Source organism: Patiria miniata, unplaced genomic scaffold (assembly GCF_015706575.1).
Source record: "Patiria miniata isolate m_02_andy unplaced genomic scaffold, ASM1570657v1 HiC_scaffold_19, whole genome shotgun sequence".
NCBI lineage: Eukaryota > Metazoa > Echinodermata > Asteroidea > Valvatida > Asterinidae > Patiria > Patiria miniata.
In genome coordinates, this window is record NW_024037057.1 from 7,208,782 (window position 1) to 7,332,309 (window position 123,528).

Below are 123,528 nucleotides of genomic sequence, written 5' to 3' on the forward strand. Positions count from 1 at the left end.
GAAAGGCCGATTGGTACAAATTCCTCCACAACTTTTGGATGACTCTTAACATAGATTTTGCGAAAGATTTTGGCAAGATTTGTCAACGGATATTTGATCCCTATTGAGCATGAAAGACAAAATACACATCCCACGTTATTAATAGCTGTAAACCTTCAAACATTATTTCCAACAATTAGGAAAAATCTTTCCTGATAACTTTCCTTTATTTAGATTTTGTGCAATTGTGGACCTGACTATAATTTCACTTATATATAAATATCCATTTGAGAAGTACAGGTACAGTACCTGCCGGGTCATATTTTTGAGTCGCTCACTGATGTCGACGGTCCCCCGCTGGCTAGGTGGTAACCGGTCCCATTGCTGTTTGCTTCCTCTTGTTTCCGTATCTTCGGAGATCTCTTTGCTTTTCTGTGATTTTTAAGGGAGGAACGGAATGCGAAGAAAATATGTTACTCAAAGGCTCATATCTTGAAACTTGCTATAAACATTATCTAGGTAAAAAGATTTCAAAAGCTCTTCAAATGTTACCTTTCTTTTCGGCACACGATAACGATCGTGACAGCTATAACGACGCAAATGACAAAACCGATTAGAGCTCCGATAATTATCCCTGCAATGGAAAAATACAAAGAAGGGATGTTAAAGTTAAATATACAACCTTTGCTTTTGCTGTAATTTTCAGAAACGGATGGATTTTGGGGTTAGTAAATTATAGCAAATATTGTTACACTGATCTGTTTAAAGTTTGTGTTCATAGATGCAGGAAAAACCAAGACAAACATTGCTGTTCTTGCAGTCAGGTACCCTGACCCTACTTCAGATGAAACGGAGCAATTCCATAGACGTCGGGAAATTGTCAGGTCAGGGAACCAGACTGGCTGGCTTGTGACTTCATTTGGGGTCTGGATGACTTGTGCGGACTTGTAAGGATTTAAAGTGAGGACTTGTGATAGAATTGTATGGACTTGTGATAGACTTTTGAGGACTTGTGATGACTTGTGATGGACTTGTGATGGACAAGTGAGGACTTGTAATTGACTTGTGAGGGCTTGTGATTGACTTGTGAGGACTTGTGGTGGATTTGTGGTGGATTTGCGAGGACTTGCGAGGACTTGTGATTGACTTGCGAGGACTTGTGAGGACTTGTGATTGACTTGTGAGGACTTGTGATTGACTGGTGAGGACTTGTGAGGACTTGTGATTGACCTGTGAGGACTTGTGATTGACTTGCGAGGACTTGTGAGGACTTGTGATTGACCTGTGAGGACTTGTGATTGACTGGTGAGGACTTGCGGTGGACTTGTGAGGATTTGCAATGACTTGTGAGGACTTGTACGTACTTGTGATGGACTTTCAGTGGCTTTGTGAGGACTTGTGAGGACTTGAGACTTAAGAGGACTTGTAATTGACCTGTGAGGACTTGTGATTGACTTGTAATGACTTATGATGGACTTTTGAGGACTTGTGAGGACTTGTGATGGACTCGACCAAACACTGGTTCAAAAGTTTTCTGAAACTCACTTGTTGATGATTGATCTCTCAATTTCAGAGTTCCTTTGGTCCCTTTCAGGAGCTGGGCTTGCTTCAAGATTCGGTCCCATTCATCGTCCTTGTCACGACTATTAGGATCTGGTATTTCTGTAAAACAAAAACAGAACGGAAACAAAGTTGTTACGGCCAAAAATGACATTCAAAGATAAGAATACGGCAATTACCCTGTAAGTATTAAATGCTGTGTTCTGATGAAACATGGCATAGTTCGGCAATTTCCTCAGAAAAATTGTGGGAATTTTTCGAAATAAGAGAGGGTAAATATTTATCATTTGCTTTTATTTACATTTGAAAAAAAAATGACAAAATGGAAAAAAATGGAAAAATCTACAATTTTTGTCACTGACATGTGTCATGCAATATGTCCCTGCAGTGTACACATGTACCAGATAGCAGAAATTTAAGACATTACAAAACCACACAAATGTCAGTACATATTTGTTGCGTTAACCGTAACCGGTCTCCTACAAAACCTCTCTATAATACCTATACTAACCTTTACACGTGGACGGTTCCCCGTGCCAGACAAGTTCGTTGACCTCATCCCCCAGGACGCAAGATAACGTGTGATCCTCGTGAAGCTGGAACCCTGTGTAGCAGTCAAAGGTGGCCGTGGTGCCGTACCAGAAGGCTCCGGTCTCTCTCACGTAGCCGAAGGAAGGCTCGTCTGGCTCCGGGCATTGGGCCAAATCAACTGCAGGAAAAACAAACATTAATAATAATAATAATAATAATTACCGGCAATGGGGTAATAGGGAGACTTTCCCATAGACTTGTGCACAAAAATTTTCCGATTTAAATGTGCCCTAAACCAATATTCCCTTGTCCTTTTTCCACGAATTTCGGTATTTTTACTAATTAGACCACGAGCAACAAATATAACCTAATTTCGACAGCAACATTTTTCCTCTAAAGGGGGGCTGCGCCAATAGGGAGACACCTAGGTGTCTCCCTATTAAGCCCGTGTCTCCCTACTATCGAAATTTCTACGCTAACGTGTCTCCCTAATAGTACATTTGTAGGAATAATTCGTGCTTATAGAGCACATTTCACACAAGGTCCCAATGCACTGTACATGAGTCATTATGCAGTACCGAAGTGTGACGTCATTTAGAACCAGAAAGTGTAGTGCAAACAAATGGAGTACGCACGCGTGTTGGTTCACGGGCTGAATCACGCGCTAATGTCTTTCACACACATTTTGTGCGTGTGACGTATTCACTTCGGTACTCCATTACCCTGCTCATTGGGCCAATGAAACATTCCAAAATACCATCTCAGCTCCCTGGGGAGCTTGATGCGGCCATTTCGGTGCAAAGCAGCTAAATCAATCACAATAACCACCTCTGCCCTCACATGTACCCAATTTACGCCTGGGTGGGGAGAAGCAATGAGTGACAAAGTGTCTTTCTCTTCATAAAACATTGATTTCTTTCTTTTATTACATTTTCAATATTTATATTTTCTTTTCACAAAAAAATACTTTTTAAAAGTTTTGGCATCTGTGACCCGCTGAAAAATAGCTTTCATTTTGCGCAAAAACAATTAGCCCGCCCTGCAAGAACCAAAGTATTGTCCGACAGCCAATATTCCACAACTAAACGTCCGTGGCTTATTTCGCTCGATGTCTCATACAAAATTGAATCACTTTAATATTGCTAGTAAAGTAGCAATTGAAAAAGCAGATTTATTTTTCGAGGTGAAACAAAGCATGAGGAATGCATCTTTAATGAAAAGCAGATTGCTGAAAGTGCTCAACACCCGTTCCTTATTATTCAAGCATTCGATTAACCCCTTGACGCTGGTGTTGTTCGGTCACGGACAGCTGCACATTGGGTGGAATGTATACATGCAGGCATTCAGTCGTTGTCTGTGAATGGATGTGCTATGCAGCAGGAATGTGGCAATAGCAGTCCCCGGCTTATCAGCTTTTATCCAGCTGCGTCTAGAGCCACCAGCCAGCGTTAAGGGGTTAAAGCGATTTTATCATGTTTACCGTCGTATACGGAGGTCGTCCAGAACCACGTCGTCTCTCCCCCGCACGCTTCCGCGTAGTTGCCGCCGCAGTGTAACAAACAGTTGGTGTCGCTGACCGAGCCCCACGCATCGTAGTCGGTCCCGTTGGTGCCGCAGTAACAATCCGTGTTCTGTCGGAGACCGGCGTACCTAAAGACAACAGGATGAATATGGTAAACAAAAACAGTTTACCCATTCCTATTGGTCGAAAGCCTGTCACGTCGGTGGTTTTAAACGGTTGGTAAAACACCGGCTGGCTGGTTTTCAACACTTTTCCCGGCACTGAAATCACTGGGATCAGTGATCACTGGGAAAGAAAACAGGATGAATATGGTAAACAAAAACAGTTTACCCATTCCTATTGGTCGAGAGCCTGTCACGTCGGTGGTTTTAAACGGTTGGTAAAACACCGGCTGGCTGGTTTTCAACACTTTCCCGGCCCTAAAATCACTGGGATCAGTGATCACTGGGAAAGAAAACAGGATGAATATGGTAAACAAAAACAGTTTACTCGTTCCTATTGGTCGAGAGCCTGTCATGTCGGTGGTTTTAAACGGTTGGTAAAACACCGGCTGGCTGGTTTTCAACACTTTCCCGGCCCTAAAATCACTGGGATCGTTCCAGCGGTCCAGTAGGTATTTTTCAAGCCGGAATGTTGGCCGGATATTTGACATTTGTGAGGCGATCAAGCTAAATGAGTCGTTTGTCAACCCTGGTAAAAATATTTCTACAGATTTGAACAGAGCACAATCTCAGCATTATTGCTGTGAAAACTGCACGCTGATACCATCTTTTGTTCAAAAATTATGGAAGTCGGAACACCAAGAGATGTGATGAAGTGATGTGATGAGGTGGCCCTATTTTGGCCTGAATGTCCAAATGAAAGTACCCGACAAACGACTCATTTAGCTTGATCGCAGCACATTTTTGGGATGTTTTCCAGTAGTCTAACCTCATTTTCTTGTCGTGGCAGTACTGCAGGCACTTGCGTACGGTCATGTCTTCGCTTGATAGGTAGTCACTGTTGAGAACGCTGCCCACGGTACGGTCTAAGAAACAGCCCAGGTAGCCGGGGACTAAGTAGGTACACGAAAAAGAGCACAGAGTGAGTAACAACAAAACAAAACACAACTGTCGGGACTATTGTTTTAGTGAAGTTCTGCATGTAGCACTTTCAAAATCTAGGATATGAGAGCCCAATTCATAAGTTTTCCTTTAGTACAAGAATCATTCAAATCACTCACATACTTTTCAAATTACGGAACTTTAAACACAACCACTGTTTAAGTTCTGTCCGCCGATCACAAAAACAGGTGTGCGTTCTTTCAGCAAAATGAAAACATTCACACACATCCCTATGTGATTGTTTGTTTTTTTTTTGCTTAAAGAACACTTACCTTTTTGTGATCATTGAAGAAAACTAACAAGGTGGCCGATTTAGAAATGCCCATGTCTAGAATGAAAACACTGACCCATTTGCAAGTGATCTATGCCCTATAGGGGTTAAATTTCAGTCATTAAAAATAGTTTGTTTTTAAAATTGGAACACAGATTTCGGCTCAGAAGAAAGCCATTTCAAATCAAAAATTGATCGATATGACTTACGGTAGCAGCTGACTCCTGCTGTTTCCCCGTCCCTGCAAGTCTTGGCTGCCGTCTTGAACGGACACTGCTCTAGAAATTGTTCCTCTGAGATGAGAAGAAAGGCAACATAGAGGAACAATATGAGAATGACAAGAAGAGGAAGTTACAAGACTTTGGGAAACAATCGTGAATCACCTCATAAGTTGGATATATCAGTGGTAGACAATGACAAATGAATGATGCTGTCACGGTTTGTTTTAAAAATTTGTGACTTATCGTGAAACTGGATGGCTTGTTATTGAGTTAGGAGCACTTTTGGGAACTTGTGATGACTTGCGATTGGCTTGTGATTGGCTTTTGATTGACTTGTGATTGACTTGTGACTGACTTGTGATTGAATTGTGATTGACTAGTGATTGACTTGTAATTGATTTTTGATTGACTTGTGATTGACTTGTGACTGACTTGTGACTGACTTGTAATTGACTTGTGATTGATTTGTGACTGACTTGTGATTGACTTGTGATTGGCTTGTGATTGACTTGTGATTGACTTGTGATTGACTTGTGATGACTTGTGATGACCTGACAAAGCCTCTGGTGACTGATTATCTTGATGCAATCACTCACCTCCTTCGCAGTCAAAATTCTGCATCGAGTCGTTGTTCTCCCCACTACCATAGTGGGACTCGACCATCGCAAACGAAGCCCCAGAAAAACCTATTGGAAACACGAAAATGGAGGACAGCAAATCAAAACCGAGTTCTCCTCAAATATTCCTTCATCGCCCCCTCCCCAACAACCTGATGCCTACGCGTAGATGGAATGCACTTGGGAAGAATTGTCCAAATAGTGTTTCCAACTGAGTATTTTCAGAGCCAACACTATTCAAGCAAACCAAAACTACATTCATTTGATTCCAAGAATATATCCTGATTCTTGGGGAGTTTGAATTTTGTTAACCCTAACCATCCTCAATCCTCCAAAATCCTCCTGGCGGTTTGGAGGATTTGTAGGATTGAGGCTGAATGACCAAAAAAAGATTGATTTCAGAGGATGCATTGTGTCGAGTTCATAGGCTGCACCCTGCATTGTTTATGTTCAGTCGTGCATAATTAAGCCGTGAATAATGCTCGATATCATCCGCACTGCTTCCGAATGTCATCGGCACTGCCTCAACCCATTAACAGTGATTGTTGGAGGATTTTGTGGGATTGAGGCAGTGGTCACCCCTCCACTGAACAAATTCAAGAAATAACAGATGATCTTGGAGGATTGAGGCTGAATCCAATTTTTACCCGGTGGCCATCGGAGGATTTTGCAGGAATGAGGACGGTTCCTAGCCAAATGGGCTTAGGGGGTTTGGGTTATAATTACACCTGTTTTTCGCCACTCACCCATTTCCCTGCAGACCACCTGCGCGTCCCTGCGGTCCCATCGCCGGTGGCAGACGTCTTTCCACGCTCCCTCGTGGAAAACCTCAACGCGGCCCTCATTCACGCCGGTCACGTTGACTGGACTACCGGCAAGACGTACTGTAAACATACCGAAACCAAAAAAAAACCGAAAAATAATTCAAAAGTTCAGAAAATAGACCTATCATGCAACCACAAATGGAAAATATTTCTGAGGAATTATTATTTTTTATTGGAACAGGAGAAGTAGTCTTTAATGAACCCTAACACTGCTGTATTTGTGCCCTTTTCAAACACATATCAACAAGTGCAGTAGTGCACGACAATAACTGACAGAGCGGATTACAACGAACGAAATGGTGGGGATTCAAGCCTTTGTTGTTATACGCGTATTCTGCTTTCAATAACAGTTCTTTTAAAGGTAATTGTAACGATCCTATGGGCTGTGGGGCATTAACTCGATCTGTGTGTAGCTCATGAAAGTGCTGCCTGTAAAAACCTTGAACTTTTCAATCACCATCAACATCATTATTCATGAACAGCTACAGTGTATAAGATTTGAGGCTTTGCATGGTGGGGTATCGGTATCGTTTCGGTTTGCAGTAACACCATGTGGTAACAACTACTGCTTAGAAGATATTAGTTCTGAAAAGAACTTGTCCTGCTTATTATCAACTTCGCTAAATAGTTTTTTTGTTCTGATAAGAACAGTCCCTGAAGTCTCCAGACGATGACTAGAGCAGGCTAGTCGAACTGTTGAGAACAAAGACAAGTTCATTTAGAACTTACAGCAGGACTGTTCTTATCAGAACAAAAAAACTACTTAGCACAGTTGATAATAAGCAGGACAAGTTCTTTTCAGAACTAATATCTTCTAAGCAGTAGTTATTACCACGTGGTGTTACCGCAAACTGAAACGAGCTACAGTGTATACGGTGCAACCTTTCTTATCATATAACACTGACAGGCAGCTATTTGTACGTGCATGGAAAATCATGTACGTGTACATCTTTGAATGTCAGTATATTTTTGCCAACATAATGTAATCTTGAAACCGCAACATAACATCTGTTTTATCATCCCTGGAAGAGCAAATGCAGCTTGTTAATAAATTTGCACTGAACATATTACTGAGTCAGTAAGGTATGTTCAGCGCACATTTAATAACAAGCTACATTTCTGTGAATGTTCTTCCAAGGACGATAAAACAGATGTTATTTTGTGGTTTCAAGAATACATTTATGTTCGCAAAAATATCTCTCATATAGGGGGCCTACATAACATTCAATACCCTCCTATGCAAACATGCATTATGTGCAAAGTTGTCCTTTCGGAAAAAATCAATCAAGTGACTGTTTTTTTTAACAGTTAAGAGCTCCAAGCCAACTTATAAAGCAGGATTGACTGGATGTGACTGTTTATGTTTGCCTGCTTTTGTCTGTTGACTGAGTTTGACTAGTCAAAGTGCTTGCCTGAAATTTGATCTGACTGTTGGTGACTAGCCTGTGTGAAAGGCATGGCAGGGAAGTGGATGGAATTTTTGACTGTCTGTGACTGTAGGAGGTAGGAGGGTTGATAAATCCTGAAATAATGTTTGTTTTTCTGCAAATCATTTGAATTTTGAGGAAAAACTACATTTTCTACATTTATTTTTTAAAATCATTTAATTAATGACAAATTGTGTAATATTACTCTCAATCATAAAAAAAATTTCTTCCGTGTAAAATTCAATAGCAAGTTCAAATATGAAAACAAAAAATGTTTGTGTTCTGAACTTAGCTGAAATGTTTTTTCCAACATCCAACACTGAAATTTTTGGGAAATCCCAAATCTGAGCAAGAAATCCGGGGTCACAAGGTCAAGCCACCTGATGGCTACATGTACTTCACATTCGTCCCTTACATGAATCTGATTGGATGACCTTGACAGAGGATTTGAATATGGCCAGTCAAAAAAATAATGTGGTTTCTCGTTAGTACCTTTGTGAAATTAGGATAGGTAGTTAGGGAATTTTTTTTTTTTTTTGCAATTTTTTGATGATTTATTGATAATTGATGATTTCTGGTTTGTTTTCCTCACTTTTTCCCCAAAAAAGAGTTAGGGTAGGGGCTGTCAAAAAAGGGTAGGTAGGGTAACCGGAAGCAGAACGATTATTTTTTTGGCCTTAACTTTTAGTTAGGAAGCAATGAGAAATACATGCATGGTCCTACATGTGCATGTTTTTCTGCGTTACTTGAACAAAGTATGCTTCAATTTTTCGCCCAAAATAAAACACAATAGTTGTGCACAAACATAGAAGACAAAAATAAATCACAGACTAAGCTCATGTGTACACGGATGCTAATGAAAGACAATGGTATCAGTAAGTACAGTGATAATCTTTAATCCTGTACAAACAGGCTTATCTCGGCGTTATGGTTATCATCAATTTCAAACAATGGGCACATCTTGGCTGTGTTTAATGAAAGGTTTTCATGAAAAACAAAGTTTACGAAGAAATGTCACACGAACCGGTAGATGCACACTTATACATGCAACGTTTAATCAATTATGCCAGACAAAAACGCATACGTTTGACCTCTTTTATGACATTGCAGTTGTTTGCCATATCAGTCAACAGTACGTCACTTTAAATATCCAAAGTCCATTTTATATGCAACATCATAAATTCGCTCGTACCCCCGCCCTGCAAACAGGACGCTGGGAAGGGCTGATCTCTCCGAGCTCTCATTGGATAGATTTTGCATGACCTAGTGACGTAGCACTGCTGCTGTTTATCATACGTAGTGCGTGCTAGCTGCATGCGAAGGTCACGATAAGTTACCCAGAATGCCTAGTACTTCCTTCACAACATTCTGTGAAGCAGCATCAGCCCTTCCCAGCGCCCTGTTTGCAGGGCGGGGGTACGAGCGGACACCATATATCATGTCTTTAGATTTTGTGTCTGGCATAAAACCAAAAAAACTATAACAAGTTGAAACATAAAATCAAAGAAATTTACGATGCCCAGTAAGAAATCTGTGATATTGTTAAAATCGTTTGAAATTTACATGATCGACATATTATTGTGAAATTACTGACTACAATGTACTCTCAGGGCCACCATACACTGGTCTTGTACCTGCACTCACCTGACTGTACACTGGATGATGGCACGGCTAGCAGCAGCAGGTATGCTGGCCATACCAGGGCCAAGGTGATTGCACTGTGGATATTACTCAGCCTCATTATTGTCTCTGTATTATAATGTCTTTCTATTAAACCTCAGCTCATCCTAAAAATAAAAAAGTATTCCATAAAATCATTTCAAGTGATATTTTGTGTACTTTTATTTGTTTTCAGCAAAATTGTAGCTATGTACATATGTAGAAAGGGTGAGGGCTCAATTTCGTATCAGAAAAGCAGTCAAAAGATGGGGAAAAAAGTCGGGAAATAAAGGCTGCCTCCTTCATGTTTTTCAAAATGCCGGGACAAGGAACTTGGTATTTTTTTTTATGGGCCTAATAAAAATGCTTGTTGCCGGTGTAGCATGAATTTAGGTTTTGTGAAATACGGACTCATTGGTGGAATTGCGCATGCTCATGCATAGATAATTAGGAGAGGGACCGGTCACGTGAGAGGGTTTAACCAATAAAAGGGAAAAAGAGTCCGATTTTCATACGAGTCCAAATTTTCACATGACACCGGGATATAGGAAGGAAATGCATGACTGAAAGGAAACTGGTGATTCATTGTTGCATAAGAACACTTCATAACTGCTACATGTAGATTCTCTACCGCACTCATTAAGAGGGAGGGCACCATTCATGTTTGTGACTCCAGGCGTATTTTTCCAAATATCCTGCGAATTATATTGATTTGTAGCTCAGCACTTAACTTTGAGCACTCTGCAATATAGGCCATCAGCTTGGGGGTTTGGTCAGTATCAAATCAGGGCATAAATGATTATAATGAGCATGCGCAAGGTATACCGCCCCTAGAGTGGTAACAAGCATTTTGATGGACATATTGAAGAAAAAAAGGGTGACAACACCCAAAAAGCTGCCACTGTTGCAATGCTATCACATGTTTTCCAACTCCGAAGGTGCATACCTTGCCAAAAATCGCTATGACGATTATTCCCCTCATTTGATACCGGTGGCCAAAATTTTGGACCGAGGCTGATGGCCTAATATTTTCTGCAGAAAGGCTGAATGAAAATAGGCCTTGTTCAAAAATTGCCTCATACTGAAGATATAAGGCTTATGAAAGAATTTGTTTGAAAGAGAACGTTTCTCAAGTTGTTGACCTTGTTGCCAATGTGTTCAACAACTCTTCTGTCATTATCTTGGGTCCAAAACATTGAAGATACTCACTCAATGGGAGACTTTTGAGACGTTGGTGGCAGCAAACATACCAGTCCTTTTTCTTTGTTTACGTTGTGTTTAAGCCAAAGCGCGCATGCTCAATATGACGCAAACAATGGAAAAAGGACCAGTGTGTTTGCTGCCACCAACGTCTCGAAAGACTCCCATTGGGTGGTGCAAAGTGGATGGCGTGTGAAATGGAGTAAGCCTTTTGTTTTTCTTGTTTTATTTTTTGTAGATTTGTTTTCATTTATATTTAAAAGGTTTCTGCATGGTTTTGGTTCAATTTTTTTTTGCTAATTTTTTGGTTGACTGCGTACATGTAGTTGCAGCACCTTAATTTTGATGTGGGGAATCAGACCAAATTCTCCCTTCTCTTCTCATTGTTTGTGAAAAAACCTGCTTGTAACTGGACACAACAATTTTGTCTGTCATAAATCAATAAATCAATTGAAACATTAGATATTATGACGACAGGAACGGCTTTGCATTAATACAACCCTAGTTTCAGTTTTGTGCTTGACTTGCAAACCTTGGGCAAACTTAAAGGGAAAATACAACATTTGCAAACATCAAAAAATAGAACTACCAAACCATTTTGAAATACCTTGCTGGACTGTTAGTGAATGACAGTGTAAAGCATCCTGTAAAATCATGGCACCTGGTATACTATCATTTTCAAGAAAAGTGGTATTTTTGTATCAATTTCCAACGCTGATCGGCCGACCAGCGTTGGAAAAAAAACTGGTTTTTTTTTCAAATACTGGCCCCAGTTGACCATCGCAATTGTTTGCAATCGATTACACACCTATGAACGGGTACAAGCCAGCTAGACTGGTTCCCTGACCTTACAATTCCCCAATGTATGTAAACTGCTCTGTTTCTCCTTAAATGGAGTCAGGGAACCAGACTACAGGAAAATGATTGTTGTTCTTGGTTTTTATAGCATTTCCGAACCCAAAACCTCAAAAAAAGTCAGTATAACTATATTTGCTATATATTTCCAACTCCCCAATTCCATCCATTTCTGAAAATTACAGCAAAAGCAAATGATGTATATTCCCTTTAAAGGTAATGTACAACATTTGCAAACATTAAAAAACGAAACTACCAAATTAATTATGAAATATCTTGACTCTAACTCCCTAGTTAGTTTTACTATAGAGTACAAGTCCGTCCAGATCCATCACTGACTCTGCTTCAAATAATGCTTCAGGACCAAATCTGTTGAAATCCACCAAAAATCCACCACTGGCACTGGTGGATTTTGATGGACTTGGTACACATGGCTTATCTGCCAAAAATCTCCCCAAATGGGGGATGGATTTTGATGAAGTTGGGAAGGTTTAAGGGTTAATTGAATGTAACTCTAATAACAGTCTCAAGCATCCTGTGAAATCATGGCATCTGGTGTGCTGTAATTTCAAAGACAAGTAGAATTTTGTTTCATTTCCCAACGATGGGTTGGCCGAGCCATCGTTGGACAAAAACTTTTTTTTCTTCAAATACTGCCCCCAATTGACCAAATTGTATTTAGTCCACATTTGTTTGCAATCGGTTACATATCCGTGAACATGCCTGGCCAGCTAGTCTGGTTCCCAGCCCTGACAATTTCCTGACTTCTATTATAAATTGTGCCATTTTATTGGAATTGTAGGGTCAGGGAACCAGATTACAAGACCAGCATTTTGTTCTTGGTTTTTTCCCACCGTCCATGAAAACAAAACTTTAAACGGGCCAGGTGCTCTAAAATGTAAGACCCTCCCCCCCAAATCCGTCCATTTCTGAAAATTACCTTTAAAACTTTTGGTTTTGGTTTTGGTTTGATTTTTTATTCTCGATTTAACTGCGAAGTTGCAGCACCGTATTTTGATGCAGAGAAATCTGACAACCTCTCACATCCTGCCTCCTGTGATAAAAATATGAGGTTTGCCATTTGGCACAATACTATTTGTGTCATAAATCAATTGAAATAATTATTAGATTATACGATGACACTGTCATGACAGGAAATTTGCCTAACTTTGCAATGAACACATCCGTAGGGAAGATACAACATTCGCAACATCAAAGGCCAGTACTATTGTTGTATTGGAATCTTTCCAAAAATATTTTACAATGTTTATGTTTATCGGTCCTTTTCTTCAACTCAATAGTTGAGTCAGGATAATTTTAACTTTAGCAACCGCCTATTTCTAATCTAAGCAACCGCATATTAATACTAATTTCTCTCAACTCACTTCCCACTCTGCCGGAATTTGCATGCAATATCCCTTTGTTGTGGAATACAATACAATGTATTGTTGATGTACCCTAATGTGGCGCGGCCCCTAACGTGGCGCACTTTGATTTTTCGCCTGTAGCGCCTAGCTAGAGCAAAAGTTTTAACTGAAATTTCACAGAAAGTGAAATTTCATCAAGTTATAAACACTCCCGTTCATAAATCGCGAATTTATTTACCCGCTACAAAGTTAAAAGAAAAACTTATTTTGGCGTGATTTTCCGATTTTATTTTCAAGTGCAAAGTGAACCCTTTGAAAATGCCCCGAAAAATAAGAAAATAATTTTGTGACAAACATCTGGCTGGGTATGTAAGTAGAGATAATAATGATTTATCAGAATTTATCAAGTTTTCAGAAATTCTTAAATGTTAATTTGGAATTTTCCGAGATTTATTTAAGTGCGCCACGTTAGGGAACACTCCGCCAAATTGTGCCCAATTTCCGGACGCCACCGTTTTTTAATTTCGGCTTAAATTTTATGAAACCGAAATTGTTCACAGAGGTTAAACAGCAAGCATTAATAAGGTAAAAGTACCAGTATTTCACTGCATGAATTTGAGGTTTGTCAACAAAGAGGTTTGGCAACACTACACGAGGAAATTTGGGTATGCTTCGAAGTGCGCCACGTTAGGGTACACCACCATAACAATCATTTCTAAACATGCTCAGCTAGCAGCTTCAATTTTGCCAACGCGAACAATCGACGGTCAAAACATTTCTAAAATTTTGGTCAAAAACTGATCAAATCAACCTTAATGAATATACTTCATGATCAGCATAACGTCTTACCTTTAGAAGCTCATATTTTCGCCAATGTAAGCTTCGGAACTGGTTAAAAACAATTACTTTTGGACCGGCTCAATTTTTCACGACATCAGATTTTTATTTCCATTCATACTCTCACTTCTCAGTAAGGGTACGAACGTACGTACGTGCGTAATAAGTTCCGTGACCAGACTACACTATTACATAAGGTGTAATAGCTACTAAGATGGGTCCAGTTGCCAGACTTCTAAGCCCTTGGCGCGGCGACTTGAGGTCAACAAACTTCTCAATGTCGTGTCGGGTGAACAAACTTTCCCGATAAGTTTGTTGACCTGACTCGAAGACGAAACCACGAGGGCGCCCTTCTAATTTAACAGTATTTGCGGACTGGATTGGGGTTTTTTTTGGGGGGGGGGTGGGGAAAGGGGAGGGCATGTTTTTTATGAGACCAATTTTATCATTACTAGTGTGCCTAGTGCCTTTTTACTGCGGACTGGAACCTGAAAAGACAGTAGAAAACACACAAAAAATATTTTTGTTTTGTTTTGCAAAGAAGTTTCTGCAGCTAGCTCAACCCGTGTTAGGATTTTCCCTGGCCAACTTTTTTTTTAATATGCCCCCCCCCCAAAAAAAATTACAAACAAAATATGCATCAAATACTTTAATACGTTTTTATGCGGCAATAATTCAAATCATAAGTACCATTGACTTTAACGCCAAAAGGAAACTGTTTTGTGTTTGAGACAAACATACTTGAACATGTTAAAGGGAAAATACAATACATTTGCAAACATCAAAAAACGAAATGATCCAATTATCACGAAATACCTTACTGTATTGTTAGGGACTGACAGTCTAAAAAGCATCCTTTAAAATCGTGGCTCCTGGAGTGCGGACATTTTCAAGAAAAACTGTATTTTTCCAACGCTGGTCGGGCGACCAGCGTTGGAGCAAACTTGCTTTTTTCCAAAAACTTTTCTTAATTTTTCATATTTAGTTATTCTGACTTTTCTTTGCAATTGTTCACACACGTACACCTGTGAAGGGGTACATGCCTGCTAGACTGATTCTCTGACCTTACAATTCCCCAAAGTATATTAATTGATTTTTCATCTTAAGTGGGTCAGGGAACCAGACTACAAGAACATGATAGGTTTTCTTGGTTTTTCCAGCATCTACAAGCCCAAAACATGAAACAAGTCAGTTTAACAATATTTTATATACCATACTAATCCTCCAAATCCATTTATTTCTGAAAATTGCAGCAAAAGCAAAATGTTGTACATTCCCTTTAAGTCGACAGTAAACAGATCCGATCACGTACGTACAATGTTTCAGACATCGACACTGAGGAAATCCGGCGCTGCAGCGATGTTTGTCTTACAGCTAGACTATTTATTGTGATAGGTTTCAGTTTCAAACTTCCTTGTGTCAGTTATGTACTTGAATCGTGCGAATCAAGTTTCTTTGTTTTGTTTTGTTTAAAAGACTAGTAGTTTTGATGGGCAATTATAAACGGCTGGAAAAGGATTAAGTGTCACTCACGCGCGCACGAGCCGATGTGGTGTGAAACTATGACAAAAACGGACTCATTTTTGCGCAAAGTACGTGAAGATAAATAGGACATTAAAATAGGTCTGTTGTTCTGGAAATAAAACTGTATAGGACCCATTATTTGAATAGGATATCTGCATATCTTATTCAAATTTACAGTCTATAGCGCCACCATCCCTCTCACTCGGCCATTTTGGATTCCCAGCATGCATTGTAGTTAGTCAGACCATTATCATGATTTTTCATTCATTCATTCTTTATTATTTTTTACCACATCTCATTTCATTAATTAGAGATGGTGGAAGGGGATCCCCAAAAAGCGGAGCTTGTCGAGTAGAGATCCCCTTTAACATGGATTAATACAAACATTTAATGAAAAACAAATGAAAACAATTGAACGTATACATTTTAAATTGTACATAACACACGGAAAAACAATATTGCTGATCAGAAAAAAAAAGAAATACAGAGTAGTAACCCAGTAAGAAGATTAATCTGAGCTATTATAATTTGATAGTAAATTTGATTTAAGTTTGGATTTAAATAATGGAAGGCTACGAGTGCCCTGGAGTGATTTATGTAAGGACTTCCAGTACTTAGGTCCTTCATGCCTAATTGTCTTTTTATAAACAGTTGTTCTTGCAAATGAAAAGTGAAATTCTCTACGTTGTCGGGTAAAATGGTGATGTATAGTTTCGTTTCTGCAATGGGATTTGGAAGTAAATTATTATTCAAACGATGCATAAAGGCTCCAAGCTGAAGTGAATAAATGTCATTGACCTTGAGTGTTTTATGTTTACAGAAAAGAGGATTTGAATGTTCAAGTCTGTCGACAGAATTAATAACTCTCAATGCCCGTTTTTGTAGGTTAAGAATTCTATTCACATAACTAGCTGCACAATTCCCCCATGCTAGGATACCATAGTTCAAATAAGGCAAAATCAATGTATTATACAGCATAAACAGTACTTCCTGTGGGAAAAAGGCTTTGAGCTTACTAATGACACCTATATTTCTAGAGATAATAGCACAAATGTTGTTAACTTGAATTTTCCAAGAGAGAGTAGGATCAATATATAATCCCAAACATTTTACACAATCAGAATAGGGCAATTTTATGTTATCGATATATATATCAGGTAAATGGGACCATGTTTTAGCGGAAAATAGCATGCAGGTTGTTTTCTTGATATTAAGGGATAATTTGTTTGCTTTAAACCATTCAGAAATTTTAAGTAATTCTTGGTTAACTAAATCAGCAAGTACATCAATGTTGTTATGACTAAGAAATAAATTACTGTCATCAGCAAACATAATGAAGGAAAACAGATCTGATGATTTGTTAAAATCATTAATATAAATAGAGAACAGTAAAGGTCCGAGTATTGATCCTTGAGGAACTCCATGGGATATTTGTTTAAGAGAGGACTGGTGACTCTCTGAGGACACAAATTGTTGACGATTAGAAAGGTAATTCTTAAACCACTCCAGAGGAATGCCTCTAATCCCATAATAGTCAAGCTTTGTTAAAAGAATGTCATGATTAATGGTGTCAAAGGCCTTAGAGAGGTCTAAGAAAATTCCAAGCGTACTTTTAGATGAATCAAGGTTGGTTGTGATTTTGTCTACTAGCTTAATGATGGCATGTGTTGTTGAATAATTTTCTCGGAATCCGAATTGACTGTCAGATATAATATTATACTCATTTAAATATTTAGTGGTACGATTGTAAATAATTCGCTCAAGGTGCTGCCACCATTTCAGTCATGTTCCCAGTATCCAATAACAGTACTGAATGATAATGTTTTTGTGCAAAAAGGAACCAGACTATTTTCCTTCCAGCCTCGCTTCCAGCCTCGCTTTGGTTTCGTTGATTTGAATAGGATATGGTATATGGACCTCTGGTAGAAGTTAGATCACCGAATTTCATACCGATCATCCAAATCGTTTAGGAGTAGTTATAATAATTTGCATTGAGGGGGTTGTGGCCCCGCCCTCCCGATACCCATAGGGTTTACGTTAAAATCAGCCTCTGCATAAAAAAGATATTAAGCTACTCATTACGAAAGGCCATCATATATTTTTTTTTACTTATAATGATGAAACAAAGAAATGAACACCACTAAAGTTTTGCCACCTGAGGTGGTACCAACATAATTTGGACTGGCCCATGGACTAGTAGTACACTGCATAAACTGCAGTGTTAAATTTACACTGTTGGTATCTATATAGGACCATCTGGTGTTAAATTTTACTGGTGTTGTCCTATATAGATATCGAATGGTGTTAAATTAACACTACAGTTATTGCAGTGTATAGTTTCTTAAAACCAGCATCAGCGTGACAGTGGTTGAAATCTCACTTCACCAGCGCAAATGCACCACGCGGTTTATAGTGTACTCTGTTCACCTAAAACCACGGATAAAAACAAAATCTGTCAAAGTCTGCAGTAAAATGGTGCAACTGAATGCCAGCGCCATTATGTGGCTTGCTTGCCAATTATTTTGATTATTTATTATTATTTTGTCGAATGAAAATAAGGTGTGAAAACAAAACACGACAAAGTTAGTGTTGATTGTGCGCGTTCGTCGCCTGACCAAATAATCATTCACAACGACACTCAGAGATCCGTGCGTGCTTTATGTTGTAGGCTATGTAGAGCTGAAACTATAAAGCAAATAGATCAGTTGGAGGAAAAGATCAACTTATCCCGGATGTTGCTTCACCATAATCGAAATTCTGTGTCTGGTTCGAGTTGAATACAAGTGTTGCTCTCTGTCTCTGTCCGAGCTACACGAGAACACCATGGCGGCCAGGAATGCCGTTTTGGCGATGCTGTTCGTTCTTGTGGAAAGTCAACATATAAATCGTGAGTATTTTGTATCACCAGACAAGCCGGTCACTATTAGATCGATTGCATTCATCAGTCATCTTTGAGGCGTGTTAAGTTTTGTTATGATTATTCATTAACGACGCATGCTCTATGCCCTAATGAACAAAAACACTCACATCAAAGATGGTGCGGTGCAAGCGATCTGTTCGTTAAAAGCAATTAAGTGAGCGAAAAGCAAATCCCAATTTCCCCCAAAATCAAAAGTCTGCATTTTTAGCGGCTCTAGAAACCCTCGGTGTAAATAGAGCCGTGGCGCGGTGCGCCATCACCGAGTGCAGTTTTTGTTAAAGTGTCCCCAACATGCCGACTGCAGGTGATGTGATTGTGCCTTAGATGATATACAAGCATGGCATTTGGCACACAGTCAGGGTATACATGTATTATGAGAAAGATATTTGGCTATAGGGCCACCGCGGATTTATGTATATTAACTAGCAATGCCATTGCAGTTTTCAAAATGGCTGCCATCAGTGCCATGATGGCACTGATGGCAGCCATTTTGAAAACTGTGAAAATTGCTTGTTATCCCACCTATGTTTTTTTAAAGGACAAATCTGCGATGGTCCTAGTGGGGGTGCTGCATGGTCAGGCCCAATTAATAAAGGCATAATATCCTAAGACGTAATATGGCTTTGTTTACATAATCGCTTTCCTATGGGAGCGGAGTTGGGACGCCAGATGAAGTATAGGGACCGTCAACCACATATAGGAGAGCGCACATTACAAAGCGTGACGTCATTAGGTCTCAGGCCTATTCCCCCAAATGTTTCCCCTGCCCCAATAGTGTATCACAGAGGAGCTGCAGAGATTTGCCGTCAGCACCGTGACAAAAGTTCTGCTTGTGGAAGTACTATATTGAAGAATTATTGTAGGCACCTACTGCGGCGCGGCAAAGTTGCTTGTTGTGTGGTTGCTGGCACATTATAGGCAATGTGCATTTCACATCAAATGTTAAGAATTGATGTATGTGTTTGGGTTTGGTATACCATGGGTTAGCCCAGGTTGGACGACGTCTTCATTGCATTACGACTATGGAGGTGCCATAATTGGGTGCCTATTTTCGAGCGGCATCTGCATCATTTCTGATGGGCGATCCGATCCCTGTTTTCTGTTGGCAGACCCCGGCTATAAAGGCTGCTATTGGGACGAGGCCCAAATGATGAACAGCGCCTTCGGACGTTACGCTGTCAAAGACGACACCATGACGGTGGAACTGTGTCTGCAGATCTGCAAGGACCGGAACGCGAGCCTAGCCGGTCTGAGGCAACACGACCAGTGCCATTGCGGAGACAACATTCGAGAATCACGGAATTGCCAGTGCATGCAGAAATGTGGCTTTACTTGTAGCGGAAATGGAGACCAGTTTTGCGGTGGATCCTACTGGAAACCGGCCAAAACAAGGATGTCTGTTTATGACGGTTAGTTTCTGCCACGTATAGAAAATTATCACATCATGAAACTGCGCGCCGTTGAGAAGAAAACATGAAAAATTACCGACAGTTCGCGCATTATGTCCCAAAGAACTCCTTATACCTCATGTTTATCGGGTCATGAAACCACAAAATCTGTCCAATCGGTTCTCTATATACACCCTTTCGATGCATGATACTCGACATTTTGAATCATTGTTTAAAGGCAACTATCATTTGCATTTATCCAAAATAACCTGCCGAGTTATTCTCAAAGATCGCACTGGTACCAAACACCCCGTAAAATCATTCCGTCTGGCCTGCTGTCATTAATAGACGAAAGTAATCCAGGCGGTGATTTTCAACGATTGACTGATTTTTTGAAATAAATAGTGCTATAGACGAAATCGTGTTTCCGATGTGATCAAACGATTGTTCATGTTTTCCCCTTTCATTTTCACCAAAAAAGTGTAATATGCTCTGAGTGAAACTTCAACTTTTATTTATTGTAATTTTTAACGAGGGTAGTCCATTTCAGTTTAAAAAAAGTACTTTCCAAAGGAGCCCTCTTTTAAAATTACATGAAAACAGAATAAAACAAAGAAAATAAAATTACAAAAATAGACAAGACTTTACAAAAAAACCCCAACTTTACACAAAACATATAAAAACTAATAACAGAGAGCATATACCACTTATTGCTGCATGGTTAAGTGTTGAACACGGATTTTGTGAGTTGTGTTCTTATTGGTAACGAAAATGCATTTAACGCAAATGAGCCTATATGCCTTTAAAGTTGTATTACAACTTAAAGCTTTAAAATTCGTTTTTTGGTCACCTTTAAAACGAGATTATTTGTAAGGCAATATCTGTAAGATCGTTTGTGCATTCGCTCAAGAAAAAGTGCCCCAGTATTCAAGATCGAGATCTATTTTTATTTTCCACATTCGTACAAAGTCTCTTCAAGTGAATGTCCGCATCCGGGACAACCGACCCATGGCTTGGTCGACGCCGGGGATTTCTGGTTCGGGTCAGAGGTCACCTTCCGGTGTGACGTCGGCTTCCAGATCCATGGCAACCGCTCCGCGCAGTGCATCCTGGATGAATCCGGCAACGTCACGTGGTCTTATCAGACGAGTCCAGCATGCCTCGCGTTGACAAGTGCAGGTATTCGGCTCAATCGGCTGATGGTCAGAACCACATGCCGTGAACCAGCTTTTTAGTCGGCTAATCAGAATCGCGCAAAGTCTAAACATTTGAAAATTTGGCCAATCAAATCGTGCAAAACTTTTATATGAACCAATTAGAACACGCAGAATCTCGCAGCTCGTTAGAAATGTTGAATAGGAAGGCACACAGTTAAGTGACAAATCACTAATTCGCTCGATAAAATAGTACAAAAAAAGCATCTTAGCTTTTTTTTTGTGGTGTGCGTGAAGTCGCTTGGCCTTTACTTCCGGGACTACCGGAAGGTCAAAGTTAGGTGAATTCCAAATATAGACATGAGCCAGCCCTCAAATCAAAACAAACCAAAATGTCTTTGGAAGAATGGAAGAATGTCTTGGCTCTGTCTACGAGAGATGGCTTGAGACTCTAGCCTGTGCCCCATTTTGTTTATATTTATTTTAAATTAGGTCTATACATTATAATGTAATTCTCCGTTTTTGTTTTTAATAAGAGTATTGTCTTATCGTCGTCTTATCATCGTTTTGGTTCTTCCTTCAAACAGCGCCGCCTGCAGGTTCGTCTGTCGGTGGAGAGTACGAGGTTTCTGAAGTTACCAAAGGTATAATAACGTCCTTAGATATTTTACGGAAAATATCAAAGTAAACTCAAGTTAACATCCCCTTAAGTTTCTGCTTTTAAACCCTACACGAAGCTAAGGTGAGCCGTTTTGGTACACGGATATCAGTTGTGTTAAAAACAGCCAGGGCCCGACCGTCCGGGACTTTCAAGGATTGTACCAATGATTACAGACTATCTATGGGTCAGTCTCCCCGGTCCCTCAGGCACAAGTTGTTAATTTTGGCGAAAATTGAGTCTCACTCTTACAATTTCTCTCATATATAAATTAGTCTGGTTTTGCTTCTTTCTTCTAACAGCAACGGCAGTTGCAGCCCCTGGTAGTGGAGACTACGGGAATTCCGGCCCAACCAAAGGTATCAGAACGGCTTATTAACTGCATGAAACATAGTTGGAACACGTCAGTTTAATCAGTTCACTTGAACTGTCAAAAATATAGTATCTAATTTATTCACGAGTCGGCCATATTAAATTGAAAGAGAGGTAAACTCTTCATTTTTGGAACTTGGGAATAGAATTGAAAGCAGCGCCATAAAGTTAATTACAAATTAATACCAGTCTGCTCTGCTGAATAATTTAAATCTTGTAATTCAACTTATCCTAATGTTTAAAGCCACATTAAAAGAAATAAAAATGAGGCTCGGAACGCATAAATAGCTTTGCGCCATCCTATTCAACAGTTTACAATGGACCGATCCAGTAAGCACCGCCTCATGGTGTTCTGACCAATCACAGCCGTGATTCATGTCCGACGTGCGTGCACTAAAGTCCGACATATGCGTGCACGCGCGTATGATGCGCGCGGAAGGAAAATGCAGCGTGGCATTGGAGAGGAGCACGTGTTAATTTGCCTACGTGCGCACTGGGCGGAGCTTACTGGATCGGTCCATTTATAAAATACATTCAGAGAATTGATCAAAAATGGCTTCCTCATGAATAAGGTGTGCTTATTGGCGAAAAGAATCACGTGACCTCTGATATCCCGGAAAGGAGACGACTCGATTTGGGCGGGAAGTTTTCTCCAACACCGCTCCAAAACGTCTGATAATAGTTCTGTATATAACTTCAATTCCAACTATTTTTTTTGTTTGCCTTTATGCAGACGAAGTTGTCGCCATGTCGGTAGGCCTGTCGGTCTTGGCCGTTGCTGTTCTCGTGGGCGCCTTGTGTGGAGTCTACGTCTTCAAATGGTAGGTACCTACACGCTCATTTTGTAATGCAGCTTTTGAAGATTTTTTCTTGGTTGGTGCAAGTCAATGATTGAGAATCCCTAACTGAAACAATGTATCGTTTCAACAATTCAAACAAAAAATTAGGCGAAGAGTGCACGACAAGTCAAGAATGGATCATACTGCGGCTGGCCAAATCAAGCCTGTTGGGGGCGCCCGAGGGTCTGACGCTACCAGGAGCGTTCAGTCGTACGTGAACACCACCTACGACATGATGCAGATAGCATCGGTAGACGCGTCCCCTTACGAGAACGTGCAGCAGCCGCTGACCCCTGAGAGAGAGGAAGTCACCCTTTCCACCGGCGTCGTAGACGAGCCTACTCCTGGGAACGAAGTTGATGGTTGCCATGTTGGTGACGCACGCGCACTGGACGATGTCAAAACTGGGGATGGTGGCCAAGAGGAGAACGGGTACCAGTTACCGGCAGAGAAAAGTACAAACCCTGACGAAGGATGGGTGGAGAACATCATTTATGAGAGTGCGGACAAGTAGCCTCATTAAGGGTGTTCATTATTCCACTGGGTAGCATTTCAGCGGCCAGAAAAAGACAGCGCAGTTTTTAAAATGTGTGCCAGCGCATCTCCAAAAACGCGCCATATTTTTTTCTCAACAGGCTTTGTTCTCGCTTTGAGAAAAAAAAAAAAACTGAATTTTTGTGTTGCCGGTGTCATATGAAGATCAGACTCTTCATGAAATTACTTGTGACCCTTTTATTAGTTCAACCCTCTCACGTGATCGGTCACCTCATAATTATCTTCGGTTATAGGCATGCGCAATAGTACCGTACCAATGAATCCGTACTTCACATTTCTAAATTCAAGCTACACTTGCTCAGCCATCAACTATCCACTCTGTTCACAAACACCCCCTCACCGGCAAAGGAAGTACAGTTGGGGGTGACCGACCGACGCCATCTTGCCTGACTGCAATTCGTTTGCCGCGAAGCGCGGCCACTGCGTGTGAATAAGTACAAATCCCCTGGTGTACGTGCGTCACACACAAGGAACGGTGCGCGTGAACCATCGAAATGTCCCGCCCATAGAACGTCGTTGTTAGTAAAAGGGCGCCCTCTTTTGGTAGCGCACGGAGCTCATAGACCTTTATCATGCTGCCACCATTTCATTTCAGTTCCCTGTATCCATTATTTAAAAGTATCGCCCCAAAATGTTCCCCCAAACCACCCACTATAATGGGAGAATTGATTTATAAGCACCCAGCCGATGGGTAAATCGCCACCGTAGAAAAGAAGAGCTCCTATATGCTGAACAGCGCCACCTATTGTCAAATGATCACGCAGCTTTTCGAATGGGCTCATGAACATGAGGGCGCTCTATCAAACTAGTTTGAGGATAAAAAAAAACCCTGTTAGACTACATGTTGCTACATTGATTTTATTTCAGAATTACATTTTGACATTTTGGGTTTTTTTTTGGGGGGGGGTGGTTAGGTAAAAGGTACATAACTGCTGTAATGAACGGAATTTTCTAAGAGTTTTTTTAGTAGAACAGTGCTCTTCACAGCCCCCTATTCATTGATATTATGACCCATTTTCAACCACCGGAAAAAAAAAACCATGTTCATCATCCAACAGTCATCGACAGAAAGTTTCGCCCTTTTCCTTTTCCCCCAAAATATCCACACTCGAAATCTCAAAGAGGTCATGCCATGGATTTTGAACTAAACACACTTTTGAAAAAAAAAATATCAGCTAATCTTACATCAGCAATAAACATGACGAGACACTTTTCGGTTGAAATATATTTTTTTAGCATTTTTTTTCACAGGGTACTATAATTAAGATATACTATTTCGTGATACCCCCCCACAAAAAAAGTTACCATGATTTGAAATGCAAGCCCTACAGTTTTACACCGACACTAATATACAATGTTAGATATCAGGTTTGAAACACTCGATTATGACACACAAAACGTATCAAGTATGATGACTTTTTGTTGCAAATTTCTCTCTGCTGTTTTAATGGTATTGATACATCTTCAAATGTTAAGCATACATGCTATATGTAAAAGAGTACATAGGTTTCATTTTTCATAGGTACATATGAATTTGTGTGTTCCTTGTGAAATATGGAAGAGTTTTGTTTTATTTATCGAAACTACAGACCAATTTGATAACACCGGCTTGAATACCTGAAAGATTAGTGAAGCACTCCAAGGACAAAATATGAAAAATAAATCACTTGCTTGTGGGGTTGTAAATTGCATGAATTATGACCGAGTTAAATTTGACTAAAAACGTTCGTTTTTTTCAGAATGCCACTCTGTTGGTAATTGCTATTGAAAAAAATAATAAAATCGCCATAATCATGATCGATACATCTTTTTTTGTTGTTTTCATCATCTTTCTATAATTATACTATTCAAAAAAACTCCCCTGGAGTAAATACTCGCACGGTTTTAGTGGTTCGTATTTTATTTTGTGCTTAATTGTTAAGCCTACTTTGAGGTATCTGCCAATGCCTTGATAGTTGCCTGGTTCAGCTTGCCTGCCGGCACCCGGACAATCAAGGCTCCAACCCCGGTCTTCTTGACCAGGATAGTGCCGCTCCTGTTCCCGAATCGGACCACGGCCTGGCTGGCGGTGCTCATAAACAGACGGTATGTTTTGCTGTCCACCTTCAGCCCTGCGCTCTCGAACATCTGGTAGCGCCCGTTCTTGACAGCGCCGGCGATTTTAGCCTTATCGTCGTCCGATAGCGGTACCGCTCCTTGCCCGCCCGACGCCAACAGTTTACCGCTGGTCATGTCTAGGACGGAGAGGCGCTCAATGGATGACGTGCCGTCGCTTGCCGACGCTGCAGTCATCAGGCGTTGCACGTACTCTTGGGCGTCCTGTGTTTAATTTGGAGACAAGAGAAAGAAACTTCCTTTGTAAAAATATATTTATTCATGCAGGACAGATTAGGCCAAAAAAAAAAAATATTCGGTCTCTGGTCAGACCAAAGTTCCGGAATTGACGCGGCCACGCGGCTTTTTTTTCTCTTTTTTTTCTTCTTTTCTTCAAGCTTGGATTGTACAGACAAGGTGGGGTACTATTTTGCTTTTTTGGTGTCCTCATGTACATTGGTGTCCTCCATAATTTACCTTGGTGCTTTCGATCATTTGCCTTGATGCAATTTCCCATTCCTTGGTGCTCTTTGGTAAAAAAAAATTGAGGAGGTGCGGAAATAGAGGGCGCTGTTGGAGCTACCGCGGAACATTTTGGAAAAAAAAAGATTGACGCGCATGATTAAAATCGACGCGCGCGCTGACCAGAGACCGACTTATTTTTTTTTTGGCCTTAGACCCGACACGTTCTCTTCGGCGTCAAAATGACAATTCGCGAGTAAAACTGACACATTTTGTATCCGTCTGTGCCAAAAAGAACGTTTCGTGTCGAAAAAAAATTGACTCATTCGAAAATCTTGGGCGTCCTGTGTGCGTGTGTTTGATTTGGAGGCAAGAGAAAGAAACTTCCTTTGTTAAAATATATTTATTCATGCAGGTCAGATTTGACTCACACGTACTCTTCGGCGTCAAATTTCGACAATTTCTCGAGTAAAACTGACATGTCATGCATGGGAAAGAATTCCACACCTGGACATCACTAGTCTTGACATCCTGTGCACCAACACTATGAGACTTGTCTGAAAAAATTCTAAGTTTTTTCCCAGTAAATGTTTCAATATTTTCCCTGCTAAATTTGACTTTTTACGACATGTTATCGCTTTCTGATGCATGGTTGACAGGGAAAAATAGGTGATGACCATAACTGTATGGAATGCTTTCCGACACATTATGTACGTCTGTGTCAAGCAGACAATTTTTCGTGTCGAAAACAAAATTGACTCATTCGAAAACAGGGAAAGATTCCCATATCTGGCCATCACTTGTCACCCTGTGCACAAACCCTATAAGACTGGTCTGAAAATTTCTAATTGTTTTCTCGGTAAATACTTAAGTTTTCCCACCTAAATTTGACTTTTTAGGACATATTATTACTCTCTGGCGGCTGATAGGTCATCACTGAAGGGAAAAATTAGTGATGGCCAGATATGGGAATCTTTCCAATTTTTAAGATCATCACTGAAGGGAAAAATTAGTGATGGCCAGATATGGGAATCTTTCCATTTTTAAGAGTGCAGGGTCATTTTATTTGTTTTTTGGTGTGAGGGGGGAGGATGTTGGGATATGCCAGGGTTATTTTGTGGATGGGCACAAGTCTGTATTCTTTCAAAGTGCACATCATAATGTCGATTAGCTATCTTTGTAAAAAGTTGGAATTTTGGGGACATTTCTTATTTTGTTGAGGGGAAATGACTGACATGTTGCGTTTCACGTACCTGCACAGCCCGGGCGTGCATTTGGTTGAGTACCCGCCGAAGCAGGCTGTCCAGCGTGTCGCTCTCGGCATTGCCAACGACGAGCGCGCTGGCTACCAGCGAGACGAGGAACACACACTTCAATCCTACCATGATGAGTTCTGGAAACCAACGAAAAGAGAAAACAACGTTAAATATTACAGAGCGCCAAAATATTACTTTCAACATAATTCGAAAGACAAAAACCGGCTGAATGCGTGGGAGAGAAACATTTCCACGTTTTATTCGAAACTCTTCACGGAATTGCAATTGGTCACGTCTCTCCGTAGACTTTGTTGACAACTTTAAAGAACGGAATTTTTTTCGGAGACGTTAAAAGAAATAAAATCGGAAAAGGTAAGAAAGTATGGGAAAGAACGTTGCAACCTGATGCCACTTTTGTCTTCATCATCTCATTGAAGGTCAGTCATTGCAAAAATGATGACAAGACATGAATCTGAGCCCTGAAAAACATTTCCAATTTTGTTAGGAAATACTTAGAATTTTTTCTTGCCTTTTACATTCCAAAATGTGATAAGATTCGCTAAAATGAAATATACATCGGAATTCCGCTAAATAAATTTAATTCATGTGGGGAAAACACCTCGAAATAAACTGAATACATGATCCAGTCATTCCAACGAACAACGATAAAATGGAAAAGAGTTCCATACTACTTACTAGGGACATAACTTGACAACCTGTACACAAACCCTATGAGACTGGTCTGAAAGATTCCAAGTTCTCAGAAAATGCGTCAATATTTTCCCTGCTAAATTTGACTTTTTAGGACATGTTATGGATGATAAGTCACTGCGGGCAAAAATGAGTGATGTCCATAATACGGAATTCTTCCCAAATTCCTAACTGTCTATTTATCCCCTCCAAAAAAAAAAAAATATATTTTACCTTTTTCAGGCGCAGGCGGTTCTTGCACGATGCTATACTGTTCGAGCTGATCCTTCGAAATGACGAGTTGACTGCTTGAGGAGGGTTACGCCCAACTCGGCTTATTTTCACCCGATTTTGCAGTTACGTAACGAAATCACCTCTCAACGAATAATTTGTGTTTTTTTCTCGCAGCGGCAGGGCAGAATCTTTAGAATTGATCCTGAAAGCATCTGGCGCAGTATACAAACAGCCATTTCAAGGACTTGTGTGTGGGCCTAATCTCTTTTTTCCCCCAAAGAGGAAAAAATCACTCTTAACCGACTGAAACTTGGTACAACAACTCGGCAGATAGGTAATGGATTGTGCCTTTGATAGAAATATAATCATGGCAGTTGGTGCACAGAGTATGTCATAGGACATACATTTGGCTATGGGGCCATAGCAGATTTGTCCTTTAAAAAAAATATAAGTGGAATAACAGGCAATGGCAGCCATTTTTGAAAATGTTAAATTGTGACAAGTTTTCCTTTACATGGCGGGCAAATTTTACGTTTGCAGGTTAGGCAAAACAAGTGGTCGGATATCGTCATTGAATGAAAGTTCGGATTTCAGTATTTCTTGGAGTTAATAATTATTCAGGTGGGTCATGATTTTTAAAGGCATTTATAACTCCTCAGCTGCCCAGTTTTGCGTGCCTGTGCTTTTTATGACGCTGAAATTGTTCACGATGTTTTCATTACAGTGAATGTAATGAACATGAAGCTCGTTAATTAGCAAAGCTTGTGCGGGAAAAAATGTGTTTTTTGTGTGTTGCGTAGGCTTTCAACATTTCTTGGGTCCAGAATCTCCCATCACCTTAATCCCAACCTGCTGGTATTTCTGCAAAAAAAAAGTTGCATGGTCTATGCATACAACATACCACGCACGACAAGACATACATAATAATAAAGAGTACTTGGAATAAGACTTTTTCAAGCGGTTCTTTTTTTGAAAAGCAAAGTGAAAAAAATCACCGACTGAACATAATTAATGGTGCTTCTATTGTGGAGTTGGTGTATTTACGCCAACGTCTCCATTCTCCTTACAATGAACTCGTTTTCTGGAGGTACAAAAGAGGACGATTTGATGCCTTTCTTCAAGGATAACACGATTTGTCTGCGAGCTTATACGGTCGCTCGGTAATCACCCCGTACAATCGTGAGAGGGCGAAGAGGGTAGATGAAGCGCGGCTGTGCACAATAAAGTAGCGCCTGTCTCGCTTTTTTGGTGTAAGTCTGTGAAAAGTCATGACACAGCGCCGGCGCCTTTTGTAAATGAGGGAGAATGGTATTATCAGTCATTCGTAATTGTCTGTTTCGCCAGTGAAAGTGTTCTGCGTGCGGGGGTGGGGTGTGGAAGGCCATGCTGGAGGGGGGGGGGGTGTTTTGAAATCTCCTGTATTGCAATTCAAGAATAAATCTAGAAACTGTATTCCATTAAATTGTATTATCTTTTTGGCCCCTTTTCAAAGGCAAATTCAGAACATTTTTTTTTTTTGGGGGGGAGGGTTTGGGGTGGCGAGGGTCTATAGATCAGCTAGTTTTCGGCATGATCTTGCTTTGGTGAGTTTGTCAGCTTTTCTTTTCCTCAATGTTCCTATATATTCTGAAAAGAATGCGGTGAGTTTTCGTTGGCTATAGTGATGAGATTATCGGCCAAGTTTTTGGCCTTAATGCGCAAATACTGCAGATTCTTTGGATTGGTGATTATCTGGATCTTCGGATTACTGAAATCTGGATCAAAGATCATCGTTTCCTTGCAAGTATGCGAACGAGGAAAGTAAAGCCGATATCGGATCGATATCGTGAATACCAGTTTTTTTAAAGGATTTATGACGGGTGTATTTTTGCATGGGGCCTATTATTGACTGAATCTGAATGTAATGGACCGTTTCCATGGATGCCGCCATCTTGAATTAACTTTGGTGTTTACATGGGTTGCATAAGAGTGTGGGTACCACTTTCGAAATATTTGCGTGCGCTGTTTTCTCCGAGAGGCGGATGGAGCGAAGACCATGTCCACAGCTTCACCAAATTACCGCCAGTCAGCTCAATGGCCTTGTCAAGTTGTCAAAAGGTTATTTATCGTGAGGAACACTAATAAGTGACATTGTAATGGTCGACAGCGCCTTGAAAAATAATGCGCTATGCATGATTTAATTTGTAACATCGATCGATTTTTAGTTGTTGGGCATTTTATCGGAATGACGCATGGAGTAAGACCAACTGGCACAGAGTAAAAAAAAAAAGAAGCCTGTTGCAATGTGTTTCCTGAACAAGCAGACCATAAATACAACCTGTTGCTTATATAAATGTACTAATGGGCGCCCTTCGGGTCTATTACCGTGGGGCGGGGAGGGGGGAGGGACGGGAATTAAGTTCCAAGACAGACAATTGTGTACAACTCGCACAAGTCACCGGCGCTAGCGCTATATACGCAGTGCCGTCCCCACTTCAAAAACACTGGGAGGGGAACATGATCATCGCACGCCGTCCCGGCTGCTCTCCGTTGTGTATGTAATGGACTGATCCAGTAAGCACCGCCCCATGGTGTTCTGACAAATAACAGCCGTGATTTATGTCCGACATGCGTGCACAAAAGTCCGACGTGCGTGCACGCGCGTTACGCGCGTATGATGCGCGCGGCAGGAAAGTGCAGTGTGGCATTGGAGAGGAGCACGTGTTAATTTGCCCAGTGCGCAGTGGGCGGGGCTTACTGGATCGGTCCATTGTTGGAGTGATTTCGTCTTCTTCTGCAAATTTGTATTCATACTACACCTTCTTTTCCGAGTTTGATATTCTGTGTTTATTTGATTTGACCAAGTTTTTTGTGCATAGAGACGAACCCTTTCAGTACATCGTCTTCGACATGTTTCATTTTTTTTACATTAATATCTGTTAGGGGGGCTAGCTAGCAGGGGTGGATCTTGGCAGGGAGGCAAGCTGAAATTTAGACCAGTTCTTTTCTCCGGATACTTTATAGCCTCCGACCATTAATGTGGGGGGGGGGGGGGGGAGGGGGGGGGGGAGGGGGGGGGGGGCTCGTACCATATTTTCAATGGGGGAGTGTCAATCATAATACCGAATGCAGTACACTACGTATACCTTCTCACGAATGGGGGGAGGGGAAGTTTGACACAAAAACAAACCAACACCCTCTGCCGTGGATCCTCGCCTGGCTGGCTATTGCGAATATTAAGGGGTAGACCGTTGACATGTGACGTCATCTTCTAACATTCGTTATTGCTATTTCATTTTTTTTGGGGGGGGAGGCTAAACAAAAGTTTGGGCTAAAGCCCCCTCCCCCTAGAACCGCGCCTGATAGTATTATGGTACTGATGGATGGCGGGCCCCGCATGACTGGTTCGAATTCTGACCTTGAAAAAGTACTACCCTGACTAGACTACCGTATTGTTGATGTACCCTAACGTGGCGCGGCCCCCAACGTGGCGCACTTTGATTTTTTTGCCTGTAGCGCCTAGCTAGCTAGAGCAACAGTTTTAACTGAAATTTCACAGAGAGTGACATTTCATCAAGTTCTAAACACTCCCGTTCATAAATCGCGAGTTTATTTACCCGTTACAAAGTTAGAAAATAAACTTATTTTAGCGTGATTTTCCGATTTTATTTTCAAGTGCAAAGTGAACACTTTGAAAATGCCCCGAAAACATAAGAAAATAATTTTCTGACAAACATCTGGCTGTGTATGTAAGTAGAGATAATAATGATTTATCAGAATTTATCAAGTTAACAGAAATTCTTAAATGTTAATTTGGAAATTTCCGAGATTTATTTAAGTGCGCCACGTTAGGGAACACTCCGCGAATTTGTGCCCAATTTCTCGACGCCACCGTTTTGGAATTTCGGATTAAATTTTATGAAACCGAAATTGTTCACAGAGGTTAAAGGGAATATACATCATTTGCTTTTGCTGTAATTTTCAGAAATAGATGGAATTGGGGGGTTGGAAATATATAGCAAATATAGTTACACTGACTTTTTTGAGATTTTGGGTTCGAAAATGCTAAAAACCAAGAAAAACAATCATTTTCATGTAGTCTGGTTCCCTGACTCCATATACGAAGAAACGGAGCAGTTTACATACATTGGTGAATTGTAAGGTCAGGGAACCAGTCTAGCTGGCTTGTACCCGTTTATAGGTGTGTAATCGATTGCAAACAAGTGCGATGGTCAATTGGGGCCAGTATTTGAAAAAAGCCAGTTTTTTTCCAACGCTGGTCGGCCGACCAGCGTTGGAAATTGATACAAAAATACCACTTTTCTTGAAAATGACAGTATACCACTACCAGGTGCCATGATTTTACAGGATATGCTTTACACTGTCATTCACTAAAAGTCCAGCAAGGTATTTCATAATGATTTGGTAGTTTTTTGATGTTTGCAAATGTTGTATTTTCCCTTTAAATAGCACGCATTAATAAGGTCAAAGTACCAGTATGTTATAACGTTACTGCATGCATTTGAGATTTGTCAACAAAATAGGTTTGGCAACACTACTCGAGGAAAGTTGGGTAAGCTTCGAAGTGCGCCACGTTAGGGAACACGACTATATACCGCGAGAACATTGGGGGCGCTCTATTGTGATGACATCGACATATAACCGTGCGTGCATATCATCTGATCATGACAAGCATTATTTTGTGCAAAGAGAGTCCGATGCCAGCTGATCAGCTGATGGCTGAATGATGCATCGATCATGGGGGAATAAAAACATCGATCAAGTTTAAAAAGACAGAAACTCAACTACAGTGTTTAGTGGAAAACCAAGCCAAAGTAAGCTTTTCCTCACATGTTGCAAAATATGTACTTGTCATTTTTCAAGGCTGGCATGGCTGGGTTGGGGCAACCTTGAAATTATAATTCTGCGCAAAAATTACTGCATTTAGTAATGTTAATTGCGAAAAATTAATATTATCAAAGTTCATAAAGTACAAATGATACCTTGTTCGTATGAATAAAACATGGTAATTGCTTTTACTACTAATTGTTAAGCATTTACTCGCATCTGTATGAAAATTTAGCAAACGCTTTTACTGAACTGTTTGCTCAAATATGAAAATTTTTACTCTGTACCTTTTGGTACAGCGTTTAAAATGAATAAAAAGTGAGTTAATGTTTCAGTTTTCAAATATTTACTTGTCATATTTCAAGGCTGGGTTGGGGCTACCTTGAAAATATACCAGCACATTATGCGCAAACATTACTGCATTTATTAATGTTAATCGCGAAAAATTAATATTAACAAAGTTTAGAAAGTACAAATGATACCATAGTTCTCATGAATAACAACTGGCATTTGCATAGACTACCGATTTTGAAACATTTGCTGGCATCTGTATATGAATACAAATTAAGCAAACGCTTTTACAGAAAACCATCTGCTCTTGAGATAATGTGATCAAACTCATATGCAATGTATCCAATGAATTTGTCGGTTGCTGAATGAAACATGTTCATGTTCAATATCTTTGAAAGTCCCAAAACATTTGCTGCGCATACTTGTCCAGTCATTGCCGTTACGAGAGCGATAAACATCAGGGACTGGTTCAGGATGAAATATACTCTGCCTACCAACTTACGGCTATAATCTGATTTGTTCTTGTTTATTTTGGATTACAGTGGGATTTGGCCGTTTCGGTGTGTATAGCGTATTATGAAAGCTGTCTACTATGCACCAGGTACATGTGCGATGACTGAGATGCCCGAAGCAACAGACATGTCGGATACAGAAATCCTCGTGAAAAACGATGACGAAGAGACAGAGTGGGTCGGGGACCGGCTAAGGGCCAGCCGGCGCTGGATCACCATCGAGCCGGTAATCTTCACGTGCCTGATCGCCTACGGCACCATCCAAACCCTGCGCACCGAGTACATGCGCCTGCTGATATCCCGCGAGCACGGCGTGAACGGGACCGACGTGGACACGGGCTGCAGCGAGAACACCTCCAGCCCCGAGTACCGGCTGGAGCAGCGCATCCAGTCCGAGACCTCGCTGCGCGTCATGTACCTCCTCGCCTGCAGCGCTGGCCTGAACATCCTCTCGGCGCCGCTTCTGAGCACGTGGAGCGACCACGCGGGACGCAAGGCGGCGCTGTTCATCTGCAGCTTCGGGATCTTTGTGAACTGCGCCGTCTACTTGGCTGTGACGGGCTTCCACCTGTCCGCGAATTTTCTCTTCATCGGCGAGTGCGCTCAGGTACGACAGAGACGTTATTACTTTACAGCTGTATGGCATACTAGTTCATGGCTTCTGACTAGCGCCCGTTGAACAAAGGTATTGACTGATATATGTCTCTCTCAAATGACGTCATTTCCTACAGACCATCCACGTGCATCGGCATTTTGAGCGTCAACTTGCATAACGCGCATCGGCTGCGTCATATTTCGAACACATTTCGAGCAATAAGCACTCGTGTTTGGAACATTTTTAACACTGCGCAATGCTTGATTGCGTAAAATGCGCAGTTGCAGTTCTTCTACAGAGATGGCCGTCATTGAGCGAGCCCCTTTTGGGGAACCGCCAACATAGGGCTGGATAGCTCAGTTGGTAGAGCACTGGAACGGTTATCCGGAGGTTACAGGTTGAAGCCCCGCTCCTGTCAATTTCTTTGTTCAACTACATTTTTGATTGTGTAAGATTCTAGAAGTAGTTCCCCTTATTGTTTTACCCGTGTCAAGTATAAATGCGTTGCTCCCATTTGTTCCTTTTTTTTGGGGGGGGGGGGAATACACAGGGCCTGACTGGCAGTTTGATCCTCGTTATAGCGGTCTCGCTGGCATACATAGCGGACGTCACGACCAAGAACAGGCGCATGTTTCGCTTCGTCGTCATCGACACCACGCTGTTCTTCGCCATCGCGGTCTCCCAGGTGGCCATGGGATACGTGGTGAAGTATTTCGGGTTTGTCCCGCCTTTTGCGACGATGTGCGCAGCTTGCGGGCTGTCAATCCTATACATCGTGATACCCCAGTTGCTGCTGGAGACGCGCGAGAAAGACACAAATGGCTCTTCAGGTGAGTCAATATCTTGCAAAATTGCTCAGAAAAATGTACTTGCATTATAAATGTTACTGGTATGACGTTGACAGCTGCAAGTCCTCTGAAGAACTCCACTGTCGATGCATACAGCCCCCCTAGCAAGAATGCTCCAGAGGGCCAGCCTATCCGCTCCGTTCACAAGTACCCCCTCACAGGCAAACAAAGTACAGTTGGGGGTGACCGACTGACGCCATCTTGCCTGACTGCAATTTTGCCGCGACGTTCGGCCGTACCACTGCATGTACATAGTACAAATCCCCTGGTGTATGTGCGTCACACACAAGGAACGATGCGCGTTAACCAGCTAAATGTCCTGCCCATGGGACGTCGTTGCTAGGTAAAAGGGCGCCCTCTTTTGTTGGCGCACGGAGCCCATACAGTATGTCCCCCAAAAAGTGTCCCTCTGACTATTTTGGAAGTAACTGCAAAAACGTTCAAGTCAATTTTGAATTATTCAAATTTCACTCGCAAATGGCTTTTTATTCTTACCATTGCACTCATAAACATTCCTTATTCGTATACTGCAAAACATTTTGATGGATGTGATTTCGTGCGATCACAATGCAGTGCGCCACCAAGAGTTTGCCACGGAGAGTTCATTTTTCCCAGTGCATTGTGGGAGATGGTCGACAAATTCGCGGCGCGGGACATTTGAAATTGTTAGTTTTTTCGGTCAGTAGTTTCGTAAGCATATAATTCGAGGATCTGTTTGCCCTCTTCTTTTCTAGTTATCAATATGGTGTTTTTTGTAAGGCGGCAGAACGCTATGCCCCATTCTACAACATATTAGCTCAAGTTGTCTACTGACACTCATTCAAATGGGCAATGTTTTGTCGACCGTAAACTTGAAAAATGGACTCTCCATGGCAAACTCTTGGTGGCGCACTGCATTGTGAATCGCCCGAATTAATGCATGTACTAATTCTGTGCAGGTATATTTTTCTATCCCCATGGTAATACATTTGTTCAATTCTTGTTTCTTCACTATCGCCAGCCACGAAGCAGTTATCGGCGATGTTCAAGAGCCTCGTTGTGGTGCTTAGCGTCAAAGAGGGCAGCAGACATATCCGCCTTGCCCTCCTGATTATGACAAGTTTCTTCTTCACTCTAATGTTCAATGTGAATATCAGGCATCAATTTGTTTTTTTTTCAATAGAACCTGAGAGCCAGAAATGAACAAATCGCACATTTTTCGTGAATTAATTTTTCTGTTGATCGACTTATTTTGGCCAAGTTCGCGCAAGGACTATAGTTGACCAATGGTTAACTAACATTTGCCCGAACTCTGTCTAGTCGATGGTGGTTGACTACGCTAGTCGACTATTTGGAACCAGCCTACTGGGGTTGGTTGCTTCGCAGGTAACCAATAGCCGCGCGCATTCATAACGCTAGCAGAGAGCCAGGATCCAGAAGTTTTGCGATGACATTTTGACCAGCGTTTGACTAGAGACATTCGCACGTTGCTATCAGTGCGCAGGCGTAAGGTACGTCACAAATCAACCACTAGTCGACTAATGGTCCTTGCCCGAACTTGGCCTGAGTTGTTCATCCACATTGGGGAGTGTGGCCTAGTGGTTAGGGTTCGTGACTCGTGACTCGGGATCAGTGGGTCAGGGGTTCAAATCCAGCTGCTGGCCAAGTGTTGTGTCCTTGGGCAAGCCAGTTCGCCTCAACTTGCCTCTCTCTCCACCCACGAGTATAAAATGAAACCAACGTTAGCTTGGGAGTAACCTGCGATGGACTGGCATCCCATCCAGGGGGAATAGAAATAATCTCAGTCGTTTCATGCCAAGAAACCGGAGATAAATGCCGGCCTGATGGGCCATATTGTTTTTTGCTCGGATGTAGCCTCAATCCTGCAAAATTCTCCAATTGGCATCATGGAAAAAAAGCATATAGCCTCAATCCTGCAAATTCCTGCATTATTTCTTGAATATGGTCTGTGGAGGGGTGACCACTGCCTCAATCCTGCAAAATCCTGCGGCAGTGACTGTCAATATGTTGAGGCTTGGCCAGTGACATCGTGGAGCAGTATGGAGGATTTCAAGCATAATCTAGGCCTATATTTATGCATGGCTTAGCCAAAACAACACAAGGTCCGACCCAAGATCTTGACAAAGTGCATCCTGCAAAATCAGTAACACACTTTTAACCTCAATCCTCCTAAATTCCTCCACTTTGGCAAAGAGGATTTTGAAGGATTTAGGGCGGTTAAGCTTGATATTTTTTTAAAACTTGTAGGGAGCTATGGGTACGTCGGTCTTGCTTGGGCTGGGCTCGCCCATTTGTTGGTCTACAATAACAGTAGGAATCTTCACAGCTGTCACCTTGTTTGTAGGTTGCCTAGGTAAGTACATTTTTTCCCCCGTCCATTCATATGTGAAACGTTCTGGCAAAAATGAGGAAAAAAAATGTTGCGACCTGACGCCACTTTTTTCTTCGTAACATTATCCTAATGAAGGTCATTGCAAAAATGATGATAAGACATGAATCTGGGACTGAGAAACATTTCCAATTTTGTTAGGAAGTGGGGTCAGGTTGCAACATTCTTTCCAAAATGAGACAGAACTGGGCAGAGGTTGGAAGAAGGGTTTGTGGGTATTAGGAAAGAGAATAAAATTCTCCTTACAATACTTCAATCAGGCATTCTGTTGACAAGTTATGGCTGTTTAAAGTTCACTTTTAATCGACATGTCAAAAAAGTCGAATACAGAGTAAAAGGCCCTTAAAGGTCCAAGTTTTGTAGTCGTGAAAATGAAAGATGCAATTTGATTTGTCATTAAAACCACGTTTATTCCACAATTCGTGAACAATTTCTGTTAAAATACGTGTAGTAGACATATCAAAGATTACAACTATCCGTAAATCTGAAAATCGAAAACAAAAGTCCTCGTTCGCTTTTTTGGCATTTTTCTCCACTACGACTTGGGCCCAGTTCTGTCTCATTTTGCGAGAATGCCTCACATGTTTTCGAATTTGGACAAAGTCCTTATGATATTATCCTTATTATCCTTATGATACATCGTCAACTCAAGCAACGCCTTTTTTGAGTCGACAAACTGACTGATACATTCTTCCCACCCCATCCGCAATTACTGCAGTGCTGTAATCTATGATCCCCTCCCCCAAACCAACAACCGAATCTTCTTTTTTCACCATCCTTTTCTTCCAGGACTCCTTGTCGGTGGGTTGACCCTTCCCCGTTGTCTCAAGGAACATTGGATCCTCTATCTTAGCTGCTTGAGTTCCGTTGGCTGCTATCTCCTGACGGGGTTCGCCACCTCGTCGCTCTTCATGTTCATGGGTAAAAAAAAAACTACATTTGAGAAACCAGTCAATCACAAGTCTGTTGGAAATCGCAAGTCAACTCCTGTGTCCTGGTGGAGACACTTGTGATGGATCACTTGTCAGCACAAGACGGTCACAAGTCTGTCACGGACTTGTGGTTGAGTTGTGATTGAGTTGTGATTGAGTTGTGATGGACTTGTGATTGACTTGTGATTGACTTATGATTGACTTGTAGTTGACTCGTGATTGACTTATGATCGACTTGTGATTGGCTTGTGATTGACTTGTGATTGGCTTGTGATGGACTTGTGATGGCCATGTGATTGACTTGCGATTGACTTATGATTGACTTGTGATAGACTTGTGATAGACTTGGGATTGACTTGTGATTGGCTTGGGATTGACTTGTGATTGGCTTGTGATTGGCTTGTGATTGGCTTGGGATTGACTTGTGATTGACTTGTGATTGACTCGTGATTGGCTTGTGATTGGCTTGTGATTGGCTTGTGATTGGCTTGTGATTGGCTTGTGATTGACTTGTGATGGACTTGTGATTGGCTTCTGATTGACTTGTGATTGGCTTGTGATTGGCTTGTGATTGGCTTGGGATTGGCTTGGGATTGACTTGTGATTGGCTTGTGATTGGCTTGTGATTGGCTTGTGATGGACTTGTGATTGGCTTGTGATTGACTTGTGATTGACTTGTGATTGACCGATGAGAACTTGATCACAACTCTGCTGATGATGTTCTTTTTTCCAGCCAGCATTATTGGCTGTATTCGGAACCTGCCTGGGCCAGTCATTCGCACCATGTTGTCCAAAGAAGTATCTGAAGATGAACAAGGTAAATTTTGGCCAAATTTTCCCTTTTGTTTTTCCCCCCTTTTTCCCTCTTTCGGCAAAGAATAATCTTCTCAATTTCTTCAATAAATCTACTCCAGCTCCCTGTTAATCTTATTTTAATATTATTTGTCGTTGACAGCGGCATAATTAACCCTCAACTTCACGGTATTACATTGTAATTATTCCCTGAAGAATCCGTAAACTTTACAAGCTGGGGGGTTTGTGGCGGTACAGGGAGTAACAGGCAGGGCGGTTTGGGGCAGTACAGGGAGTAACAGGCAGGGTGGTTTGGGACAGTACAGGGAGTAACAGGCAGGGTGGTTTGGGGCAGTACAGGGAGTAACAGGCAGGGCAGTTTGGGGCAGTACAGGGAGTAACAGGCAGGGTGGTTTGGGGCAGTACAGGGAGCAACAGGCAGGGTGGTTTGGGGCAGTACAGGGAGTAACAGGCAGGGTGGTTTGGGACAGTACAGGAAGTAACAGGGCCGTTTGGGGGCAGAACGGGGAGTAATCAGGCTTGAATTTGTCAGAAATTTGTTTTTAATTTCTCATTTCAGGTGTCATTTTTGCAATCATTGGTGTCATCGAAAGTGTGGCCAGTTTCGGCTCGCCACTAATGCTAGGGGCGTTGTACGCAAAGACGGTGGAATTCGACGGAGGACTAGCGTTTTTTGTTCTAGCGGCAATCAACGTCGTACCGGTAGCACTTATAATGTAAGTCACTATAAGAGCAATTTTGAACGATCTAATACCCTGAACTTTTGACAATCATGTCAGCACATAAACGGCGTCTAATAGTTGCTTTCTACACGTTTAGAAATCGTAACTAAATTTGTTACATGCTTTCCACTCCAACATGTAGTTTGATCCCTTTATGTAAACACTAGACGACAGCCCTTACACATTAATTTGAACTTTGCACCATTTTTACATTGTTTGCTTCAAATAGAAACCAAGAGATAAGGATTTAGTTGTTGACCGAGATTTAGTTTACATGTGTGAGATAAATTTAAAGGTATACATTGTATACAACTTTTGCTGTAATTTTTAGATTTGAATGGATTTGGGGGCTTGTATTTTAAGGAAAATATTGTTACACTGACCTGTTCGAGCCTTTTTTGTTCATGTATGGCCAAGTTCGGGCAAGGACAATTAGTCGACTAGTGGTTGATTTGTGACGTACCTTACGCCTGCGCACTAATAGCAACGTGCGAACGTCTCTAGTCAAACGCTGGTTAAAATGTCATCGCAAAACTTGTGGGTCCTGGCTCTCTGCTAGCGTTGTGAATGCGCGCGGCTATTGGTTACCAGCGAAGCAACCAACCCCAGTAGGCTGGTTCCAAATAGTCGACTAGCGTAGTCAACCACAGTCGACTAGACAGAGTTCGGGCAAACGTTAGTTAATATTTTAGTTTGGACGAACCCAGACATGTGATCACTGTTCACTCACGAAGCCCCCTTCAATGGAGGAACCATTGTGCATGCTATTGTACAAAGCAACTGCCCTGTGACGGATTATCTGACCAATAGCTAGCACAATGCTTTTGCCATTGAAGGGGGCCTTCGCGATAGAATCGACAACATGCCCGGATTGGTCTGTACTCCACAATTTCTGATTTTATAAAAACAGATTTTTTTTTGTTTAGGCCAACAAAAAAAGTCTCCGGGTTCTGGTATGGAGCTTGCCCAAAAAGTGGTGCGGCGACGCGGCTTTTTTTTTTTTTTACCTGATTTTTTTGCTTCAAATGTCGGCTGATGACTGCAAATGGTGCCCAACTAAACTTAGTGCAAATATATGGGAGTCCAGAGAGGCCACATAAAGCTTATTCTCGATCATAACCCCATCTAAAAACACGTTAAAATTGTGCAGCAGCAGGATTCCAGTCAAACCAGTGAGTTTGGCAGTTTTGAGACATCATCTTATATTGAAAAAAAAACTTTTTCATTTTGCCGACGCGCATGGCTACGGCGACGAGTGCGCATACCAGAAACCGGAGACTTTTTTTTTTTGGCCTTAGCGGAACTTCTTTGTTTATCTTTATCCTTGTTTGTCTGTTCAGGATTCTGCATGGCATGTCAATACGCAAAGGGAGGATGGACAAAAAGATTGCAAAGGATTGCCCAACTCCAGTACAAGTAGCTGAAGACGTACCAGACCAGTCGACTTAGATCCGTGTTCCTGTATTTTTGATATGCATTGTGGCGAGCGTCGTGTGCTACATTAGTGAAAATATTGTTCATGCCACTGAAACCGGAGATACACGCTGGCTGGGTGGGCCAACAGACCAAGTGCCTGGCCCACATCCCAAAATTGTACATACACCCAAAAATCAATGGCAAGTACAAAAAGACGGGGGTAAAATAAATCTTGAACATGATGAGGACGAATTCTACAGATGTGCACTGGCCCCGAGAACTTTAGAATACGACGACTAATGTAGTCACTGAAAGCCTATGAAAAATAATAATAATAATAGTGGGACAGTATTTATAAAGCGCACGTATCCACCAGGACTGGTGCTCAAGGCGCTACATCATTATTACCCCTGCTCATTTGGGCCCATGAAACATTCCAAATACCATCTCAGCTCCCTTGGGAGTATACAGCTCCATGCTGCCATTTAAGCACAGAGCAGCTACAATCAATCACAATAACCATCTCTGCCCTCACAGGTACCCATTTACTCCTGGGTGGAGAGAAGCAATGAGTGACAAAGTGCCTTGCCCAAGGGCACACACTTAAAGGGAATATACATCATTTGCTTTTGCTGTAATTTTCAGAAATGGATGGAATTGGGGGGTTGGATTGGAAATATATAGCAAATATAGTTAACCTGACTTTTTTGAGGGTTAGGGTTCAAAAATGCTATAAAAACCAAGAAAAACAATAATTTTCCTGTAGTCTGGTTCCCTGACTCCATTTAAGAAGAAACAGAGCAGTTTACATACATTGGGGAATTGTAAGGTCAGGGAACCAGTCTAGCTGGCTCGTACCCGTTCATAGGTGTGTAATCGATTGCAAACAAGTGCGATGGTCAATTGGGGCCAGTATTTGAAGAAAAAAAGCCAGTTGTTTCCAACGCTGGTCGGCCGACCAGCGTTGGAAATTGATACAAAACTACCACTTTTCTTGAAAATGACAGTATACCAGGTGCCATGATTTTACAGGATGCTTTACACTGTCATTCACTAACAGTCCAGCAAGGTATTTCAAAATGATTTGGTAGTTTTATTTTTTGATGTTTGCAAATGTTGTATTTTCCCTTTAAATAGGCTCTGGTTAAAATTGATTGATTGGTACTGGTTTCTGACAGACATTACTTTTTTCTGCAAACCTCAATGGTTTATGTTTTACCTCAATCTAATTTTACCTCAAATTATTTACCTCAAATGTTTTACCTCAAATGTTTTACCTGAAATGTTTTACCTCAAATGTTTTACCTCAATCTAATATCCCGGCATATTGGAATTTTGGGGGCATTTAACAAGAATGAGTGGCAATACTGAATGTCACGTGATGCGAGTTCCACCAATCAAACGACAAGGATCTGTAAGTCGGTTATATAAATCTGTATTGTCTTCGCATGAGCGTCAGGCGTCGTCTCCCCAACTCTCTGTTTTTTACACCGTCAAAATTACACAAACTTGGAAAAAATTACCTGAAATAAGGCCAAAAAACAAAAAAAGGTCTGCTTCCGATTACATGGCATTTGAAAATAGGGTAGGTAGGGATTTTTGTGTGTGTGAAGGATCATACGGAAGGTGTCCGTGTGCAGTAAAGGGTAAAAGGTAGTAATTGATGGATTTCTGGGTTTTTCCCTCATTTTTTATAAAAAAAAAATTAGGGTAGGGGCTGTCAAGATAGGGTAGGTGTGGTTATCGGAAGCAGAATCATTTTTTGGGGGGCCCAAGCACTGCCAAAGTTATGTTCAAGAATGTCAAAGAAATTACTTCTGATCTTTGGGTTGTATTTCTCAACCCAATTTATTTTCTTAGAATGGGCCCGTCTCAATTCATGTCTGGGATAAGTTTTGGTCATGTTGCGGACATTGTATCGGGAATAAGTTGAAGGGTTCTGAACAACTTCCCTGCAATCTTCCCGCAGTGAAGTTATCAGTATTGATGAGTCAAGCCGTTGCTGATGAAAATTTCCCCGGAACATGTCCGGGACAAATGCAGAGCTTCTTCCGGGCAAAGTGAATGATTGTTCAGAAGTCGCCCCGGATATGAATGGAGATAGGAAGTTAGTTCAACCAATTTTTGGTGATTATTGTATATATTAGATTTTTATAAATTTTATCAAGATTTTTGTATCAATTTTGAGTACTTTATTTACAATGGTGTAGAAATTCGAGTGAAACTTTTTTCTTTAGTCTTGTTCAAACCTGAGACTTTAAATGCATAAAGGTGCATATTAACAGATACAAATTTTATTCGAAATATTTGAAAGATTTATCAATTTACTTTTCCCAAAATTGTATTCAGTTTGTTAATGGCAGACATAATTTTATTGTGGTAATACTTGAAAAAAAAAAAGTGTTTTGCACGACAGTTTTTACTGTAAGAAAATAATGCACAAAAATAATAATGTGTGCTGCTTCCATTAAAATTGCACAAATGTTGCCCTTTTCTAGGAATTTGCTAATACATTTATGTGCCTTGTAAGGTTTTAAATTCGTGAAAAAATATTCAAAAGCTTTTTTTTTTGACAAAAATATTCTTTATAATAATTTGTATAGTACCAAAGTATAAAAAAATAAATTTTTATTGTGAAAACAATACTTTTGTCAATGTCATTTTTTTTTCTTTAGATGCTGCTTTCAATATTAACATTTTAAGTTAGTTGTACTTACACCCACTTTAAATTAAACGAAAAAAAAAATATGTGCATGAAATAAATAAGACCCGATGAAACATTCTTTAAGCAGACTAACACTCCTATGCAAACTCACAATTCTGTGCCAAGTTGTCCTTTCAGTCGAAATCTACCAAGTGACTGTTTTCAACAGTTAAGAGCTCCCAGCCTGAATAAGGCAGGATTGACTGGCTGTGATTGTTTATGTAACTGGATACAGCTTTGCCTTGGCTGCAGGTGATTGATAAGCCAGCTGTGCCTACCAATTGCCTGCTTTATGTCTGTTGACTGAATCTGACTAGTCATCAGAGTGCTTGCTTGTAATATGACCCGACTGTTGGTGACTAGCCCGTGTGAAAGGCATGGCAGGAAAAGTGGATGGAATTTTTGACCCTCTCTGAATATTCAAACAGTAGGAGGGTAAGATGCAAAAGAGTTTCCGCAAACATGGAATGCTGTTAAGAAAAAAAAAGGCCAGATTTTATTTTTGCAATTCATTTTTTTGGGATGAAGAAATCGCCCTCAATGTGGCTGGGCTGAAGAGTCCTGACCCTGTAGAGACAAATAGCCTGGCCTGGGTTTCCATCCGTTCCAACTCTTGAGAAGGCTGCAAACGAAAGAAATATTAGAAATTATCAATAAACTGGACTACAGAAAAAAAATTCCATAATTCAGTGCTAGCGGCTCAAAAAAAGTGATACATGTAATAAACGAGTCAGGTGTGTTTACAAACACAAGTGCCCCGCAACCGTGACCGTTCCCATGACATGACACCACTCTTTTAACATCAACTTACATGTGCCTGGGTCACATCGAACGTTCATTGACATCATTATTGTTTTCTGTAGGTTATATATGAATTAATCCTTATGATCTCAGAATAAATATAATGAATTTATTTTTACTTTTCTGTTGAGAAGTCATTGTATGTGATTTAAAAGAGTGAATGTGAACAGATCATGTACAAACAAGCTAAATTGAAAAAAAAAAACCCAAGATTTCTATTGTTTTAGCCACTGTGACCTTGACCCTTGACCTTTCGGCCCCAAATGCAAAAGGCTTCTCAGGATTACCAAGAGCAATACACAAACCAAATTTGAAGTTCACAGTTGAAGTATTTCTCAAGTTATCGCGCTGACAAGATTTCTATTGTTTTAGCCAGCCACTGTAATCTTGACCCTTGACCTTTCGGCCCCAAATGCAATAGGCTTCTCAGGATTACCAAGAGCAATCCACAAACCAAATTTGAAGTTCACATGTGAAGCATTTCTCAAGTTAATGCGATGACAAGATTTCCATTGTTTTAGCCAGCCACTGTGACCTTGACCCTTAACCTTTCGGCCCCAAATGCAAAAGGCTTCTTAGGATTACCAAGGACAATCCCCAAACCAAATTTGAAGTTCATATGTTAAGTATTAGCCCCTGCTATTGTTTGTAAAACTCACTTCACAAGAAATATCGCAATAACCAGAATGCCGATGACCACGTAGAATGTGATGGTAGGACGGTGGATCTTGACCAGGGCTGAGTACAGCTCATTGAGGAAGAACGGCGACACGGAGCGGGCTATACTGACCACCACAGCCACGCAACCAAACAGGGCACCTACGTTTGCACATAAAAAAAGCACCAAAAAAGGCCTGAATACTCGTTAGTCCAGATCCACTAAAAAAAAATAGCCTCCAGAAATGTTATCTTACCCTGTTCTTCCTTGTCGACAGTCTTGGACATGATTGACTTCAGGACAGAGGTAGGAAGGACACGCAGAAGACCCAAGCCGGGTGCTTAACAACAAATAAGGGGAAAAAAATCAATGTAAGTGTGAAAAAATGATACTTTTGGAGAGGTTAACTGCATTTTTGTCATCACATACTTGAAGGTTTTTCCATCATTTTTTTGCCAGAGTGCCGTATTATTTGAGGGTGTGTTAATGTTCGTCTTTCTTCGAGTGTTTGTACTTTTTTGAAGTTTATTTATGAAATGCAGTAATTTTATGAGTCTATGATATGGATTTGGTGCATAGGTCGATCATGGGCGGTACAGAGAGTAACAGGCAGGGCAGTTTTGGGAAATACAAGGTTAAATAAAAAACTCGCTCACCAACGTAGACAAGAAAGACATTGGTGGTCGCGATCGCCGACGACAGCATGAGGAGTGTACCAGAAATGAAACCGATCATGACAATGGATAACTCCGACATGTATGGGGAGAAAAGTTTGATGCCAAAGACCGAACCTGGGGAGTAAAAAAACACACCAAAATATAAAGAAAGACCGTTAACTGTTAACTATCCCTACTGAGCAATAGGTTGATGAACAACAAACTATTCTACTAATTTTTTGGAGTAAGCAAAGATCTATCACAAGCCATCAAGTCCTCACAAGTCAATCACAAGTCCTCACAAGTCAATCACAAGTCCTCACAAGTCAATCACAGGTCTTCACAAGTCCTCATAAATTCACCACAAAGTCCTCACAAGTCCTAACATGTCAATTGCAAGTCCTCACTAGTCAATCACAAGTCCTCACAAGTCCTCACAAGTCAATCACAAGTGCCCACAAGTCAATCACAGGTCTTCACAAGTCCTCATAAATTCATCACAAAGTCCTCACAAGTCAATCACAAGTCCTAACACGTCAATTGCAAGTCCTCATTAGTCAATCACAAGTCCTCACAAGTCAATCACAGGTCTCAAAAGTCCTCATAAATTCATCACAAAGTCCTCACAAGTCAATCACAAGTCCTAACACGTCAATTGCAAGTCCTCATTAAGTCAATCACAAGTCCTCACAAGTCAATCACAAGTCCTCACAAGTCCTCACAAGTCAATCACAGGTCTTCACAAGTCCTCATTATTTCATCACAAAGTCCTGACAAGTCAATCACAAGCCCTGACAAGTCAATCACAAGTCCTCACAAGTCCTCACAAGTCAATCACAAGTGCCCACAAGTCAATCACAGGTCTTCACAAGTCCTCATAAATTCATCACAAAGTCCTCACAAGTCAATCACAAGTCCTAACACGTCAATTGCAAGTCCTCACTAGCCAATCACAAGTCCTCACAAGTCAATCAAAGTCTTCACAAGTCCTCATTATTTCATCACAAAGTCCTGACAAGTCTGAACAAGTCCTGACAAGTCAAATCACAAATCTTTAAGAGTCCTCACAAAGTCCATCACAAAGTCCTCACAAGTCCATCACAAAGTCCTTACAAGTCCATCACAAGTCTTCAAGAGTCCCCACAAGCCCTCACCAGTCAATCACAAGTCCTCTAGTCCTGAATGACATAGCAATCAGAAAGAAATGCCATTGTTAGATCTTAAAACCCACCAATTGCTGGACTTATGGAGTTGATCACGCCGTATGTGCCAACCACGGTGTGGGCCCAACAAAACGGAACCCCGAGGCCGTAGATCGTGACCACGTCAAAGAGCGACTCGTAGACGACGTCGTAGAGGAACTGGCAGAGTAGCAGCAACAGAAGCTTCCAGCGTCGGCCGTTGACGTTCTGCTGGAAGAGGCGAAAAATGCTGAGGAAAAGATCCTTGAAGATGCGGCAGGAGACGGGACGCCTTGGGACAGACTCTCGGAGAATGCACGGTGGGGTCACATAGAGGAATGCAAGAAGGGCCGGAACCACGATTATGCCGTAGACTAAAGGGTAGCTATTAGTTTGTTGCAGGGCGATGTTAATGGATATAAAAGCAGCTCCCAGGCCGAGATGGGTCATGAGGTCGTTGACGACGAATCGGAAGCTCCGCCCCTGCTGAGCACGCTCAGTTGTTGTGATGTCTGCGATGTATGAAAACCCCATGGCCGTTAGCAAGGCCGTGTCGCCGCACACCCCTAGAAAGGCTTCCGCACCCACCAGCACAGATAAGGGGAGATTGAAATATGCCGCTAGAAAGCACACTGCTGTGGCGACCACGTGCCCGACCGCACCGACGATAAACATGGGCCGCCGACCCACGAAATCGCTAAGTGTGCCCAACAGGAGTGCGCTGGCCATGGGAGGAAGGGTGGACATGCTTTCCATGTACATGGACCACGTGGCAGTCTCGGTCTCAATCTTGACTTGCATCGGGTCTTTAGCACTTGTGTTGTGGCACGTCGTTGCGTTTTCCCCCGGCAGGGTGTAGTTGTATCTCTGAGCCAACCGGTGCTCTGTGTACTGGGTGCGCAGCGTGATCATGCCCGCCTGCACGAAAAATAGAAGGAACAGCACTGGTTCCACGGTTACCAGCCTCGGTTTACGAATGATCGTCTTGTCATTGGGCGACAGCACTTCCACTTCTGCATCAGCAACAGTAGCCATGATGACAGCTTGGTTATGACAATGCAGAGGGAAAAAAAACACCTGCCAAAAGCAAACAAAACAGATTGGCATTTGATGTTAAAAACTCAACCACACATGATTCAAATACAGTCGGGGTCTACCCCAGGTTGGACGAAGTCTTCATTGCATTACGACTACGTAGGGAGGAAAGGGAGTCCACCTGGGCTAAGTCGGGGTCATATAAAAATTCATCAAGTTTCATATAAATTCATCAAGTTTTCAATCAAGTTTTCACTACATTCAAGTGTTCAAAGTTCGTTTCAGACTATAGCAAGAATATTGCGAAAAAGAAGGGCCGTACCATCCGTTTCCTGATGTGAATTATTGAATGGTATTTATTCTTGGAAATGTTAATTCTCCGATTTATTTTTGGTTATCAAAATTCCCAAGTTCTTACCGGCAACTCCGGCGCGGCGGCCTGCGGCTTGAAAAGTGCCGGGAAAAGCGCCCTCTATTGCTAGCTTAAGGCGAAGTCATAATGCGACTAAGGAAGCTGCATTGCACAACATGACAGTGCAATGCCCATACTTAAAAAGTCTTTTAAAAATACTCAGAACTCTCGCAGGTATAAGCTGCACAGAAAAAATGATGATCAACATGTCATCTTTCATTTTCTTTTCATGTTTTGGTTGGTTGACCGTTGACTTTTCGAGATATTCTCACCCAAAGAAGACGACCACCATTTTCCCCCAAGCGGAAAAGTATATATATATATATAAAAAAAAAAAAAATCCCTCCACAACATGACAAAAAAAGCCGCCACTTCTGAGCCCAATTGCATCCAAAAATGCTCAGAATTTGAAACCCCAAGTCCAGGCCAGAAGTTCATTGCCATATCTCTTGATAAATTCCCCAATTTATGGCTCTCAGAACTCTCTAATAACATGTTGAGGGGGTATACTTTTATTCATGAGCTCGGTGGATGGGTTTACTTGGCCTCTATTTACCGCACGCCGTTTCTTTTCCTCCCCATTTTTTTCTTTTTCTTCATTTTTTAAAATAATGTACATTTGCAGTTAGGGTTTTTTTTTTATGTGTCTCCATCAAGTCTGTAGCTGTGTATGCAAATTCAAAATCTGGTAGAAAGGGTTATCCTTTGAACACAAAAGTATCAGTGAAAGAGTCGAAAAAAATAATGGAGGAATCCATTATGATCTTTTATTGTACTTGGTCTAAATTCAAGCTATTGATTCTAATTATAGCCATTTTTTTTTTAAAGTGACGTCACAAAAAAGGTTGCCTCTGAGTACGCTACCCACAAAATCAACACATATTGCCCTCTTGCTTTTCATATTGAAATTTTTGGCGGAACTTTTTTGGACCCACTTTTTTTCGGGGAACAAAACAATTTATAAGTACCCAAATATTTTGTTCTCGATCCGGCCTGGAGTATAGTCCTAATTGGGGCTAAAGTCGATGACCAGCACCACTGTGGACATCCTTTCGGAGGTCATATTAGTCGCCCTCTTGATGATAATGGAGATTATTAAAGGCAGATACAGGTCATTTTTTTGGGAAAAAAAGGGGCTGGTTTTGTAATGTACTTCAGTTAACAAATTAAAGATTAATATAAAAAAGCGTATTATTATTGACATCAAACAAACTCACTTGACGAACCTTGTACTCACGTCTGTACCCTAAAATGGCGTCTTTTTCATTTGCTTTAAGTCTTAACCCATTGGCATGACGATTCTGTAAAGTAATTTAGCAGTTGTAAACTTCTGTAATAGTCTTACAGAATTTCAACGCTTATTTATTTAAAGTAATGTTTCAAACAAAATCTGCTTCAGCTTGATTGTATTTTTTCTTATCAGTGAGCTATTAGTCCTTTGTATTTTGTATCGCGTGCGTGAGTAAACCATTTGTGAAATCGTCGTTGCACTAAACAATAAAATAAAACCTGTTTAAAGAAACCGGTGAATACCTATGTGACCATATACCTATGTTCCCAAATACCTATATTCCCAAACCCTAACCCTAACCTAACCCAAACCTAGGACTTTGGGGAATAAGGGAACAATATTGGGGAACATCGGGTACAGACCCCGAAGAACAAGTCACCCGCAACGCATATTGCAACAGCTAAGTTCATCCGTGCAGGTGTGTTTGCAAGTCAAACTAGGGTCACCGGTTGAACAAAGTTCATTCAAAGTCAACTCGACTGCACTGAAAATAACCTGTTTGCACAACTATTTTTTGTTATCTATCGCTCCATTCTAAGTTTTTTTTTTTAAATTATAGAAATGGCTACCACCATGTCTGCGGTGCTGCTTCTGTTCCTAACCGTCTTTTCCTCGGTGTTCGTTCTGCCGGCTCTAACCAGCGATGACGCGGGAAATAAACCCGGCGCGGACAAGTACAAGTTCCTGTATTTCGCCTCTATCACCGGTGGAAGCCACTATTTCAACTTGGTCGCGTCGGGCAGGGTGCTAGCTCGTCAGGGTCACCGCGTGGTGTCCCTGGTCAGCAGCTCCAACCCAACCAGCCACTGGGAGAAAGACTCCAGTCTCTTCTCCTTCGTGGTCTTCAACTCGTCTTGGACCAAGCAGAATCGGAGCGATGCCACGGACAGTTTGTCCGCGTCAGTCCTGACCGGGAGCCTGAACCACTTCTGGGGGCATTTGCTGCTGGATCCGGTGACGCGTCGGAAGCTGGACGCTGACGGCATGATGCAGATGTGGCGGGATGAGTGCGCCGACCTGTTCGCGGACTCGGCTTCCATGAAGCGGCTGCGCGAGGAGAAATTCGACATGCTGGTCGGGGATGAGTTCATCGCGTGCAGCCCGATGTTAGCACAGGCTCTGGACATCCCTTTCGTTCTGAACTCTGTTTTCTTCGCGATTCCTTCCAGACACGCGATGTGGTACGTTCATCTCTCTTTCTATTGAAGAAGCAGAATCATCTTAATTTTTAAGGGTCCATGAAAATTTACACTGGAGCATATTTGAAGCAAATGTCAATTTCTTTGAAATATATGAGACATCCTTTTGGGAAGAAATAAATTGCAAAGGGAACTGTTTCATGCTTTTCATGACAACTGGGGGCGCTATTGCCATGATGTAACTTTCGGAACACATTTTTCGAGTCAGAGTAGGGTTTCCCTTCAAATTGTAAACCCAAAATTCTGCTTATGGAAACGTTAATTTGTGCATAGAGTTCAGTTCTCATTGTCTACTAAAACAACAATGAACCACTGGAAGCAGAAACATAACCACAGCAAACCCCTACAAATCTGGTAACTCTATGCTGAAGCAGAGAGAAGTTTCTACCTTGAATGACATCACAGTTTTACTCATGAACATTTGTATTATTGTAACCTTATGTCAGTAAATATCGGGATTCACGTCTTTTGTACCCCCCAACATATGGCGTCTCTGCAGCGCCCTCATTTGTTCAATAAGTGAAGTATAATGAGGCAACGGTTCCCTAAAACGTACCTCCATTTCGAGTAATCGACGGCACTTGGCGTAATTTTAGGGGATCAAACATTCTACCCAAAGTCCCCTTTATGGATAACCGGACCGTAGACCGGAAATGTGCAATGAAGTTATGTGTTACGTTGCATGCTGGGACAGTTTACGCAGCTCCACAAAATCCCCGTTCCTCGCGCAAACTATCCCAAAATGCAGCGCGTCCTGATTAACTGCACATTTCCGATCTATCCGTAAATCAATCCGTGATGCTAATGTTTTCAATCATCTCGTCAAAACTTTAAACCAATCAGGAGCGGGCTCCCACTAGCGCCCTCTTACGTGCCGGAGCGTGCCATGGGGCTGACCGACCGAATGACGTTCCTCCAGCGCGTCCAGAACGTCCTGGGCCACTTCTACCTCGGCAACATCTTGTTTCCCCTAGGCAGCTGTAACTTCAAGGTCTTCGATAAGCTCAAGGTCAAGTACAACATTAAGCCGGAGATCAGCACTCTGGAGTCCCACAAGCAGGCCCTGCTGTACTTTATGCACGGTAGCTTCGGGCTGGAGTTCCCCCGTCCCATGAACCCCAATACCATCTATGTTCTCTACAATGGTGGACTGGACCCCAACCAAACGGTGAGCGATCGACCAACAACTGCACACTCTAAAAAAGTCTGGTCAGATGTGACCCAGAATCAATTTGGCCTGATCCTTTTCACAGTCAAATTTGCCACTATCCTGGGTCAAAATGACACTTTTTCCAAGGTTTGTGTGTCAAAATGTCCCGAAAAATGAGTGAAAGAAGTGTCAAATTTGAATCAGAATCTGCGTTTCATTTGGCCTGACCCACTTCACAGTCCAATTTGACACTTGTCTCATGGTTCCAAATGACACTTTTGCCAAGAGTTCTCAGTTTTGCGTCAAAATGTCCCGGAAAATGAGTCAAAGAAGTGCCAAGTTTGACCCAGAATCCGCATTCTATTTGGCCTGACCAGCTCGGCCAGAGTCAAATTTGACACTTTTCGGAACAGTACTTTTGCTGAGGTTTTTCCATGTCAACTGACTCGGAAAATAGTCAAAAAAGTGTTAATTTTGACCCGTAAAATGTCATTTTTGACTCGGTGAGTATGCAGTGCCCACTTATTTCACTGTTTCTCTTAGTAGTGAGTAGGGTCTTCATCGGACAAGACAAAAGAATTTTATGCATAATGCACAAAGACAAAGGACTCATTAGCATATCAATGAAACCAATTAGCTTATCGATGGATGATGTTAGCATAATAAAAGAGCGCATGGGCGTGTGTAGGTTTTACCGGACAAAGGATGGGTCTAAAAAATGTATTGGACAAAGGGGGGGGCAGCCCACCAGGCTAGATGGAATAGCGAACTGAGGAAGACCTGAACAGGAATAGCGGACAAAGGGAGACTTGAGCCGGATTATGAATGTCAAACGTTTGAAATGACCAAGACTATCATTTGTATTCATTCAAAGCAGTGTGCAAACAGTAAATAATAAAAACAAAATGCAGGCCACACCAACAGAGCGCCAATTAAGCCGACTAGCTGGAAATCTTGTGAAAAAATGTTTTTACTCTGGTAAGAATGGAGAGTGCGAGCGACCTTGGGAGAAGTTAATGATGAATCTCGGTCTATCAAGAGCCGCTATGTATAGACATTTAGAGGAAAACAAATTTTGTGAATGGGGGCAATGTTTTAACGCACTTATAGAGTGGAAACGACCCGAATATAAAAATGCCACGATTGAACGATTATTAAATGCCTGTCGATTTTGCGGTATTGATCATAACGCTTACAATTTTTTGCTGCAGTAAACCATTACCCTTCCCCCCTTCCAAAAGAAAGAAAGAAAGAAAAAATTATGATTGTCTAATTGAAGAATTTATCTTTTAGTAAATTATTATCGAGTACGGCGAACATCGTCTAGAATGGAACAACCCTTAAGATTTGTTGCGAATGACTGATCCCGGTAGTCCACTGTGCAATCCACACGGACAAGTTCGTGTACGTGTACAGACATACAAGAGTTTCTTCTAGTCGAGTTTTAAAAAAGTTTGCACGGTATAGTCCGATGATTGTTTTAACCATGGAGGAATTGTGTTAATAATAGATCAGAGAGCTAATGAATCCATGCGTTCTAGATCTATACGGAGACCGATGGTCGATCACCCCTCGATGACCGCACCGATCATGGAGCAAATAAATAACTCCGTGCTTCTGCACCGATACTTGCCTTGTCATATCGTGTGTGTTATCCAGGTGCAATAACAATTGCACAATACAGTCGACTCTCATTATATTATAAAGAGCACTTTTATAAAGAGGTTCTGCTTTCATAACAAAGAAGAGGTAATAAAGAGGTAATTTGGCTAGTCCCATCGACCTTGTTATAACGAGAGTCGACTGTATTCTTCCACATTACCGCCAGAACCATCTATGTACGTATATCTGTGTGCGGTGGTCGTAGAAAATACAAACTTTCAGGGTCGGCTCGGTGTGTACAGTATGTACACGTACATCTGTATTAAGGGACTGACTGCATCCTACATGTACACTGTATATTTACACCGTCCGATCAGATAGCGCTGTTTCCCTTATCCATAAAGACGTAATTCTTTCAAGACGTGTTCATTATATCGATTATCTTTCACCGACTTAACCTACCTGCATGTACAGTGGGGGATGGATTATTGAGCGTTCTAAATATCGATTGCCAGGAGTTACGCAACAGTAGTGAACGCTGACTCCCTTTATTGGACAATGGGACTTAATTGGCAGCGCACGGCATGTGCGGGAGCTTCAAAAATCTGTACGTGAAAGAAGTCAACGAAGTTGACTGACTAAACATGATTTCAAGCCTTAATACCCCTTTACCGTTGTCTGTACAGGAATGCACCGAACCCTAGTGTACCACCGTGCCGGACTTGTTTACAAAATCAAGGATATATATATAACTAGGTCTTTTTGTGTTAAAGCAATAGTACGTACTTCTATTTTATATTGAAGATTTAGAGTGTCATAAGGCAACTAACTTTTTTTACCCCAACAAAGTCCCAAAGTTGGACACGGTGCGTGATAAAGCCATACATGAAGCATTAAAGACCGTAAACATTTCGGGGATTATTGACAGGGCGTGTCCAAACACTAATTATATGACTGCTTGACAGTAGGGCTTGCCCGATTGTTTAACTGTAAGACAACACCAACAAAGAAAAATACAACTGCAGAAAGTGTATACATGATAACATCATTGCTTTATTGACGTCATTTCTCAATGAAACACTCGTGTTTTTTTAAATTTGTTTTTAAATGTATTCTTTGCAATTAAATCATCAGTGATCTTAATGTAACGTTGACTAGTCTTTAATCGTCACTGTCTTCCTCGTTAACGTCATCTTCATCTAATTGATGGAACAGGCCGTCAAATTTGGCGTGGTGTTTAGATATGACCCGGCTGACAGCCGTGGGCAGTAGAATACCGGAATGATTGACTCTGTCTTCGATCTCGTCCACAATTTCTTGATGAGTATCATTATCTTTCAGATGTATGTAACTTGACAAAAAATCTTTGTATTTGTTGAAAAAGATTCGCTTGACTGCCCACAGGGTCTTTCTGTTGGCCTTTTCCGTGGCCTGATCTTCACTCATGCCCTCGTTGATGTACTTTTCATGTTTTTCACTCCACATCTCATCAATCGCTTCTTTTGCCTCTCCCAACCAGTCTAAATAGGCTGCATTGTCTTCCAAATCAGAACTAGACTCATCTTCATCAGATGATTCGTCATCTTCCACCTCCGTGACGGATTCGGAATCATTTTCCTCAAGATCTTCGTCTTCATCATACGTAGATTCAGTTTCATAGTTTTCCATTTCCGGATCTTCAAATCTACTGCTTTTAAATTCAGGTTCAGAATTATCCACCTCAACTTCGTCTATATCGGATTCATCTTCAGCATGTGCATTTTCGGTATGTCTCAAGAGGTTATATCTCCGTCCAAAGCGTTTGTCACACTGGTGACAAGCATAGGGTTTGACTGCAGAAATAGTATTCATGTTGAAGCTTTGAAGGTTAATCTCCGAATGGTAAGGAACGGATGAAATCATTTAATATTTATCTACTTATTTGGTTACTCATTTCGTTACTCATTTACTCATTTCGTTACTCATTTACTCATTTGCTACTCATTCACTCATTTGCTACTTATTTGGTTACTCATTCACTCATTTGCTACTCATTTCGTTACACATTTGGTTACTCATTTCGTTACTCATTTACTCAGTTCGTTACTCATTTACTCATTTCGTTACTCATTTACTCATTGCGTTACTCATTTACTCATTTCGTTACTCATTTACTCATTGCGTTACTCATCATTACTCATCATTTAATCAAATGAGTAAATGAGTAACGCAATGAGTAAAGGAGTAACGAAATGAGTAAATGAGTAACGCAATGAGTAAAGGAGTAACGAAATGAGTAAATGAGTAACGAAATGAGTAACCAAATAAGTAGATAAATATTAAATGATTTCATCCGTTCCTTACCATTCGGAGATTAACCTTCAAAGCTTCAACATGAATACTATTTCTGCAGTCAAACCCTATGCTTGTCACCAGTGTGACAAACGCTTTGGACGGAGATATAACCTCTTGAGACATACCGAAAATGCACATGCTGAAGATGAATCCGATATAGACGAAGTTGAGGTGGATAATTCTGAACCTGAATTTAAAAGCAGTAGATTTGAAGATCCGGAAATGGAAAACTATGAAACTGAATCTACGTATGATGAAGACGAAGATCTTGAGGAAAATGATTCCGAATCCGTCACGGAGGTGGAAGATGACGAATCATCTGATGAAGATGAGTCTAGTTCTGATTTGGAAGACAATGCAGCCTATTTAGACTGGTTGGGAGAGGCAAAAGAAGCGATTGATGAGATGTGGAGTGAAAAACATGAAAAGTACATCAACGAGGGCATGAGTGAAGATCAGGCCACGGAAAAGGCCAACAGAAAGACCCTGTGGGCAGTCAAGCGAATCTTTTTCAACAAATACAAAGATTTTTTGTCAAGTTACATACATCTGAAAGATAATGATACTCATCAAGAAATTGTGGACGAGATCGAAGACAGAGTCAATCATTCCGGTATTCTACTGCCCACGGCTGTCAGCCGGGTCATATCTAAACACCACGCCAAATTTGACGGCCTGTTCCATCAATTAGATGAAGATGACGTTAACGAGGAAGACAGTGACGATTAAAGACTAGTCAACGTTACATTAAGATCACTGATGATTTAATTGCAAAGAATACATTTAAAAACAAATTAAAAAAAACACGAGTGTTTCATTGAGAAATGACGTCAATAAAGCAATGATGTTATCATGTATACACTTTCTGCAGTTGTATTTTTCTTTGTTGGTGTTGTCTTACAGTTAAACAATCGGGCAAGCCCTACTGTCAAGCAGTCATATAATTAGTGTTTGGACACGCCCTGTCAATAATCCCCGAAATGTTTACGGTCTTTAATGCTTCATGTATGGCTTTATCACGCACCGTGTCCAACTTTGGGACTTTGTTGGGGTAAAAAAAGTTAGTTGCCTTATGACACTCTAAATCTTCAATATAAAATAGAAGTACGTACTATTGCTTTAACACAAAAAGACCTAGTTATATATATATCCTTGATTTTGTAAACAAGTCCGGCACGGTGGTACACTAGGGTTCGGTGCATTCCTGTACAGACAACGGTAAAGGGGTATTAAGGCTTGAAATCATGTTTAGTCAGTCAACTTCATTGACTTCTTTCACGTACAGATTTTTGAAGCTCCCGCACATGCCGTGCGCTGCCAATTAAGTCCCATTGTCCAATAAAGGGAGTCAGCGTTCACTACTGTTGCGTAACTCCTGGCAATCGATATTTAGAACGCTCAATAATCCATCCCCCACTGTACAGCAGGTAGGTTAAGTCGGTGAAAGATAATCGATATAATGAACACGTCTTGAAAGAATTACGTCTTTATGGATAAGGGAAACAGCGCTATCTGATCGGACGGTGTAAATATACAGTGTACATGTAGGATGCAGTCAGTCCCTTAATACAGATGTACGTGTACATACTGTACACACCGAGCCGACCCTGAAAGTTTGTATTTTCTACGACCACCGCGCACAGATATACGTACATAGATGGTTCTGGCGGTAATGTGGAAGAATACAGTCGACTCTCGTTATAACAAGGTCGATGGGACTAGCCAAATTACCTCTTTATTACCTCTTCTTTGTTATGAAAGCAGAACCTCTTTATAAAAGTGCTCTTTATAATATAATGAGAGTCGACTGTATTGTGCAATTGTTATTGCACCTGGATAACACACACGATATGACAAGGCAAGTATCGGTGCAGAAGCACGGAGTTATTTATTTGCTCCATGATCGGTGCGGTCATCGAGGGGTGATCGACCATCGGTCTCCGTATAGATCTAGAACGCATGGATTCATTAGCTCTCTGATCTATTATTAACACAATTCCTCCATGGTTAAAACAATCATCGGACTATACCGTGCAAACTTTTTTAAAACTCGACTAGAAGAAACTCTTGTATGTCTGTACACGTACACGAACTTGTCCGTGTGGATTGCACAGTGGACTACCGGGATCAGTCATTCGCAACAAATCTTAAGGGTTGTTCCATTCTAGACGATGTTCGCCGTACTCGATAATAATTTACTAAAAGATAAATTCTTCAATTAGACAATCATAATTTTTTCTTTCTTTCTTTCTTTTGGAAGGGGGGAAGGGTAATGGTTTACTGCAGCAAAAAATTGTAAGCGTTATGATCAATACCGCAAAATCGACAGGCATTTAATAATCGTTCAATCGTGGCATTTTTATATTCGCGTCGTTTCCACTCTATAAGTGCGTTAAAACATTGCCCCCATTCACAAAATTTGTTTTCCTCTAAATGTCTATACATAGCGGCTCTTGATAGACCGAGATTCATCATTAACTTCTCCCAAGGTCGCTCGCACTCTCCATTCTTACCAGAGTAAAAACATTTTTTCACAAGATTTCCAGCTAGTCGGCTTAATTGGCGCTCTGTTGGTGTGGCCTGCATTTTGTTTTTATTATTTACTGTTTGCACACTGCTTTGAATGAATACAAATGATAGTCTTGGTCATTTCAAACGTTTGACATTCATAATCCGGCTCAAGTCTCCCTTTGTCCGCTATTCCTGTTCAGGTCTTCCTCAGTCCGCTATTCCATCTAGCCGGGTGGGCTGCCCCCCCTTTGTCCAATACATTTTTTAGACCCATCCTTTGTCCGGTAAAACCTACACACGCCCATGCGCTCTTTTATTATGCTAACATCATCCATCGATATGCTAATTGGTTTCATTGATATGCTAATGAGTCCTTTGTCTTTGTGCATTATGCATAAAATTCTTTTGTCTTGTCCGATGAAGACCCTACCCACTACTTCTCTTCTAATCTTCCAGTTGGATAAGGAAGTCGCCAAGTTCCTCGACTCCGCTCCTGATGGTGTGTTGCTGTTCTCCCTCGGCTCCAACGTGAGGATGTTGGGGCCCAAGCAAGCCCAGATCTTCGCCGACGCCTTCAACATGCTGCCTCACCGCGTGCTGTGGCAGTCCGGTGCCGACCTGACGGCACTGAAGCTGGGGGAAAACACCATGGTTGCCAAGTGGCTGCCACTGACTTATGTCATGGGTAGTACTTGACTTGTCATATATGATTGTTATTTTTTGGCAGTACCTTTTGGCATGGATATGATATCGCTTCTTTGATCGACGGGGTGCGCCGTGAAAACGCGCTAACGAGAGCCCATTGCAGTAGGCCATAAAGCACTTTAAGTCTTATAAGACACTCGGCTTGGAAGCTCAATGACAATCACGTGAGATCTTTTGTTTTTCATGCATTTCGTTAGTTTCAAATAATAACACCACTCAAATTCCCCCAAAGCATGTTCAAACCCTCACCTGTTGAGGTTTACTAGCTCAGTTGATACTTCACTTTTCGAGAAATCAATGAAAAACCGTGCACAGCATTATGATAATGAAACACAATATCGTCTATAGCACTCTTTATTTCAAAAAAATCAGTCGATTGTTGGAAATCACCTATACATTTCTTGATTTAATTCTTCTCACCAGTGACAGCAAACCAAACTGAATAATTCACGGGCTGTGTGTGATCAGTATAAGCTTTTTCGATAATACATATAATTCGGTATGGGTTATAGTACATGTACCAGATATGCAAATGATCCTAAATATGCAAATGATCCTAAATATGCCACTATAATCTAACCAATTCCACGCAGAACAACCCAATGTCAGAGCGTACTTGAGCCACGCCGCATCGTTCAGCATGAACGAGGCCATGTGGGCGGGGCTACCGATGGTGGGCCTGCCCCTCTTCGAGGAGCAGATGGACGACATGGTGCGCGTGGAGTCGCGTGGTGCGGGCTTGACGCTGGACATCACGACCATCACACCGGAGACTCTGAGCCATGCCATCCGCAGAGTCATGACCGAACCTGGGTAAGGCTAACATCCGACGTAGTCAAGTTCGCGCAAGGACTATACTTAACCATTGGTCGACTAACGCTAGTCGACTATTTGGAACCAACCTACTGGGGCTGGTTGCATCGCTGGTAACCATAGCCGCGCGCGTTCATAACGTACAGCAGGGAGCCAGGATCCAGACGTTTTGCAATGACATTTTGACCAGCGTTCGACTAGAGACGTTCGCACTTTGCTATTAGTGCGCAGGCGTAAGGTACGTCACAAATCAACCACTAGTCGACTAATGGTCCTTGCCCGAACTTGGCCTAGGTCTCCGCTCGTGGGAACGTACTGTCAATCGACGTAGCCATAGCTCTGGAAGCTCAGCCGTTTCGGACCCGGCCTAAGAATTGACGGATCTTTTAAGCCACGCCCAATGTTGTTTAAGCCAATCACAGTCGTGACTGATGTCCAACATGCGTGTAGAAAAGTCACCGTCATGCCTGGACGCGCGGAGTATGCACTTATTGCAGTTACCCATTGATCTCCATTAGTGTACGTAGTGGGCGGGGCTTGCACGCGCGTACGGACGCACACGACTTGCCGACACGCAGTGTGGCATGGAGAGGTGCACGTGTAATAAACCGATCCAGTAAGCACCGCCCCATGGTGTTCTGACCAATCACAGCCGTAATTTATGTCCGACATGCGTGCACAAAAGTCCGACATGCGTGCACGCGCGTATGATGCGCGCGGCAGGAAAATGCAGAATGGCATTGGAGAGGAGCACGTGTTAATTTGCCCACGTGCGCAGTGGGAGGGGCTTACTGGATCGGTCCATTGGTTGGTCGCGTGCATATAGTGGGCGGGGCTTATAATGGATCGGTCCATTGGTATCCACCATTTTGGTCCCATCCTCACTGCCCTGCAAAACCCTCCGTCGTCCGACTGAACTGAAACGTAAACTAAGCATGGATGTTTTCATAAAAATTGTTACAAATTCTTAACAAACGTTGGCATGAAAATGAACAAAACTGCTGCAAACTGCGTATGACAGGATTGACCGTGAAATATACAAATCAACAAAATTAGAGGGCCTTACATTTCGGCCCTGGCAGAACGTTTGTCAAAGGCAAAAAATGTCATGTGACCAACGAGATCTCAGCTGATAGTGCGAATAATAATAATTTGGTAATTTTTTTAATCAGATTCCGCAAAAACGCACAGCACGTCTCCCAGATCATGCGCGATCTCCAGAACACGCCCAGCCCGGCTGACAACGTGGCCCGCTGGATCCTTCACGTTACTCGCTTCGGCGGGGAACACCTACGACCGGCCGTCCTGGACCTGAACTTCGTCCAGAGGAACCTCCTCGATGTCTACCTCTTCCTGGCTGTGGCTCTGGCATCGGTGATCTTCGTAAACCTGGCCGTGTGCCGCCTTTGCTGCCGGTGTTTGTGTCGCAGAGGCCGCAGCGGCCATTTCAAGAAGGAGTGAGCTGAAACTATTTCACCGATCGTCCTGAGGTTGATTTTTTTTTATCGGGTATAAAAGCAGTAGTCTGCACCTAAAGTAAAACAGAACTCAAAATGCATTCACAGATGCACATCACATGTCTGCTCAGCTGCATGGTTGTCGCGAAGTTTACAATTTGGGTGGTAAACGTCAGTTGGGATTGTTTAAAGAATCGGTCACAAGTCAATTTTTTTGAAAGGGAGACAGCATGCCTTTGATATTATGTACTTCGCTCCTTGTTTGTTTTGGATGACTCGGGATTGACTTGTGAAACTTGTGATGACTTGGGAAAACTTGTAATGACTTGTGATTGACCTGTGATACCTTGTGAAAAACTTGTGATTGATTTACGATTGACTTGTGACTGACTTGTGATAACTAGTGATGACTTGTGATTGACTTGCGATTGTCTTGTGATAATTTGTGATAACTTGTGATTGACCTGCGATGACTTGTGACTGACTTGTGATAACTTTTGGATAAACTTGTAATTAACTTGTGATTGACTTGTGATGACTTCATTGTGACCGACTTGCGATTGGCGTTGGATAACATGTGATGACTTGTGACTGGCTTGGGATAACTTATGATTGACTTGGGAAAACAGTGTTTTTACAGCGAGTCCTTAAAGCTTATTCAAAAAATTGTGAACCCTTAAAAAATCAATTTTGTCTCACATTTAAGTTTCACTATTCACCCAATGACTGCAACAAAATTATTTCATAAATTTTCTTCTTTGTACGAGTACACCGAGTTTCACTAGACTAGCCCACATGTATTTTAGATTTTAAGAAATCAATTGTCGACACGATGCTTCATTTTCATGTCAGGCAATTTTTCAGTTTTCATAAATTGAGATGCTGGTAACAATTTTACAAAGGCCCATTTTCGAGGTTGATTTTCTTAACAATAATGTACCGAAAATAATTGAAAAAGTTAGAATGTTTGCCCTCTCATTTTCCTATTCTAGGGTTCCGGAAGCGCGCCACCAGGGGCGAACATTTAGGCTCTAAATTTGTTGCATGCAATATGCGTTACGGGTTTTTCTGTGTGTGTTCTCTGTTATTGTAATTAAACAAAAACGATTACACATCAGGTTTATTCATTATAAGATGGAATTTTGCGTCGGGGTGATATAATCAAGTTAGGTTTTGCCCTTCACCGACGTTTAAACGTTTATTCATGCCTACCCACACGATACAAAACCATTGCCCTCCGACCCGCCTCAACGCATAAAGTCTATTCAAACTAGTACTCACTGATACAAAATTACAATCAAAAGCGAGACAGGTTTTGTTTGAAATATTTCATTAAAATATTTATTTCAATAAAATTGTTATCTTAGTTTACAACTTAAAAACATCGAAGTCATGAAAATTGTTCAAGTACTTTTAAAAATATATCGTCATGGCAATTGGGTTATGACATAACAGAATTAAAAAAACGCCCTTTTTGGGGCCGGCACAGACAGCTGTGGGTATACAGTGTAGGTTCGTCAAATACCTTTGTTTTGATGCTATAAATAATCTTAAATTTGTTAAATAAAGTACGGTACAAAACATCCGCCCCTTTTCGCATACAAATGACCTATACATGACTGCGCAATAGTCGTAGCCTTGTTGCCATTTTGTGATTGGACGATGAACGACATTCGTTTGATGGTGTCTTCATATCTCCAGTGCGAGTAGCTGCAAGCGCGATCGCAAGTAGCCTGAGCGCTGCTTACGCACCCGGGTTTCGCACTCAGTATACAATACTTTCAGAATCATTTTAGTGATGGTCTGTTTTCATAAAATACATTTCATGAATGAACATCAAATGATCTATAATTACATCTTGAGATCGTTTAGACACACCCCCATAAATGCATGAAAGTGAATACGGAATTGAAGTGTTAAGTAATTAGTTCTTCCGGTCGCATCATCAGTCCTTTTTATTTATATTAAGGAGGATTTTTAAAAACTTTTAACTATTTTAACATTAAAACAATGATTGAAAAGCAAAGCAGGGATCAATTTAATACGCATAATATGTACATAAAATTAATAAATTTACATTCGTAAAATATTTTTTTTAAGAAAGCATGAGTACAGATGAATAATATAAGTTTTTTTTTAAAGAGAGAAGTAATTCTTCCATTCCAAAAGTTTATGCACAAAATTAATGTCCAACCACCAACGAATCATTGCAGATAGCTTGCAATGTTCATTTGAAAATCGAGATATATACACAGTAGGGTTTTGTGAAATGATAAAGTTTTTCGTTTCCCCCTTTTCTGAAGTATCACTATGTGAACGAAATGTGTCACAAAAACCTGCAGAATCTGGTCTTGTACGATGAACATGTACATGCGGCGCCCGTACGTGTACATGGTACCGTACGTCGTACTTGCGTACATGTACTTCAACGTCGTTAATTGTCCAATCACAAAATGGCAACAAGGCTACGACTATTGCGCAGTTATACATGTATTATCGCCATTACCAATCGCCATTAGGGCGACTAATATGACCTTCACCACGATGTCCACTGTTACTAACTTGTCATCGACTTTAGCCCATGTTAGGCCTTTTTATAACCTTATTAGTAATAATTATTTTAATCTAATCAGAATAGCTTACATTTGTCCAAGGAGACGTCACCCTTTCTACCGTACACCCGATTGTGAAATTGGGATTCATATCTATAATTTTGCTGGAAACACATAAAAAGACAATATAATACTGCAAAATGTATAATGACTTGAACAAAATGGAAGTAAAAGTATAGAAAAAAGAAGAAGTGAGCGGGAAAAAGGGAACTAGTTTGTACTTGGCCTTATAGGTATATCATTTCGACTTCTTGCATTTGGCGATTTTTTTCGACTTCTACACCAATGCCTTGTTGTTTGTATCATTCTCCTCATCGTCGCTGTTGTTAATTGGCTGGTATTCTGCTAATGGCTGCCGTACATGCAGGAACCTGCGAAAAAAGAAGTAAATATCAGGGCCATTGTGATTCTGCGCATTTTAAGCTGTGCCTGATTTGACTGTGTGGAAACGGTAGAGGGCGCTCTAGCTACTCAATACACAAAAATCTCCATAATTCCTGACGCACAATGTTGCAGGGCATTATTGTGTGCGATGCTCCAACATGATAATTTCTGTTTGCGTAAATTGCGAGTTGGAATGCTCTGTTGTTTTATCAGATTTCTCGTTTTCATGATTGTATATGTGGTACGGTTCATATCACAGAATTTGACCTATCATTGCGCTATACTAATCACTGCGTAGGCCTGCAACAGACCTGAGACATAATGACGTCAAGATTTGTTTACACGTGCGCTTTCCTATTATGAGGGCACGCGTCCCGGCCCACCTAGCTCTCACAGGAAAGCGTACATGTAAAAAAAGCGTGACGTCATTAGGTCGCATCTCAATTTGGTGCTTGCGATAAACGGGGAAAGACTTGAATAATCAAAATGTTTAACGAAATGCTGTTACCCATTTATGAACAATGGTATGACCAGAATTCCTGCAGCCACGTAAAAAGTAACAGTAGGGTGCCCGATCTTCACGGTAGACGAGTAGATTCCATTCATCACAATGGGGGAGAGAACTTTCCCCACGGAAGAAAGAACTGCAATTGCGCCAAAGAGGGACCCTATCAGATTTGAGATTAAAAATAACAAAAATCAATTTTTAAAGTGGAAAAAAGGTATTGCTAAACAGCTGTTGTATGATGTTGATGAAGGGATCAGCAAATAGAGCCCCTATAAATTAAAAACAAGAAGTGGAATGAACTAAAAAGATGTTTGCTGCCACCAAGAGTTTGAAATAAGCCAATGAGCAGCCATGACCAGAAACATCAAGAACGTGATGCCGAGTGGCAGTTTAAGTCATCACACGTCAATCAGTATTAGCCTCAGTCAACCAGTCTAAAGTCAAGCGCACGGCACTCTACAGTCATGTATTCGATGATTCGAATGCAGTGCGTGTTTTTGTTGTTGGCTTTAGTTTGTTCATCTCCTGACAGTTTTGACCCGACCTATGTCGTATCTGATTTGTTATTGACTCGACTTGTTATTGACCCGATATTGCTTGGATGACTAAGATGAAGTTTTGAGTGGACCAATGGGGTTAACCTTGTTCGTCAGTGTCGACCTGCTGCGTTGCCAAAAACCGTAGGAGAGGTGCTGGAAGGATACGGAGAACTCCAACGGCCGGTGCTGTGTGGTTAGAGAAAGTGAAACGTATAACTAAACTATACGCCCAGCTAGACTATGGCAATGCTCCAAACTATTGTTGGACCAGTCCCGAGTTGGGGCTGTGGGTATGGGACGGACTCGTTGGGAAATCCCAACATATTGTTTGGACGAAACACAGCAGGAGAGGAGTTGGGAACAGATGTTGCTGAACCTATACCTGTGTTTTTATTGGGCATGCAGGGTGGAAAGGGGCGTACTCTGATTAGTAGTGCGCGAGTTAAGGTGTGAGAGTCAGATGGGATCGATGCCTAGGTTGGGGCGCACCATCGTCACTGACATCAACGTCACTGACATCATCGTGACACAAAACTAACACTGTTCTAACACTGAATTCCACCAGGCCGACGTGTGAATCAATGGTTTCCAGTCCCTGCCTGATTCTCTGGGTTTCCCCCTGGAATAGCCACGCTTCTAACTTGCACTTTACTTTAACATTATTTTTCTTCAATGTCTTCTCTCGACAGAGTTCTTCCGGGGCTTGCAAGCTAGAGTGATGTGGACCTTTGGAGAAATCTTTGCTTTCATTACCGGAAATAAAATTAATACCGATCATCATGATAATAACAATCTAGAAGCATGAAACAATGGGGGTGTGACTTCGTCGTGTCAGTGACGATATCGAAGGCACTTTTGCTACCACAGTAAGCAGTTTTTGGTAATTTAAGTTTGTGTCTAAATACAAAAAAAAACTTCAGGGGCAGCACTCCTACACCTTGTGCTCCTCAGGGCGTAAAGAAAGATCATGTCAGCAAAGCGAGCTGGGGAGGGTGTCTCGATCTCTCAGCATGCTTGTACAAATGCAAGCATCTGCCAGTTACCCCAACAATTTCTTAAACTAACAAACTCAGCTTTCTCTTTTGTCGTTGTCTACGAACATTTAAAGCTACTCACCAACGTAAGCCAGGATGGCTTGGGTTTTTGCCAGTGCCGTGGTGACCATGATACCTATTCCGGACAGAAATCCGATGTACACCATCCAATACTCGGACATGCAGAGACCCAGGAGCTTCATCGCCACAATAGATGCTGTAACGGCCACGCAAACAAAATCAAAACCATCAGGTAAAGGGCAAAATAAATCTACGAAGTATCCTTACTCTGTGACTAGAGCAACTTATTTTACAGATCTGCGATTTGACTTGGTTTGGACTCTTGGAGCTTTGGGCTGATATTGATTTAGAGGTTTGACTAAAATGATTACGGTTTTGTTTTTAGACTCTGTGCGTTTAACCAATTACCTTTGACTTGTTTTCTGGTAAGGGTTGAATCGAAGCTGCAGCAATTCTCGGATTGGTTGTGAATTCGGGAGTCGGTTCAGGCTTGGGTTTGATTAATGATTACATTTCGTTTCGGTTTGGATTGAGTTCTTGATCTTTTTGTCATGGGGTGGTTCGTGGTTGGGCCTTAGTTTTCAGTATGGTTATGATTTCGGTAATGATTGGTTTGGCCTGGGTTCGATTCTAGATTGTGTTAAGGATTTGCCTTTTGAATTGGTTTCGACTTTGCAGCTGGATGAACAAACTATCGACCATTTTGTAAAAGAACTTTGCCCAAAAAGTGTTTGGGTATTTAAAAAAGCCTTTAGATCTGCAGTATGGCTTAAGCCGTACTTACCGGCAGCAGGAACAATATTGACAATGACGCTGTAAACACCCACAAAGGTGTCGTCCCAACAAAATGGCGGCCCCAGACCGTATATGGTGATGACACTGTACACCGCTTCGTATACCAGTTCATAGAGAACTAAGATAGCAATCAGGAACACGATCCTAATTCGTCTCCCGTTGGAGTTGTTCTTAAACAACCTGTAAATTTTGGTCAGGAGATCTCGAAAGACACCGCGAGGGAATGGACGCCTTTCCACAGTCTCGCGCAGAACGCAAGGGAGAGTGACGTATAGAAAATTGATCACGGCGGCCACTACCACGGTCAAGTAGGCGATGGGGTAGTTGGACCCCGTCACTTGCAGGATCCAGGTGACTACGAGTTGGCTGCCGCCGAAGCCGACATAGACCATCAGATTCACCACAAAGATCCGGAAATTCCTGTCTCTGCCCTGGTAGACGTCGGTAACGTACGCATACACCATGCTGTCTACGATGATCGAATCGCCACAGATGCCCAGGACGGCTTCACCGATGACGAGGCAAAAGAGCGGCAGGTTGAAGTAGGCGACGCAAAGGAACAACGCAGCGGCCGTGAGGTGGGCAGAAGCCGCGAGAATCAAGACGGGCTTACGGCCGATGAAGTCACTCGCGGTGCCGTAGGCGAGGGCGGTGAACATCGGCAGCGCCACGGACACACCCTTCATGTAGGCCACCCAGAGGGCGGTCTCGGACTCGATCTGCGCCTGCTTGGGATCCTTGGTTTCGTTGACGCCACAGGGGCCATTGGCGTCATTGGAGGGCAAAGTGTAGTTGTAGCTAACTGCAAGGCGGTGCTCAATGTAGAGTGTCCTCAGTGCCACGAAGCCGCCTTGAATGGCGAGTATCAGGAACGCCACCGGCTCCACGGTCACAAGTCGAGGTCGCCGCGTTTGGACCGATGGTTTGTCCAGTATTTCCTGTTCTGACGTCATCATGTGGCTGTTATACGATCGGCCTTTACTCCGTAGCCATTTCTTATCATCAACCTTGATCAGTTGAACGAGTTAACTATAATCGCACTACTCCAAATATAAGACACTGTCCGGTCCTGTGAAAGATAGGACCAAAACAGTTACGTAAACAACAGAAGTAACTCGAGCATGCAGTGCCGTGCACCATGTTCTTGAAGGAAAATAAGGGCAAGGAAAAAAGTTTCACCATTTTAGGTCTACATAATTATACATGTGCAATGTTTCGGCCACATGCATTATTCCTAATGCACAAAAATGCTCTGAAAAATTATGATTCAAAATTCAATTCAAAGGCAACATTTTATCGCCATACTTTCCACAAGTAAACCATGTTTTCAAATAAAAAGAAGGTAATTGTATAGATTAAATAAATACAACAATGTAGTACAACGATTGTATTAAATTAGGGTGAAGAATACGGGGCTGTTCATATAAACCAAATCTTGTAGAGAACAGCTTAACACATGATTGACGGCGTTTTTAGCTTGTCATGAAAAAACTGAAACAGTCAGCTATAGCTGGCACGTTTCCTGCCAATTACCGGCTGAATAATAAAAGCCAATGTTGGACCAATAGCCTACAGTACCTGACAAAATACAGACGCAACCATTTCTAGCTCATCTCAAAACCAAGTGGGATCTAATTTGATGTGCCAGGCTGCTAATTATAAAAAAGGTTGGCGCAAATGTTACGTTCTTGCCAAGTATTGAAAGGAAGTAAGGAAGAAATGGCTTATCGTCTGTGGCCTAACATGTGATCGTCAAGTTTAGTATATACTTTCACATTTTTCTCAGTCCTAGAACGAGAAAGCTAAATTAGCACGACCCATTAATTCAGTCTTATTAAATTCAGAGTCAAATCTGGACTACTACTACCTGCAGAGTGCAGGCTCCATACTATACACTTACCTGGTGATGGTGCTGGATATAATAATATTATTATGGCAGCACTGCTTGAAATAGGCCTACACGATGGTTGAACGCCAGTATACAGAAACAACCCTGGAGCACGGTGACTATTACTGAATAGGCATGATCAAAATCACATGATGCTGAGATATTTCCGATTTACATGTATATTAATTATCATACAATGCACGGGCCACACACCCGTAAAAAGTTTGCATATAACCAAAGTCCATGTGTAGTAGAGTGCATCATGGAGGAATAAGAATCCTCCATGAGTGCATGCAGGCGGCGGATGCACTTCCCATAGCGCGGTGTCGGCACACTCCAACTTGTTTTAGCACGGTGCCCCTGGTGGCGTCCGGGTCACAAGTCTGCTGAAAATAACTCCACGGAGAGTCATTGTCACTGGCACAGCCGAAAGTTCATCATCGCACACCAATCTGTCGTACCAAACATGTGAACGTACGGGAATAATATTTGTTTGTAAGCATATTCGGCCCCTCTGCATCTGCTTTATATAAACTGGCACCCATTCATAGGCCTTGGTGATCCCATATAATAGGGCAAGGAACCTTGCTCTATAGTGATCAACACTTCATTCAATGGGCCTTACGAAATGTGTCAAGGTTGACCTCCAGCACCAAACGGGCATGTGTATATGCAGCAAACGCAGTCATGCAGCGTCGATCGACATGAACGAAGTATCCTGTCCATTGTACATGGAGATCAATGACCCCGCCAAATCACAATACACAGCCTGCCGAGCCTACATGCCATACATGTACAGTTATAATAACTGTTGGCACGTAAAACTGAACCTACATGAGAATATCTATGATATAATGATTATTATGCCTGTACTATAGAATTAGGCCTTTAATAGTACCAAACATAACCAAACTTCACTTTTTTTTAAATGGTCGGTACACTGTAACAGCGCCCCCTATGGACACATGGTCGATCTTTAGGCTTATTCGTTGGTCCCGTTTCTTTCCCTGCAATTACCTGACCAATTTTGTTGCGGCTTCGCACGGATACCATTTTAGTCCAAGTCTGGTCCAAGATGGCGGCCACCACGGACGTAATGGGGATCGAAGATGCGATAAAAAGTGAAAATCTCGGGCTTTCGGAGGCTGAAAAAATCCGTTTAGAGACTGTACTTAAAAGAGCTAAGGTAGGCCTTAATATTGCTTGATTAGAATTTCATGCAGTTTGTTTTTTTGAGTAGTATCAGTGTCATGTCACTTTTTTGTCAGTTTGTGGGCGGGGTGTCATGGGTGTGTGCGGTGGAGGGGGGGGGGGGTGGCAAGCAACCATGTTTTTATAATAAAAATATAATTCACACTCAGTCACAGTGGCTATCGTTACGGCAGTCGACCCTCTGCTTCCCTTACCCTACAATATTCAACATCAGCATCGTAGGCCTATCATACAATTTACAAAGTTCAACATTTATTCTTCCAATTTTTAATCGCAGGAAGTAGAAGAAGAGGATTTCTTCAGGTAAGAAATTCATTGATTGGTGGCAATTTCATTAAGCGATGAAAACGAAACATGTCAAAATGATTAAGTAGGCCTAGGCCTACGAGGTTTTAAAGCACAATAGTGAGAAAAGAAAATGGCAGTGGAGACGGCAAACCTTTAGTAAACGTTAGTTTGCCGGATATGCACTGAACATGCGCAGTTACTGTTTTTTTTGTACTCAAACATTTTACGGTGACAAATTTTAGTCTGGCTCCATGCCAATATTATCGTTGTAACCTTGTATTCACAAGATGGGATTCGGACCATTTTATAATTTCAGACTTTATTTCCCTTTTAAAAAAAAATCTCCAGAGCCACAAATCTGAAAAAGAAAATGTAATACTTTGCAATAAAATGTTTGAGACATGTTAAAATAATAAAAGAAGAATATATTCTTATTTATTTGGGGATGGGAAAAAAACCTTAAAAATGTGGTGGGGGTCGGGATCGAACCCGAGTCATCCCGCTCACTAGAGCTTTTGCTTAACCACTACGCCAAACGTGCTTCACAACTTTTGGTGGGAATTTAATACATCTTATAATTCAGCCCTATCTTAAAGAGTACAGCGCCCTCTGTTGATATGGATTGCCGCCGGCAAACCTTTAGTAAACGTTAGTTTGCCGTCATTACCTCCGGCAAAATATCCACTATCAAAGAAAATCGAACTTGAAATTTAAAAAAAACTTTCGTGGCTCTTTGTGAAAATGGACAAAGACGAAGTTCGAAAACTTATTGAAGTAATGAAGTGGCGTCCTGATTGGCCAGCCTAACTGGAACAATGTCGACAGGACTATCCCGTCTGAAGTCGGGATCGGCCCAACTTAGGTTGATTGTAAAGGTGATTTTTGAGCGATAGAATACATTTTTGACTCGAATTTGATCAAAACAAAACAGGGGCCACACGATCGCCATAAGATTGACTGTAAGCATGACTCTTCAAGTTTGGTCCAAGGCACCATTCTGTTCGTGAATATTCATATCAACCACCATAATGAATTTATTGGTCTTTCATATCTCATGAATATTCGTTTCATGTAATGATCCAGCAGTCATCCAATGGAGGGCACCCTCAATAAATACACCAACGTCGTGAAGGGGTGGCAGAACCGGTGGTTTCTACTGGATCCCCAGAAGGGAACCCTGGAATACTACGTGGTAAGAACAATCAGGCCAAGTAACTAGTTTCTTGCCCCCGACTGCTTCCTTTTTTGCTGAGTTATCCATTGTTCAGATCCATCACAGCAGTTGCTGCGTACAGAAGTGTGCTCAATAGTTCCTCCTTTCAAGGGGGCCTCGTGCCCTCGTGTGTGAACAGTGATCATGTGGAGAGTCATGGCCTAGCGGTTAAGAGCACCGGACTCATGCTCTGGTGTTTCAGAGGCAACAGTGGCGTGGGTTCGAGCCCGCCGGGTGAACACTTGTGCCCTTAAGCAAGGCACTTAACCATTATTGCTTCGTCCTTCGGATGGGACGTAAAGCCGGAGGTCCCGTGTGTTGTGTAATGCAATGCATGTAAAAGAACCCAGGGACACTTATCGCTAAGAGAAGGGGTTTGCCCTGGTGTTTCTGGCCTCCTGGTCAAACTCCCCCCAAAAAGGAGTTGTTTACGTCTTACTCACGAGCTGGACACTCCATTATATAGCTGGCGGGGTGTTTCGAAAAACAGAAAGTAAAATTGTTGAACAAAGTTGTTGGACATTTTAAATTTTTGGCTTGTTTTGACGTTTTTGGACTGAAAAGTTTTGATATTTTGACTGAAAAGGTAATTTATGAATGGGAATAAAAATATGTGCTTGGTCGGTATTAAACACTATGTTTAAGACTGGTTGGAGATTTGACGACAAGGGATTTATTTCAAAATTTTTGTTACTTTTAAAAAAAATTCTCACAGACTGAAGAATCCAGAAAGACCCAGAGACCGAGAGGATTGGTGCATCTGACGGTAAAGTTTCTTCAGTTTTTCTGTCTCTTAGTTTACGTTTTCAATCCCTTCTTCCCCCCCCCCCTCCGCCCCTTCACCTAATTTCTGAAGTTTTCCAAATTCAGTCGAAGGGACCTTTTATAATTTTAAATCCCAAAACTCAGAACTGAATCTCTGGAAGATTTTGAGTTGAATTTATTTGTACAAAAAGACCATCAGTTGAGAATAGGTCTGATTACACAACAGACACGAAAATGGACTGAAAATATGCATAATTTATGAAAAACCAGCGTACATTTGCAGATGATATTGATCTATTAAATGTACCTACGTGTACACAGTTTTGGAAATATTATCTATGTTAACCCTAACCGAACTCAACCCATCAAAGTTCAACAGCAGGTTTCGTTGAAATCTGTTGGGATAGGTACAGTACCCCTAAACTGATGGTCTTTTACACTGGGGTTGGCATTCCTCCAGAAACTAAGTCCAACAGTGTGTGTGTATGATTTCCCATGTGGGTGTTGGAATTTGCCAGAATGGGTATGGTTCCTAGTGGGTAAATTAGGCTGGGGAGTTAAGGTTAAAGATGCATTCCCTGTGCTACTGTCGGCTTCACTTTGAAAAATGCATTTGTTTTTTGTTCCAAAATACATTTGTTTTTTTGGGTTTTTTGCACACGTCCATAATGGGAATAAAGTAGGTTGTTTTTTCGGTAAAACAAAACACACACATTTTTATTTGGTTAGGAGAAAAAAAATCTCAATTTTTTATGTTTTCAACTTCTAAGTGTTTTGGGTGTTTGTTTTTTCAGGGAGCGGTCATTTCGCCCAGTGACGAGGATTCCATGACGTTCAACGTGAACGCGGCCAACGGGGAAGTGTACCGGCTGCGGGCTACCGACGCCAAGGAGAGGCAGTTCTGGGTCAGTCGCCTGAGGGCGGTGGTGCAACGCCAGGGGGAAGTCATCTCACAGGTGTGAACGTAGTGGGGGAAGGGGTGAGGGGTTGGGGGGAGGGAATTCTTTCAGACATCTTGAAGTCACTATGGGGTTCGTGCACAGTACCACCTTGGCATTGAGAATGGGATGATGTTTCTGTCAGTAGAAGGACTGCCTCTTTAAGACATTAAACTTGCTCTGGCATGCACTGTTGAAATCACAAGTCAATCACAAGTCAATTACAAGTCCATCACAAGTCAATCACAAGACAATCATGTGTCAATTACAAGACAATCACAAGTCAATCACAAGTAAATTACAAGTTCATCACAGGTCAATCACAAGAAAATCACAAGGCAATCACAAGACAATCACAAGACAATCGCAACTGAGTCACAAGTCAATCGCAACTGAGTCACAAGTCAATCGCAAGGTGATCACAAGTCACAAGGGAAGAACAAGGACAAAGGAATGCCTTTGTCACAGATCATCTGGATTGCTTGTGAGTTGTAAGGATTAAAACCCTAACCGCCCTGAATCCTCCAAAATCCTTTTTGCAAATTGGAGGAATTTGCAGGATTGAGGTTACATGGCAAAAGTGCATTGCTGATTTCGGAGTACGCACTGTGTCAAGGTCTTGGGCCGGACCTTGTGTTGTTTATGCTCAGCCGTGCATAAACTTAGTCCTTGATTATACTTGACATCCTCCGCACTGCTCCAGGATGTCACTGCCTCTGCCTCAGCCTATGGACAGACATAGCCTGAGGATTTTGCAGGATTCAGGCAGTGGTCATCCCTCCATGGACCATATTCAAGAAATAACGGAGGAATTTGCAGGATTGAGGCTATATGCTATTTTTCCATGAGGCCAATTGGAGGATTTTGCAGGATTGAGGCTACATCCTAGCAAAATGGCCTAGGGAGTTAGGGTTAAGACTAAGATCGGGCTACCAACTGAAATCAGAAGAAATCAGACACAATATAAGAAGAATATTCTGTTCAGGGTTTATAATGATTAAAACTTGGTGTAGGCATATGTAGCTGGAATATTCACATTTTTGTTTTGCTTTTTAGTCGCTGGGCGACACAACGTCACCGTCGTCCAGTCAGGGCTCCAACGATTCCCTCCAGCAGCGGTCCGTCATGCGACGCCATCACTACAACGCCGCCCCGCGCCAATCCCCCTCCAACTCCCTGGGCAGGCACACCAGGCCCCCTTCCCTCGCCCCCTCCCTCACCCCGTCTGTCACCCAGGAGTCGCTGCACAACGCCCGGGACATCATCACTATCGCCGAAGAGCAACAGAGGATGCTGGTCCAGGCACTGGAGGTAGATACTATTCAACCTACTGCTGGAACAGTCACAGACAGACAAAAATTCAGTCCTCTTCTCCTGCCATGCCTTTTACACAGGCTCATCACCAACAGTCAAATCATATTGATGTGTTGTGTAATGCACGTTAAAGAACCCAGTAACACTTATCGCTAAGAGAAGGGGTTTGCCCCGGTGTTTCTGGCAGTGGCTGCAATATGCGCCGCAGCACCTTGTAAACCATTATAAGGTGCTACATAATGGGTCTCATATTTCTCATAAACTTTATTCACCTTTCTTTAATAATAGATATAATTTCCAGCGCCTTGAGTACCTAATTGTTGGTAGATACGTGCGCTATATAAGACTCCGAATTATATTATTATATTTCAAGCAAGCACTCTGACTAGTCAAATATGTTCAATGCCTGAAACAATCAAGAGCGAGTACATACAAGATTTCAACTGTTGCAATAATTTGAAACAACTCCAAAGTCCAGTCTGTGAAAAATGAGTACTCAAAGCACGGCTGTCTTGAACCAATTTCAAACTGGTTGTGACGTTCGACCAATGTTTCGTGGGTTTGACCCCTGATGGGGAACCAAGGTGTTTGTGTCCTTGGGCTAGACACTTAACTACAATTGCCTCTCTCCACCCAGGAGTATACATGGGTACCTGTGAGGGTAGAGACCAGATTGCACTGATGCTTGCGTTCTTGGGCAAGACACTTTACTACAATTGCCTCTCTCCACCCAAGAGTATAAATGGGTACCACTGAGGGTAGAGACCAGATTGCGCTAATGCTTGTGTTCTTGGGCAAGACACTTTATTACAATTGCCTCGCTCCACCCAGGAGTATAAATGGGTACCTGTGAGGGTAGAGACCAGAATGCGCTGATCTCAACTGCAGAAAAGGGGCCTCATGGCCTGTTGAACAGGGGTAATAATTGAAAAGTGATTTGGCACCTGTTTTCGGTTTGAAAGTGCTGTATCTACTCCGTTCACAAGTACCCCCTCACTGGCAAAGAAAGTACAGTTGGGGGTGACCAAAAGACTCCATCTTGCCTGACTGCAATATTTTGCTGCGACGCACGGCCGTACCACTGCGTGTACATAGTACAAATCCCCTAGTGTAGGTGCGTCACGCACAAGGAACTGTGCGCGTCAACCAGCTAAATGTTCGGCCTACGGGACGTCGTTGCTAGGTTAAAGGGCGCCCTCTTTCATTGGCGCATGGAGCCCATAAGCACCACAGATTATTACTATTGAGTCCGGTTTGGAAAGTGACCCATGTTTTTGTTCTGACCCCTTCCCTTTCCCGCCAGTCGCTACCTTCGTCGGGCCACCCGATCAACTCCTTAGACCACGACTGCCTGCTCCTCAAGTCAACATCTCACTCGGCCATGGGCTGCCTGGAAGACTGCCTGAACATCTTACAGAGGCAGGACATCGCCCAGGGGCACAGGTCAAACAGTGACCTCCAGCGATCCATGGCCAACATCAGGTCAGTCTAGTCTGCAACCACTTGGCTGTTAAACTTTCCGTTTGTCAGATCAGTCACAGACGGTAAAAAGTTCAATCCTGTTCCCCTGCTGTGCCTTTTACACAGGCTAGTCACCAACAGTCGGAGCATAATATTCATACGATGGAATTTTTTGCGTCGGGGTGATGTAAATCAATATTAGGTTTTGCCCTTCACTGACATATAAACACTGTATACTCAGTGTGTTACCTCCCGAGTGAAAGTTGGAGAAAAAAAATCACTCGGGTGGAACTCGTACCACGACCTCCTGATTTCTAGTGCAGACGTCTTACCACTCGACCTCCGAGCTTAGATCATAGTTTCATAGGCATCGTGACTCGTCAAATTCCATCAACGGACAAAAGCAGGTGACTGGTAGGCACAGCTGGCTTATCAGTCTCCTACAATCAAAGCACAGCTATACCAGGTTCCATAACAATCACAGCCAGCAAATCCTGCTATGTGAAGGCAGGGAACACTCAACTGTTCAAAACAGTCACTTGATTTATTTTGACTGCTGGGCTGGCCTTGTTGAAATTGCCAGCCAGAGAGTGGGGGTTAATCCTAGCCCTCAATCCTCCAAATGGTTTGGGAGGATTTTGGAGGATTGAGGCTGAATGGCAAAAAAAGTGTCGGTCGATGTTGGAGGATGCATTGTATAGAGGTCGTACGCTGAACCCTGCGTTTGTTTATGTTCAGCCGTGCATAATTGAAGTCCACATTGTGCTGGATATCATCCGTACTGCCTCACTGCTTCTTTGTTCAACTGTACAAACAAAATGCATGTGGTAAGGTTTCATTTTGATCTTGAATTTGGATCAGCTTTCTTAAATTGATTCTTTGCAGCCTTGATCTTCATGTGGCCAATCCGCAGCCAGTCGGCAGTGTGATCAACACGAATAGCCCCAGCCACTTACCAGCGAGTAACGGGGTGGCAGACAGCTCCGATCGTAGAGTGCCATGTGAGTTGGTTACATACAATTAAGAATTTATAAAATTTATGGCAAAGTTCATAAAATGTATAGCAAAGGATCGTTCCAGATTTGGCCATAGGCCTAGACGTGTGTTGGACTTGTGATTGACTTGTGATTGACTTGTGACTGACTTGTGATTGTATTGTAATTGACTTGTGATGGACTTGTGATTGACTTGTGATTGACTTGTGATTGACTTGTGACTGACTTGTGATTGACTTGTGATTGACTTGTGATTGACTTGTGATGGACTTGTGATTGACTTGTGTTGGACTTGTTATTGACTTGTGATTGACTTGTGATGGACTTGTGATTGACTTGTGATTGACTTGTGATGGACTTGTGAATGACTTGTGATTGACTTTTGATGGACTTGTGATGGACTTGTCACTTGTGATGGGCTTGCGATTAACTTGTGATTGACTTGTGATTGACTTGTGATTGACTTGTTATTGACCTGTTATTGACTTGTGATTGACTTGTGATGGACTTGTGATGGACTTGTGATGGACTTGTGATGGACTTGTGATTGACTTGTGATTGACTTGTGTTGGACTTGTGATAGACTTGTGATGGACTTGTGATGGACTTGTGATAGACTTGTGATTGACTTATGGTTGACTTGTGTTGGCCTTGTGATGGACTTGTGATTGACATGTGATGGACTTGTGATTGACTTGTGATGGACTTCTGATCGACTTGTGATGGACTTGTGATTGACTTGTGATGGACATGTGATGGACTTGTGATGGACTTGTCACGACCTGCGATCCATCTCAAGTGCCTCGACTACACTACTCATTACTACATTTAATTGATGAAATTATGTCATTGAAGAGTAAAAAAAAATTATGAAATCTGTGTCGTTAGTTATCAATCCAGCTGACGAGGTTGAAGACAAGGAGGGCGGTGAAGACGAAGACATCGGGGGAGTGGAGGAACACAAGAGTGTCATCCTGCACCTACTCTCCCAACTCAAACTAGGCATGGATCTAACCAAGGTAAACCTGAGCCTCCCAAATCCCATCTCTGCACAGCACAACTAAGGGGTTAATAATGTGATAACGGCCGGAGCTGAAGGCGAGGGATACTATCGGTTCAAAATCTTGAGGGGGCTAGCCGCTAATAACGGCCCGGGCTGATGGTGAGGGTCATTGTCGGCAACCAGGCCCCTTACCAGTTTTCAACATCACATTTTTAACTGCTCTATCATACTGTTATCCCAATTCATAACTACCTTTTCGATTTAAAAGCCATATCAGAAGTTTAAAAGTTGACAAAACTTTGCAACGTTCGCAAGCTCCTGGTTGTGGTAGGCATGCAGGGCGCTTACTGCGCCCATGTGGTGCGGAGTGCAGCGTCTCGCGGAATCTAACAAAACTGTAGCGTCTCTCCTCTCTGCTCACAATTGCATAGATCTGTTTCACCTGTTTCCGATCTTGGAAGATTCTACCAGGGAACAAATTTCATTGACGTGAAATGTGTGTTCCGGAACATTGACTGTTTATTTTTTTGCACGTGTAGGTGGTGTTACCAACGTTTATTCTTGAAAAGCGGTCCCTGCTGGAAATGTATGCTGACTTCATGGCGCACCCTGACATGTTTGCGAGGTGAGACCTGTGGTCAATTCCATTTAAATATATGATGTGTTGTTTGCAGAAATCCAGATCCTAGAACAGACCCTTGAGAACGTACACTTGTGGCCACACAGTGTGTTAAAATAGTATGCCCTTTTGACACTTGTATTATTGTTGCCAAGGAAGTCCCTAACTCCCTGGCATGATTTACTAGGAACCATACCCATCCTGGCAAATTCCAAAACCATTATTATGGGAAACTACACACACATATTTCTGACTTGGATTCTGGAGGTGTGCCAACCCAATGTAAAAGACTGTCAATTTAGGGGTACTGCACCCATCCTGACAGATTCCAACAAAACATGGCATTGGGGTTTGATCGGTTGAGTTCTGTTAGGGTTAATGGCATAAAAATTATAAAACTGGAATACAGATGTATACTGAAACAAATACAATTTTTGTTGTTCAAAAGTTGTTTTTCTCTGCTTGTTCGACTTCTTCCTCAAATGAACTGCCTAGAAGTTTATGTGTTTGGACTTTGTGACTGGCTTTAGGCAGCTTCCAATTCCTAACCAGCTTTTAAAAAAAATATACATGGAATGGTTTTTGTAATTTTTTTTCCCTAGAATTCCAAGTTTACCAACTCCAGAGGCGCGCATGATGGCAGTCGTTGAATACTATCTATGCTCATTTCATGTCGGCAGAAAGGTAAAACAAAAAAAAAGGACATTTTCTTGTGACCCACCCAGCTTTCTTGAGCCAAAGCTGCTGGCAACCGCTCTTCAAATCATCATGTCTCTCCGTTTTTTTTTTTTTTTTACTCTCCATTAGTTAGTAACAAACGCTGACATTGTCTATTGCTCCTACACATTTTGACCGATTTTAACCAAACTTTGTCAAAAGTATCAGTAGCCCATCCCCAACATGTCACATGACCAAACTGGGGTCAAAGGTCATCATGGGGTCAAGGTCAAAATAATGTCAAATTTCAAATAAGCTCAAATGACAATAGTAGCGCTGTCAATATTTTGACATTACATTCTGAAAAAAACTTGTAAAAATACTTTAAAGGAATTAATGTTGGAATATTTCAGGGCTCGATTGCCAAGAAACCCTTCAATCCCATCATTGGTGAGACGTTCCACTGTTCCTGGGATTTGCCCTCCAACTCCAGCCAATCAGACGGCCCCGTTGAGAACGGTCGAGTCACCTTTGTGGCCGAGCAGGTTTCCCATCATCCTCCGGGTGAGTTTACATCACATCACGTCACATCACGTCACGTCACATACTTGGTACTTGATCGGTTCTTCTCCTAAATACTCCACAGGGGAGTTTTAACAGGAGGCCAGAAACACCGGGGCAAACCCCTTCTCTTAGTGACAAGTGTCACTGGGTTCTTTAACGTGCATTGCATTACACAACACATAGGAGGACGAAGCAGTAATGGTAAAGTGCCTTGCTTAGGACGAAGTGATAATGATAAAGTGCCTTGCTTAAGGGCACAAGTGTCCAGACCCGGGCTCGAACCCACATTCTGCTGCCTCTGAAACACCAGAGCATGAGTCCGGTGCGGTGCTATTGTCCGGTAAGGCCAAAAAAAATAGTTCTGCTTCCGGTTTCTTTAATACCTACCCTATTCTGACAGCCCCTAACCTATTTTTTTATGGGAAAAATGAGAAAAAGAACACCCAAAACCATCAATTGTTACCTTTTACCCTTGACTACACGCAGACGGCTCCAAGTGGTCGTACCCAAGAAAAATTGCCCCCCCCCCAAAAAAAAACAATTTCCCTACCTACCTACGCTATTTTCAAATGCCATGTAATCGGAAGCAGAATTCTTTTTTGGGGGGGCCTAACCACTAGGCCACGTAACGTCACATCAGATAGAAAATAAAAATATCAAACAACAATATGTGACTGCAGTGTGAATAGAATCTAAATGCACACCCACATGATATGGCAATGTAGAAGTACCCCCTCAACGGTAAGAAAGGGAGAATTAGGGAGACCACTGGGAGAGACAATCGAACGCATCGCCGACGACCGCGTGACGCTCACGCGAAGACACTTTGGCTTCATGCGCATTCAGAATAAATCAAGTTGTGCATACTTCACGCTATAATATATACGCACGTGAATCAGTACGCGCACTCGGTGTGTCCAATCCACAGGGCTCTTGAAAGTGGCCAGAAAGCGCCCTCGCTTTTTCACGCACGGAGCCCATTAGCTCTTACTGATAGTCTCTTATTCTTTTTTTCTTTTAGTGTCCGCATTCTACGCAGAGTGTCCCAGCAAGAAGATCTGCATGAACAGCTGGATATGGACTAAATCGAAATTCCTGGGCATGTCGGTCGGAGTTAACAACGCCGGAGAAGGTTAGCCTGAAATCTGTTACTTGTGGTTATCTAGAGTAATTCGGGCGATTCACAATGCAGTGCGCCACCAAGAGTTTGCCACAGAGAGCTCATTTTCCCAGTGCATTGTGGGAGATGGTCGACAAATTCGCAGCGAGGGACATTTGAAATTTTTAACTTTTCCGGTTAGTAGTTTCGTGAGCGTATGATTCGAGGATCTGTTTGCCTTTTTCTTTTCTTTTTATCAATATGTTTTTTTTTGTAAGGCAGCAGAACGCTTAGTCCCTATTTATAACAATTAGCTCAAGTTTTCTACTGACGCTCGTTCAAATGGGCCATGTATTGTCGACCGTAAACTTGAAAATGGACTCTCCATGGCAAACTCTTGGTGGCGCACTGCATTATGAATCGCCCGAATTGAAAATTGAAAAGTTGGGCAGAATGTTATCCCTGTTCCTCATCAATCCATTTAACTATCCCTGTTTTATCATGGCCACAGTTGTGTTGAAAGTCAATTAATGTAGTACATTTTCTTAAAACCAGGCACGATTCGGGACTTGGAGCACAACGAAGACTACACCATGACGTTCCCCAGCGCGTACGGCCGGTCCATACTCACGGTGCCCTGGATGGAGCTCGGGGGACGATGCACAATACAGTGTGCGCAGTCTGGGTACCAGGCCGCCATCACCTTCCAAACAAAGGTATAAAATTTCGTGAAATTGGTTTGAAAAAGTGCCCCAGACTTGATCGCACTGACCCTTAAAAAACTTGGCAGGAAGAAAATACATCGTTGCGATATCACAAAACTTAGAGCCCGTCTCAGTTTATATCCGGGGTGAGTTCCAGACAAGATTTCGGACATTGTATTGGGTCTAAGTTGCAGGATTCTGAACAACTTCCCTGCAATCTTCCCGCAATGAAGTTATCGGTATCGTTGAGTCAAGCAGTTGCTAATGACGATTTCCCCGGAACATTTTTGGGGACAAATGCAGAGCTTCTTCCGGACAAAGTGAATGATTCTACCTGCAACTTGTCCGGAACTCGTCCCGGAAATGAATTGAGATGGGCCTTTACAGGGGTCAGACTCTGCCCCCCCCCACAGATCTTCGTTTCATTAAAGACAGCTACGCAAGTCTTTTCAATATTTTTTCCAATAGTATTTCAGTAAAATGACTACTGTCTTGAATAGCGTCTTGAACATAAGGTTTAAGCAAACCAATTGGAAGAGCACTTAGCCAGTACAACTTGTGTTTCACTATCCCAAAACATTTATGAATGGATCTGTAACTTTTTGTTGATGATTGCTGCTATTTTTGTTTCATTTGGCAGCCATTTTACGGTGGGAAGGTTCACCGGCTGAATGCCGAAGTGAAGAACCCTGCCAACACTGTCATATGCCGAGTCCAAGGCGAGTGGAACGGACAGCTGGAATTCTCATACGCAGGAGTAAGTGAAAAGCTAAAACCTTTTTCAAACCGGCTTTCCTGAGTTGCGGTATCAAAACGTTTTCATTTTGAAGTTGAACAAAGAGATTGACTGGAGCAGGGTTTGAACCTGTGACCTCCGGATTGCCGTTCCAGTGCTCTACCAACTGAGCTATCCAGCTGTATGTTGGCAGTTCCCCGTTTTGCCAATGTCTTTTTTCAAGGGGCGCTAGTCAGAAGCTATAAACCTGTATATGCCATGTAGCCAGGGATCACGCCCAAAGTCACGACGCTAGCAACATTAGCAAAGCTGCAAAACCCAGGAAATAGCAAACAGGGATCTCTTAGAAAGGATGCGGCTTTTTTATTTCCAATTTACAAATAAACAACAAAGTATTTAGAGCAAATAAATTTGGGACAAATCAAGTCAACCAAAATGGAATTTTTTTTTAGGATAGGTGAAATTTACTCATAAACTTTCATTGACTGGAGCAATATCTGAATTGAGACGCTCTGAAGACATTCAAAACGACTGAAACAATCAATCTTTCACATTTAGTAACTTCTAATTAGCTTAATGCTAGTCTTCATCATAATTTAGTTAAGTGCGAAGTTGGCATTCTAACATTAGACAATGTTTATGGAGAAAATTAACAAATGCAAGGAGACTCTCTTAAAGATGGTGCGTTTAAAACTCTGGTTTTGTCCTCAGCTGCGTCTCCTTACCTGGAACCTGAGCCAAGGTCTAGGGTTGGAAAAAACCTCCATGGTCGCTTTGCATAGTGTAACAGTGATCGTCTTCCAACTTGAAGATTTTACTTTTTTTTTTTTTTTTTTTTTAAGGGAGAAAAAAAAGTGGTGGACCTGACCAAGTTGAGCAGTATACCCAAGAAGGTCCGGCCCATGGACATGCAGGGAGCGTTTGAGTCTCGCCGGCTGTGGCACAACGTCAGCAACGCCCTGAAAATTGGCGACATCAACACCGCAACTGAGCACAAACGATACGTGAGTATGCAGCCCAACTCCATTGTTTAATACTTCAATGCTCAAGTTTGACACCCCTAGGTGCAGTTTTGAAAGTTTTAATTGAGCCATCACAGATCCTCAAAAAGACATCACAAAGTCAATCACAAGACAATCACAAGTCAATCAAGTCAATCACAAGACAATCACAAGTCAATCACTAGTCAATCACTAGTCAATCCCAAGTCAATCACAAGACAATCACAAGTCAATCACTAGTCAATCCCAAGTCAATCACAAGACAATCACAAGTCAATCACTAGTCAATCCCAAGTCAATCACAAGACAATCACAAGTCAATCACTAGTCAATCACAAGTCAATCACAAGTCCAACACAAGTCAATCATAAGTCAATCACAAGTCCATCACAAGTCAATCACAAGACAATCACAAGTCAATCACTAGTCAATCACAAGTCAATCACAAGACAATCACAAGTCAATCACTAGTCAATCACAAGTCAATCACAAGACAATCACAAGTCAATCCCAAGTCAATCCCAAGTCAATCACAAGACAATCACAAGTCAATCACTAGTCAATCACAAGACAATCACAAGTCAATCACAAGTCAATCCCAAGTCAATCACAAGACAATCACAAGTCAATCACTAGTCAATCACTAGTCAATCACAAGTCAATAACGAGTCAATCACTAGTCAATCACAAGTCAATCACAAGACAATCACAAGTCAATCCCAAGTCAATCCCAAGTCAATCACAAGACAATCACAAGTCAATCACTAGTCAATCACAAGACAATCACAAGTCAATCACAAGTCAATCCCAAGTCAATCACAAGACAATCACAAGTCAATCACTAGTCAATCACTAGTCAATCACAAGTCAATAACGAGTCAATCACAAGTCAATCACAAGTCAGTCACATGTCCGTCACAAGTCAATTACAAGTCATCACAAGTCAATCACAAGTCAATCACAAGTCAATCACAAGTCAATCACAAGTCAATCACAAGTCCATCACATGTCCGTCACAAGTCAATCACAAGTCAATCACAAGTCAATCACAAGTCAATCACAAGTCAATCACATGTCTGTCACAAGCCAATCACAAGTCAATCACAAGTCAATCACATGACAATCACAAGTCAATCACTAGTCAATCACAAGTCAATTACGAGTCAATCACAAGTCAATCACAAGTCAATCACAAGTCAATTACAAATTAATCACAAGTCAATCACAAGTTAATCACAAGTCCATCACAAGTCAATCACTAGTCAATCACAAGTCAATTACAAGTCAATCACGAGTCAATCTCAAGTCAATCACAAGACAATCACAAGTCAATCACTAGTCAATCACAAGTCAATCACAAGTCAATCACCAGTCAATCACAAGTCAATCACTAGTCAATCACAAGTCAATTACAAGTCAATCACGAGTCAATCTCAAGTCAATCACAAGTCAATCACAAGTCAATCACGAGTCAATCACAAGTCAATCACGAGTCAATCACAAGTCAATCACAAGTCAATCACAAGTCAATCACTAGTCAATCACTAGTCAATCACTAGTCAATCACAAGTCAATCACAAGTCAATCACAAGTCAATCACAAGTCAATCACAAGTCAATCACAAGTCAATCACAAGTCAATCACAAGTCAATCACTAGTCAATCACTAGTCAATCACTAGTCAATCACAAGTCAATCACAAGTCAATCACAAGTCAATAACAAGTCAATCACAAGTCAATCACAAGTCAATCACAAGTCAATCACAAGTCAATCACAAGTCCATCACATGTCCGTCACAAGTCAATCACTAGTCAATCACAAGTCAATCACAAGTCAATAACGAGTCAATCACAAGTCAATCACAAGTTAATCACAAGTCAATCACAAATCAATCACAAGTCAATCACAAGTCAATCACAAGTCAATCACATGACAATCACGAGTCAATCACATGTCAATCAGGGGGGAGGCGGGGCGAGGGGGGAGAAGGGGGGGGGGTTAGCTGCACATTTGATCAACGCGTTGAAAGAGCTGTCTTTACGCGTCCCGCTTGTGCGTGGTGTCCTGTATGCAGACCACGGCCGTCCAAATTTCGGATATTTTTTGGGGGTAAATCTTCTTGAAAAATTTCTTGTTACGACTATGTGAAGGCTCAAAATTAAACGAAATAGGACACGGATGTATAACTCATGTTTTCTATAAAAACACTGATCGGTTAGGCATTTTAATAATCGTGATTCCTGCTCCCTACAACAGCTTGAAGAGATACAGCGTCGCGAGGAGCGTGAACGCAAGGAGACCAACACGCCCTGGCAGACCAAACTCTTCAAGAAGAACGAGGAAGGCTGGTCTTACAACCGGGTACTGCAAGTGCAGTGATGAGGAGCAGTAACACAAACAGCAAGTAACAAAAACTCAAGGGTCACTCTGAACACTTAATCACTGTCTAAGCCCGTTGTCGTGGAGGTGCGAAAAAAAAAAAATTGTTTAAGAGCAGAAAGATTTGCTGTGCTAACGCGGGTCGCCATACAGAATCCCATTGATGTCTGCTAGGCCGATTAAAAAAATATAATGGTTTCTCGTCTGAGCTATTTGGAAAAAATGAAGGAGGCTGGCACTTTTTTTTCTCCCGTTATTTTTCTCAAGATGGCAGATTTTTCAAGATGGCGGATGGATTCTTCCATTTTATTAACTGTTTTGCTGATACAAAATTGTGTCCTAAGGAGCCATAATCCTCACCACATAGCTACAATTTTTTGGGAAACAAATAAAAAAAAGACAAGATATTTGCAAAATGTATTGCCTTAAGGGCATATTTGCCTTAAGGATGACGCTTTTGCCCACAAGAAAAATCAATGATGTGACACCCTTGTTATTGTTATTTTCTGCATAATAGCTCAACGAAATTGACCCAAGGGCCTTTTTATTGGTCTTTTTAATGAGCCGTAGGTTTGGGGAAAAAAAGGTCAAACAGACTGAATAAATAATACCTCAATATCTTTATTAAAAAAGACCCCAAACCCATGATAAGAAATTACAGTTGTAATTTTATTTTGTGCGCTAGCTGTTCATAAAAAAAAACCAGTGTAACGTAAAACCCTTTGGCATGAATTTGCCCAGTTTTATTCAGTGAATTAAACGGAGTCAACATGCAAAAACAAGCTTTAGAATTTCAAATCTGATCTAAATATTATTTGTGTTGATAACAAGATAAGTCAAGCGAGGCAAATAACGCAGAAAAGCATGGTTCAGTGGTCATAGTGTTAGCCTGAATTAGGTTAGCAATCCGCCCACGTTGTATTGCATACTGCGCACTGTTATATTTACTGCATGTTTGTGCAATGTGCACTTGTGCGTATCTTATTTAATTGTGTGTTAATCACTGCCGTATCGGCATTTTTAATGTGGGCATTTGTGAAACTAGCTAGCGGTAGCCACTGTAGAGTCTCACACGCACACACATGTACGTTATAATTAACCCTTCTATTGTTTGATCAGTCACAGACAGTCAAATATTTCTTCAAATTCCCCTGCCAATGAATTTGTGTACAGGCTAGTAACAAACAGTCGGATCACACACATACTGGAATTTGTATCCTTGTGGAGTGATTTCTTTGTTCTAGTGTACTTAAGTTTGCGAGTTTGAAAGTGAAGTTTCAAAATGTTCCTATTTCAACCAGAATTAATTTCCTGGGCTGAAATTCTGACTTAAATATCCCTTACATAAAATACTTCAATTTGCGACGCATCAACACACCTTGGAAATTCCTAAGGTTTTGAGTAAAATCCATATATCTATGTTGTGATAACCTTGTGGAGAAGTATTCACCCATAGAAATTGCCCTGTGGAGACGTATGCAATCTTTTGTTCCCTATTGTGCACATGTCTCCAGAGGGTACCGTGTAACAGATCATTCGTGTAAACACCCATGTTTATGTTACATACCTAGTGTGGACATTCCTTTGTTTTCGTGTAGTTAAGAAAACCTGTGAAAAAAACTCATGTTACTCACACTGTAAAAACACTTTCAACCCAATTTTTTTCCTATGATTCCCTTTAGTGTTTCTCTTCATTTTGCCGCAGATAAACCTAACCAAAGATGCCTCTAATATAAACCTGTTTTCCTGAGAGGGGGAAACATTGTGTGGACGTGGGCAAGTCCACACAACGTCGCTGCTACCTGGTTTATGTGGACATCTTTTGTTCGAAAGTCCACACAGTGAATGTAATGCTTGTACAAACTGTGACTAGTCTTGAAAATCCGGTACATATCAATCACCTCCAGTCAAAGCATGGCTATATGAATCAACAAGGGAATTCTTAACTGTTAAAAACAGTCACCTGATTGATTTTGACTGCTGCGATGGCGTAGCTGAATTGATCATTGCAATTATTTATTGGACAATGACAAAACAAATACGAGTTATAGAAACAAACAAAAACAGCACAAAAGATTATATCAAAGATAAAAAAAGCACAAAAACAGAAGATATGTGCGAGAGGGCGCTGATCGTTAACTACATATAATAAAAAAAAATATTCATCAAAATTTCCATTCACTTCTCAGAGTTTACAGGGCTGTGCAAAAAGAAGGAAACCCACATTTGACAGCAATTTTCACCTATTGTTGAGCATATTTCAAAAAATCAATTTAATGGTATTAAAATATTGATCTTTCAACATAAGTGACCCCAAATTGATTGCAAATGCATATTTTGTCTCTGAGATATATGGTAGTTTAAAAATTTCATGTGCCAAACCTGTTTGTCCACGGACGGCTTTATTCCATCCGCTTGACTGAGCTCCAGAGCTTGATTTGAAGACAAAAAAAATACTTCACTAGACTTACACGTGGACAACAGTGATTTTGGTGACTTTCGTATTCAAATTAGCTCAATTACACTATTCTTGCGACTATTTTAAAAGATTGACTCACCATGTATGGTTGAAGAGCTATACTTCACTACATTATAAAAGAAAACAGTTCAGATAAGTTAAGTAAGAAGGTTAAAATTCCCGTCAAAAGTGGGTTTCCTTCTTTTTGCTGCACCCTGTAGGACAATTGTGAGTTGAAAACAATTTTTTTAGACAGTAACGTTTATGTCAATTGATGTTCAGTTAAAAAAAAGCGTTTCAGGTTATAATTTAAGTGTTTAAATATGCAATTTCTGTGTCGTGTATTGTTTGCTAGTTGTCAAATAGGCATGAACAGAATTGAAGAATTTATATTTTGTGCATTTGTGAAAATATTTAAAAATATTGCACCTTTTTTTCTGATAGCTAGGTATTTTATGTACTAGTGAGTTTAGATAAATGTTTCTGTATGTCTTATTTACATTATTACGATACCAAACTTGAAATTTTCAACTATTTGCTGTCAGCAATGTATTGTACTTCTTAACATGAATGCGAATGATCGATATCAACAAAATTTGCATGAAATGGATGCAATAATGCTGTTAGCATAATCTATAGTGCAAGTTGATCGTACAAAAAAAATTAAAAACAGTAATTATTTCCCAGGAAGCAGTGAATGAAAATAAGTATTTTCGTTTTAGAAAACACTACCAAATTTTGATGTTATTCCTTAAAATTGTGACTTATCGATCCAATGTATCTATAGTGGACGATCCTATTCTGTTTCTCATTGCTATCTCGTGTATTTACTTGTAAGTAACCGAAATATAATATATGTATATATATGTAAATGAGATGTAAATGAGCAATGAGAATCTAATGAATATTTATGATCTGGTGCTTAGTGATTGGATGCTAGCTAATGGTTGGACAATAAGTTATTGTTTAAGCAATTACACACTGTAATGTTAGGTTTGAGAGGAAATTGCTGTAATGGGCGTTCGCTTGTACCCCCCCCGCCCTGCAAACAGGATGCAGGGCGGGGGTACGAGCGAATAATGGGCATTACTATAAGACACCTGGGGTGGGGGGGGGGTGTTTCTTTTTTTTTGTTCAGTAAGGGTGTATTTAAAGGGGTGATCCTGGGGTGGTTATGAAAAAAAAATAACAGTTTTGGCGGTTGGGTTAAACCATTTTATGAGGGTAGTAGGAGGATATGATGTTTAGAAATTTGTGATTGGTCTAGACCACCCCCCCCCCACCCCCCAAAGTGGACCACACTGTATATATTCACAAGAAAAAAACTGTATTCTAAAAACTACAGCACTGAGAGGGGAACTTCATTTTGTCGAAATGTCATTTTTGTGTAAGGAGAATTAGCTGAAAAGCACGTATGAGACATCTTTATGTGGAGGCTTTTAACAAAACACGGCACTGCCTCTAGTTTGGCTTCACGGCGCTGTCTCCGAAAGTATTTAACATCTAAAATGTTCAACTGAAATCCCGAAGATTGAGCCTGAAGCCGAAGCCGGGAAACAACGTCCCGGTTTAGTAAACACCTGAGATCGCCACTCGCTGCTCATTTTCATTGAAAGACAACTTGGTACCTGTACTATCGAAATAATTTTTTGAAAACATTTTTTACATTGACAATGTTTAAAATTCCCTTTAAAAAGTGTAAAGAAAGACAGAACCTTTTGTCAATATTTTATTGTTGATTTGTCAGGAATAAAATATCATAATTATTATTATGCTGTGGTTTTGTGTACGTCCTTTCGTATAATATTTATGTAACAATTTGGAATACAAAAATTATGCTTTTCAGATCCCACTCACAAAAGTGCGAAATAAAAACTTTTATGTACGCCTTTCCAAAAAAAACCTTCCAAAGTAATGTGTATTGATGGTCCATCAAACTGTATCACGCACATAGCAGAACGAAAACAATATTTTGGATTTGTTTTTTTCCCAAATAAATAAACTTGTTTTTCTCTTCATAATTAAGTTCTTATCGAGGAACTTCACTGAATAAATTCGTCAGAGCACGGTCAGATCCTATCTGAAGCCACTTTGAAATAACCTAGCAATTTAATGACAGAAACCTAAACCTAGATCAAAGTAAAGATAGGAACAGCATCATGCCTTGTGAAATCTTTTCGACAGAAATGTTATCGTTTCAAGGTGGCTGAATTAGAAACAAGGTGCCCGCGGCAAGTACGCACGATATTTAAATTGTGCCTATGATGCATTTCTCTATTTTCTCACAAAAATGCACAATACAGGGTGAATAGGGCGAGTCAAAAAGAAAGTGGCCGAATTAGATGTTAAAAAATATGTGGCTAGATAGCTCTATTTTATAGCATTAGGGACATGTAGTAACTGACAATTGCACTTAATTTGCCCACTCTATTGAACAAAGTAAGTGAAATTGTCAGTTACTACATTCATGAACAAACCAAAACTTGCAAAGGAAAACAGACAAAAATCGCCATCAATATTTCAGGGGAAAAAGTGGAGTTGTTCCTCATATTAAAAAACCCCCAAAACTCTGATTGATTGTGTTTGATGGAATGCCTGTAATTCTCACTCGGCAGCTATTAAAAACACACGGTATTTTTAATAAAATATGCATAACTTCTGATAACATCAATTTCAGCAATTCTTTTTTTTCAAGATTAGTTGAAGAACATCCTCATTGAAGACAAGCCGCATTCGTGTATTAAATTTGATTGTCTTTCTTTATGGGGAAAATCATTAATCAAAGTCACTTTCTTTTTTACTCGTCCTGTATATCAACTGAGCTGAAACTTCAACAAGTTTGTTACACTCCGGATAAAGGATTTGAGCCTTTTCGTTTCAAAATGCACCTCGGCTATTTTTTATTTCTGTCAAACCATGAGCTTTAAAAAGGTGTAGGCATAGGATCGGGAGGTAGTGCCGGCGCGGGCCGCCGGCGCGGCCGGGATATCTGAACCATACTCCACCGTTGGCTGAACAATGACCGTAGCTCTGACGATATGTTCCGGTTTCAGCTATTTCACAACTCAAGTCTTTATTTAGTAACTGAATCACAAAACCGCTTCCCCGACCTTTAATTCCAAAACCTTTTCAACTTCAGGACGCACACAAAAACCTGGAAGTTAAAAAGTTTGCTTGGGTGGGTGATTTTGAGGAAGTTCCCGTTCCCATATCTTATGCGTGGAAATCAATAAACTTCATTATCAGTCTTTTCGAGTTCCGATTGTTTGACACGTGCCAATTCGAGAAGACCGTCGGTCAAAATACGAAATGAATATTATTCAATTAATTCGAATGATTATTCTCAATACATTTATTCATGGTGATGTAGTAAAATGACGAATTTGACAAACACGATGAAGATTATTTTTACCAGTCGTTAAAAAGTATGAGTAAGCGACGTGTGTGGCTAGTTTATGGAACGTATTTAGATATTTTCGTCCCTGCCGAAGTTTGCTGAAACCCGTCATCTCCGCCATTTTCTGACCGAATCCGTACGGCTAGTCCCACTTCCTGATTTTGTAGCGGGCTGAAAAGTGGACTTGTTTCACGGCGAGTAACCCTCCGTTGCGTGGAATTTGCCGAGTTGTCATCGGTTTAGAACTCATCCTAAGACGGACAAACCCTTCTGCTGCATGTTGGGGGATCTGTAGACGAGATTTGCTGAGGGAAAGTGGAGTTTGATGGCAGCAAACGGGACAGATTCTATGGGAAATATGAACGACGAACTTGATCCAAAGTAAGTTGAATTGTTGTAGAATGCGAAGGGTTGCCAATTTTGTTGTGGGATTTTATTAATTCATAACTTCTTTCTCTTGTTGACAATTCCATTCATACGTACTTATTTTTGTTAACAATAAGGGGCGTACTAGGCTGTATTTGTTTAATCTTAGCATGCTTAGGCAATGTTATTGTTACTGTGTTAGGCAATTTGAAGATTTCCATTTGGAAAGATTCCCATAAATCTGGCCATCAGAACCGCATTAGAAAACGTGTGAGGGCGCTGTTCATTTGTTACCCTTTTTTCTGAATAGGAAATTGTGATTAAAATTTAGATTTTTTGGCACATTCATACTGTTCTATTGAAATTCACATATCAGAATTTTTGAAATCCTGAATGCTGTCTGCAATATCTTTATTGAAATAAGCATGAATAAAGACAAACATTTTAAGAAAATGTGAGTTTTGAGCATTTCAATCACCATTTTAAATTTGTATGCAACATAATCACACTTAACTCTGCCATTAAACGTACACGTTTCAGTGTCTCAAAAAAATCCCTGCTTTAAATCCATTTTTCTTTGGTTTGCAGATTCCCACCATATTTAAACTTGTATTCAAATGTCTATATCAGTTATTTCTACAAAACCACATGTATCAAAACGAGTGTAGAAATATATTCAAAAAATTAAACTAGCCTCCCTGGCCGGCCCACTTGTCACCGGCCTGTGCACAAACCGTATGAGACTGGTCTGAAAATTTCTAAGTGTTTTCTCAGTAAATACTCTCTAATATTTTCCCAGCTAATTTTGACTTTTTACTTTAGGACATAGGCCTAGGCCTTTATGGTTGATAATGATACTTGATAGGTCACTGAAGGGAAAAATCAGTGATGCCTGATGGCTTATGGGATTTTTTTTTCTATAGAAATGACAACATTATATAGGTCATTAGTTAAAAAGGCAGGAATACTGAGCCGAAATGTTCAGCATCAAGAGTATCCAAAGACGTCATTCTTGTCATTCTCGAAGATGGCGACGCCCATCAGCAAATGCGCTCCGAAATTTATGCCAACGTCAACGATGGTTAGAAAATGAAAATTAAATGAAAAGTACATCCTTTATAAGGTGAAAAATGATTTTACTTTTGGATTTGAGTGCGAGCATCTGTTCGTAACGAGGTGAAACTGGCACCCTTTTTATACATAGTTGCAGATACTATTTCGGTAATCACGATTTTGCCAGACTCCCTACCAAAGAAGCGGCGTCTGGATACTACATTCTCCTCAGACTGGGACCTTGCGTGCAGAAAAACAAAATCAGGCCAACTTTACTCAGCTGACAAAATTCTCCAAAATTGTCATCAGGCAGACAGGCAAAGACAATTTCCCCATTATTTCTCCAGCAAAGTTTGAGGTGTCGGTTTTATTTTTTAAGGAGTCTCTTCTCCAACATCCGGCACCTGAAAGTGAAGCCAAGTGATTGTCAATTTGAAGCCTAAGACTAGACTGGTACATGTACATTTGTACATGTAGTATGTACAACGTTTTGAGAAGATTGATTCTTCAGAAGTCTGGTGGGATGACTTACCAAATGTTTCTTTTGACACAAGTACTTGATTGATGTAGTACTTAAAGGGTGTTGGACTAGTTGTTTCATGTGCCAGTCTGTTTTCTTGGATTGCATGTTTTTACTGTCTTTAACCCTAACCCTCAATCCTCCAATCAATCATTGTGGTGGTTTTGGAGGATTTTGGAGGATTGAGGATGAATGGTGTTTGAGAAACATGAGGATTTGGGAGGATTGAGGATGAATGGTGTTGAAGCACATGAGAATTTTGGAGGATTGAGGATGACTGATGTTTGAAGGAGAGGAGGATTGAGAAGGATTGAGGAGGAAAGCATTTTGAGGGGCAAGGCCTGTCTGACGATTTTGAAGGATTGAGGCGCTAGGGATCCTTCATTTGAACTTAGGTGGAGGATTTTGGAAGATTGAGGATTATTCTAGCAAAAAGGTCCTAGGGGGTTAGGGTTAAGTTGTGGGACTCTCAAACACAGTATTGAGAGTCCCAAATTTTCGGACTAGCCACAGCCATGAAGGAAAAAGGAGTTGGGGGGGGGGGGGGAGTAGTTCAACTTCAAGTAACTGGTACCTGTTGTCCAACTTTCATTTCATTTTGAATTCTTTTCCAGGTGGTACTTCGGACGCCTGACCCGATATGAGGCAGACAGTTACCTCAACAACACCAAAGCTGGCACCTACCTGGTCCGAGACAGCAGCACCAGCCATGGAGATTACGTACTCTGTGTCAGGTATGACAAATAAGGCCAAGTAGAAAGAAATAACGTTTTTGTCCAGGCATTTTTAAAAAGATGAAGGAGGCAGGCACTTTTGTTTCCTCACTTTTCTTCTCCTAAGATGGCAGTTGGATTCTTCCATTTTCTCGTCTCGCTTGCTGGTATAACATTGTGTCCAAAGGAGCCGTTTGACCCAAAAAGAAATAGTTCTGCTTCTGGTTTCCCTGCCTACCCTATTCTGACAGCCCCTACCCTAATATGGAGAAAAAAGGAAACAAAAAAACACCCAAAACCATCATTTTCTACCTTTTACCCTTGACTTACACGCAGACGTCTTCATATGATCGTACACCAAAAAAATTGGAAAAAAAAATCAACCCTACCTACATGTACCTACCCTATTTTCAAATGCCATGTAACCGGAAACAGACCTGGTTTTTTTTTTTGGCCTAACCCTTTTTTGGCCTAACCCTTTCTACGTAGGTACAATTTTGTTGGAAACAAATAAAAATACAGTTTTGACAATGTCAATTTGCAAAATATATTGCAAATGTATGAATAAAAAAATTGTTAAGAAAAAGGCAGAGACCAGAAACTGGTTAAATTTTTTACGTGGCTCTACAAAGGTTTATGGGAACGTCGAGATTCAACCTCAAGTGTCTGCATGTTTAATTTTGCATTCTTGTACACATTTTAGGAAAAAAAAGTTGATAATCTGTGCAAAATTGTATTCTTTTTTAACAAGAACTCGTGCCGTTTTTTTCACATTTTCATGATTTGGGGATTTGTTGGCATTTCAGTTTGAATTCTGTTGTGAACTTCCGGATGAGCCTTCATGATGCGTTTGTGTGTGCATGCGGTGTTTTTTTTTTTTTTTTTTAAAGATAGTTTTGAGAAATTGAAGTATTGGGCTATTTAAAAAGTTCATTGTCTGGATTGAATGGGATTTCCCCGGCAGTCAATTTCAAAGTGGTTTTCCCTCTGTTTTCGCCAGTATTCTATGAACTTCCTTCCTTCTTCCCAACCACAAGATTCCCACGTGAGATCACACGTAGGCTTTGTTTTTCCAAGGTTTTTTTTGTATATTGCTCCAGTGCAGTGAACCATAAGCATATTGGACATATAGTTCCTGTTGGTATTCTTGAATTGAGCAGCTCTAAGAAAAATATGCTGTCTGATTTGGCATGCTTAACCTCCTATGCAAACCTCTGTGCCAAGTTGTCCTTTCAGTCAAAATTAATTGACTGTTTTTCCAACAGTTAAAAGCTCCCAGCCTACATGTACAAAAAGCAGGATTGACTGGCTGTGACTGTTTATGTAACTTGATACAGCTATGCTTTGACTGTAGGTGATTGATAAGCCAGCTGTGCCTGCCACTTGTCTTTTTTTGTGTCCGTTGACTGAATTTGACTAGTCGCAGTGCTTGCGTGAAACATGATCTGACTGTTGGTGACTAGCCTGCCTAATAAGGCATGGCAGGGGAAGATGATTGATTTTTTTGACTGGCTGTGACTGTTCAGATAGACATATGAGAAACAACATTCAACAACTAGCCTGTGTAATTAACCCTAACCGCCCTGAATCGTCCAAAATCCTTTTTGCAAATCGGAGGATTTTGCAGGATTGAGGTTACATGGCAAAAGTGCGTTGCGGATTTCGGAGTACGCACTGTGTCAAAGTCTTGGGCCGGACCTTGTGTTGTTTATGCTCAGCCATGCATAAATTTAGTCCTTGATTATACTTGAAATCCTCCGCACTGCTCTAGGATGTCACTGCCTCTGCCTCAGCCTATTGACAGTCATAGCCGGAGGATTTTGCAGGATTCAGGCAGTGGTCACCCCTCCATGGACCATATTCAAGAAATAATGGAGGAATTTGCAGGATTGAGGCTACATCCTAGCAAAAAGGCCTAGGGAATTAGGGTTAAGGCATGGCAAGGGAAGAGGATTGATTTTTTTTACTGGCTGTGACTGTTCAGATAGACATGCGAGAAACTAACATTCAGTCCAACTCATTCAAAATGATGCGCATTTATGTTTGAAAAAGTAGACACTAATTTCTTCCTTTTAATTTTTGTTTCCATTTCTTCAGTGAGAATTGCAAGGTGTCCCATTATATCATTCAATCGCCGATGCACACAGAGCTCAACATGTACGTGATCGGTGACCAGTCGTTTTCCACCTTACCGCAGGTGCTGGAGTTCTACAAGCTCCATTTCCTAGACACGACAACTCTCGTCGAGCCGGTAAGTCCATCTGCGTTTGTATGGGCTTGGTGCGCGAACAAAAGAGGGCGCTCTTTTTACCACTTTTGAGAGCCTAGTGGTCGAGACACTAGCGTGGGCGTAGTGGTTTGCGCGCATATGACTTGAAGTATGTATTTTATTCTGAGTTGTGCTAAAAAATGCGTAGCGTCTTTGTGTTAGCGTCAAGCTTCATCGATGGTCTCTCCCAACTCTTCCTTTCTTACCATTGAGGGAGCGTACTTGTGCACGGAGCCCACACCATTTCCTACTCCTACTGAAGAACCCTCGGTCACATTCAAACTTAATCTAATTCAAAGTACTCATGTTGGAAGTCGCATTCCTTTGTAATTTTTTTTTTTTAGAATTGTGGATAAGTCCATGTAACAAAATATTTAACAACTTTTATGCTATTTCCCAGGTCTCTGTAGTGACTTTGGGCGTGATCCCTGGTTGTATGGCATACTGGTTTATGGCTTCTGTCTAGCGCCCCTTGAACAAAGATATTGACAAATTGGGGAACCGCCAACATAGGGCTGGATAGCTCAGTTGGAAAGAGCACTGGAACGGTTATCCGGAGGTTGCAGGTTCACGCCGTGCTCCAGTCAATTTCTTTGTTCAAGTTTTCAATTACTTTGATGTAAGACATATTTTTTATACCCTGGAGGATGTATGACACCCAGAGATTTTCCTTAGGAGTTGTGTGTCCCCCCTCCCCTTTGGGTTTAAAAAGTTTGTAACCCACACCACAGCAGTCAATACTCAAGGAAGGATTCACCATATTTCACTAGTTTTTTTGGGTCCAATATTTGTGTGTTCCAGTGCCAGAGGCATCCGCCCAGCAGAGACGTGCCCGATCTGATGGGGGCGCCGCTATCCCAGCACGCGCAGGGGCCATCCCACAATTCTCAGATCCCTCCTCCGCTGCCCGCGATGAACTCCAGGTCGCCCGGCCTGGGCCTCATCTGCAAAGCACTGTTCAATTTCACAAAAACGGTAAGGCAGCTATCACTCGCATTGCAAACAAGTTTTGTACATGTAATTTCTTGTTCCCAGCTATAGAGGGTTCCCCCCGTGTTCCCTGGGTTCCCCGTCAGGGTTCAAACCCACGTACCGTGACACGTTGAGTCGAACACCGTAATCAGTGGACCACAGTGCCCCAATGTCCGTGACAGAACCAAGGATCCATGATATCTAATCAATGATTCAGAGAAATGGTCCAACACTCCTAGTTTGTCATCTCCTTGACTGTTACTAGATGATGGATGTATATAACATTTGAAAAATATATTTTCAGGCTGGAATTGCTCACTAACATCTAGCGATTGAGCTATTACGATGTCTATCATCTATGAATATTCTCGTAGTTTCTTGGAGTCCATGTATCACACAGGGTAAATTTGACCTGTTCGGTCAAAAGCAGACGCTTCTGGGCAGAGGTTGAAATTGAGATAGGGCCAAAAAAACGCTGTGGGGGTGATTTTTTTCGATTTTCAAATTTTTGCATATTTGTAATCCTGCACATTTTGAAACCCTAATTTGAACTCTAAATATAGTATATTTGGTGATTTGTTCAAGTATATTTCAGTCAAAGAAAAGTACTGTTTTGTGACATTCGTGGCCATTTGCTCCGTTTTTCTACTTTTCGACACAGTGACCTTCAAAATAGCATAACTCTGCCCAGGAATGACTGGTTTCAAAAATTAAACCACCTATTTAAAGGAAAAAGAACATATTTTAACAATATGCAAAAATCTCATTTTTGACCTAATGCCCAGAAAAATCTGCTTTTGACAGAATAGGTCACAAATGTGAAATTCTTCCAGTTGGTTACAGTCACTTTTTTGTTACTCGTTGGCGCAGGATGACGAGGACCTGTCATTTGCGAAAGGCGACAAATTGACGATCATCAGAAAGGACGAGGATCAGTGGTGGCTGGCCAGAAATAACATGGGTGACGAGGGCCTGGTGCCTGCCAACTACATCAAACCAGTAAGTCTGGTACCTGATGTACCGCTGTATTTGGTTCACAACACTGATCTCCACGTCAAATATCTGGATAGCTGGTTAGCTACTTTGAGTTTCAGGATTCCTGTCCAAAGCTAGAAATATGCAGAAACTAATACTACTACTACTAACAATAATAGCAGGCATTTATATAGTGCTTTTACGCCGCAACGGAGTATCAAAGCGCTTTACAATTATTAGTTTCCTTGTTTCAACGGGCAAACACTCCTGAAACCTTCTCAGCTCGCTGGGGAGTATACAGCTCGATGCTGCCTGTTAGGCGCAAGGAAGCTAAATCAACCACAGTAACCATCTCTACCCTAACAGGTACCCATTTACTCCTGGGTGGAGAGAAGTAATGAGTGACAAAGTGCCTTGCCCAAGGGCACACGCGCCATGACCCCAGGCAGGACTCGAACTCACAACCTGCAGAATAACCCGCTGACCACAAATCCGATACCCTTAACCACGAGGCCACAGCACTCCATATTCATGCTAAACCAACCCCTTTTTCCTTCTCCGCCTTTCGCAGCTGAACGAACTCGGAGGAAGCGACGGCAAAGGGGCCGGGGACGGTCGACACTCCATGGGAGAGGATTCCAAGACCGCCACCAATAACGACCAGTATCGGCAGCTGAACTCCATCAACCCAAACATTGTGCAGTACGCCATCGTGGAGCAAGGCCGGATCCCCAGCGCGTACGACAACACACAACTCAAACTTGAGGTAAAAGGGACAGTACGTAAGAAGAAACAGATTGTGCATGTTACATTAAACCTTAGCTCACGCAGTAAAGAGTTTTGATAGTTTGCATCAGGCACGTAATTTTCCTCGGCTCAGCCTATCCCCTCGTTTTTTTCACTTAACACTTTATATGTCATTAAAAATTGAACACACTGTGTAAAGTCTTGTAAGGGCCCGTCTCAATTCTTATCCTGGACGAGTTCCGGACAAGTTGCGGACATTGTATTGGTCATAATAAGTTGCAGGATTCTGAGCAACTTCCCCGCAATCTTTCCGCCGCAATTAAGTTGTCAGTATTGGTGAGTCCCCAAGAAATAAAAGGGAAAACCACCCGTTGCTAAAGTTCTGTGACAACTCCTCGTGCGGCGGCGGGATGTGAAAATGCCAGTTCAGTGATTTCACTATTGGTCAAAAGAGGGTACTGGCGGTTCAAAATCGCTATACCGAACGATCGTTATTACGAACACTTTCTGTGGATCCCACGATGTTCGTTATATCGGCGTTGCACTGTAGTGACATAGCTCAAAAGGTCTAGCTCCCATTGCGATGCTCTTAAACCAACTTTTTGTCTCTCCTGTTTTTGTCCTTGCCAGGTGGGGAATCTAATCAAAGTCCTTGAGAGGAACGTGTCCGGTAACTGGAAGGGCGAGGTCAACGGCAAACAAGGGTACTTCCCCTTCAACAGGGTCCGATTACTAGACCAAAAAACCTACGAGGGACTCATAGAGGAACGAAGGAAAGCCAACAACGTCAGTGCGTAATGGCGGGAAATCCTTGCACCTTTCGAGAAATGAAAAAAAATAAAAGTAGAAAAACTTTGGTGTCCAACCGCACACCTTTATGTATGATTTGTGGATGACTTGACTTTGTACATAGCCGCATTAGACCACTGTGAATATATATATATTAACCAAAAAAGTGCATAGATTATATGCTGGTGCTGTACAGCAAAGTGGTTTGATGATTATCGTCTTCTTGAACGACAAACGGGAAGTAGCATGAAACGCGAGGAAGGGATATCGGCACCAGGGACGCGGTTGGAAGATGCGTAACGGAGACGTCTGCTTTTGCCAGCAAGCCAACTTGGAGTGCGTTGCTACGTGGCCCGATGGAACGATGATCACATTTCAAATCTCGCGATTGATTCTGGGTCAATGGAGCGTGTCATCCAAAACGATCTTCGTCTTCGAGATTCTGTACTTCATCACTTGCCACGTTGCCATCGCATCTGACTTCTCCCTTGGAGTGAAGGGCAGGTACCTGAATATATGCAAATAAAAAAAAAAAAAAACGACGAAAGGAGGGAAGAGGAACCACCCTGGTTTGGACGGGCGAATCTGCGTGAGCAAGCTGCTGTTTTAGTTCAGGATTCTTGTAAGTACAAGTAGGTAATGCCAACTTCAGAGTAAAGCAATTGTAGTGTGAAGTTTGGGCTCTTATGAAATACGGACTTGGTTGTATGGCTCATGCTTAAGTGAAGAGAATCCAAACGTTGACAGCTCACTTGCGAGGGTAGCGTCCATATAAGAGAACAGACTTCATGGGAATCCAAATAGAGCTGTGCATCGGAGCCGGGTACCCGAGTATCCGACTGTTTCCGAACCAGATTATGGAATTGAGTACCAGTAACCATCTGTAGAAATTACTCAGTCACTTCTCAGAAAATAAAAAAAAGAGCAGCTTCGAATGTCATTGATACTTCGGGAAATTTCAACATAAAAAACAGACTACGTGGAAAACAAAACCAATTCCACGTTTACGATGCTCGTGATAGTCGCAGTTTTTACCATAAAGCTAAAGAGCTCACTATATACATTTGTGTACTGACGCACCGATACCAGGTAGTATTAGTATGCAAACCTTTATGAAAAATCTGAACAGCAATTTCCGAGATTGACATTTTTGGGGATAGGTTTCTTGAATGGGTACCCGGGTTCCCGTATTTTTGTCAATAGGGTACCGGGTTCTGTTCCACCCGTAGAGGCACACCCCTAAATCAAATTGCATACCATGTCGTGTCCACAGGTACTAGAACTATTGTTGCATCTAATGCCAACAGACGTTCTCTTAAGCACGGGTTATAATGGGGACATTCCTCCACACATAGAGCAAGTGGCCCGCATGACTGCACAGCCTTTGTGTGGTAGCGGGACTGCACAAAAGCAGCAGCTGGGGAACTACCCACTAGCCGTGTGCCACGGCATACCACAGCTGGCAACTGCATTCCAATGAGGATTAGCGGCCGCGGCCATGACCGCTTCCCGGGCCCATGGGGTTAACAAATATATGCCTTGGAAGGAGGATGTAGTAGAGCAAAGGTTAAAGTCATTTTTGTAAGCCTCCAAGTAAAAAAAAAGGCTTTGAAAGTTGTCCAGAACGGTGCTGGAGTGTTCTGTGAAAGTAGCTTTTGTCATAAAAAAAAGGAAAAAAAAAGGAACCAATGGTTCCTGAAATGTACAAACAAGAATCAAAATGTGCTGTTTTATGTGCAGTTTCTGACAAGCGTTGTATTTATATTTGGTTAAAATTGCAGATTACTGGCTCTGCGTAACAAAGTATTTGAAGTAGTTACTAGACGGATTTGTGTGCATTGCTAACCCGGCCATGTGATGTTGTAACTTATGATGTTAAAGGATAATATTTATTTTAAGTGTACGTCTACAGTAGGATCGTCTAATTGTTTTCCCTTGCCGTAGAGATAGTCGGTGGGAAATAACAAGTTGTAATGATCCCACCTTTGGCAATCGTAGTTGTGGTGCTTTGCAGATTGTGCCAGAGACCAATTGAGGCATTTGCATGAGGAGGGTTCGAATCCCACCCGAGCAGGTTCGTGAATTTTTGTTTCTACACGAGCCCTTGGGTAACACTGACTAGTGGTGGGAGAAATCGGAGATTTCAAAATCCGGTTAGCCTAATTTTTTTTCAAACCGAATAACGGTTATCTGATTTCACCGGAAGTTTCCGTTCAGCTCACAGTCATGCCACAAAAAGTGACGAGTGAGGTGTCGCAGGAAATGCCTTCCACAATGACTGGGTATAGTTTGCAGGATTCAATGACCACTGGGCCTTTACAAAAACGCTCCAGAGCTGTAAAGCTGAAAAAAAAAATGGGTAGGAACTCTATGATCAGTCAAATGGGCAGACTATCCAAGAACCAAGAAGACCACAAGCGAGTAAATTTTGTCACAATCAGAGACATGGAGCAAATCAGGGGATGTTCCAGTTGTTTTCTGTACCCTGTGTCACAAAAAAAAATGGAAGGCTAAATTTTTGTTAAAAGTTAGTTTTGAATATCCGGTTTTCAAAATCCAAACTGAATAGTGGAATTCAAACCGAATTTTAAAAAATCCGGGTAATAATCCCACCACTTGTCTTACACTGACTAAGTGTTTTGAAAAACACGACAACTGTACGTCGAGAAAAATGGCGTCTGTGAGGTTTTTTCCAGATCCTGCCATAGGTGTGTTTTACTGTTCAAACACTGCTTTAATTTTAACATTGCTGTCGAGATGTAACATTGTAACATGTTTGTTACAAAACTTAACTTCTGAAAGAAAGACGAGAAATAGTAAAACAAAATCCGATATTCATATATTCAGTGACTTTTGCGTAATTTTGTTTTTAAAAGAACTTATCACATTCGTAGGACTTGAGGGAATGATCCTGAACAAGTGTACAGAAAAAAACCCGGTGAATTTGCTATAATCAACAATTATATTCACAATTCGGGACTTCCACGTGAAAAAGAATTGCTGAAAGTGTTTTCATTAATTCATGTGCCTGAATATTCCTCTTTGGAAAAAAAACTACATCGAGATTCAAACTTTTTAAAGTAAATCCTTGAATAATCTGAAGAAATAATTATGCCATGTTATGAGTACTTGTAGTTATCTGTAAAAAAAGGAAAACAACAATTTTTCGGACCCCGAATGGGCCAAGTTTATCTGTTGTAGTTCAGACAAGTAATCTTCACTATCTGCAGCTTTTTGAATGTGCCTAACATAACCATGCAATAATGTTCCTTCAATATTAAACAGTTTACCATTCATCAGTGTGACTTCATCTTACAATTCTGATCTGCATATCTACGCGTAGACCTCTGCACGCTGATCGTAGTGAGTGTTCCAACATGCACCAGGTGTGGGTGCTGCGGGGTTTGCTTGCAAACTTGGCGTGCTACCACGGGGAAATAGGTGTTGGGCAAAAAAAACCCATCCCGGCTGTCATTGCGAAAACCATTAAAGACATGTTCAACAGCTATAGCCCGAGAGTAGCTGACACTGCGGCAGTGTGTAGTGGCGGCACAATAGCGCTCGGTGTCCGGCCCCGATTTCCCGCAATTCACGAGCGTGGCTAACCCGAGGTAGTCATGATAGAATGAGAAAGAGCTCTTGGTCACTACCTAAGTACCTTCATCCCAAATTATAAGTAACATTTTTAAAATGTGTAAAGCAAGTGTGCCATGTAAAACTGGGCCTGCATATTCGCTAATGCCGAACAAAAATCACAAATTTTGGTTTGTGCGCGTAGGTACATGTATCCCGTAACAGAATGATGATCTGAACTGCAGAATTCTTTTGGCAGGCAGAACCATGAAATTGTGGACGGGAAGTTTTTAAAGCTTCCCAAATATTTAATGTTTGCTGAGGACTCTGTGTATGAACGGTAGAGGGCGCAGTGCGCACAACTGTACTCATTCTACATGCGCACACACCCATAGCGTCTTGGCGTGAGCGTCAGGCGTCGTCGGCAATGCGTTTGAATGTCTCTCCCAGTGGTCTCCCCCAACTCTCCCATTTTGACCGTTGAGGGGGTACTTATGCACGGAGCCCATGTGCCTATGCTGCCTATAGTCCCCAAGCATGCATTATTTAAATGAGTTGACCCCAAATCAGAGGTCATGAAAACGACAATGCGTTGGGTGTTCTCTGACTCTATATATCTGTGTGACATTGAGGCTGCCTGCAGATAAACGATCAATCATACCAGGTGTTAAACGATATTAGGAATATTGCACCCAAATCTTTAAGAAGACCATCATTTTCATATCATTAAATCTGTAATCAGTATGTAATAAGCACTAGCAATTGACATGCACTGGTATTTGACATGCATGGTATAGGCAAAGTAAGTGATTTTTTTGTAAGTTACATTGTTAAAAATATTTAAATTCAGTGCTGCACCTATAGAGCAGATACCTTGTTTTAAGATAATCGTTCACCTTAATCACAGAGTTAAGTGGTTCAACTAATGTAAACTGAATTTCAGTTTATTAATGGAATAGTGTCGGGCATTCGAATTTCCGGACAAAAAAACAAAACAATTTGAACTATGTTTAGGTTTTGTGCACAATCCTGTCTGGGCCCAATTTGTGATTCTGCTTACTGCAAGCAAACGGTTCCAAACAAATTAAGCAGGAAGTCTATGCTAACAGTAAGCATATTTCACAGGTTAGGCCAAAAAAAAATAGTAAGTCGGTCTCTGGTCAGCGCGCGCATCGATTTTAATCATGCGCGTCAATCTTTTTTTTTCTCCAAAATGTTCCGCAGTAGCTCCAACAGCGCCCTCTATTGCTGCACCTCCTCAATTTTTTCTACCAAAGAGCACCAAGGAATGGGAAATTGCACCGAGGCAAATGATCGAGAGCACCAAGGCAAATTATGGAGGACACCAATGTACATGAGGACACCAAAAAAGCAAAATAGTACCCCACCTTCTCTGTACAATCCAAGCTTGAAGAAAAAAAAAAAGCCAAAAAAAAAAAAGCTGCGTCGCCGCATCAATTCCAAAACTTTGGTCTGACCAGAGACCGAATATTTTTTTTTTTGGCCTTAGCAAGGATTTGTATAGCTTTTGCACATGGCTACATCCGCTAATTAAGGATTGGGGCTTTAAGTGTATGGTGTAATGTGGTAGATGCTTCGGTCACGCATCATAAGAAGTCTTCGCAAATCCAACGTGCGTGCGCACATCATAATTTAGTTCCAAGAGATCAACAACTCGCCACATGCGTACAAAACCATAGCGGGGTAGTCTACTAACAAAATCAAAGAAAACTTGTGGTTTGGAAGTACATGTACATTTGTAAATGCAAAAGTTTGATGATTTTTGTTTACGCCACCATGGTTTACAATGTTTTGAATGCTCCAACTTTCGTTTCGACAAAAGTTTCCACCATCTTATTGATCAGGTAAAAAAATTGCATTATGCGGATTTGGTTACCATGTCCCCCGTTCACTTTTGTGCATTCACATCTGCTTTGTTGATCTCCCGAAACTAAAAAGTTGAATCTGATGTACGCATGCACTGTTGCATTTGCGGTATACACCTCTATGTTCCGACACTCCTATGTTCAGATACCCCTATGTTCCGACACCCCCATGTTCCGACTGCACATATTCCTAATTCTATCCCTAACCCTAACCCTAACCGGGAGTAACACAATTTTGTGATTTGAACGTTTGCATGGTGGAAAGATGCTTAGAAAAGATAAGTTTGCGGTAGCACTCTGTGAATAAATCTCTCTTGTGAAAACATGTATGTGTGGTTCTGAAAAGAACTGGAGGGACTCAACGTTTTGAACAGTATGCTCTGCCCGTCGTCAGGCAAATCTTATCTTGTCTTAACTCAATCTGCGCAGAGGCTTATTGTGTGGTATTAAAATAGATTATAGCATAGCATTCTTGTAGTTCGATATACATCATTGGATCATGTTCAACTTGTTTCTGGCTGCATTATCTTACTACACGTATACTGTTTACCAGACATACACATGTACTTGAATTTCCTTTTCCTGTGTCGTACTTTAAAGTGTACAAGTAAACTGCCTTTAGACACTGAAAAAAAGTTATTTCCTCATATAAAATAAAACCTTGCTTCCTTAAATTAAAAAGATAAATAAATGAGAAAAGATCTCCTTAAAACTGATTGTATTGTATGAAACAAAAAATACTTTTCTTTTATAAGCCATGTATATTGTATGATATTAATTAACATGTTGTGTATATAAAAAAAATCTTTATGCATCTTTGAATACATGTCTCTATGTTCTTTTCTTTTGTGTTTTGTATTTTTTTACAAAGTTCTACTGATCCAGTGAAATGAGAAATGGTGAGAATATAGTAAGAGCTTTTTACAAATTTCAAGCCCTTGCAGTGTGCTTTTAAAGGGAAAATACAACATTTGCAAACATCAAAAAACGAAATGATCAAATTACCACAAAATACCTTACTGAATTGTTAGGGACTGACAGTCTAAAGCATCCTTTAAAATCGTGGCTCCTGGTGGCCTGACATTTTCAAGCAAAACTGTATTTTTCCCAACGCTGGTCGGCCGACCAGCGTTGGAGAAAACTGGCTTTTTTTCAAAAACTGTTCGTAATTTTTCATATTCAGTTATTCTGACTTTTCTTTGCAATTGACGACACACCTGTGAAGGGGTACAAGCCCGCTAGACTGATTCTCTGACCTTACAATTCCCCAAAGTGTATTAATTGCTTCGTTTCATCTTAAGTGGGGTCAGGGAATCAGACTACAAGAACATGATAGGTTTTCTTGGTTTTTCCAGCATCTACAAGCCCAAAACATGAAACAAGTCAGTTTAACAATATTTTATAACATACTAATCCTCCAAATCCATTTATTTCTGAAAATTGCAGCAAAAGCAAATGTTGTATATTCCCTTTAATATTGAAACATAACTCTGAACAGGAAGCAATGTGTACAGTACACAAGTCTGTTTTGGCTTACATGTAACAGGATGTATGCAACTTGGCTCATTATTTTTTTCCTGAACCCTGTTAAACTTATAAATTCAAGCGAAGTGCACATTTGCAGTACATGAGCCATGTGAAAGGGCGTCAATAAGCCTCTGTACTAATGACGTCACACTTTATTTATGTATGTGAACTTCCTATGGAGCCAGTGGGGGTCCGCGGTCCACTGAGCATCATAGGAAAGCACACAGGTAAACAAAGTGTGATGTCATTAGTACAGAGGCTTATTGCATCTCAAGGGGGGGGGGGGGTTACCTTGATTAGGACTTATGCAAAGCGTGAAGTCCTAACAGCGTGGGTCCGGGCCTGACTTTGGATTCTAGACGCTCTGTGTTGCGATCTGAGGCAATAAGCCATTTGCGAGTAACCTATACCCTTTGGGATTTACATTTGAGAAACATGTGGTACACTGACTTGCTCAGAATGCTTGGCACATTTTAACTTTGAATTCTCCAGACCAAAGACACTGTTGCTATTCACATGATTCGGGGCAAGCTCTTACATAGTTACGTAAGAGACGCTCAGCACCAATACATTGTTCACAATGGGTGAGAATGGTACAAAGACACCAGACCATGCCGGAGCTGGGGGTTGCTAGCATAAGGCTTGCCCCGAATCACGTGATATAGTAACAGTCTCTTTGGTCAGGAGAATGCTAGGTTAAAACGTGCAAAGCATTGTATTAAGTCAGCGTTCCAGATTTTATTCAAATTTAACTCGCAAATGGCTTATTTCTGACCACTTTAACCATTGTTTTTGAGCAAAAGATCATAATTAAGCATCATTTTCGAGTTTGAGTAATTGAATCAGCTATTCTGAGCTACAGGATCAAATGTAGGCTACAATTATTCGGGAACAAAATAGTGGGGGAACATTTACACCCATCCCCCTCCCCTACCCACCGAAGCCCATGCAAATAGTAAATACACTTGAAATGTCAGACGGGTTTTGTTCCTTGGGTCTTGTGCAGTACATGAATGTGAAAGTCTCATGGAATTTCCCCAAAGGGTTTTTACATACACTCAATCATTCCACTCGCCTTAATTTGGTATGAAGAGGAGAAAAGGGGGCGTGTCGAGCAACTCGGTAATTTCTGGGAGGACATTTTAATGAGGGGATTTTTGTGTTTCATTTTTGGTAAAAAGCAATGGCCTTTCCTAGAAGGGAATTGAACCTTTCTCATGATAAATACGACTTTGGAATTCATTTCGAGCCTGGCCTAATTTATTTTGCCCTTGAAAATTAATAGTTAGTCCCTTTAAACCGTCGCAGGTAATCGACAGGCAATGATGAGTTTGCTCCAAAAACCGTTACAAAATGCTTGGCTCAGCTGGAATACAGGCAGCCTGGCGCCGCTTACCAGTTGACCCAAAATGTGTCAACAAATCACAGAGATCTCACTGGTACCCGCGGGCTGATAAGCCCTATGATATATCGAGGAATGGGACGTTGTTAAACCAACGAAATTGACCTACGAACTTTTTTATCGTCTGCCACGAAAAAAATAATGTGCGACGTCGACGGCCGTCGCAGCGGCGCAGCTCGGAAAGCTCGCCCGGAATTTGAAGAATTTATCCGGCGAGTTATTGCTTTTGCCCTGGTCATGCTGGTTGATGCATTGCGGGCCATTCTGCCGGACAAAAAGACACGTCTTTGTTTGTAGGGATCGTCTCTGCTAAAAAAGGAACAGTATCGGTAAGAATGCTAAATATTCCCTTCCGTGTTTTTTTTCTCCGGCTTCGTTGTTTTGTATTGGTCGCAGTCGTATTTCTTCATGGTTCAACTAGTTCATGTTTTCAACAGACTGTTTCGACATTCACCAACCATTGTCAATGTAAACTCAACTGCATTATTTTGTGATTTGAAAACAAGATGCTTTTGGAAAGAATGTAGCATCCAGACGCCACTTTGTTGGTTGTGTATAAAGTCTATGGAGGGTCAAGAAGAATAACTAAGAATTTTCTGACAAAATTGGAAACGTTTCTCAGTCCCAGTCTTCAGATTCACGTCTTTCAGTTTCAACATTTTTTGCAATGACTGACCTCCACTGATATTGATAATTATATGATGAAAAAAAATAGCATCAGGCTACAACATTCTTTCCTAAATTTCGCTAGTGAAGAGGGAACAAAAATAAAATAAAGATATCCTTTAAGTTTGACCATGGAGCTATAAAAAGCTTGTCTTCATTGTTTTTACTTACAAAACCTGATTCTGGCCTCAGTCAGCATTGCGATTTGCATGTATGGTACTGTCATTGCATAGGAAAAACTGAGAACTTCTTAAAGAAACTTAAACAATTGTTTTTCATTGCCTGATTGCCATGCAATTACCACTTTCATCAGCATCATCAATTTATTTATTATGCATAATTATTTATTATTAAAGACATAATCATCATCAAAATTATCATTCTAATCTTATACTAGGGCATATATCTATGGCAGTGGATATTTTGCCGGAGACGGCAAACCTTTAGTAAACGTTACTTTGCCGGATATGCACTGAACATGCGCAGTTACTGTTTTTTTTGTACAGTTTAAACATTTTACGGTGACAAATTTTAGTCAGGATCCATGCCAATATTATCGTTGTAACCTCGTATTCACAAGATGGGATTCAGACCATTTTATAATTTCGGACTTTATTTCCCTTTTAAAAAAAATCCTCCAGAGCCACAAATCTGAAAAAGAAAATGTAATACTCTGCAATAAAATGTTTGAGACATGTTAAAATAATAAAAGAAGAATATTCTTATTTATTTGGGGATGGGAAAAAAAACCTTAAAAATGTGGCGGGGGTTGGGATCAAACCCGAGACATCCCGCTCACTAGAGCTTTTGCTTAACCATTACACCAAACGCGCTTCACAACTTTTGGTGGGAATTTAATACATCTTATAATTCAGCCCTATCTTAAAGAGTACAGCGCCCTCTGTTGATATGGATTGCCACCGGCAAACCTTTAGTAAACGTTAGTTTGCTGTCATTACCTCCGGCAAAATATCCACTATCTATATCTATCACAATATCACTATTTTTAATGTTTGTTTTTTTAACTTTTCACTTAAAAAAATTTGAAATAAAGAAAATAGCAGCTGAGTTTTTAAATCCATGACGTTGGTCTCTGAATGAAGAAAAAATAATACATTCTGTTTTTCTAATCTTTGTTCCAAGGCATGCCTTCAGAAGTTGATGAACATGACCACTGTCATGCCTGCTATGACAGTAAGTGCAACGCGCGCCTCCCATCTTGCAGCCTCGTCCAGTGCGAGCTGGATTGTGGGGCACGCTTCCATGCCTGCAAGCAGAGCGAGCACGGCCTGCTCTGCAGCAACGAGAAAGTTCCCTGCTTCAACGCGGGTTATGGCTGCCCCATGCAGGTCCAACGCTCGCAGATGTCACGCCACCTCGCCGGTTGCCCGGCCAGCTTAGTCCACTGCACCATGGAGTGGAACCGGTGGCCTGTCTGCTCCAGCGAGCGCCAGTCCCGCCAGCCTGTCCCCTTCCTCACGGACTGCAACCGAGAGCAGCTGGACATCGCGTTGGCGCTGCGGGACCAACGCATGCTGACCAAGTCCATGCGGGCGTCGGTCCGGACCCGGCGTATCTTGACCAACAATCTCAACCGGAGGCACCCGGCCGTGCCTCTTGCCAGCCAGCTGACCACAGACAGCGGGGACGCCGGGAAGGAGTTCAACGAACAGCGTGAGCTGGAGACCCTTCTACAGGACATGCACCGGTGGGAGAACGCGCCCGAGAAAAAGCGTTCGCGGAGCCCCGCGGGTCTGCGGCAGAGCATCTGCGATGAGCTGTACCGGGCCAGCCAGGACACAGTGCAGCAGCTGTCCACGGCCATCCACGCCATGACTGGCGACGTGGCCTCCTTACCGGACCGGCCGGACTTCAGCCTGGGTAGCACCCTCTACCCGTACATTCACTGCGCGCACTGCGAGAGACGCAAGGAACGCATGGAACGGCTCATGGACTCTCATAATGCTATGAAAGAAAACGGTGAAGGAAGCCCGACTCAGGGCGCTAGCAAACCAACGACAAATCAGAATAGTGACGAGGGTCATCTCCAAGACAACGGTCATCTCCAGGACAACGGTGTGCATCTCCAGGTCATCAGTGATTTGTTAACCTGGGAAACAAACGGAAAAGATGAGTCAGAAAAAGTGAGTGACGCATATTAATTATCCGTAACTCCCTTTTTTGCTAGGATGCAACCTCAATCCTGCAAAACCTTCCAACTGCCTCATTGTATAAATTGCATGTATAGCCTCAAAATCCCCCGTTATTTCTTGAATGCGGTCCTCGGAGGGGTGACCACTGCCTCAATCCTGCAGAATCCTCCGCCAATCACTGTTAACATGTTGAGGCAGAGCCAGTGACATACTGGTGCAGTGCGGAGGATTTCAAGTACAATGTATTTAATCTAGGCCTAAATTTAATGCACAACTGAGCATAAACAACACAAGATCCGGCCCAAGACCTCGACACAGTGCATCACAGGTTAAGCCGATTGCTGCAGAATTCACAGTACATACAGAATCATTCCCTGCCTAACCAAAAACACCCTCCACATTTTGTCAATTTTTTGCAAACCAGTTTGGCAAAAAGTTGAACATATTTCAAGTCTGGGTCAAGTTCGCCGCAATTTTTTTTAATAAATGAGGTCATGCTCATGAATTTGTCTTTGAGTCTTTTATTAAGGCCTAAAAAAAAAAAAAGTTATGTTGGCGTAACGGGCCAGAAAAAATAGGGTAGGTCGGTCGGTGTTTTTTTTTTTTTTTTTTTTTTTTTTTTTTTCCCAGCAACGAAAATGACATTAAGCCGGTAGTAGTACACGATAACAAAAGAAAACAAGGCTACTATTTGTATACTTTTAAACTCTGAGTGACATTTATTTCACTTTTTATGTCTTTCTTTTATAGTTTCTTGTTTTTGTGCAAATAAAAACAAAACTGTCAGATCGAGGAAAATTTAAGGAAGGCATGGTACATATCAAAGGTACATATCAAAAAGCGGAATCCAAAATCAGACAAAATGTTAGCCGTTTCATCTGCATCGACATCTTTATATGGACCCGATTCTTCCTTGAAGTTTGTATGTTTAGCACGGTGTAACCCGCTTGTACACCATCGGCACAGCTCTGCGATTACCCCCAGCTCTAGACTCAAATTTATCCGCATTAAACGGTCGAAAATGACCGAAGATCCCCATTTGCCCTTGATGGAAACACTGTACGCTTCGGTACCGGGCGCCATGATGCGACGGCGTACGCGCGTAACCACGGGCCGGGGGCCGGCGCGACGCGGCCGGGTCGTGTCGGCCGCCGGGGTTACAGAATAGTTTACCATTTTTAGAATAAATATATATCAATTGTTATCGTGTAAAATAGTGGAAAATTAATTAAAATAATTTATATTATAATGAACTATTTTTTTTAACATGGAATAAATAGCGAAGTATTTTCAATAGTGTATGTAGCAGTTCGCGCCGTGCAACAGTCTAGGACGAGGCTATACATGTACTGTACATGTACATGTGCATCTATCATGCATGCATGGTGCATCGATCACCGCACGCGCACTGCCTGTAGGCTAGGTCTGCGCGATCTTCTGCATGTTCGTTGTGTCATGGAGAGGAAGGTGCAAAACATTGTGCACTCCAAAGTTCCACGCGCGCTATCGTCATACAATTGAGGAGAAACGGTCAGAAATGGTTTCAAAACGTATTTAAAATACATTTCTATAGATTTTAATTATATTTCTTCCCTTCAAAAAAAATAAAAAATATCCAGGGTCGGCCGCATTTTTAGGGTCGGTCGGGTTACGCCAACATAACACTTTTTTTTTTTAGGCCTAAGAACGTTTTCCTTTCTGAAGGATAGTCCTGGTACGACTGCTGAATGAGGCATTTCCAAAAAATAAAGGTGACAATTTTGTAAATGTGAGTTGAGTTTTTTTCCTGGTTCACTCTATCAAGCAGCCTCTTCAGGACTCGGGCCCTGCCAGTCTAGATGCTCATCAGGGATACAGAAGCAGCTCGAGCAGTGAAGACAGCCTGATCGACGTCCCCATGCCGGCCCTGTTTGTCACCCCTTCCACCACGGGAGAGGTGTCGGCAGCGCCAGGAAGAGGCCACTCCAAGATACTGGTGGTTGAGGTACATATGTGCATCGGTCTTTGCAGAGTTTTAATTGAGTTGTTGGATCACAAGTCCAATCATGAGTCAATCACAAGTCGATTGCAAGTCAATCACAAGTTGAACGCAAGTCAATCACAAGTTCATCACAACTTCACAAATCAAATCAAGGGTCGATCGCAAGACCTGCTGAGCAAGTCAATTGCAAGTCGACTTACGAATCACCAGTCAATCATGAGTCAATCACCCGCCAATCACAAGTCACTCACAACAAGTAACTCACAAGTAACTCACAAGTCAATCACAAATCTATCACAACTCAATTATCAGTGAATCATGAGTCAATCATCAGTCAATCACCAGTCAATCATCAGTCAATCACCAGTCACTTACAAGTAACTCGCAAGTAACTCACAAGTAACTCACAAGTCAATCACAACTCAAATCACAACTCAAATCACAAGTCCATCACAACTTCCCAAGTCAAATCTAGGGTCGATCGCAAGTTTATACAAGTCAATCGCAAGTCATTAACAAGTCGATCGCAAGTCAATCACAAGTCGTTCGTAAGTCAATCACAAGTCAATCACAAGTCAATCGCAACTCAATCACAAGTCGATGGCTAGTCAAGCACAAGTCGATCGCAAGTCAGTCCCAGGTCGATTATGAGTTCATCACGAGTCAGATCACAAGTCACTTGATCAGTCCAAAATATTTCAAATGGTCCCAGTATTGATGACAGAGTTTTGGGGCAAAATAGTCAGCGAAAATGTAATTAACATTGCATGTATTTGAAGGGAGGGTGGCCAAAAACCCCGAAATAAAACCCCTCAAAACCCAAAGTATCCATTCATTCGATTTGACTTCCCGTAGCCTCCTATGATGATACCGGGGTCTGGTGTAGCCTCCTTTCCAGCCACCAACTCTGATTCGCCATTGCAGGCCTCACTGAGTCTGGACCTGTCGTTGGAGTCTATCACCAGGTACCAGGCCAAACCGGACTCCATGTACACATTCTTATGCGCACAGGTGGGTAATGCTAAAGTCCGCTACGTTTGATTACTTCTAACAAATTTCTTCTATGCTATTTGTTTTTTGTGTGTGTGAAATTCACAGTTTGAGAACAGCCCACAGTTTTGTAAGAGCCTGAGTACAAATGGTCCTTCATGAAGACACGGATCTCTGTAAGAAACAATTATGAAAGAATTTGACGACTGATCGGTTCTACTTTCTGTCATACATTTGGACAGGTCTTCCGAAGGGACGAGTTTGCTTCCCACTTCCAGAACGTCCACAGCGACATCCACGGTGGGCTGAACGGCTGGCTGGAGCAACGCTGCCCTCTAGCGCCTTACGGCTGCACGTACTCGCAGCGCCGGTTCCATCCCGGGGAGAAGGCGGCGAGGGTCGTCCACCACGAGCACCTGGAGAGCTTTGGGGTGCGGTTGGACGGGAACGGCTGCCGACCGACTCAGTCAGAGGGCTTAAGCCAGGTCGACACGGTGGTTGAAATGGAGTGGGTGCCATTAAATGGCAGCGACCGAACTGTTCAAAAGACAGACAATTCAAAAGAGTGTGAAGACACGTTGAACGCTGATTTCAAACCAGTGACGGTTTCCTCTAAGGATAGTGGATTCTCAGAACAATCTGGCTTAGAGAGCAAGAAGTTAAATCCAGGTGCTGATTTGATAAAAGAGGGTGGGGCTGACCAATCAGAAGTCTCCTTACATGCAATGGACCAATCAAATGGGAGCTTAAACTGTACTGAGGCACAGCACAATGTAGAGAACGATAAGTGTTCTGGAAATTCGAAATCGGAAACCCACACCGACAACTCTGACTTGCCCAAGGCAGCAAAGTCACATGACCCAGTGGATGCAGAGAACCCAACCGTCCAATCAGCGGCGCCAGTTCAAAATCCCACCAGCCAATCAGAATCGGCGACTGAGAAGGAGCACCAATTGGAGCCGGACTTTCTGAGCCAGCTGCCGTCCGAGATCCTGCGGTACCTGACCAAGTTTCTGGACGCCTTCAGTCTGTGCAACCTGGCCCTGACCTCCAAGTTGCTGCGCCAGATTTGCTGCAGCATCCTTGAGGAGAGGGGGATGGTCCTACAGCAGTGGGAGAAAGTGGACGGGCGGTGGGAGGTCGCATACAGGGTGCGTAATTTTACAAAGGGTAAAATGAGCCAAACAATATTGATTACAGAAAATGAAACGGCACAAGTTGGAGATATCACTTGCAGAGTATCTGTCAAATTTCGTTGACACCTAGCATGCCTAGGAATCCACTTAAGAAGCATTCACAATTTCACTGAGCAGTGAGCACATTTGGTTCTGTTTGGCGAACTACTTGCATGGTTTTGTCTTAAAGTTGACTGTCCAGCAGTTAGGCCCCTAAAAATAATATTTTGCTTTCGGTTACCCTATCTACCTACCCTATTTTGACAGCCCCTGCCATAATTTTATTTTGGGAAAATGAGGGGAAAAACCCTGAAAATCATCAATTACTACCTTTAAGCCTTGACTACGCGCAGACAGCTCCGTATGATTGTACACACAAACAAATTTTCCCTCCCCAAACAAATTCCCTACCTTCTGGCCCTGTTTTCAAATGCCATGTAATTGGAAGCAGAACTTTTTTTTTCTTTGACCTTATTGCAAACATTGAATTTGTGTACATGAGGTCCATGCTTGCATCCAGATGACCTCACCTGGCAAGGCATCCCTTTGTCATTATTCATCTTCACTTACTTTTCAAGTTTGAAGCTCTGACTTTACTTTGGATTCGACTTATAACTCTCCTGTGGTTTGACCATTCAAAACACCTCAAAATCTGGGTTCTGGCACATTGGAGGACAAAAAATACAGGACCTTTTAAAATCCTCCAGAATTTATTGTTACTGCACTACCACACCTTTCAATTCCTTTCGAAAGGTTTTGAATGGCAACTTACTGAATTTGCCCTCAGAGTTGCTTCACCTTCCGAAACCTTTCGAAAAGTTTCAAAGTTCCAGCTCTATTTCACCTTTCAAAACCCTTTTAGTCAGGCAAATTTAAAATGTTTTGAAAGGTCTGATAATTCTCTGCCAACTGCACTGGGCATAGCAGGGTTAATTGACTTTATCATGCACTATGACAGCTGTTCATTGCTAATGTTGTATTTGAATTCCCAGGTGTGGCAGTTCAGCACAGCATTCACGCCGGTCCGCCGCTGGGGTTTTGAGGACCACCCAAGCCTGGCGGTGCATCTTGCCAAGTGCCCCTACAACGTCGCGCTGCAACAGACGGAGCCCGTACGCGTCATGATCAAACTTCCAGAAGCAACGGCAGCGAAGACGAACGGAGACGAGCAAGAGGCTGACGAAGCCAAGATGGAAACAGGCAACAGGCACGTCGAGGACGGTAGCATCACTCCGGTTGCTCCAGAGGTTGAATGAATGAGATCTTGGTCACAGAGATGTAGTCCAGGTCATCACCGGTCCCTGCGATTTCATCACAAGTTCTCCAGTCCCAATTCAACTCACAAGCTATTCAAATAAACTTTGACAAAGGCATCTTTTTTTATTATTCATCCCCTGTTACTTGCGACTTGACTTGTGTGGATGGACTTGTGATTTACTTGTGACTGGACTTGTGATGGACTCGACTACTTCCCTGGATCTTCCCTCTTCACCATTGGAAGTCTGCTTTGTGATTTTCATAGTTTGCCTGAAGCGGTATTTTGCAATAGATGTTTTTAGGTATGAACTCCATGCTGGAACAGTAGACAATGGTAGATGGCACAGTTTGACAACTCAGCCAGTGTCATTGAACATGGAGAAGGGGGGGGGGGTGTTGTAGGGTACAAGGAACTAACCCCCACCAACCCCTCCCCCCCCCCCCCCCCCCCCCCCAAACAATAACAACAACAACCAAAGAAACAAACAAACAATGGGGACAGTGGGACATTGCAAATTTGCCCACAGAAATCTCAGTACCCTACAAGGGGAATATTTTGGAATTATGATTTCAGTTCAAACACGGGCGAACGAAAATATGGAAGTTAAGATTTGAAGGATGTATTTCTGAATTGTTTTATTGTAGTTTACCCCCTTGTTGGTACTATCCCCCCCATGCATGGAGCTGGCGACAGCGCTACCATGTGACAAATCTCTTTTGTGACTTTGTGAGGCTCTGAAAAGAAGTGGCGATACTCAACGTTTTGGGACAGCATGCTCTGCCACAATGAATGATTCACAAAGACACAAAAGAGATTTGCTACGTGGCACAAACGTAAACTGAATCTCATCAGGGAATTAAAGGGAAAATACAACATTTGCAAACATCCAAAAATAAAACTACCAAATCATTTTGAAATACCTTGCTGGACTGTTAGTGAATGACAGTGTAAAGCATCCTGTAAAATCATGGCACCTGGTATACTGTCATTTTCAAGAAAAGTGGTATTTTTGTATCAATTTCCAACGCTGATCGGCCGACCAGCGTTGGAAAAAAAACTGGCTTTTTTTTCAAATACTGGCCCCAATTGACCATCGCACTTGTTTGCAATCGATTAGTCACCTATGAACGGGTACAAGCCAGCTAGACTGGTTCCCTGACCTTGCAATTCCGCAATGTATGTAAACTGCTCTGTTTCTTTTTAAATGGAGTCAGGGAACCAGACTACAGGAAAATGATTGTTTTTCTTGGTTTGTACAGCATTTTTGAACCCAAAACCTCAAAAAAGTCAGTGTAACTATATTTGCTATATATTTCCAACCCCCCAATTTCATCCATTTCTGAAAATTACAGCAAAAGCAAATGATGTATATTCCTTTAAAGGTCTACAAAGTGGTGTTCAAACTTCAATACACCCCATACATTGTATAAATGTAAACAGAATACAAATATTTACTGCTGCGAGTGGTGCATTAAAGGTAGCCTTCCAAGGTGATTCATGGAGTTGTTAGATTTTCCCGTGAAAATTTGAGGGAAATTGAACCCTTCGTGGATCACCAAGGATATATAGTGGTATATGGCCAGCAAGCAGCCTATGATGTAGGAAGCAACGGCATAAATGAACCGTGGCATGGAGCATTTTTTTCAATGTCACAATTTTTATCTCAATTGTGCATAAAGTTTCCTTGATAAATGAGTCGAGCTTTCTTTCTCCAATTTGAATTGCAGATGTTGAAGTTTTGTGTAATTAGTGTAGGCGTGGTGCAATTTATATTGAATTAAAAATTAAAGTCCATTTAAGGCCAAAAGAAAGTCTCCGGTTTCTGGTATGCGCGCGCGTCGCCGTTATTTTGAAGCAAAAAGTCGGGTAAAAAAAAGAAGCCGCGTTGCCGCACCACTTTTTGGGCAAGCTCCATACCAGAAACCAGAGACTTTTTTTTTTTGGCCTAAAAAAATTGCAAGATTATGTAAAAATGTTTCAAACCTAAACAATATTGGCTCAGACACTTGGAAATACATGTATAAAATGTACATGCACTTGTGGCCTGTGTTCACCAATTATTTATTTATAATTCAACCAGTTGGTTTTGTGTCAAATTTATTCATTGAGCTTCCATGTGTGTGAGTCTTAGATTATTTACTGCTTGGTCGTAAAATGTATTCCTATCTGAGTCATTTTATAAGTTTTGGGTCCACATTTTGCCTGTCCCTGTTCCATCTGACATCTGTGATTTTATAATACTGGATGCACTCCTTAATGCAGTCGTCCTACAAGACTGATTATGAATAACAAAAAACCTCCCCAACAAATACAAATAACATTTTACATTAATTCTTTATGATGCTTGAATGGCAAATTACTAAGTTCTGAGGTAACATGGACAGGAAAAATGTCACACTTTGGACCCTTAATTTATAGAATGACCCATTAGAAAGAACAGTGAAATTGTAGTTTACGTGGGCTTCTAGTGTCAGTGTGTTCAGTAATAAGTTTGTTTCGGAATAGTATGCATAGTTTGTGATGGGTATCATTAGCCTATATCTAGGATTTCCAAGCAGGTACCCTATAGGGAACAAGTGGTTGTAGTGGTTGGGGCGGGGGCTGTGGGTGGGGGGGGGGGGGTTCGATGAGGAGTGGCAGTCGATTTGGCATATTTTTCATAATGACAAAAACTCAAACTGGCAAGTCGGGGGTGGGGTGGGGTGGGGGTGGGGGGGGGGGGGGTGTTATCCACCGCTAATGACATGTAGTAAGTTGTATGTTAGGTCTTTGAAGCATCACAACTTTTGGTTGCATTTGTACTGTTAGTCCCAAGCAAAGCTTGATTCCTTGTCATGTGTACACAATGTAGGTGCTTGCAGTTAAACTATTTATTGTTAATTTTTTTACATAAATAATATGTAATCTAGCTTGACAAGTTTCGAGATTTCAGATGAAATGCTTTGGTCTGAAACCAAAAATTATTTCAAAGTTTTGTATGTGTGCAAAAGCTTCCAGTGGATGACTTAAGTCATTTTATCAGTATGCCAAATTATTCATAAAGATATTACTGGTCCTGCAGTAGTAAATGCAGATAGTTAAATTCCCCTTTTTTTTTTGACTTTTTTTTGGGGGGGGGGGGGGGGAAGGGTGCGTACGTCTTGCTGTAGTTTATGGCTTTATCAAGCGATGAATCGTGAACTATGGGGTGGTCATCATTGAAAAACCAATACAAATGACCTCTCTCTAAAATACTCTCCCAATACAAATGACCTCTCTCTAATCCACCATTGTCTTGACCCTTCTTTGGCTGACCAGGGATGTTACAGACCAATCCATATTAAGCCACGCCCACTGCACACTTGGCCAAGAGCACGTGCGCCTCTTCCATGCCACACTGCGTGTTTTCATCCGCGCGTCTATATACGCGCGTACGCGCATGTCGGACATCACACCACTGTAATTGGTTAAGATATTGGGCCGGGCTTTAATGGATCGATCTATTTTGATGAGAGGTTGCCCATGTTGTAGTTTAATTACAATGTAATAACTATGCAATTTGTGGAATACTGATACAGCTTACATTAAAAAATATACTTTTAGGGGAATAAAGTACCGTAAAATTTGAACAAGCGTACAAGAAATGTGTGAAATGTGTTTGATTTTCGATCAGCAACTTCTGATGTTCATCGATAAAAAAATACCAGGGGCAGTTTGCGCATTCCCATTGGTTGAGGGCCGATATGAGGGTGATTATTTTGTTCAAATGCCGCTGAATAGTGTTCAAAAACAGTCGCGCGGCCCGCACCACATGGCATTCGTTTGAAGAGTGCATTCTTTTGACTGAATGGTTCATTAAATATGCACGCCAAACCCGCCGTCCAATCAGAGTGGATTGATCAACGGGCTGCGCGTCTCGTCACACTTCTGACCAATCATGAACACTCATGCTGCGTCACTGTATGGACATGCATTGTCTGAGCTGTGTTCTTACAAAGTAGTGCCAAGAATTTTGTTTACATTGTTTCAATACAAGTAGAAATTCCATCATTCTTCAGAATTTCTTGAAGAAATGTTTTCTCACGACAGTCTTACATTTGTACTTTTATTTATTTTCGAGCAAATCTTTGGATTAGAGCAGACGAAATGTCCTAGGCGGAGGAATACAAGTTGAGCAGTGCGGCTGGAGAAATACCGTAGGTATGTGCACGAAAATCAACCACGCAATTAATTGTTCCATGGCGTGTCATATGCATTACGCAGTGGAAATTCACGCAGAGCATGCACGTGGTGGGCGTCGGCCCCTCCATGGCCAACTCTCGCACAAATCGTTAAGATTTTCGACGGAAATACTTCCTCTGGACAGCGGATAAATACTCATATTTGCCCCCGGCCGCAAACGCTGGCCTGGACGGGCACGGATTTTACGCTGTTCCTCATTTTGTGGACTACATTTTGGTGGGCTTGGAATTATCAGTGCTCGAAGGAAACTCCCTCGCTGGACTCCATTTTGCAAGATTGTGTTGAACTGGACACTGAACTGTACAGTAGGCCTACTGAACTCCATTGAAAATGAACAATAACTGTGAACAAGTGATTTTAATTTCTGTGGATTTTAATTGTGTCTGTGGAATATTTTGGAGGCTCCTTAAAGATTCATAAAGTGCTTGAAAAAGGTCGTCAGGGGGTAAGTCTGCAAAACCTTTTCTTGAATTGATTTTGTCCACAACCGCTGAAGTGGCGTCAGGTTGCAACATTCTTTCCCCTATGTAAGACACAAATTTTGCCTCCGTAGTGATAGAGTATTTCAGCATATTCATTAGGGGGTCTACCCGATGTTCCCCAATACTTATGTTCCTCAATACCTATGTTCACCGAGATCCTTAGGATTAGGATTAGGGTTATTGGGTTAGGGCTAGGGTTAGGGTTAGGGTTATGGGTAGGGATTTTAGGGAACATCGGTATTGGGAAACATCGGCATTGGGGAACATAAGTATGCACCCAGTCATTAAGTTAACCACTGCCGCTTCTAACTTTTGGGGGAAGCCATCAATTGTGTTATCAATAAATTTGCATATGAACAAGATGGCATGTGCCTGGACGCCAGGCGTGGGCCTTTTATTGTCTAAGGTATGCGGTCATGTATGCAGCGGTATACGGACAGGTGTAGCCGTTAGAAAGAATGTCTCTTCGAAACTCCGCGTAAACAAAGTTCGCCGACCTTCTATTTTTAAATGGATCGACGCGTGCATGTCCTTCAAATCCTTAAAATCGGCTTTTTGCTGAAAATAACGAAATCCGCAAACTAATTCAAAAGTCATCCGTCTTGAAGATCGGTCAATGAAATAAAAATAAAATTCCGGCTCGCCAAACTCGGCTTCTTTCGGGAAAAAAATGGGCCGCCTCAAACGCTACATCCGTCTTCGGCTTTATTCCACAAATTCGGCTTCGGTCCAAACAATATACATTTCCGTCGCAGTTCGGTAAAAATTCGGTTGCGTTCGGTAAATTACGAAAATCAGAATTACTTCGAACTCGAGTTTTTTTTCGACGAGCGTCGGAAAATAGTTCTTCACCAATTAACGTTTTGCTCCATCGAGATTTGGTAATTTAGTTTTTTCCTGGTATAAAGTGCAACGTGAATTGGATGACCTCGTAAATTCAAGTTGTTTCGGTTTTATAGCCCAATTCACGTTTTGCTCGATCGAGATTTGGTAAAGTTAAATCCCCCCCGTTATTTAAGTGAAACGTGAATTGGAGATCTCATAAATTCAAGTTGTATCTGTACATTGTGCCTAATTCACGTTTTGCTCGATCAAGATGTGGTAAAATTTCTCCCGGTAATTCAGTGAAACGGATGGATGATATCGTAAATTCAAGTTGTTTCGGTTTTATAGCCTAATTCACGTTTTTCCCCGTTATTTAAGTGAAACGTGAATTGGATGATCTTATAAATTCAAGTCGTTTCGGTACATT

At 41.6% G+C, this 123,528-nt stretch overlaps 10 protein-coding genes and 1 long non-coding RNA gene across 15 annotated transcripts; 6 read left to right on the top strand and 5 right to left on the bottom strand.

Moving 5' to 3' along the window:
* Positions 1 to 288: 288 nt before the first annotated feature.
* LOC119725584 (scavenger receptor cysteine-rich domain superfamily protein-like) lies at positions 289 to 14,116 on the bottom strand. Its single transcript, XM_038197048.1, has 11 exons — positions 13,986 to 14,116; positions 9,700 to 9,842; positions 6,551 to 6,688; positions 5,784 to 5,873; positions 5,176 to 5,259; positions 4,523 to 4,646; positions 3,551 to 3,720; positions 2,051 to 2,248; positions 1,525 to 1,641; positions 532 to 613; positions 289 to 411 (listed from the first exon to the last, which is right to left on the bottom strand). The coding sequence occupies exons 2-11, from the start codon at positions 9,794 to 9,796 to the stop codon at positions 297 to 299; spliced, it is 1,215 nt and encodes a 404-aa protein (XP_038052976.1). The 5' UTR covers positions 9,797 to 9,842; positions 13,986 to 14,116; the 3' UTR covers positions 289 to 296.
* Positions 14,117 to 18,233: 4,117 nt separating this feature from the next.
* On the top strand, positions 18,234 to 23,836 carry LOC119725585. Its single transcript, XM_038197049.1, has 7 exons — positions 18,234 to 18,384; positions 19,527 to 19,826; positions 20,775 to 20,984; positions 21,547 to 21,603; positions 21,920 to 21,976; positions 22,723 to 22,810; positions 22,937 to 23,836. Exons 1-7 carry the CDS (start codon positions 18,321 to 18,323, stop codon positions 23,340 to 23,342), a joined length of 1,182 nt encoding a protein of 393 aa, XP_038052977.1. The 5' UTR covers positions 18,234 to 18,320; the 3' UTR covers positions 23,343 to 23,836.
* A 949-nt stretch (positions 23,837 to 24,785) lies between these two features.
* On the bottom strand, positions 24,786 to 28,248 carry LOC119725586. The gene is made up of 3 exons (XM_038197050.1): positions 28,120 to 28,248; positions 27,193 to 27,332; positions 24,786 to 25,702 (listed from the first exon to the last, which is right to left on the bottom strand). The coding sequence occupies exons 2-3, from the start codon at positions 27,322 to 27,324 to the stop codon at positions 25,307 to 25,309; spliced, it is 528 nt and encodes a 175-aa protein (XP_038052978.1). The 5' UTR covers positions 27,325 to 27,332; positions 28,120 to 28,248; the 3' UTR covers positions 24,786 to 25,306.
* Positions 28,249 to 32,801: 4,553 nt separating this feature from the next.
* Positions 32,802 to 41,894, top strand: LOC119725587 (solute carrier family 46 member 3-like). Its single transcript, XM_038197051.1, has 9 exons — positions 32,802 to 32,933; positions 33,780 to 34,356; positions 34,895 to 35,174; positions 36,193 to 36,317; positions 37,440 to 37,545; positions 38,371 to 38,502; positions 39,247 to 39,330; positions 39,886 to 40,042; positions 41,389 to 41,894. The coding sequence occupies exons 2-9, from the start codon at positions 33,814 to 33,816 to the stop codon at positions 41,495 to 41,497; spliced, it is 1,536 nt and encodes a 511-aa protein (XP_038052979.1). The 5' UTR covers positions 32,802 to 32,933; positions 33,780 to 33,813; the 3' UTR covers positions 41,498 to 41,894.
* Positions 41,895 to 43,232: 1,338 nt separating this feature from the next.
* Positions 43,233 to 48,988, bottom strand: LOC119725589 (proton-coupled folate transporter-like). Of its 2 annotated transcripts, none has more exons than XM_038197053.1 (6): positions 48,918 to 48,988; positions 47,515 to 48,541; positions 46,284 to 46,418; positions 45,884 to 45,967; positions 45,629 to 45,788; positions 43,233 to 44,790 (listed from the first exon to the last, which is right to left on the bottom strand). In XM_038197053.1, exons 2-6 carry the CDS (start codon positions 48,497 to 48,499, stop codon positions 44,706 to 44,708), a joined length of 1,449 nt encoding a protein of 482 aa, XP_038052981.1. In that variant the 5' UTR covers positions 48,500 to 48,541; positions 48,918 to 48,988; the 3' UTR covers positions 43,233 to 44,705. The 2 variants fall into 2 exon arrangements, with proteins under 2 accessions (XP_038052981.1, XP_038052980.1); XM_038197052.1 differs by lacking the exon at positions 48,918 to 48,988 and adding an exon at positions 48,822 to 48,911.
* A 1,765-nt stretch (positions 48,989 to 50,753) lies between these two features.
* LOC119725590 (UDP-glucuronosyltransferase 2B31-like) lies at positions 50,754 to 62,268 on the top strand. The gene is made up of 5 exons (XM_038197054.1): positions 50,754 to 51,383; positions 52,245 to 52,569; positions 59,455 to 59,683; positions 60,297 to 60,516; positions 61,689 to 62,268. Exons 1-5 carry the CDS (start codon positions 50,764 to 50,766, stop codon positions 61,975 to 61,977), a joined length of 1,683 nt encoding a protein of 560 aa, XP_038052982.1. The 5' UTR covers positions 50,754 to 50,763; the 3' UTR covers positions 61,978 to 62,268.
* Positions 62,269 to 64,574: 2,306 nt separating this feature from the next.
* LOC119725591 (proton-coupled folate transporter-like) lies at positions 64,575 to 70,008 on the bottom strand. Its single transcript, XM_038197056.1, has 6 exons — positions 69,767 to 70,008; positions 67,856 to 68,935; positions 67,133 to 67,267; positions 66,119 to 66,202; positions 65,478 to 65,637; positions 64,575 to 64,956 (listed from the first exon to the last, which is right to left on the bottom strand). Exons 2-6 carry the CDS (start codon positions 68,820 to 68,822, stop codon positions 64,863 to 64,865), a joined length of 1,440 nt encoding a protein of 479 aa, XP_038052984.1. The 5' UTR covers positions 68,823 to 68,935; positions 69,767 to 70,008; the 3' UTR covers positions 64,575 to 64,862.
* A 733-nt stretch (positions 70,009 to 70,741) lies between these two features.
* LOC119725592 (oxysterol-binding protein-related protein 11-like) lies at positions 70,742 to 87,333 on the top strand. Of its 3 annotated transcripts, XR_005270713.1 has the most exons (18): positions 70,742 to 70,940; positions 71,244 to 71,269; positions 72,338 to 72,446; positions 73,183 to 73,233; positions 74,027 to 74,188; positions 75,227 to 75,481; positions 76,788 to 76,966; positions 77,831 to 77,946; positions 78,829 to 78,959; positions 79,483 to 79,568; positions 80,165 to 80,246; positions 80,633 to 80,783; positions 81,805 to 81,915; positions 82,438 to 82,598; positions 83,227 to 83,343; positions 84,165 to 84,326; positions 86,581 to 87,253; positions 87,290 to 87,333. XR_005270713.1 is itself a non-coding variant. In XM_038197057.1 (17 exons), exons 1-17 carry the CDS (start codon positions 70,830 to 70,832, stop codon positions 86,701 to 86,703), a joined length of 2,133 nt encoding a protein of 710 aa, XP_038052985.1. In that variant the 5' UTR covers positions 70,742 to 70,829; the 3' UTR covers positions 86,704 to 87,333. The 3 variants fall into 3 exon arrangements, 2 of the variants coding, with proteins under 2 accessions (XP_038052985.1, XP_038052986.1); XM_038197057.1 differs by having other exon boundaries at positions 86,581 to 87,333; XM_038197058.1 differs by having other exon boundaries at positions 70,743 to 70,940; positions 72,341 to 72,446; positions 86,581 to 87,333.
* Positions 87,334 to 92,661: 5,328 nt separating this feature from the next.
* LOC119725593 (adapter molecule Crk-like) lies at positions 92,662 to 102,085 on the top strand. The gene is made up of 7 exons (XM_038197059.1): positions 92,662 to 92,939; positions 95,112 to 95,231; positions 97,308 to 97,461; positions 98,281 to 98,454; positions 99,322 to 99,450; positions 99,998 to 100,192; positions 100,804 to 102,085. The coding sequence occupies exons 1-7, from the start codon at positions 92,884 to 92,886 to the stop codon at positions 100,969 to 100,971; spliced, it is 996 nt and encodes a 331-aa protein (XP_038052987.1). The 5' UTR covers positions 92,662 to 92,883; the 3' UTR covers positions 100,972 to 102,085.
* A 7,341-nt stretch (positions 102,086 to 109,426) lies between these two features.
* LOC119725594 (F-box only protein 30-like) lies at positions 109,427 to 118,010 on the top strand. Of its 2 annotated transcripts, none has more exons than XM_038197061.1 (6): positions 109,427 to 109,679; positions 111,160 to 112,160; positions 113,974 to 114,153; positions 115,006 to 115,161; positions 115,383 to 116,291; positions 117,308 to 118,010. In XM_038197061.1, exons 2-6 carry the CDS (start codon positions 111,162 to 111,164, stop codon positions 117,569 to 117,571), a joined length of 2,508 nt encoding a protein of 835 aa, XP_038052989.1. In that variant the 5' UTR covers positions 109,427 to 109,679; positions 111,160 to 111,161; the 3' UTR covers positions 117,572 to 118,010. The 2 variants fall into 2 exon arrangements, with proteins under 2 accessions (XP_038052989.1, XP_038052990.1); XM_038197062.1 differs by having other exon boundaries at positions 109,428 to 109,679; positions 113,977 to 114,153.
* A 2,678-nt stretch (positions 118,011 to 120,688) lies between these two features.
* Positions 120,689 to 121,190, bottom strand: LOC119725595. The gene is made up of 2 exons (XR_005270714.1): positions 120,826 to 121,190; positions 120,689 to 120,792 (listed from the first exon to the last, which is right to left on the bottom strand). It is a non-coding gene; the product is annotated as an uncharacterized LOC119725595 (long non-coding RNA).
* Positions 121,191 to 123,528: the final 2,338 nt, after the last annotated feature.

Coding starts and splice junctions, on each gene's coding strand:
- LOC119725584 (XM_038197048.1), bottom strand. CDS start 9,796: ATGAGGCTGAGTAATATCCACAGTGCAATCACCTTGGCCCTGGTATGG. Junction 5,874..6,550: donor GGTGGTCTGCAGGGAAATGG/GTGAGTGGCGAA, acceptor TGTTTCCAATAG/GTTTTTCTGGGGCTTCGTTT. Junction 1,642..2,050: donor GGAACCGTCCACGTGTAAAG/GTTAGTATAGGT, acceptor TTTGTTTTACAG/AAATACCAGATCCTAATAGT.
- LOC119725585 (XM_038197049.1), top strand. CDS start 18,321: ATGGCGGCCAGGAATGCCGTTTTGGCGATGCTGTTCGTTCTTGTGGAA. Junction 21,604..21,919: donor GGTTTCTGAAGTTACCAAAG/GTATAATAACGT, acceptor TTCTTCTAACAG/CAACGGCAGTTGCAGCCCCT. Junction 22,811..22,936: donor GGAGTCTACGTCTTCAAATG/GTAGGTACCTAC, acceptor ACAAAAAATTAG/GCGAAGAGTGCACGACAAGT.
- LOC119725586 (XM_038197050.1), bottom strand. CDS start 27,324: ATGGTAGGATTGAAGTGTGTGTTCCTCGTCTCGCTGGTAGCCAGCGCG. Junction 25,703..27,192: donor TGCACGCCCGGGCTGTGCAG/GTACGTGAAACG, acceptor AATTAAACACAG/GACGCCCAAGAGTACGTGCA.
- LOC119725587 (XM_038197051.1), top strand. CDS start 33,814: ATGAAAGCTGTCTACTATGCACCAGGTACATGTGCGATGACTGAGATG. Junction 35,175..36,192: donor AGACACAAATGGCTCTTCAG/GTGAGTCAATAT, acceptor CACTATCGCCAG/CCACGAAGCAGTTATCGGCG. Junction 37,546..38,370: donor CTTGTTTGTAGGTTGCCTAG/GTAAGTACATTT, acceptor CTTTTCTTCCAG/GACTCCTTGTCGGTGGGTTG.
- LOC119725589 (XM_038197052.1), bottom strand. Junction 46,419..47,514: donor CTCCATAAGTCCAGCAATTG/GTGGGTTTTAAG, acceptor TTTACTCCCCAG/GTTCGGTCTTTGGCATCAAA. Junction 45,789..45,883: donor TGTCGACAAGGAAGAACAGG/GTAAGATAACAT, acceptor GTGCAAACGTAG/GTGCCCTGTTTGGTTGCGTG.
- LOC119725590 (XM_038197054.1), top strand. CDS start 50,764: ATGGCTACCACCATGTCTGCGGTGCTGCTTCTGTTCCTAACCGTCTTT. Junction 52,570..59,454: donor GACTGGACCCCAACCAAACG/GTGAGCGATCGA, acceptor CTAATCTTCCAG/TTGGATAAGGAAGTCGCCAA. Junction 60,517..61,688: donor AGAGTCATGACCGAACCTGG/GTAAGGCTAACA, acceptor TTTTTTAATCAG/ATTCCGCAAAAACGCACAGC.
- LOC119725591 (XM_038197056.1), bottom strand. CDS start 68,822: ATGATGACGTCAGAACAGGAAATACTGGACAAACCATCGGTCCAAACG. Junction 67,268..67,855: donor CAATATTGTTCCTGCTGCCG/GTAAGTACGGCT, acceptor TGGCCGTTACAG/CATCTATTGTGGCGATGAAG. Junction 66,203..67,132: donor AGCCATCCTGGCTTACGTTG/GTGAGTAGCTTT, acceptor CTAACCACACAG/CACCGGCCGTTGGAGTTCTC.
- LOC119725592 (XM_038197057.1), top strand. CDS start 70,830: ATGGCGGCCACCACGGACGTAATGGGGATCGAAGATGCGATAAAAAGT. Junction 76,967..77,830: donor CGATCCATGGCCAACATCAG/GTCAGTCTAGTC, acceptor GATTCTTTGCAG/CCTTGATCTTCATGTGGCCA. Junction 82,599..83,226: donor CCATCACCTTCCAAACAAAG/GTATAAAATTTC, acceptor TTCATTTGGCAG/CCATTTTACGGTGGGAAGGT.
- LOC119725593 (XM_038197059.1), top strand. CDS start 92,884: ATGGCAGCAAACGGGACAGATTCTATGGGAAATATGAACGACGAACTT. Junction 92,940..95,111: donor AACGACGAACTTGATCCAAA/GTAAGTTGAATT, acceptor ATTCTTTTCCAG/GTGGTACTTCGGACGCCTGA. Junction 99,451..99,997: donor CTGCCAACTACATCAAACCA/GTAAGTCTGGTA, acceptor CGCCTTTCGCAG/CTGAACGAACTCGGAGGAAG.
- LOC119725594 (XM_038197061.1), top strand. CDS start 111,162: ATGCCTTCAGAAGTTGATGAACATGACCACTGTCATGCCTGCTATGAC. Junction 112,161..113,973: donor GAAAAGATGAGTCAGAAAAA/GTGAGTGACGCA, acceptor CACTCTATCAAG/CAGCCTCTTCAGGACTCGGG. Junction 116,292..117,307: donor GGTGGGAGGTCGCATACAGG/GTGCGTAATTTT, acceptor TTGAATTCCCAG/GTGTGGCAGTTCAGCACAGC.